The sequence below is a fragment of the Diceros bicornis genome, chromosome 4 (assembly GCF_020826845.1).
Source record: "Diceros bicornis minor isolate mBicDic1 chromosome 4, mDicBic1.mat.cur, whole genome shotgun sequence".
NCBI classification, from domain to species: domain Eukaryota; kingdom Metazoa; phylum Chordata; class Mammalia; order Perissodactyla; family Rhinocerotidae; genus Diceros; species Diceros bicornis.
Genome location: NC_080743.1, coordinates 29,527,968 through 29,649,863, shown reverse-complemented (window position 1 = coordinate 29,649,863; position 121,896 = coordinate 29,527,968). Strand labels below are relative to the sequence as shown.

Genomic DNA, 121,896 nt, shown 5'->3' with positions numbered 1-121,896 from the left:
ATGTAATGGAATGCTATACACAGTAAAATGAACTATGCATAAACATAGATAAATCTTAGAACAATGTGGAGTGAAAAAGCAAGTCTCAGAAGATACCATGCAATATTCAAAATATTTAAAAAGTGGGATGTTAATAAGTTAATATATAAATTATATGAACTAACAATATATAAATCAATGTGCAAATCAACAAGTAAAATAATCCCTTATTGTTTAAATAAACTACATAATAAAACTTTATCAAGTGACAAAAGTAGCACAAATCATTCATCAACCACTAATAATTTCCAAATCATTCGTTTAAACAGTTGGGTTGGGCCAGCCCCGTGGCTTAGTGGTTAAGTGCGCGTACTCCGCTACTGGAGGCCCGGGTTCGGATCCCGGGCGCGCACCGACGCACCACTTCTCCGGCCATGCTGAGGCCGCGTCCCACATACAGCCACTAGAAGGATGTGCAACTATGACATACAACCATCTACTGGGGCTTTGAGGGGGGAGAGGAAAGAGGAGGATTGGCAATAGATGTTAGCTCAGAGCCGGTCCTCCTCAGCAAAAAGAGGATTAGCATGGACGTTAGCTCAGGGCTGATCTTCCTCACAAAACAAAAAAACCAGTTGGGTTGGTATAATTTTTTGTTTGACGTCACTGTCACCAGCTAAATGACGTCCTCATGATTTGACATAGGGCTGCAAACTCTTCCAATTAATAGTCATTAATTTATTCATGTGTGTCTGGCACCTGAAGAGAGGGGACATGCAGTTGATCCCCATCTCACCTCATCAGACAGGATAGTACTATTTGGGTGCTGGCTATATGCCGAGAGCCAGTGGTAGCAGCTCCCAGCTGGAGGAAAGAGAGTGGAGAAAGCGGGGAAGAGGGAGCGAGTTGCGAGGGGATTGATGATCTTGGTTACCAGAACTGGGAGCTCGTGCTTCATGTCTGTCTCTTTCCACACCCAAAATTGTGTCCCCCACATTGGCCAACCAGGACATAACCAATGACTGGTTGGATGCCAGTCATGATGCAGGACAAAGGGAAGAACCAGGAGAATAAAAAACAAACTGGACAAGTCTGCCAGGACTTCTGCTGGCCCTGAGACTGAGTGACTTGGTGTGCCTAGGCAAATGAGGGGAAAGGTGGCCTTGTGAAGGTGGAGAGAGCAGACAAATTTGATACTCCTATCTGGAGACCAACCAAGGGAAGGGGAGGAGAACAGAGCAGGAGTTCTGCTGTCACTTGCTGGAGAGCACTCTTCTGGGTATTAAACAGAGTCCTGGTAGAGGCCCACTCCTCACAAATCTTCAATGCACAAGGCAGGCCACCCTCTACCACAGAGCAAGTTGCCAAACAAAACGAAACTTTAAAAAAACCATCTACAGGGTCATTACTACACCACAAGGGCCTATGTCCTCAAACACTTGTGTCTACCCACACTCCCTTCCAGTCTCCCAGCTGCTACCAGAACTTAGACGCGTCTTCTCCCCTTGAGCAGGATGAGGCATTTCCTTGGATGATGAACAGAGGTCTTCCTCAGCTTGGTTACCCTGGTCCCTCTCCCACTAACAGGCTTACAAAACCAGAGAAGATTCCTCAACACTTGAAATACTAGTAAACATATAGTAAGCTCTTCAGCTTTGTCCCAGTGCTCAAACCAGAAATGCACCACGGAGTGTCATGAGTGGTTTCTGAGACAAACCACACATACTGGAACTTTTATGATTAACTAGTTTTACTGCTTTTCAGAATTACTGTTAACCAACCAGAATGGAAATATTTCAATATTTAGCATTAACTATGGCTATATCAGTGTGCACCAGCTGAGTATAAGCCCTGCTCATACAGAGTATGACACTGTCCTTAGGGAACTCAAAAACATGGAAAGCTAATCAGGTTTAGGAAAAATACCCATGTGGGAACACTAAGAAAAACAAAAATAAACGTAAAATTCAGGATAATGGTTATCTTTGAAGGAGAGGGAGATGGCAATTTTCTATTTCTTAAGTTGAGTGATAGATTTATGTTTATTATGGTTCATAACATATATTTTCCAGAATAAGTTCTCCTTGGGGTTGACCTTCTGGGTTTAACAAATCAGCTTCTTGCAAGCTCCCATTCTCTACAAGATTGCTATCACCATTGTACAAAAATGAGCAAATCTTGTCCAATATAGAAATTGTACTGAAATCAACACAATTATGTCTGTAGAATTCCCCATTTGTATCAAAAGAAAGGAATGAGGCTAATTTGATGTGGCTTATTCTTAGGACCCAGATCAGTTGCCCATTACATGTTCTCCTAAATGCTGACAAAATTATCAAGTAAAGAATTGTCAAACTTTCCAGAAATAACTCTTCAAAATTTATATTTTCCCACCCCCCAAACTTTTGGCACCTCTTGTAATTTCTCTAGTTTCTTAGATTACTAACAGTGACTATACTCAGGAATATATATGATCCTAGGTATATGAGCTCACTGAAATAGGTTTGGTGTTTCTTTAGCATTTTTTCACCTAAACTAATACCTTCTTCACCAAGAAAATCCATCCTTTTCAGCAAGTATGGAGATCCTTTTCCTTTTGTTAATATTGTTACAAGGATGTTATCTTTCCCTAGCAAGTAGGATTTGACTTCCCTGATTGTATTCTAGATAGTAAAAGTCCTTTTCATTGTTTTGAGATTTTTTGTTGACACAGTTTTCCTGCTGTTTTGTTTTGTGTGTGTCCCTACTTCCAAGCTTGGCGTGGATCTCTAGATTTTCATCTCAACAATTGCAACCCCTCATTGTTCAGGATCAACCCTTTTTTGGGTTTCTAGAAGTTACTCATCATAGTTTCATATTTTTTAAAAAGCTGAATCTTCTAAAATTAAAACTTCCTAAAATGACAGATGTGACACTAATTATGGTACAATTCTCTTCCCATGCTTTGAAATGCCAGGAAGACAAGGGTGCTCTCTCTGACTGATCAGGAATTCAAGCAGAAGCACGGGAAATGCTGACCAGTATGTGGCTGGACCAAGCTATGTGGTATAGGGACAGTTCTTATGGGTGCAGAGGATAAGATGATGTAAAAGGAAAGTATGTGCAACACAGCTACTGTAATAATCTGAATTATTACACTCAACTTAAATTCACTCTAAAGAAATAGTTAACATTTTTCCCCCTTTAGGAAAGCTTGAGAGAAACTAAAACTAGAATAAAGTTTCCAAAATTGCTTTGCAAAATAGGTGCCAACACAGATGGTTCCACTCATGGAACCTGTCATCTACTTTGTATTATCTGCAAGTTAGCACATGCAAGAACAAAATCATTACATCTCGAGTGTACACAGCAATAAGAGATAACACACTATACACCTTAACTGACCATGAAAAGATTTTTTTTATTTCATGAAAATATTCTCAACAGAGAACACTATCTTAAACAAAGCATTTACCATTAAGAAATCAACATGTGCACAAAAAGAGTAAGAATTACTGAAAAATTAAAGATTTCTTTTGGACAATTCACATGTTCAAAATTTAAGAATGATTTAAGAATGATTTAACTGTGCAAGTTCAAATGTCTTTCCTATTGTAATAACCATATACAGGTTGCACTATTTCACACGAAGGAACTGCCTCCTACGGAAGCAAATCCTGCTTTTAGAAAAACAAACAGTAGCTTGAAAAGAACAGTTAGTCCTTACAAGAAAGCCTTAAACTTTGCCCTCTGTGGCTATGAGCCAAAAAAACACAAGCACTTCAGGCTTTGTACAGAAGACAAACATAGTCAGATCACATTTCCTCCTCATTGCTAACCTTTAAAATAAAAATAGCACTAGATTTTAAAACTACTTTATGTAGTCTGTCAGTATTGAATAATGTCACATTATATAAATAACCCTGTAATGAGATTCAAAATCTAAACTTTATATTTTACTAGCCTCAAAGGTAACACACTATATGTCAGCTGTGTAACAGGGGCGTACTTGATCTTATGAAGGCATTAACTTTCACACAATTGTCATTCAGCTTTAGTATAACTGGTAGTACAATTCAAATAACACTGGGAAAATATTATTAAAGCAGTCACACAGCTTCTAGAATATTGCTTAAAATCCAATAATACACAGACCATTTCACGTTCTTTCTTCCTTCAAAACAGTAAAGAACCAAATTAATGAAGCTTTCGTGGTACAAATATCCCCCCCACCCTCACCCACCGCCCTATTAAACACCACTAAGAAATTAGTTAAGATACCAGTCGTTAACAGAACCACAAATGTGAGGCAGGACAACAGGAGCAACAGGGGCACTAACGACAATTATATTTACAAGTATAAACACACAGAAATTTCCATTTTACAAGTGAAAGTGCACATAGATCATTACAAAGTTTCACTAAATTGTATCTGGTTCAAACAAAAGCATCACTTGGAAACAGACTATCATTGTAATAATCAAATGAGAACACGGTAATCCCAAATTAAAAGACAATGGGGAGAGAGATCCATAAAACTGCTCATAAAAACACTGAGTAAAGTAAAATGGACTTGGACATGTCTTTAATTTGATGCAAAAATTTGAAGATGCACCATCAAACATGGTAGAGCTCTAAAAGCCACATTCCGAGGCTACGTCAGCAGCTGCAGCAGCGCTGCCGAGTTAAAGGAGGTCGCACTGAGCTGACACACAAAGCCCTTTGTGGGATACTGTAGTGGTAGTGTTGGCAATCAACAGATTTAGGCACTCTAGTTTAAGGCAGCATTTGAATGGAAGCAGCTGACTTCTGACAATAGTCCTTTGTCTCGAGGTGGTGAGTATCTTCTGTGTTTATTATGCCAGGATTTCAGTGCTGACTATAGATTCTTCCCAGACTGAGGTGCTGACGATATATCACGTTTCAAAGAGTTCTTTCAAGTGGGCTGTAGGCTAGAGCAGAGATGTTTTCTTTTTCTTATCACCAATACTTCAGGTTCACGAACTACTTCATAATGTCAAAACCGGAATGTTTTGCAGTGGGGAAGTTATAGCAGCATACACAAATACTAGGATGGAAACATTAGTGCTGGAGATGTTTGACAAAGTGATCTGCACTACAAATGTAAAACAAACAAAGGCTTCGACAAGAACAAGGGATTATCAAGACATGCCTGAAAAATCTAGCCCGATCACTCTAGACATGCAACAGGATGTTAAGCAAGCACAGAGGTGGCGCAGGCAGACACTAACAAATGGCAAGGATTCTAACAGACAATGGGTCTAAAAGCCAATTAAAACAGAGCTGGGATAGAGACAGTCCTGTTGGGACAGCCATACACAAGACAAATTTCATGACAGCTCTGCATTCTTTCTGATTTGGACATCATCAGTAAAACAAATGGAAAAAAGGTTAGCCATTGTTGGCTTTTTTCCCTTCATGTGAATAATTGTGAACGAGGAATTTAAGGATTGGTATTACAATGATTTTTTTAAAAACAATGTATGGAAATGCTGATGAAGTTAGTAAAAAATAATCATGTCTGCATGCACTCATGCAACTTGCTTCTCTCACTCTCTCTTTGAGCCTGACAACTCTAACACCCTCCCCCCAAAAGCAGCTGCATGTAACCTCCTTCAACATCTTGCCCATTTCCTCAGAAACCCTCTTCAGGAACCTGCAGTCCAGGAGGAAAAAGAAAAGAACAATTACTGAAGACCTTTGGTAAGACCAAAAGGGGTGTTCAGTTTAAAGCGTCCGTCCCAAATGTCTCTAAAATCATTTTTTTTTTTTTAAAGATTTTATTTATTTTATTTTTTCCCCCCAAAGCCCCAGTAGATAGTTGTATGTCATAGCTGCACATCCTTCTAGTTGCTGTATGTGGGACTCGGCCTCAGGATGGACGGAGAAGTGGTGCCTCGATGCGCACCCGGGATCCGAACCCGGGCCACCAGCATTGCAGCGCGCGCACTTAACCACCAAGCCACAGGGCCGGCCCTCTAAAATCATTTTATAGTCAGTTATTGAAAACACCAGAAAAATCTGGAGCAAAAACGAGCAAAACTAAGGACCAACCCATCGTTGCTTCCTCACTTTACTTTCCCATACAACTAGCACTGCACAGTCCTTGACTGTACAGAGTTACCAACAAATGCTTGTTGAAATTAATTGGAAAAAAAAAATCTATCTTAATAAGTGATGGTTCAGCATTAAAACAAGGAAATGCCCTAAATGGTGGTACAGATATTTTCCTCCAACCCAGTTAGTCAAAAAAGTTGTTTTTCTTTTCAAAGTCAAGTCTGCCGGTACTTCCCCCCCATTTAAGATTTCCTCTTAGTTTATTTAGAATTTTCCTATGTATAGCTGCTAAATGCTAAATAATCACTAAAGTGATATTTCCCAAAAGATATTTTCAAGATGAAAAATACAAGCATTAGATTAATTTGGAAGGAAGCTTGTACATTACTGAAAATTAGTAGTAAGCCTGAAAATATTTTCAGGTCTCAAAAGAAAGCCATTTTATTCACATAAGAGCCAGATCAGGTTGATTTACTTTACAGGTCTCTTGATTAGCCTACTACTAAAATAGATTATGTGCTAGGTGCTTGTTTTCTTCCTTTAGGAAACCAAAGTTAAGAATAGGGAGGAAAATGAAAATGGTTACATTCTTATTTTATCCAATTAGCCAACTATTATTTTTCTTCCTGAAAACTGTAGCTAAATTCAAACTCCTATACCAAACCACTCTTTTGGGAGTCAGCTTTCTATAGCATTTCAGAGTAGTTTTAACTCACTACAGTCACTATGTTTTCTAAGTCAAGTGTAGGAGGGTGGGGAGTTTTTTATCTATGGATTCCTGCTCAATAGATCAAATTCTATGATTTACAAGGCAGAAAAACACAAAACCTTCACATGGACTTAAGCAGGACATAAAGCAAAAGGCATCAAGTAAGCTTCACATCAACATCACTCAAATGGTAAAGCATCACGAGAACCGTTTCTTGTGGTAATAGTCACATCTCTAAGATCGAGCCTACACTCAGCTCACATGGTGAACAAGAAATCTTGGATGCCCTTTAAGTTTCCTTATGTTTTCCCACCCTTCAATGTGTTTTCGTTTTATGTTACTGTTCCTATGTCATACATGTAACAAAGCTGCCTGGTTAGTTTAGATGTAAGTTACTGCACCTTTACTGTTTTTCTCTAGAGTTACATCTATGTATGATGTGGGAACGTAGCCTTCTTCACCGTTCTGTCTCCGAGCTCTTGTCCATCCATCACCTTTGTCCTCTTCAATAATGTATAGAACTTCACCTTCTTTCATTGCCAGAGTACCTTCATTATGTCCTAAATGAGAGTTTTCATAGCACAGGCAGAATTTAAGCACAGTGATCACTTCAAATAAAAGTTACAAATACAACACACAAAAAAACATGAAACCCTACTGGACTTCAATGTACCTAGAACTGTGAGCCCACTGATTCTCATTAGCAACAACATTTCTAGATTACATTATAGCAAGATCTTATTTAATATTTTCTCAGAATGAGGAGTAACTAAAGGCTTTACTCAATTTTAAAACCAAAACAATGGATGGGTGGGGAAGCACCTTAAATCATATACCATTTTATACAAAAACTCATTTGTAAAGGTGTTACTGTGCTCCTCTGTGAGTTGAGGAAAAGGATTTTTGACAGTCCAATAGAGGGAAGGATAACTAAGAATCTGCAGGAGAGGGCCACAATGCCTTCCTCCCCTCACAAGGTTTGTTCTCCAACTACCACAGGGGAAAGGATGGCATAGTGAGGAGCTACCACATTCTCTCTTTCCCTCACCTGAAAATGTGGCCTACAGAGTCAGGATATGGTGGTGGCATTCAGCTATGCCATTTGCCTTGTACCTTTCTCTCAGTGTCAGTAAGTTAGAAGGAAAAGCATGAAGTGACATCTACCAACCTTCCACTTCCTGGGTTGGGCTACATGCTCAAGCTGCTTCAACTATGATGAGTACATGTGGCATTAGTAGATCTCTGGGGGAAATTCTGACCAATGTCAGAATTTATAATTAAATAATAATCTGTATTATGATGCTAATAACATAGGCCATTTTCTTTCAAGTTAATATACAGAAGGAAATCTCTATATTTGTAATACAGTTAAAAATACTCGTATTAATGACCTGGGATTATGATTTTCTGACAATGTATTATTTAGTTGAGGACACTAAAGTGCACGATGACTCAACGTATGCAGACTTTAAGGAACCAATTTTACCAAAAACAATATATTAAAACAATCATACCATCAAAAGGGTAGATAGCTTTGCAGTGTCCAATAGCAGGCAAGGGATCATCATCTTCAAATTCATCATCAAACTCATTGTGGTGACCATGCTGTTGTGGTGGCCCTCTGACTTCTTGGTTTGCATCATCAGTGTAACTTCCCTCAGGACTATAAAACATAATTATCTCTGATCAAGTATCACAAACATGGGAACTTTTTACGTTATCTACAAGTTGATCTCCTTAAGATCAACTCAGAGAATCAAATACCAATGCCACAGTTCCAAATTAAGTCTTTCTTTTCTTAAACATTGACTATATATATAAATTCCTTCTAATATAAAATGCTTCTTTGTTGAATTTCCTGAAATTAAAAAATTAAAAGATTACAATGTTCTAGGCACAAAGCATGTATTCAGTAAATATGTCTCAGTGTATCACTGGGTCCAGAGATAAAACTGAAAAACATAGTGGACATTTGTCTATCCTTATCTGGGACTCATTACCCCCTCTTTTGGCAAGAGAATTCTAAATTCCTTAGGGAACCCACCCAGACCCATGTTCAGTTCACAGGCTTCAGGTGGAGCTGTTCTGTCCTGGCTCCAGAGGGCTCATCTTAGCACAGCATTTTTACGGCCAGTGAATAATAGTTCATGAATAGGCCTGTAACCTAATCAGATATAAGAGATGCACAGAGACTTCTGCTCAGGACTGTTGGAAGAGAAGCTCCCTTCCTTTTCCACTGGACTTGAACCTGGAGAAGTATGAGTCTAGAGCTTTGGAAGATCAGCATATGGAACCTTAAAATGAAGCCGACACAGTGGAAGGGAGAACTGTGAGGTGGAAACTGACTCCTGAGGATATCATCTGAGCTCCTAGATCAAGCTTTCCCTGAAGTCAGCCAATAAAATCTCTTTTTAGTGTAAGTCAGTAAGGGTAGAGTATTCATTCTGTTACTGAAAATCAAAAGACTTCTAGGAAAGTTAACTGCCAATTAATCATGTTAACAGGGAAGTTAGTAACTTAGAAAATCCAAAACAGGTAATCCAAAGGCATTTTTTTCCTAAAATTTTTTTAATCAAAGAGAGAAAATGTTAATAATTTTGTTAAAGGATCAAATGACTGGATAAGATTTTAATAATGGGAAAATCTACATGATTAGATTTAGCAGTACTTTAAGTATGCCTGGAAGCCATGTTCTTAAATAACACAAACCAGAGAGATTAGATTATTTTAATCTAGGTTTCACCTAATTAAAAAAACAGTATATTTGTGGATATCTCTTGATATACTGAAGATACGTACTCTTTCAAAAGGTGATAATGGAGAGGAACAGAAGAGCAGAAGGAGAAATAAACATTTGTCAAGCACATACTATTACCAAGTATTTTACTACTAGGTGCTTTATGTGCATTATTTCATTTATTAGTAATAACCCTGTATGATGGGTATTTTAATCCCTATTTTATATTTTAGGAAACCAAGACTCAGGGAGTATTAAAAATGAACTTGCTCAAATTACACTGTAATTAAGTAGTATACCAAGATTTGATACTAGATTTCTCAAATTCTTCTCTAAAGTGAATCCTAATTTGTTGGATTATTGAAAAAAAAAAAAAAAAAGACATATTACACAGAGGGGGGAAATGTCACAAATGGTATGAAAACACGGAAACTTAGCAAAATGCCTTTTGGAAACTCTGGTCCAAACTAACAATACGCTTTTTTTTTCCCTCACGAAACTCTGAGCAATTTGACAGTTAAATTTTTCTTTGGCACAAGCTACCCAACTCCATCTACACCGTAAGGGAATCTTCCCAGGCCTGAGGAGCCTATGCCTCCACGCTATAGCTCCAAGAATCCACGCTATAGCTCCAAGAGTTTTCTATGTTTCTACCTTTGTTTTTGAATGCATAACAAACTAGAACTGAGCAGCAATATGAAATTTCATACTTCACCTGCAGCTATTGTAAAGAAACAGAAAATTATTTAGGTTTCAAAGACTGATGTTATTAAAAGCCAAACTTGTTAAATAAGGGAGGAAGAAAAAGAACTATATGAAGTTCAGGATAAAAGGGTGAGAAAAGTTTGGGGGAAAAAAAGAAATACAAATAAAATGCAAAAAATGACCTTTCTCGTCCCTGTGTTACAAGATGATTTATGTCACTGCTATGTCTTCTGTCTCCTCTCCCACCTGTCTTGCCTTCAACTTCAGAGAGCCAAGCCTTAGGAAAAAAAAAAATAAAACTGAGCTCAAAATATTTTTTAAAAGCTCATAAGATATTCTACATTTAAAATGTGCTTTGAGTTTTTATGATTATGTAATTCTCACAGAAGGGAAACCTTTATTCCAATTTGGTCAATGATCAACTTTACAGCTAACAAAAAAATAGTATAAACAGTATAATAGTGAAAGTTTAGTTTTATATAAAGTTTTCAATTAAAAAAAAACTTCAATGAGGGACTAATTCTAAAGATTATATACCATAATGATACCTTACTTTTAGATTATAAACCCTAAAATTAAATATTTGAAGATAATTCTAGCAAAAACCAACCTATCATAATGAAGTTTATAAAAATGAATTTATCTTAGACAACTGCTAAATAACAAATCTACCTCATTCTTGTGGATTTCCATTCGCAGGCGGTCAATGTTATTCATGGTCTCCGCTAATTTAGGTTGCAAACTCCCTGGATCCCCCATTTGTGGATTTTTCTCATACACATCTTTCATTTTGTTGAGTGCTTCTCTGAAAACGAAAAGGCAGCCACACCATTAAATATTCACTTCATATGTTCCTAGATAAAAAGAGTTTCACTTGATTTTGGGGATTTACATGCAGCCTAATCTTAAACCAGTCATATCTCTTTTAGTCAAACATTACCTGATTAAAGATAATCTGCATAAAGCTGATAATGTACATAGTAATTTATGGAGACAGTTTTAAAACATACAGAACATCAAAAAAAAATAGATTTCATTTCTCATTTCTTGCTTCCTAAATGAGAAGATTATATATAATATGTCTATAGCCCTATACATACAAAGGTTTAATCAAAGGCTAGAATAATATTCCTCAGTATTCTTAAATTCATCATGTCCCAAATCAAACTCATTATTCTCATTCAGACACATTATTCCACCGGTGTTTCTCATCTTAGTTCATAGCATCATCGTCCTCCCACTCTTCTATGCTGGAAATAGGAATGCCATCTTTAACATGCCCCTCTCCCTCTAAATTCAGTTATTCATCTCCTCTTCACCTTTCTAATCACATCACAAAAGGTTATGCCTCAATCAGCTCTCCTTCACTCTCTCTAACATCTGACATTATTGACTAACACTCCTAATACTCTTTTCCTTCTTGATCTCCTGGAGGTTGCACTTTCTTTTCCTTTCTCCTCACCTCTAGTGTATCATAATCTCCCTCACTGGTTCCTTCTCTTCCTCTGTTCATCCTTTAAATCTGTGTTACATAAAATGACAAAGATTTCTTCTCATCTCATCCTACACTCCTCCTTTCTGTGGATGATCTCTTATTGTTTTGTTTTTCCAGATAACTGACTTACTGTTTTAATATGACCTATCTTCAGATGATTCTCAAATACGTATCTCCCCTGCTCTTTCTCTCCTAAATTCTAGATTTAATTTCCAAACCCAACTGGATACTACTTCCATATGAATTTTTCACATATTTCAAAAATCAACACAAACAAGACCATTCGTTATCTTTGCCCCAAATTTATTTTTTATTACTGTTTCAATTAAGTCTTTATCTATTCTCCTGAGCTACAAGCCTGTTGTTGTTTTTTTAATGTCTCCACTTTTCTCTTCTTGGACATCCAATCAGGCGAAAAGTCTGACCTACTTTGCCTTTGAAATGACTCTTGTATCTATTCCTCCTTTCTATCCCAAAGCATGTCTTAATTCAGACCCTCAGCATCTCTCATCTGTATTATTATAAAGTTCCCTAATGGGTCTCCCTGCTGCCAATGTCTTTACTGTACTATCTACTCTTCATACAGCTTTCAATTCTCTTTCTGTAGAATACAGAGGTGATAATATCACCCTTCCTCTTTCAAGAACTTTTGGTGACTCTCCAATACCTACAGAATTCCACAAAAAAGCATTCAAGACTTTGCATAATTCATCATATACCTTTTCATCATCATCTTCTGCTACTACACTTCACACAATTTCTAATCAAGTATCCCTGGCCTACAGCCAATTCCAGGCCATGGCAAGAACATTCACATTTCTGTGCCTTTATTCTTAATTTTCCCTCTTCCCTGAATGCTCCTACTCTCCCCTTATTGTCTAACTTCTTGTCTAACCAACAAACCCTATTCTTCTATCAGGGTCTAATTTCAATGGTCTGGAGACAAACCGGCTAGTGTTTGGATGTCAACTCCAACACTGATCAGCTATCTAATCTTAGACAAATCATGTATTTATTTGATACTCAGTTTCTTCATCTATATAACAGGAACAATAACCTCAGAGGGCTACTTTGAGGAATTCAATGACATATACTCCATGTAAAATGCCTAGCTCAGTACCTAGTAGATAATAATCCCTCAATAAACATTAGTTTCCTATATCACCACCCTTCCTCCTCCCCCCAACATCTCTCCAGTTTTTCTTAATTATCCCAGTAAGAATTCATTATTTTTTTCTCCAGGTTCCCCTAGAACTTTATTTATATCTCTATTAGCAGCTAGGGTAATCCAGATTGTATAGAAATTAAATCATTTGGGTCTTATCCTCTCCAACTAGAATGTGAACCTCTTAGGATCAGGGACTACGTTTTATTTATTTTTATACCTTCTATAGTCCTGACAGTCTATTACATATGATAAGCCCTAAATATTACATTAAATGTTATAATTTTCCAGAGATTATTTACATGTAGCTCTAATAAGAAATACTTTAACATTTAAAAATTATTTCATGGGAATGTAATGTACAGCAAGGTGACTATAGTTATTAACTATAGTCAATGAATACAGTCATGCGTCGCTTAACAACGGGCATATGTTCTTCAGAGAAATGCGTCATTAGGCGATTTCGTCATTGTGCAAACATCATAGAGTACTTACGCAAACCTAGATGGTATAGCCTGCTATACACCTAGGCTATATAGTACTAATCTTACGGGACCACCGTCATATACACAGTCTGCTGTTGACTGAAACGTTATTATGCAGCGCATGACTGTATTTGAAAGTTGCTACAACAATAAATCTTAAAAGTCCTCATCACAAGAAAATAAAATTTTTTTGTAACTACGTATGGTGACACGTTAACTAGACTTATTGTGGTGATCATTTCATAACATATACAAATATCGAGTCATTATGTTGTACACCTAAAACTAATATGTCAATTATATCTCAATTAAAAAAACTTTTTATACTAATACAGATCCTCATTATTTGCAGATTCTGTATTTGTGAATTGCCTATTTCCTAAAATTTATCTGTAACCCCAAAAGGAACACTTGAAGCACCTGCTCTTTGTTGGTGATTTTTCTCTTTAAAATAGCCTCTAAACATAATGCTGAAGTGCTATCTAGTTCCTAAGTACAAGAAAGCTTTGAGGTGCCTTATGGAGAAAACACATATGTTAGAAAAGCTTTGTTCAGACATGAGTTACAGTGCTGTTGGCCTTGAGCTCAAAGTTAGTGAATCAACAATATATATTAAATAATGTGTCCTCAGACAGAAACACACATAAAACAAGGTTATGCATTGATCAGTTGATAAAAATGTGACCAGAGGCTAACTGGAGCCTAACCCTGTATTTCTCGTTTCAGTTATTCACTAATTCAGTGTTCACAGTGACTATTACATAGAGCACAACTGCCACAAATAATGAGAATCAACTGTAATACAATATTTCATGTATGATTAAGCACCCCATCACACCTTATGTACAATTCTTCACATCAAAACTTCACTCATGCTCGAGTTTAGGCTCCAATTTTATGTTCAGTGTAAAAGCAGATAGTAAGTCACCAATCCATTGTAATAACCCTTTATTTATCATAACTCTCTATATTCATTAACCAAAACTGAACTAAAGGAAACTTTTTATAAAATTGAAAAAAAAAATTAAAGCATTGAGTGAATGAATCGGAAGCTATAAGTAGTCAAGCACTGTTTGCCAACATATTTTGCTGCAAAAAATTATCATAGCCTCAGGTTTCTATTGAACTCAATTTATATACCAAAGTAAAATGAAAATTTATCAAAGTATACGAGGTAGTTAGTGTTGGTGAAACTACTTTTGATAATGAATCAAGATATTCTAAAAATTTAGGGAAGGCGTAAATATATATATTAGTATCCAATAAGTAACCTGCAACCTAAGAAACTCTCTAACATTTCAATTTTACCTGTGACACGGTAACCATAAAATTTTCCACAATTTAGGATTGTATTTTTCCCTCAAAAGATATTTCAATTAGGATGTATGATTTTTAAACCTTTTATACGTTACATTTAAACACATCATTCAAAGTAGACCTTGAAAGGAATAATAATGGTAGAGAGAACTTAATGGAAAAATACTTTTGGTCTGATTCTTTTTGAAGTTCTCTGTTAAGTTCATCAATGCGCTGCTGTAGTTTTTTACGTCTTTGTTCTGGCGGCAGGTGACTGAAATCTTCTAGTGCTGGGCCCTGAAAAGAGAATCTAAATCATTATAAAAGACATTTTCAGGAAATTTTATTTTTTCAAATATATCCACTACAAAACAAAAATATATATCAATTTTAAGTTTAATTTCAAATTAGCCCTAAACAATCCCTTTTAAGAAAAAGATGTCTACATAGATATGTGCATGTGTTAGTTAAAACAACTGTATTATAGAAAGAGATCAAATTCCAGTCAGTTTATAAAATCATGAAATAGAATAGGTAAAAATATCACCAGATACAGATAATTAGTAATGACCAGTATCACATTATTTTCATGTCTTGGCAGAGTTAAAAAAATACATGTGAACCTTCTTACAGCAACAACAACAAAATGGAAACACGTAACATTTCTCATCTAGACAAATTATTGTATACCACCACATTCCCAAATCAAACCCACTGCCATGATAGTAAGAATATTACAAACGTTCAGACTGAAAATATGAAAAGTTTATATAATTGAGTTAAGTAAGCAACTTACCTCATAAAGACAATCTAATTAATGAAATATATTTTAATATTGCGTATAGTATTTAAATGATTACATTTATTAAACCATTCTTTAGAACCAAAACATAGCTAATCATTAAAAAAGACAGAACTATCCACTGAGTGAAATATAAGTAGAAATTATATTTCAATAAGGAGTCTATTTTCAATTATCCTTTTGTACAAGCAAATATCTCACCTCAGTTGTTCCTGAAAGAAATATATAATCCAAAGAAAGATATAATCCTTCTTTAGGAAGAATGCTTGATGTCTGAAAAATTTTTAACGCTTTAATAGTCAAGAAGCTTTATTATTTAAGAAAAAGTGCTAGTATTTAGATGTAAATTTCTGATTCAAATGATGACTTTCTCCTTTTAAATGTTAATCATGTCACTGTCACTTTAGTTATCTTATTAGAGATAACACGACAGAGCCAATATTAGCAACTACTGATTCCATTTAATATAAACCCATATTTACACATAAGTTTTTATATAATCCAAAAATTGATGACACCTATCATTCTTCATTTTTCTTTTTAAAATGGTGATTTTAAGAATATGCAAGTTCAATTTTTAAAGTGTTGCTGAAATGAGTTCCCAAAATAAATACATCCTTGCTCTTTGGGCAACTTATGCCTGTAACACATGCTAAATGGCTTTATTTCACCATCTATGAGAATGCTTCCCCTACTTTTAAAAAAGAGAAAACTCACTTTTAGGATGAGCCATGATCAAATGTAACATTTAATTAATAATAGAATCTCTAGAATTTTTCCCAAGTGGCCTGCACATTATGAACATTCAATAAGCCTGCCTAAAAAAAGTAGGGCATCTTGTCTAAGTTGCCTTTGGTTTTTAATCTACCGGTAGCCAAAAATAAGAATCTGTTAATCAACCAAATCTGAACTAAATAAATGAATGGCAAGATTTCCTATACAAGGTGCCTTTAAATTCAGTGGTTAATTACCAATATAAGCTGTCAATTTTAATCTAATTTGGGGTACAGGTTTTGAAAACTATCATATATGTGCCAAAGATAAAACTTTCTAATTTAGATTTTTTAAAATATTTCTTAAAATTTTGAAAAACTATTTCGTTAGTAAAGAAATATATTTCGCTGTGGTTTATTTGATAGTATTATAATAAACTCACAACTACGTATAAGTAAATCTGCCAGATTTCCACCTGTCCCCAATCAAAACTTGTTTTTAAATTTATTAATAGTAGATACCTATGTACTTGCATTTTTAATATCCCATTTTGACATTATAACCTATTCTTTTATAGAATCTGAGAACTAAACTCATTCTATTTCCTATGGATGTAAAGAAGATCTCTGAGGCATTTAACAACCTCTCCTATGACAAGAGAATTCACAAAAGGTCAAACTGCCAGAGTCTTTTTGAAAAACAATGGTCTATTTTCCAAAAATGAGAAACTATGCAAGCACCCAATAATTTGGGGGTTAGGTCTTCACAATGTAGTCTCATTAATTTGTTTGAAATAAATGTATAAAGGAACATCACACACACACACACACACACACAATATTTAGGTTATTTGTGCTTTTATTTCCATTCAATAGTACAGAAGAAGCAGCACTAACTATAATGAAACTAGTAGGAAAATTTTCTTCTTGCTTTTTGGAAAATCTAATGATTCTTATGATAAACTACAAATCAAATTTATACGATTCTTTTTGCGTGTGTGACGAAGTCAGCCCTGAGCTAACATCCATGCCAATCCTCCTCTTTTTGCTGAGGAAGACTGGCCCTGGGCTAACATCTGTGCCTATCTTCCTCCACTTTATATGGGGACGCCATCGCAGCATGGCCTGACAAGCAGTGCATCGGTGTGCACCCAGGATCCGAACCCGGGTCACCAGCAGCAGAGCACACGCACTGAAGCGCTAAGCCATGGGGCCAGCCCTATACAATTTTCTTAAGGGCATTATGAAAAATCATGAAAAATCATTTTTGTTTAATTTTCCTTCTGTAAAAACATGAACTTTTGTTCTACTATGTAACTTAAAAGTAATGTTTAACTATAATTTTATTCTCTGTAACATGATAGGACCCTACTCAATAACATTTAAGAATTTAATGGGTTGATTACAGGTTAACCACATTATTTTCTAGTTTTATGACATCAAGAGATACTGGCATATGCTGGACTACGGATTACGTTATAAAAAGAAAAGACAAGGTGAAAATGTAGGGATGTACCTTACCACTTGTTTTGACTTAAACAAAACAATGTTTTGAGATTACTTAATGTTGGCACACATATAGATCAGCACATAAGGCTTACCATCTTCACCGACCACTGAATAGTTCAATGGAAAACAGAAAGAAATGGTAAATTATTCACATGAAACTATAATACAGAAGATGCAGTAACCTATATATATATATATATATATTTTACAATATTAAAATAAATCATGTACATTTCACAATCCAAACAATTATGCCAGAAAAACAATTTTAAGCACATTTTTTGGAAAGTAAATTACTTGCAAAAAAAAAAAAATACACTGATGATAATGGGCAGATATTTTCCAAGTGCAACTAAAACTCAAAAGTACATAGTAATCATTCTATCTTTTTCATGTATTTTCTTCTTTAAAACAGAATTTTTACATAAGTGGATTTCACTTATATAGCTCTTCATTCTCAAAATACTAATATTTGAAAATTTGAATATAAAAGATCTAATATTAACCATTTTAAAAGAAATCTTATATGAAGTATTAAAAAATGGAATGTTCTTCCCAATGCATTAAACAAAACACCATTACTTGAATTTTTATAGTTCAAAATACTGTTTTAAATGTAAATATATAATGGGTAGGTGAGGGTACATTTCTACTTTAGTTTTCAGCTGCTTTTTTAAATGTATAAACACATTAAAAACACATTATTATCAAAATAATAAATAAACGAGTCACCCAGATTCAAGTTACCCATCCGTATTTCATAAGAAACACAAATGTGTGGGTTGAATTTTGCTTTGAAGATATAGCTTCTATTTTTCAGTTTTTATTCTGAAATCCATATGCTCAAAAAGCAACACTAAAAATATAACTTTGATTTTTAGAAAATTGGTTAAAATTTATTCTTTCTGAAAATGAAATGACATAGCCAGAGTGCTCTCACAGAGGAAATATACCGCATATGTATATATAACCCACATTCCGTGGGTTAGCAGTGTTCTGCAACTGGCATTGCACCTATTTAGCATCCCAACTAAACACACATGCACACACACATGTATACACACACACAATACACATACCCTATGACCCAGAATATGCAGTAGAGCTTTACAAAATTAATCTTCACATTCACTGTATTTGGTTAGCAGCCTCTAAAATTTTTATTTTTCCCCGTTTTCTAAATCATGATGTTTTAGAGAAGATGGAGGGATATTAGGCAGAATTTCACATAAAAATATGAATTTTAATATACAGCTGACAAAAATATCTACCCTTTATCTCTGATGAATTGGCCATATATATTAATGGTTATGATGATAAGCAAAGATGACATTTGCTATCCGTTCTCTTTCCAAATTAAGCTTAACATTCTTTAGACTGTCAGTAGTTTCAGGGAACAAAAACCACAACTTATTTTGCTATGACAAAATTCCTGGTAAGGAGATAAAAAGGTTTAAATTTTAAAAAGATATTCATGGTCTTCTTAAAATGTTATTAAAACAAAATTATATATAGGAAAAGCAGCAAAATATGTTAAGTACATGAATTTATCTTTTATAATTCTCACCAGCTAAATTTTTAAGTGATGCAAATTATTTTTCCAGTTTCTATTTTAATGTCTTCAAGAAAACATGAAGATAAATATATATAACTGAAATGTCAAATGTTTCAGCTTTTAGCTAGTCTAATTTTACTATCAATTAGAAAATAAATTTACAGTTCATTAACCTTAGATTTGGGGGTACAAAAAACTCAAGTTCTCTGTAAAAATATTAGAAATATATTTTGTCTTTTTTTTAAAGTAATTCATGGGCAATATAGAAATACCTTACTCTCATATGCAATTATCATATAACTATAAATAAAAAATTTCACAGACCCACCATATCTTAATAAACTCAAAAGGGAGCTAAAAAGGAAATCAATTGGGCAATTAATATTATTTGGTGTATCTCATTTAAAGATAGGAAAATCCTAAGAACTGTACTCTGGAGAGATAAAAGCTTACAAAAATGACTCTAGAAATCTATAAGATGAATAATTTATACAGAAAACATGGACTTGTTATTGCTGGATAAATCTACTTCTTAAAAAAAAGGAGTACCCAGTAAGCTCAAATGAAGTAATTACAGAGTAAAAAGTATTCGTTTTTATATTGAGTAGTTAAATTTGGGTGTATACCAAATATCCATTAATGGTTAGATCTTGATGTCACAAAAGGAAATTACAGACCCTCGTCCCTCAGAAATGGTCTACTGGTACCACCATCGAATTCAAAAACATTGGTCCAATATAACATTTTTCATATCCTTAAAAGATACTGGGAACTGTATACACTAGGTTTTCTTTAGGGAAAAAAAAAGAAAAAAAGAAAAAGAAATTAGAATTTTTTAGAAAAGCCTAAAAGCAGGTATTTAGGAAAAATGATATAACAAATATAGCTTGAAACAAGAGTTTCTGACTTGAATGGTGCAACTCAGCAGCTTTAAGAAACCTTAAGACAAATCATTTCACAATATATGTAGATCGAACCATCATGATGTATGTCAACTATTGATTACTGATGACTATAAAAATATCCTGTTTTTACATAAGAACCTGGGGATTGAATTTATTTTAGTAAATTTACTTGGCTGGCTATTTTAGTGGCAATGTGAAAAGTGTCTAGAGGTAATTTAGCATAAAGAGTAGTGAGTTCTCTGTTGTATGCTTTATAGGAAAGATGTTAAGAGAGTAGGTCCTATGAGTTCTCATCACAAGAATTGTTTTTTCTTTTCTTTTTATTGTATCTGTATGAGACGAGGGATGTTAACTAAACCTATTGTGGTAATTATTTCACAATATACGTAAATCAAACCATCATGCTATATGCCTTAAACTTATACAGTGATGTATGTCAATTATTTCTCAATAAAACTGGAAAAAAAAGAAACCTTAAGACTTATTTTGTAAGCTTAACGGACTTACATGTAAAAATACATAAACTGGCTTCTTAAAGCTTATCTTCTTTTTAGATTTTTCTATATTGAGAAAATTCTTAAGTGTAAGGAAAACATCTCTATGGGTTAATTTTGAAACATTATCTAGTAAACTACCAAATACCAATCAAAAGAAATTTCTCAACACCAAGGAATAACTTCCCTTCCTGCTCTATCCCCCAACCCCCTAATTGGTTTGTCTGTCATACTTTCCACCTTGCATACTGCTTTTTTCTTTGGCATAATAACTAATAATAAGAGTGGTTAGGATTTCTGGAAGTAAGCCCCCCAAAACACAATTTACTAATATTTAAAATTAAAGCAATATGTGGAAATAAGACAAATAATGACCAAGCAGATACTTTTAAGTTCTACAGTTATAAAATTCTACCTATAAATTTATTCAATACGAATGAAGATGTCACATATTTCAGCTTCTCTCTCAGGGCTCATAGTTCTAACTGCCTAAACTTTTTTCATAGAATTACATCTACTTCAGATGACTATACTGTATAGAATACTGTAACAGGGCCTGGCAGATTCAGTGTATAGAACACATAAACGATTACAAAAATATGGCTACTAAATAGTAACTTCTCATGATTTATGTAACAACATAATATTTACTGTAGTCTCAATTGTCATAAAGAAGAAAGATGGGAATTAACTCTACCCTCAAACTCAGCCAATAAAAAATTCCAAATATGATTTCTTAAAGTCTTTAAAACAAGTGTCAAGGGCTTTTAAAAGTGATTACGGGCACCTGTAGTGCCTGGAGGTCTAATATACACTCCTTCATAGGGACTTCTCAAAATGTCATTAATTGCCTGTATTATTAGTTGCACACACAGAATTAGGTTAAGGTAAATGCAGCAAAGAAGTTCGTGTGTCATATTGGAAAAAAAGAAGTCATTTTTGACATTTCTGCTACCATTACTGACATCAGTTAAGTTTGTCATATTGTTTTAATGGAAATGTAGATGATAATTCAATCTTGCCCTAAATTGATATATCTTGTTCTACACGTGGCCAAAAGAGAAACCTAACTACAGCAATCTGAAGATAGAAAGGACTAAAAAAAAGTAAGACAGATAGATAGATACGCTAAACAGAGAAGGAAAGAAAGAAATGAGAAAGAGAGGAAGGAAGGAAGGTAGAAGAAAGGGAGGACAAAGGGAAGGGGAAGGGCAGAGAGAGGGAGCACGCACAAGAGCGAAACCAACTATAGTGTATTACTATTAATGATCACACTTCTTATGACACTGATAGATTCTGAGTTCTCATCTGTGGGTAGTCACACCTATGTTTTTCATATGTCCAAACAAATGTTCAAACAAATCTCATAAATGTATCTAAGTTATGAGCTATGAATATTACAAATGCCCTTAAAATCAAACATAAACAATAGAAACTAGCTTCACTAACATTATGGAATAACACTAATTTATTTATCAATAGTGTAACAGTTTTGTTATGAAACAGTTTAGTATTTGCATTTTACTGTTCTAAAATGTTTCATTTGCAGAGTACCTTTAGTTATACGTAAATGCCACAGGCTGGCCAATTTAAAAAAAAAAAAAAATTCTGGTAAAAAATACTTTACTTTTTTTTAGTTCAAGAAAACAAATTTCATGTAAACACTACTCAATAATATCCAGTATTTTTATAGGCTTTATAATGCACAAAATACCTTCTAATATATTATCTTAATTTGATCTACAATCTTGATATTTAACATGCTTATTTTCAATTTCTTATTTAACTATTGGAAATTGTGTTTTATGCTTCTAAAAGTAGGGCAATTAAAACTGAACTCGATTTTTTTTTATTATCAACAAGATAATACTTTATAAATTGGCAGAAGTCATCATTAGTGACAAATTATTACATGAGTAACTCCAGTGACAAATTACTGAAAGTCTTAAAAATGTAAATACATTACAAGACAATGGTGGACATATGATTTCACATAAACAAAAAAAAATAGCTAATATGATTGTACCCAGCACCCTCTTTATAATACCATTCTTTTATGGTTTAGCATTTCAAATGTTATAAAGAGGAGTTGTTTTTAACTTGAGGGCAGCTATACTTAATTCTCTGGGGTTTTAAAACTACATATTTACAGGAGAGAGCCTTATAATGAGGGTGGAGAGTATTAAAAGCCACACTACACACACAATAGGCCATCATGCATTTTAACCCATTATTAAACTTACCCCTCTTTTGAGGCTTCTGAAAGAAGGAATTCTGGGCTTCCCTGTTTTTATTTCATTCATACAATAATGCACGGGCTCAATGGAGAATGTGAGAAACTGGGACCCATTAGGAGTACTGGATGTGAATAAACTAGTAGGGGTTAAGGGTGGGGACTGTGGCTAATATGGAAATAAAGAAAGGAATCAATAAGCCAAATGTGCATAGTTTTTTCCTAAATGAAAATTCTATTTTTGGCAACATACTTTTCACAAAATATATCTCAAATAAAGTTTTCTATAAAAATATTATAAGAAAGTTAACATAGTTTTGCCAAAACTGTCATTTTAAAAAGTCTAATTTACTTTTAAAAATGTACCATTTCATTTGATCATTTTTTTACAAGCTGACAGATTAAAAATATAGAGTACACAAATTATAATGTTAGAGAGAGCAATATGACCTAGGAAAAAAATTCTCTTCTGATTTCTAGAATATCAGCACCACCTAGTTAGTTATACTTACTTAATCTGTACTTGTCAGAGATAAAGGCAGCAGCCACAGTTAAAGTTATCTAAATAGGTAATGTCTATTAAAATAAAATATTAAAATTGTAACTGATTATTATCACAAATAGGAAAAAAAAAAGTTCATTACATTTGCGGCTTTCCTCTCAGATTGTATCTATTTCATCCTTATTGCATCTCATTTTTTTTTTTTTTTTCAATTTCAGTATTCCTTGTTTTTCTAAGCTTTCCTAGCTACTCTGATCTGACTTAAAAAGAAGTCTCACCTCTCAACTTCTCGACTGGACAATATTATTAAAAGCATGAATAACTGAGGTAATTATAATTGTGCTTTTAAAAATATTTACAGGTATATTATAATTTGAGTTAAATGTTATCTACATTCATGTCAAGATCAGAAAAATGAATTAAAATAATCATGTATATTTTAGTAAATACAGCAAAGATTAACAGTACATATCTATTCTCCTACTGATGTGACACTATTATAATCACTAAATTGATGAGAAAGATTAAGCACTTATCTATTCGATTTGCTCCTCTGCTGAGCTAGATTTATCTAAAATAAACAGCACATCAAAAGATGGGTTCCAACAAGAAGTTAAGAGTGAGATTCTCCTAGGAAACTAGAGATTTTTTAAACTTTAAATAACCACAAACATTGAGCCCTTCCCATTTAATATTCACATGGATGATAAAAATAACTTTATTAGTATGATCTATAAGACCTAATTTGACATTTATTATTGCTGTGGTCAATCATTCATTCCAATTGAGAATTGCAATTTTAGTGGTCTTATAGTTAGATCATAATGTTTCCTTAGAAATTCTGATTGAAACTATACACAAATAAAATTTCAAAAGCATATAATTTAAGAGATATTAACAACTTATTAAATATTTTTACTCATTATTAAGTGTTGGTCAAATGTTAAATCCAGAAATAATTTTTACCATTAAGGTATAAAACTATTTCTAATAAGTGAAAAGTTAATTGAATCATTCAAATCAAAATATTTATTCTCTGTTAATAGTAAACCATTATCCATTCAATGCGTACATTGATTTAAATGACACACTAAAACAAAATTATTAGCATAGAGGAATTTTATGACTTTTACCTTAGGCTTCTTTCCAAAGAGCCACAACTTGCCCTTGGCCTTTCCTACTGTGGTTTTGGCATCCACCTTCCCACTTTCCTGTTTGGATGCACTGATAGTCCCATCAGAAATGGTTCTATAAATATGCTGACTGTAATCTTCAAATGGAAAGTCTCCTGGAGGTTCAAATCCAGACTTGAAAGAGTCTACTACCATCTGAGAGTCCTATCCACAAAAAACATGTTTTTAAAACCATTTCATTTGTTCATAATACCACATTAGCTTTTAAAACTTTAATCCATGAAAGAAAACAAGTAAAAATTTAAAGAAATAATTCTACAGTAATCATTAAAGGTTTAAAGTGAATCATTTCTTCCTGTGAATTTGTAATAAACTGTAAATATTTTAATCCCAATAGAAAAAAATACTAATTTATAAATAAATTACCACTTAATTTTAATTTCTAATTAAAAATTTAAAATATTAGTTTGTAATGTTTTCACTCCATTATGAATGTTTTCACTCCACAGCTTTAACCTACTGAAATTCATATGAGGACTAGTTAGCTGATAAGAAAGATCTAAGCGACAAAGGGAATACAGGAAGAGGTTATTCTCAAGTAGAAATTCTCAGAATTTTCAAAGGAAAAAGGTTTTTTGCTTTACAGGATTGACTACAAAGAAATCGACCTTTGGAACAGAGGAAAGGGCATCTAATCATAAAAGAGAGTAAGAGACAAGTAGAAAGGCTTTTATTCATCCAAGAGAGGAAAGGATAAATAAAAAGTATTAAAGACATAATTGGGAACGTTAGAGCAACAGGGAAAGATCTCACAAACAGTACTGAGTGCATAAAGCAACTGTGAAAATATAAAGTTCAGTACCATTTACCTAAAACTTTACAACTCATGTAAGTGTTACATACCGTTTTCAGACATTCATACCTCTATCTAAATGTTCCACTAACACCTTAAACTCATCATTTTCAAAAAGAATACTTTATCTCTATGAACTCCTTCCCACTCCTAACCACCTCTCCTCTTTTCTTATTTCTGTTAACAGCACATTTTGCCTGTCATTTAATCAAAAGTCATCCTTAAGTCATACTTTACTTTTGTCACTAATGCCACCCCCACCAATCATTTGCTAAAGGGTAAGAAGAGTGAGAGGAGGGACCTAACTATATTTGTAACCTTGGATCAAGCCATACCGAAATATAAATGTACCTTTGAATTCCCAATTGAAGAACCCTAAAATCCTCTTTCCTTTTTAAAATTTAAGTCAAACTTCTGTTTATTACAGGAAAGATCCTCACTAATATAATACCAACTTGCTGTGAAGACCAAAATATGCGGTAGATATCTGGCACTTCCCAAACACTGGTTCTCTTCTCTTGCTCTTCCCCTATATAATATCCTAAGTTTCTGCCAACCACCCTTTTTGATCAATCAACATTTACCGAGAAATGACCTATAAAGACTCTGCTAGACCGTAATCAAGATATAATGTGATTAGATATATTTCCTCAAAGGGGAAGAGATATGCTGTTCCTTCTACTCATAATGCCCTCCTTCTTCTTTCTCACGGGCCATCATTCCATACACTACCCATGCTTCAAATTCCAGCTCAAGCGCCAACTCTTGTGTTAAAAGCAACTCTTACAACTCTAGATCTGCCGGACCATTTCCTTCTCTAAACTTTCACTAGACTAATAGTACAATACAGTTTGTAACACACAGTTCACAGGTTAGTTATACTCTCAGAGTAAAACTAAAAAATTAGCGGGGGGGAGGAGAGGGAAGGGTTAGAATTCTTTTCTTCTAAACAATTCGAATCTTAGTGTTCAGAATGGTCCTTAGAGCCAAAAGGAGTCCAATCTATCACCAGACTTTTTCTTCTACAGAATATAATTTAGAATCAACTATCTATCAATTACTTCACTCCTTTCCCAATTCATTTCACTAACTAAAACTGCACACCTAAACCAAATATATTTATTCAAATATAATTATATAGCACTTACTCTTCTTTCATCAACTGATTTTGCTGCAAGAATCATTCCTTCCAAACATTTTGAAATGATAGGAATAACTTTGCGTTCTGAATCTGCAAATCCTCTGTAACACTCACTGAGTTTAATCGTCCTTCGTTCATCCATTTCTTGTAGTTGCTAATAATCAGGAATTAGGGGAAAAAAAGGAAAACTGAATCTTATTTTCTATTTTTTATTCTGAAGCAACCTCCCTCAAAAAAAAAAAAATTAAAGATTCTATCCTAATAGTTACATTGTTGTTAATACCTTTTAACAAGCGCTACAGATTTGCAATACTTAAAACTTGAGGCCTGTTAAATAGCAAAAGGAAAAAAAATCAAAGCTTTTAGTACATCCTAAAACCAGGTGACACTGGTTTTCAAGCCTTCTAAAAGGACCCCCTACAGGCTACCAGGCTCCCTGCCCCATACCACCTCCTCTTTTCATTCCTCAATCAGAGCAGTGTTGTTTATGCTTCCAGAAGAAGTTTTATTTGAAAACAGAATTTTGACGCTTTTCTTTTTCTTTCCAAGCAATTGCCCTATAACATATACAAGTCTGAGACTTCTAAGCCCTTAAGCTAGTTCAGAATACTTTGGTAAGATCTGGCTGGACCAAAGATCCACAGCTGACCGCATACCAACAAGTTCTCAGACCTACCACAGTCTACAGCTCAGAGTGACTATCAAAGGGTTGGAGACACAAGAGGCAAAACAGGAAGCCACAAGCTCAAAGTGGCACACATATGGAATCCCCACAATTCAAAAATTCATTGACACATGCCACTAAGAATTATCTGTGATATCACTCTTTCTTCTTTAATTACTTCCCAAAGCCTGGTAATTTATTTTGAGACCTGCATTTTCACAAAAGAACTGCTCCCAGCATCACGAAATGGCAAGAATGCTATAGGGCAAGGGCCAACCAAAAGGATCAAGCCCCAAAACACAAAAAGTAGTTCATCTGCAAGTTAAGGTCTCCCCAGAATATGAAGGCTTAGCTAGTAAGTCTAGAAAAACACCACAGAGTGAGGACTGGCAGGCTACATGCTCCGCATTAAATGACCAGAATCTGATACCCACTCTAGTCCACCATCTCTCACTATGCTTCCTTTGTACTTCTAATTTGCCTTACAAAGGAAAAAAAAAAGTATATTTGGGCTGACACTTTCCACATAATCGCTGCTCTCCCAGATACTACTTCTTTCAACACTGCTTCACTAAATCCCTTTTCTCTAATTTTTCTTCTTTCTAGAATAGGCAGTAACATAATTTAACCCTCATGTAAATTATGGGGTCTTTAGCTGGGGCTGTTTGGCACCTACTATCATCAAGTGATGATGAATGAGATTAATAAGCAAACTCATGGCCTGAATTATGTTTATGATCTGGCAGCTAGAAACACAAGCAGGCAAAAACCAGGCTAGTAAATACATTTTATAAGATTTATTTCTGCCACCTGGCCTAATGTCAACAGTTCTGGTATAGTGTCAAAAAGCTACATCCCAATTCTAGGTTGAGCGGGTTACAGTGTACAATTCCAATAAAGTCTCCCTATTAAGTCATAACACTTAATGATACAGTATTAAAATTTATCTAGAAAATGTCATTGTTTTAGTGGACTGTTTATTATACTAATAATAAATATGTAGGAAAATTTGTGATTTCAAAGTTAGGAAAAATTTACTTTTCAAATCTATAATCATAAAGAAATTTCTTATCACCAAACTTGATGACTAGTGAATCTAGAAACATTCTGATTGATGCCTGAAATTTAAAAGTTTTACATTTAAAGACTAGCTCTTCCAACTATAAAACTACATTAATTTCGCTTATCTAAATTTTACCTTGTAAATCTGAGGAATCACTACGTAGTAATGTTTGTGTTGTTCTCCATTAAAGTTTTGTAATTGTGCAGCATATTCATTTTTATTTTCATCAGCCATATGCGTACGCAGATTCAACTGCTGTTTAGCCTAAAGACAAATTGGTCCAAATCATTACCAACAAAAACAACAACAAAATCATAGCTAATTCACTTTTCTAAAAGTTATAGTAAAACTACACTTTTTCTAACTATTGATAACTTTGATAATTTAAGAAGATGCTTGCAGATTTTATGGTCAGAGCAGTCTCTCTATTGCAATATTCCCTTTTTCTTATTGCAATAGTCTTTCCCCTCACAATAATCTATCCAAATAAAGTTTCTCCTTACCAAATCCAGATTTTTTTTAAAAAATTAAATGAATGACAACATTATGGCTTGAAACAGTAAGCTTTTAATTAGAAGAGAAAACCAGCATCAGGAATATTTTAGACAGTTAAAAAGTTAGTAGTAAAACATTTCTTTAAACATGATCCACTTATATCCAACTCAGAACCACAGTGAAACCAAGTAATGATAAAAATGTGATTTTTGGATAAGGTAATATTCAACAATAATTTCCATCTTTATACAAAACCACAGGTACTTTAAGGAATGCTTATTTAGAATTCTGTTCTGTTCATCTCAAGCTCTTGTAGAAATGCTTTTCAAATGAGTCATAGTAGTATCGTCTACATTGGTGAGAACATTAAAATACAAACAATACAAATTGTTAATTCTAGATTTATTGGAGAGGAATCTAAACAAATTTCTCAACTATTCTAAAGTAATATTAAAAAAACAAAATAAGAACTGAACTCAATTTCTCACAGTGTTCCAAGGAATAAATCATGTTATATGAGAGTGCTCTGAAAATTGTAAAGCACATTGTGACTACAATTCATTATTCTAATTCCAGTTTCTACAAATGTAGTCCCTGACCTTCCATCAGTAGGTCCACAAGTTAGTTCTTCTGAACTCAGAAACAAACTGACCTACAGAAACATGTGGTGGCCAAGATCTCAGATAAGCCCACAAAAATCAATTTAATCCACAGTGTACTTAAAGATTACCAAAAATAAATACTATGGAAGCTAAACACTATGGCCCAAAGTATTTCTACAGAAAAATACATTTGAAGTTCCAAACTGGGACCCTAAGTACACATTCATTCACTTGTTCCCCTTTTCTCCCTCCTCCCTCAAACTATGATGAAATAGAGGATTCCAAATTATTCCCTACCCACAGTGGTTCTGTCAGGGGAAACTCCTCCTGTTCTCCAAGTCACTGGCTGTGATTCTCAAGGTCTGGGGCATAGGTTCCAGCAGAGTATGTAGGAGTATAAGTGCAGAAGCTAAAACAACTGAAGCCTCCACTGGCATTTTCTGGGCTTCAGACTTACTGCCTTCCTTTTCTTTCTTTCATTTTTTTATATTGCATTAAAATTTTTAAAAAATTTTTAATTGTGGTAAAATGTATAATGCACAATACACATAAAATTTACCACCTTAATCATTTTTAAGTGTACACAGTACATAACATAAGCAGTGTTATGTATATTCATATTGTTGTGTAACTGCCTTCCTTGTCTCTAGGAAGATCAGTAATTGTTCTGCTCCCTCTTCATCTCTTTTTTTTAAACTTTTGTCAGTAGTTGCTTGAAACTATGTTCCCTTCCCTCCCTGGTCACTTACAACGGAATTCCTCTACTCTCTAGTTTCTAAAGAAAATCTTCAAAGTTTTCCTAATTCTCTAATAATTAAAGGGGTTGCAAACAAATGAGCATAAAAAAGGAAACTGTGAACATTAAAATTCTGAACAAATTAGGTCAAACTAACCAGTATACATGTTTTATCTAGATTTCAAGATGTTTGACTAGTCTCTAAAGATATCTCTATAGACAAAATGAAGAAATAAGTTAAATAAGAGTCCAGTTAAAGAGTTTCCTTAACTTGCCTAGGACATAAACTGTGTATTGAATGTCTGATAAGTCAAGAGAGTTCTTAAGGAGTCAATGTCAACCAGCAAGGAAGTCTCTATGCCTCAAATAGTGCTGTTTGCAATTGTTGTGGTCCACATTTTAATCATATAATGATATCACATTATATGTATATGACATGATGCTAGGAAGGAAATTAATATAGTTGATGATCAAAATCAGGATCCAAAACAGCAGGATTAAATCTAATAATTGATACAGATATACATAGGCATTTAAAATAGCAACAGTACAAGTTCTGTCTCAGACCCGCATTCTCATACCACACTATATGTAAAAAGACATGGAGATTTTAGTAAATCATAAACTCAACAGGAGTCAATCCAAACAATGTGGTTGCCCAAAAAGTCAATATACATTTAGGCTATAGTTAACATAAATTTAGCATTCAGAAATAGAGAGGTAATCAAACTCTGAACTGATTAGACCACACCTGGATTATTATATCCTATTTGAGATAACACAATTTAAGTGGGATACTGATGAATTAAAAGGTATCCAAAAGAAAGTAGTCATAATGAAAGGTAACTTGAAGCTATTTCATATGTGGAATAGTTGAAGAAACATAATATTTCACCTAGGCGTAGAGAATGTGCTACAAATATCTGAAAAGCTATTGTGATAAAAAATAGATTTAATCTTTTTCTGGTACCTCAAAGAAACAAAAATTGAACGGGGAGATGACTGGGGTCAATATAAGGAAATGTTAAAGTTGAAAAAAAAAATGAACAGACTGCCTTAAGACTATATATTTCCAATGACAGAGAACTTACTATCATTAAACATGTAAGTTATTAAAAATAGGGTAGACAAGACATAAGCATCCAAGTTTTACCAGAAGACCTTTAAGGTAATTGTAACCTGGAATTTATATGATTTTAGGTTTTTTTTTTAATTGGTAAAGAAAATGGAAGGCAGAAAATAAATTATTCCTCTCTTCCTTCTTAGTTTTTTCTTGTCTTGGTCCTATAGGGAATTATAAAATGCTAAGGAGAAAAATATACTAATAGTGGGTCTTGGTATATACAAAAATGTGGAGTAAGGTTCATCTCTATTTCAAAATCCCAACATTTCAGTATTATCACTGTGTCAAATGTTCTAAGATAAAGAGCATACAGCAAGGGAGAAGGAGAAGCTAAGTAGCAGCAGTTACAGGGCTGATCCTACCAATAGTTGTGTTATAGAACATCTGGCCCAGAATCAGTCACCCAGAATCAGTAGTGAGTGACAAGAGAGGGTTCAGTTTTTCAGAATGAATAAATAAATAAACAAACAAACAAATAGCTAATATCACATACTTCTGACAGTTTTATCATGTTTTCCCTCTGCAAAGTTGGGGAAGCACACTACTCAACCCCCATCTGCATAACCCATCGAGACACCTTAGACTTTCTATCCTATTTTGGAATAGGATAGAAGCTCATTTCCAAAAGCAGCCTTATCTTTCTTATGCATTTTGAATAGAGATAAGACATTACAATAAAATAAACACATTAATTACTTTCTCAGACCAACATGTGTAATTTAAAATTACACAAATATCTGCATATTTTAGATTTAGATGTAGTGTATCTCTTGGGGGAACTCTAATACCAGTTGAAATATTTTAACTACTCTCCATATGCAAGTAATAATATTTTGATATCAAAGTCAGTTTGGATTATTTCTTACCTTTTCAACATCTGCCTTGGTTGCATTAGTATCATTATCCAATCTTTCATAACTCTGTTGTGCCTTTTCTGCCTCTCTACATTCTCTTTCAAATTTCTTTTTACTCTGTTAAAAAAGTTAAAATATCACATTGAGAAATAAAATACTATATTTACAGTACCTCGTTAAAAAATAACTTTGTTTCCACTGTGTATTGTGCAGAACTGCACACTGAAAGTAAAATTTTTCTAAATTAGAAATTATACTATTACAATCAATCCATGTGCCTTCAATATTAGACATTATAGACTGTGAAGAAAAGAAAAATCATAGACGACTGAGTTAATATTTATTACATATCTCTTTCCAATGAGAAAAAAATCATATGTATTTTGTAATTTTTTTATTATAAGCTCATCTTCAGCAGGACTTTTTTGATTTGTTTGGTGTTTTCTGTTTGGTTTTATATGTTTGTTTGATTGGCTAGTTTTGGTGTCTGCTTGTTTTTATTTTTTTTGGTGGGATTCCAGTGCAGCTTGGGATGTGGAAATGCTCCTCCAAAGTGGTTTTATGTTGTTTCTTCCAGGTGTCCCAGGAATAGCAGCAGCCCAGAACCAGGCCTTTTTAAAATTTTTTATTTAATTCAAATTACTATGACTTCGTAAAATCCATTCACAACTGAGCCATGTTGACATATACCATATTTCCTTTCCTATATACTTTTTTTTTTATCCTGGAGTTAATGTCTTTTTATTTTTCAATTTGTTTAGTTTTCAATGTGTATTTCTGTAATTCAACCCTAGTTTCCCCAATTCTATAAATCTTTCCTCAGTTAATGTAAACACATTCAGAATTCTACCAATTTTATTTTCTTGATGATTATCTCTCCCCAAGGCTTTTGAGCTGCTCAAATTTGAACTGGTTACCAAACTAAGTCTACTACATGGCTGTTACCTTGGGATTTCCCTTCACCATTACCCTGGGGATTCCTTTCACCTCTCCCTTGGTTTGAATCTCCTATTTCCCAGTTCCACACCTTCCCCTTATGTGGTTGATTTCATTATTTTGCTGGAACACATTCAGCAGTAGTTTCCTAAAAGAAGGTTTGTGGGAGGTAATTTTTTAACTCTCCATGGCTGAAAATGCCTTTACCATCACTTTCAACTGATAAAAATTTTGCTGGGTATAAAACTCTTGAGTCGGAAACTGTCTTCCTTCACAAATGTAAACGTACTACTCCACTGTCTTCTATCTTTCTGATCCATTCTGATTCCTGATCTTTTACATAATATGTTTATTTTCTGTTTTGTTTTTCCTCTCTGGAGGCTGGTAGGGTCTTTTCTCTCTCCTAACGGTTCTAAAATTTCATGAAGATACGTTTTGTTGTGAATCCACTGTGCTGGGCACCTCGAAAATCCTTTCTATCTGGAAACTCCTGTCTTTCTGTTCTGGGGAATTTTTCTTCAATTGTTTTTGTCTGTCCACTTTCTATGTTTTCTCTTTTTTAGAATGCTTATTATTTTGAAAATGAGCCTATCAGATAAGTCCTCTAATTTTCTTACATTTTCAATCTCTGTCATTTTGCTCTACTTTCTGAGAGATTTCTTCAATTTCATTCTTTCTAGTAAGTTTTTCATTTCTGCTATCATAGAGTTTTTTGTTCTTTGTATGTTCCTTTTTTAATAGTATCTTGTTTCTATATCTTGGGTATAATGTCTTCTCTATTCCTTTGTGAGAATATTAATAATAGTTTTGGATGTTTTGATTGTTTTTGCATCTTAATTTCCATTTCCTTTCATAGTCACTGTTTCTTCACAGTTGCTTTTTTTCCTGCATATTAGTTTTGGTCTCTGGTGTTTATATTAGATGTTTTCTTTAAATATCTGGGGATCCTTGCCTATCTGCTCGTATTTAAAAAGCCAACTGAAAGCTCTGCAGGTGACACTTATGGATTATGGTCTTTTCCTCTACGGTGATATGGTCAGACAGTTTCCTTGGAGAAACCCTGGTATCAGTATCTATAAGTCTTTCCTCTCAAGCTGGTTAGATTCCCCAGAGGAGACTCTTCTACTTTCTTGCCTGGAAAATATATGCCTTGCTACCTGTATTCTGAGAATTGCTCAGAAGAAAGCAGAGGATGTCAACATTTTCTACTTACCTAACTCTGTTATTAGAACCAGTTATAATGTCAATTTCTTGTGTTGGGGATTACAAAACTCTACAGATAGCGCAAATTTGGATGCCAAACCTCGTAACTATAGGGTCAAAAGGTTTAAATTTCTCACAGGATACCTCCCCTTCTTTGACTTTCAGATAGAGACAAATTTCTTTGATGACTCCCTTGGCCAGTGGGCAGAGTTCTCACAGTCCACCTTTCACTAAAGGTTTAGTCCTTCAAAGGCTCAAACTTTATACAGGGGTCTCCACAACATATGGAGCTAAAACCTAATCTCTGTCTCTGTGTGAGTATTAAAACCCAAGCCCTTAGCAAGGTCCAGTAAACCACCATACCCCAACACCTCTGCCCCAAATTTGAAATGCTACTGTATCAGCTCATACACCTATTGCTCTGGCTTTTAATTTACACTTAGTTTCTAGCAGTTAGAGATTTTCCTTTCTTTCAGATAGCTCTGCTAAGAGCTTAAAATACAATAAAAATATTTTAGCTATTATATCTAGGTATTTGTAATCAAATGGTTTCTGAGTTAGCTTAGTTTGCCACGTAGCCAGAACCAGATATATCTGTAATTTTACATAACATAAATGTGCTCAGGAATTTTTTATAAAATTCTTTAAATGCACTTACTTTTTTGAGTGTGAGGAAGATTAGCCCTGAGCTAACATCTGCTGCCAATCCTCCTCTTTTTGCTGAGGAAGACTGGCCCTGGACTAACATTCATGTCCATCTTCCTCTACTTTATATGTGGGGCGCCTACCACAGCATGGCTTGATAAGCGGTGTGCAGGTCCATGCCTGGGATCCGAACCTGCGAACACTGGGCCACCAAAGCAGAGCATGCGAACTTAACCACTATGCCACTCAGCTGAGATGTCAAATGAGATATTTATAATTAATTCAAAGCACATTAATCTATCTGAATACACATACTATACAGAATGTCACTTTCCTTGAAGATTAAGATTAAATGTTCACATTTAATTCTCTGAAACTCAGTTCAGAGCTGTGTTTTCAAATTGAGTAGCTATAGGCTACTAATTTTGATGCAATTTGAGGCTACTCATATACAGAAGTATTTTTAGGTGTGTTATTTTCTTCTTTTTTTTGTGAGGAGGACCAGCCCTGAGCTAACATCCAAGCCAATCCTCCTCTTTTTATTTTTTTTGCTGAGGAAGACTGGCCCTGGGCTAACATCCATGCCCATCTTCCTCTACTTTATAAGGGACGCCGCCACAGCATGGCTTAACAAGCGGTGCGTCAGTGCACGCCCGGGATCCGAACCGGCGAACCCTGGGCCACCACAGCGGAGCGTGCGCACTTAAACGCTTGTGCTACCAGGCCGGCCCCTAGGTGTGTTATTATTTGTGAAAAAAACCTACCTAATAATTTTCTTGCAATAGCAAAAGAATCACTAGTACAATAATATTAAAAATATTCCTTCTCTGAAAGATATATCATTATACAATACAGGAATATACTCCAGAAAAGATTTTCCTTTCTTCATCATCATGTGGCAGACTAATCAACAGCCACTTCTACTCCTCCATCCTTTCTTAGAAGAGCCGACCCTCCCAGTATAGAAGCTGAAAATGGCTGATACTTGCTTTACCAGCCTCTCCACAACTGGGGCATGGTCAAGTAATCTAATCCTGTCAAAGGCACCCATGAGGAATTCTGCTGGGGGTTTTCTGGGAAAGTTTTCCTTCTCTGATAAAAAGGAACAGTTAGAAGAGAAATGCTTCCTTTTCCTGATTCTGTATGCAGCTGAAGGAGGATGTGGTAATTAGCTGCTTAAGTTAACTGATGACCATAAAGGGACAAGCCTGAGGGGAAAAGCCAACATGGTCAAGACAGCAAAGTGGACAGACAGAAAGGAGAGGCGGGGGGCCCGGTGCACACCGACGTGCTGCTTCTCCAGCCATGCTGAGGCCGCGTCCCACATACAGCAACTAGAAGGATGTGCAACTATGACATACAACTATCTACTGGGGCTTTGGGGAGAAAAAGGAGGAGGACTGGCAATAGATGTTAGCTCAGAGCAGGTCTTCCTCAGCAAAAAGAGGAGGATTGGCAGATGTTAGCTCAGGGCTGATCTTCCTCACAAAAAAAAAAAAAGAAAAAAGAAAGGAAAGGCAGCCTTGGTAACATACTGAGCTACTGACCAACTCTGGAACTGCTCCATTTCTGAGCTCTGTTCTTATAAACTTATATGCTCTGTTACTTGGAGTCACCTAACTGATAGACCTGGCATCTCTGATGCCTCTATCTTTTTAATCTCTGACCATTACTTCAAAATCTACTTCACAGGCTACTCTCTTTTGCCCTCATCTTAAATGCCAGCACTGCCTATTTTGTTTATCCTGGGGTTAATAGCTGTCTTTTAATTTTCTTTTCTCCATTTTCAATACTCTGTCACTATTCAATCTGTCTCTCCCAGTTCTTTAAATCTCCTCTCAATTATTTCAAACATATTAGGAATTTTACAATTTCATTGTCTTGATTAAATAGGAAGACATGGAATTGGGAAATAGGATCCTGCACATATTTGTACATATTACACAGAAATTATATTTGTCTCTCTCCTTCACTAGACTCCAGGCTGCACAAAAACAAGAACCATGTCATATTCACTTTTCTACCAGGATCCCAGTATATGTCAAGGATGCCTTCAGTAAACATGAGTTGAGCTAAACTCACCTTTATTTCATGGTTTTGTTAATGCCTTAAAGAAATCTCTCCTACATTTATTATTATTATTATTATTATTATTATTATTATTAGTTTGTGTGTGTGAGGAAGATTGGCCCTGAGCTAACACATCTGTGCCCATCTTCCTCTATTTTGTATGTGGGATGCTGCCACAGCATGGCTTGATGAGCGGTGCGTAGGTCTGCACCCAGGATCCAAACCTGCGAACCCTGGGCCACCGAAGCTGAGACCATGAACTCAATCACTATGCCACGGGGCCAGCCCCCTCTTCTACATTTTTGATGCTTGCTTCTTATATAACTTTTATAACTCTTTCTTTATAACTTTCTTATATAACTTCTCTATAACTTTTGCCTAATAACTGCCAATTTGAAAGTCAGCACATATAAATAGGAACGATTTGTACCAACACCAATTTTTAAAGGGACTAATGACTCATAAGTGTAGGAGTATGTTATTTTGTGCAGATGAAAACATACATATACACACATACTCATTAGGTGGCAGATACTAAGGATGCTAATTAAGGCAATTTAAAATTTAATAAATGTAATCACTCCCTAAAAGTCTTGCTGAAACTAATTAGAAAGAAAATCAAAACAAAAAATAAAAATAGACTACTAATACACCTAAGAATTCTCAATCAGCACTGGTGATTAGAATCTTACATCATCAATGACAGTTATCTAGTAGAAATTTAATCTAAGCTTTGAATATGTGCTTGTAAAAAGGAAAAGAAAAAGGCTGAAAAACAGTGCACGTACACACGAGGCTTTTTTTTTTTTATCTCAAGGTCCTTTTTCCAACAACCACAAACTAAATTGATTAATTTAACATGAAAAACTCCCTTCAGCATAATTTTCAAGGAATACACAGTGTCCATCACGAAAACATGCAGGTAAAGACTAAACTGCTTACTAACCTGAGGGTTCAAAAAGAATATTAATCTTCTACTACAGAACATCATTTGGTAGAACGTTTTAAGTGAAGGAAATGACAATGCTCCACGTAGACATCTTGTTTTTCAAATAACTGTATGCCAGAACATTTAAGAAAAAACACTCTTGGAAAGTTTTTAAAGTAAATAATTATTATGCTTTTATAATTTTGCCCTATAAAGTATTTTATTTCCTACAGCAAGATGGTCTATGACCAGCAGCCCAATACTAAGAACATTTATATTATTACAGAATCACTGAACTGGAAGAAACATTTCATATAATCTAGTCCGTCTTCATTTTTCATATGCTAAAAATGAAGTCAAGAGAAATCAGGTGCTAAGGAAAAGGTAGAACTAGAATCTAGGTTCTCCCAGTCTCAGTCAAATGGTCTTCTAAGATATATCACTATCTTCCTAATACTTCTATCCTCTATCAATATTTTATAGTAACTACTGCAAAATCAAAAACAATCTTCCTAAATGTTTACAATTATCTGAAGATTATCGAGTTGGTATAAGTACAGAATCATATAGAAAAAAAAGAAAAATGACAAAATGATTTCACATTCTCTATTTATACCAATGTCAAATTATGAATAATACATTGAAAAATATTAAACAGATGTGAAGCTAAAGAGAATTTAAGTCTTAACTAGTCTACAAAATTTTATGTTAACCATGAAAATATTATAACTCACATTATCCATCTGTTTCCAGCACATGTCAAGGTATTGTTGAGCTTTTCGTCCCTCTTGAAGATGCTGAAGTTCGTAACAAACAAAACAAACAAAAAATTACATTTTAAATGTTAAGTAAAGTCTAAAGTCCCGAAAAGATTTTACTTTATTTTTTTCAAGGTACTAATTATATAACTTTATCAAGACTTAGGAAGAGATTACTAGTAAAGCAAAACTCTCTAAAATGCGTTTTATAGGGTATTATTTGAATACTTTTCACATAACCGTTAAGACAGATAAAATCTCTAGAAAAATACATGATTGTCTTGAATAGGGGCTGACAAACATTTTCTATAAAGGGTCAGATAAATATTATAGGCGTTGCAAGCCACAATGCCTCTTTTACAAATATTCAACTCTGCTGATGCAACGCAAAAGCAGCCACAGGCAATACATAAGTGAAATGAGTGTGGGTCTGTTCCAATAAAACTTTGTTTATAGTCACTGAAATTTGAATTTCATATAATTTTCACATGTCATGGAATATTATTCTTCTGATTTTCTTTTCAACTATCTAAAAATGTAATGTTCGTGGGAATTAAGAAACAAAAACAGGCAGTAAGCTAGTAAACCACATGGGCCGTAGTTACCAAACCTTGGTGTTAAATCCAAAAAGACCACAAATTAGCAAGAGAATCTTGAGATAATTTTAGCAGAAGAAATTTAGTGAAATAGAAAACCAGTTTATGCTGAACATACATTATTTTAAAAAAGCAAAGTAATTATTTCTGTGAAAATATTCCATATACTATTATAACTAGATAAAAATGATAATTACCATTTTTCTTTCAGTTTTCAGATCATGAGCATATCTCATTAATTCACCATAAACTCTGTGCGCCATTTCTTCTGCTACTACTTCTCGCTGTCCTGCATAGTCATTTAACTCGTTAAGGATGTTAAAAAAGGCTATACACGAGGTAAACCTGACAAAAACATATTAAAAAATGGTGAAATTTATTTTTATTTTCATTACAAATATTTCTTGTGAGGTATGGATTGAGCCTGATACTTGACAAATTTTAACATACTCAACCTAAATCTCAGCTACCAGCTCTAAATTAACTTTGTATGGAAAGAATCCTGCATTAAGCTCAAGTTGTACATGTTTCTATATCTTCAAGTAGTCTTAACTTATAAATAAAGGGATATTTGAGGTCAAAAAACAATAGGAATACTACCTGCAGGCTCTTTTGGCATACTGGATCCCTTAAGTTGCCAATTGACTGGCCTGAGCTTGGGAATGAACTTGGTTGGATTCCTAGGCTTGGAGCTGAACCTGTTGCAGAGATGATGCGCTTGCTCTCGACAGAACCTGCCACTCAAATGCATCTCGACGGCTGATCTACAGAACAACTTTGCTACCAGCTCTGGACACAGCTGCCTGTATACCTGCCCACATCCTGAATGGAAGTATCGTGCCATTACAGTTGGCACCAAAGGAGGGTAAAAAAGGGCAAAAATAAGGGTAAAAATATGTGTGTGGAGGGAAGGAAAGAAACAAAGAGAATCACTCTATTAAAATGTATAAATCTTCTTTGAATACACTGCCAAACACACTTACAGTTGAAGGCAGACAACTCAGATAGGACCTCCATTAATACTAAACCTGAGAATCCTAACAACTGACAATTATACACAAAGTTGTTTAAGTCTACTCTCTTTTTGTTTCTGCATTTTACAGCCATCCACATATCTCTGTTTAAGACTGCCAAAAAGCTCATAGGCAACTCCTAACCTGTATTTTGGGTTTCAGAATTACCCTGAAAACCTCATTCCTTTTCATTATCTCTTTAAACCAACCAGCCAAATTGTTTTACTACTGCAGGAGTAAAACGAAGAATCTAGCAAGCTGAAAACTACAAAATAAAGTATGGAAAAAATACCCTTTTCTTCTGGAGACTAAACTGGAGTCCCAGTCTACATCTTACTTGGAAACCCACACTTCAACTAGTCTAGAAAGCTATTATCAAGCCCACTTAAGTATTCATCCTTATAAGAATAAATTATAGTTCCCTCTTTCATAAGCATCATGAAAGCTTTTAAAAAATATTTATAAAAAAGCCAACAGCATAATATTTATTTTACTAAATAACAAAAACATAAGTATTATTTAAAATTTTAACATGCAATAATAAACAGATATATAATTTACCTTGGCTCTTCATCTTTGGAGGAACGTTTGGGACAGTACTTCTTAACCAGATTTCTACAGGAAGAAGATTTTTTTTTTAATTTATAAAAAATACTGTTGAAATATTCTGTTTCCAATTTCATTAAATCAAAGATTTCATGACATAAAACAAGACAGCAACATGATCATCTACTACCATTAACATCATAATATATGATCATTACTTACATTTTGTTCTTAAAATAGATACCTGTAGAAAGAAATGTTATTTCTGTATTTATAAAGAAATGTTATTTCCGTGTTTATATGAGTGTAATCTAACAATTTGGTGTTGATTATGCTATCAAATAAGAAAAGAGATAAGAGGAAGAATAGAAGAAACAAAGCACTCAGTATGTGAACCTTAGTCATGGCAGAAAGACTCATATTTCAAAGAAATACCATCACTATTTGTTTTGCAAATCAGAGATTTAAATACTAATTAAAGTAAAATGTAAACAGATGCTGACTCACTAACAGGATAAAAGAACAGTTGGTCAACATCCTCCATAAGCTCTACTTTTATATGAAAATCATTATGTGATCCTTAAGCTTCTCTTTTTTAGGCAAACGAATTACATTCAGACTTGTAACTTTCTCTGCCTACATCTATGTCCGTTTTTGACAGTCTCAAACTAGAATGCTACCTCATTTCATCTTTGCAAAATCAGAGGCAGACCAGCACATGGACTCCAGAGTCAGACTGGACTACCTGGGTTTGAATCCGAACTGCATTGTGTGGCATCTATGTTACCTCGGGCAATTTACTTACCTTCTCTGTGCCCAGTTTCCTATAAATGGTGATAACAGTACCTATCACATAGGGTTATTAGAACTAAAGTGGATGATATTTGAAATGAATGCATTTACCACAGTGCTTTATACCATGCTCCACAGACTTTTGTTACCAATCCACAACAAGCTAAGTTCAGAAGGTGAAAGTAATTTTATGTCTGTTGAATCTAATAATAAAAAATTAGGGCCTGTATTTTGTATGTCTCTTTTTATGTCATTTTTTCTAGTATTAAATTTTTATTGATTTTTTTTTTGTGTGTGAGGAAGATCGGCCCTGAGCTAACATCTGCCAATCCTCCTCTTTTGGCTGAGGGAGATTGGCCCTGGGCTAACACCCGTGCCCATCTTCCTGTACTTTATATGGGACGCCACCACAGCATGGCTTGACAAGCGGTGCGTCGGTGCGCACCCAGGATCTGACCCGGCGAACCCCAGGCCGCTGCAGCGGAGTGCGTGCACTTAACCACTTGCGCCACCGGGCCGGCCCCAAATTTTTATTGATTTTATAAAAGCATCAGTACCCAATGGACTGGAAGCTTAAAAAGAAACTAGTCCATCATCACAAATAATTTGAGATGCAATGCTTTAAACTATAAACGTTTTTAAAATAAATGGTCCTATGGTGTTTCAAATAAATACTATAAAAGAATCACTGTCTTAATTATTCTCAGATTATTATCAATTCACTCAACTTACTCAATTCAGTTTATTCATTCTACAAACAATTGTCTACTATGTGCTAGGCACTGTGCAAGTTACTGGGCACATCAAAGAGTACCCATGATCAGGAGACTTACACTCTATTAAAAGGAGACAAGTGTATACCAATAATTACAATATACAACATGATAAGTGCTACAATAAAGGTATGCAAAGGGTGCTATAATAGAAAAGAGAAGGAAGTCCTAACACCCTGAGGAGTGGGGAAAAGAATAGGCAAGACACTAAGAAAAGAGTCTGGATTAACATGTATTGAGTTTTTGCCATTAAAAAACTCATAGTCATCAGTGGTTGTCAAGTAAGGTACAGGAAGAAAGCCTTAAACCTTACATTTATATTTTTTTTACCAAAAGCTTTACTAATATTTATCACATTACTATACTAGTACATGTACATAATGTATAAATAACTGTGCAGGTACATGCTCAAACGATTTTTATAGGTGAGCAATAAAAAGTTCAGAGATCCTTGGCCTAGAGAGATCAAATATCTAAAACACTTTTACATTAACATAATATGGTAAGAACAATAGAGGGCTCTGTACAGGGGCTTCCCCAGAGGAGGAAGGCTGAAATTTCTGATTTCCTGACTTAGCCTAAAGAGGTGAACAGGAATTGGGCAACTGGAAAGCCCTGGGGGGATTCTAAACAGAAAAGATCTAATGAGCAAATGCAGGGAAGTAAGAGAAAAAACAGGGCATTTCTGAAGAACTATGAACGGGTTCAATGTTGCTGGAACATCAAGTGTGGGCCAGAGAATGGCAAGCAGCGAGGTTGGAAAGATAGATGGGGACAGCAGAGGCCCTTGTAAGTCATATTAATGGAACTCTAACAAAATACTCTTTCTTAATCAGTGGTTCTTAATCATGGTTACCTGAAACACCACCAAAAATCATTTTTGTGGATGAATTAATTTATTAATTCAAATATCAGCATATCTTCTATGTGCCACACATTAATTATTTCAAGTACTATACTGACAGAAAGAAAGGGATGAATCATAGCTAACAAACTAATACTGTGCATGACCTACAGTCCTTTCTAAGTAAGAACTCAAAAAGGAAGATGGAGAAGAGATGATGAATAATTCAAGAAGTTAACTAGAACAGGCAAATCCACAGAGACAGAAAGATTAGTGGTTGCCAGGGCCTGAGGAAGGGTGAATGGGGAATGACTGCTGATGGATACAAGGTTTCTTTCTGGGATGATGAAAATGTTCTAAATTGAGATAAGGATGATGGTTGCACAACTTTGTGAATACACTAAAAACCACTGAATTGTATACTTTAAAAGGGTAAATTTTATGGTATGTGAATTATAAAGCTGTTTTAGGAGAAAGAATGGCTGTTGGATAGGCATCCATCTGACACAGGTACAACAAATTCAGCAAGTCTAAAATGGCATTTATCTTTTATAAACCTCATTATTTTGTTATATTAATGGCATCACCATCCACCTAGACATTTAAGCCAAAAATCTGGCAATCATCCTACACATTATCAAGTTTCTCCCACCTTAAGGTGTTCAAGTCCTATAGATTCTATTTTCTAATTACCTTTTTAAAACTTTCTTTAGTGGTAATTTTTATAATAAAAGGGGGAAAAAAGTACAGAAGGAAGCCCCTTCCTTACACTTTTTTATTGCTTTGGATACAGATGTGTGAGGACAAGGTGACTGAAGCTACTGCAACATCTTGCAACCACACGTGGGAAGACCAAGATTTCACAAAAATGCCCTGACATCACTGAGCTCTGGAATCCTGTTTCCAAACTTCTTGTTATGTGAGAGGATTCTTACTTGAAGCTGAATGCTTCTTAACTGACACTACAGAATAGCTAAATAAAAATGTCCAATAGAGAAATGCAGTAAAAACTGGAACTCTGAAAAACTTCTGGGATCAAGATATAGATGTGCGAGTCAACATGTGTGAGGACAATAACAAAAACAACAGGAGCTACCATTTGTCAACCATATATTACTTGCCAATCTCTATGCTAAGCGCTTTATATATAATCTTACGCTTACAACAAACCTGAAAGTAAGTATTATTAGCCCTGTTTTATAGAACTCAGACACATTAGGTAACTTGCCCTTAACATAGCTAGTAAAGGACAAAGCTAAAACCCAACTCAAATCTGATTCCAACACCTGAGACAGTTAAAATAATGAATGAGAATGAGGCTACCCAAGAAGTATGAAATGAGAAGGTAGCTAAAAATAATCTAGAAATACACATTTAACAGGGAAGGAAGAAGAGGTGCTTGAGAAGAGCAATAAGGATGAGCAGCCAGGTAGACGAGAGGTAAACAAACTATGGCCTGCCCAGCTGCCTGTTTTTGTAAATAAAGTTTTACTGGAACACACCACTCCCATTCATTTATGTATCATCTATGGCTGCTTCTGCACTACAATAGCAGAGCTGAACGACAGCAGAGTTGAGTAGTTGTGACATGTAGCCCAGAAAGCCGAAAATTTATTCTCTGGCACTTTATAGAAAAAAGTTTGTCAACCCCTAAGATAGATAACTCAGAAAACCCAAAAAAGTAGATCAGTGAAGATGAGGGATTTCTTTTTTAAGTTCTAAAAAGACAGAAATAGTCAATTCATCAAAGAGATACAATAAAACTGGTACCAAAAATATCAATGGAATTAGCAATTACAAGGTAACTGATTAACTTATTAGCAGCGTAGTTATGATAACTACAGTCTCCAACCTATAAATGGGTTGTATTCTAGAAATTACTTTTAAAGTCAGTGATTTTCAACCATGAATTCATGAATTACTTTAAATAAAAACAAGTCAAACTTGGGCAAAGAATATTTCAGAGAGTGAGTATATTCAAACTCTGAATGTATTTTTGTATATCAACATTTTAAGCATTGTTTAGAATTCTAGGCAGTAGTGGACATCTGTTGTTTTGCCTACCTGCATCACTCACTACCCTTCTTTCTTTTGGAACGGTTTGTGGCAGACACATTTCTGCTCATCAAAAATCATGTTATTTCGCACATATCCCAGCCCCCTTGCAGTTAGGCAGGACCATGTGGCTAATGCTGATTAATGGGCTGTAAGCTCTGTGTAACTATCAGGCTGAAGCATTAAGAGCTTGTGCGTAACCCTCTAGGCTCCCTCATTCCCTGCTGAAGCAACTGTGGAGGCTTCGTGTTGAGATGAAGATGGAAATAGTCTGGAATCTTAAGTGATCACATGGGCTACCCTAGTGAGTCATCACCTGGACTTGTGGCCAACTTTCCATGAGCAAGAAATAAGTTTTTGCTGTGTAAAGCCCCTAGGATTTGGGAGTTATTATTCTAGTACAGCCTAACATATCCTAAACTACAGCTCCTCCCATGTCATGTTTAGGTAGCTGTGGTGGAAGAGGCCACATATTAAGATCCAGGAATATTTATTTGATCCAGGCCCATTAATCTAGGCATGAAAATCAATCCTAAAATTTCTATTGTAATTCTTGGGAAGAGATGTTCTCTTTTTGCTGAAGTTAAGTTGATAGGACATAATCCTAGAGCCACCATATGGGAAGTGACTATTTGAGAATTAAACCAACAGAGAGGAAAGCAAAACCAAGAGAAGAGAAATCCTTAACACTTTTCTGAGTACCCAAGATGCCTGAACTTCTCACTCACATAAGCCAATAAATTCCTTTCTTTACTTAAACCAATCTGAGTTGGGCTTCTGACACTTGAAAGAATTGCGACTACCAGAGGTTAACCATGAAAGTCATAACATAGCATAAACAACACTAATTTGAACTCTAGCTTCTGGGAGGAAGTGCACATATGTCACAAGAGGGAAAGAGAAAAAGAAGAAAGTAATATTACTTTTAGCTTTTGAGCATGCAGGGTTAGTCCTCAGCAATTTTTTTTTTGTGTGTGAGGAAGATCAGCTCTGAGCTAACATCTGTTCCAATCCTCCACCTTTTTTTTTTCCCCCAAAGCCGCAGTAGATAGTTGTATGTCACAGTTGCACATCCTTCTAGTTGCTGTATGTGGGACGTGGCCTCAGCATGGCCGGAGAAGTGGTGCATCAGTGCGCGCCCGGGATCCGAACCCAGGCCGCCAGTAGCGGAGTGCGCACACCTAACCACTAAGCCACGGGGCCGGCCCAGCAATTTTTTTTAAATCATTCTTTCCTCTCCTTATGTAAAAGTCACCCATCTATAGGCAACTCTTCCCAAACTGCAAGTATCCAGAGCCCTCAGAAACCATACACAAGCCACTAAAGACTCCATCCAAGCCACCCTGCCACTAGAAAAAACTACAGCATGGTCCAAAATGTTCTTCTTGTATTTCAGCAAATCAAACCTTCTATTCTAGGAAAACACATGTTCTAGAAGAAGACACAACAAATTATGAATAGTATTCACGTCTAGGGAAAGGGACTGGGAAGGGATGCAAATTTAAATATGCTACAATGATCATATACTGTTTTGGAATTTTTTTTTTTTAATTAATGATAAAAACATACAAAAAGAATTTATCCCCTCAAAGCAGCTGATCTCAGTCGGGCCTTCTAAGAAAATAGTCTAAAGTGAAAAAAATTCATACCAAGGTGTGAATGGTTAATAAGTCCCACAAATACCTGCTTTGCATATTTAACATAATAAGCTTATTAATAGGTCAAAGAAATCTCAGACTAGCTTGTCTGAAATATGTAAGTGTAAAGCATTCAGGCTGCTCCTAAACTAAAAATATTTTAGGCAATTCATCTCCCTCAAGAAATCTGCCCTTAGTGTCAGTTCCTCTTGGCTATTCTGTTTTAGAACCTTTTCCTGTCTTCTAAGTCCAGAAATTCTCCAAGTAATCAATTATGATAGCAGTTTACATGTAAGACATGTTTTTGAGTAGGGTGTTATAAATCAGGAATTAATTCAAACACAAAGTTTTATACACATACAATACATACCATAGAAATTATAATAGATGTCATAGATATGCTAGTACTTCGTTTTAATGTGGGCATGTTTCATCCATGTTTTCTAACAACATTAAGAACATACACTCTGGATACAAAGGAATTAATATTGTTCCTTCAGTGGTCTGGGAAGGCTTCTAAATTTAATGGGCTTCTCCAAAAATTACAGTGTCCTATTTAAATATATGATATTAAATATTTCATACTACTTAATTTATATTTTTTATAGTTTATTTATTTATTTTTATTTATTTATTTTTCCCCCCAAAGCCCCAGTAGATAGATGAATGTCATAGCTACACATCCTTTTTTAGTTGCTGTATGTGGGACGCGGCCTCAGCATGGCCGGACAAGCGGTGCGTTGGTGCGCGCCTGGGATCCGAACCCGGGCCGCCAGCAGCAGAGTGCACACACTTAACCGCTAAGCCACGGGGCCGGCCCTAATTTATATTTAAATTGTTGATTTCAATCTTTTTTATCCATTCTAGTTTTATTATGTTTATATCTATTTTTGGTTTTAGTGAAAATTATAAAATATTCCAAGTAATTTCTCAAAACTTTAATTCACTTTTATTAAAACTACATTTTACAGTTAAATGATGGAGTATAAGATCTCAAAAATTTTTAAAGGCTGAAAATTACCTCTATACATTTTCAATCTTTCAACAGTTGAGAGGCTCTGAGTGCTAATTACTGTTTAACAGGTGATCAATATCATATTTATTTGTAAAAAGGGATACAAATCATACTATTTCTTCTGGCAAAAGGGTAGTATTAGATACCTCAGATTAGTGTCCCTTTTCTTAACTGCCCTCCCTATTTCTAATGGTCAATATGCTTAAGAGTTGCCAGATTAATATAAATGGTCCTATTTGTGGGCCTCAGTTAAATGATCCAGAGATAGAAAACTGAAATCTAGCTGGGCCAAAGAGTTTTCTTCCCAGAATTTTTAAGTCTTCGGACCTGATACAGCTTTGAGGCCAGCATGAGAGCTGAACCTCTGAGACATAAAACTGGCACTGTTGGTGACTGTTTCCTGCCATATGGGAAAAGCCAGTCTGCACTGAAAGAACGAAGTCAACCCACCAAAAGAAGCAACAAAAAAAAAGATGATGACAACAAAGGGCTCTGGCTGCATTTCAGATACTGACGTTTTTTTCCCGTGACCTAGCTGCATCCCAGGCCTTCCAGCAGCTTGACTGTTCAACCTCTTCTTCAACTCAATTAAAAAATCAAATCAATAAAAGATATTAATAAATCAATAAGTTTCTCTTGTGACTAAATTTCCCATTATACTTAAACTAGCTCAACCAGATTTTCCACCACTTATAGCCACAAATCTTTTCTCATATACTGGAAAATTAAATGTAAAAGACAGCCACATACAAAAGAATGAAGTTGTACCCTCACCTTATATACCATATACAAAGATTAACTCAAAATGGATCAAAAATCTAAACATAAGAGCAAAAACTATAAAACTCTTAGAAGAAAACAGAGAAAAAGCTTCATGACATTGACTTTGGCAATGATTTCTTGGATATGACACCAAAAGCACAGGTAGCAAAAGAAAAAATAGATAAATTGGACATCAAACTTTAAAACTTTTGTGCATCCAAGGCCACAATCAACAGAGTAAAAAGTCAACCTACGGAATGCGAGAAAGGATTTATAAATCATGTATCTGATAAGGGGTTAAAATCCAGAATTATATATAAAACACTTAAAACTCAATAACAAAAAACCAAATAACCCAATTAAAAAGTGAGCAAAGAACCTGAAAAGCATTTCTCCAAAGGTATACAAATGGCCAACAAGAATATGAAAAAATGCTCAATATCATTAATCACTAGGGAAATGCAAATCAGAACCACAATGATATCTCTTACACACATTAGGATGGCTACTATCAAAATAAAAAACAGAAAATAACAAGTATTGGCAAGGATGTGAAGAAACTGGAGCCCTTGTGCACTGCTGGTGGGAAGGTAAAAAACAAAGAATTACCATAGGATTCAGCAATTCCTCTTCTAGGTATATACCCAAAAGAATTGAAAGCAGGGACTCAAACAGATATCTGACATCTATGTTCATAGCATCATTATTCACAATAGCCACAAGGTAGAAACAACTCAAATGTCCATCAATAGAAGAATGCATAAACAAAATGTAGTATATACATACAATGGAATAATATTCAACCTTAAAATGGAAAGAAACTTTGACACATGTCCCAACATGGATGAACCCTTACAATATTATGCTAAGTAAAATAAGTCAGTCACAAAAAAAAAACAAATACTGCATGATTTCACTTATGAGGTACCTAGAGTTGTAAAATTCACAAAAACAGAAAATAGATTTGCCAGGGCTGGGGGAAGAGGAAAAGGGGGAGTTGCTATTTAATAAGTATAGTTTCAGTTTTTCAAGATGAATAAGTTCTGGAGATTGGTTGCACAACAGTATGAATATACTTAACATGACTGAAATGTACACTTAAAATTGATTAAGATGGTAAAAATTATGTTGCCACAATTTTTAAAAATTAAATGTATAAAAAAGGGATTATATTTGTTTTTTAAAGGGACATGCTTCATTCTCAATTTTTATACCTCTACCAGTTGCAGATGCTGAAATAGATGACAAGAATAAGAGGACTTAAGTATTTATGCCTGAAAGACCTAGGAGAAAAAAATCAAACAGGCTTCAATGGATGTGAAGGTAAACAAAGTTAATATCTATTCTCATTTCTTAAATGCCAGCTCCTAGTTTTGCTTTTATCTTCAGCATTTCAAGGGTACACTGTACCTACAGTGTGAATGGGGCTATGCATGCATAGTATCAGCTTCATAGTCTATACCCAAAGAATATATGCAAGAATTCATTGCCATCTAGGATGTGATATGCATAACAATGTGGTTTCTAGGCAACGGTAGATCTTTTAGAAGAATATTTTCAGGTATGTTCAAGATAGAAAAGAGGTAAAAATTATTTTATTTGCTCCATTTAGACTGAGGAAGAAGCAGACTGCCAGCACAGATTTAAGTATTATACCCTTCAGAGAAATTTTGTCCTGCAAGTTGATAATTTCTATTTTCTTTCTAAATATTAGATTCTTAAAAGAGAACTATATAACACCTTCATAGTCCTAGATTCAAATAAGCAGTTAAATCTGTCTGATTTGCCTATATTTAATATATATGATAATGAAATAAACATTTTACCTCATTTTAGTCACTGCTACACAATTCAAATGGCTACAAAAAAGTAAATAACTTGGAAATAAAACTATTTAAGACATTATGAAAGAGCTAAGAGATTAACTGATCTATACAGCCAACAGCATTAACAATCAAATTATTTTTTGTTGTTTTTAAACAATAAGGTCTTTAAATTTTTTTCATTGGAAAGCTCACTATCGAAATATTTGACACAACTAGTTTGAACTTATTTTCTTAAGAGCTCTACATTTTATTTGTTGAGTTCTGCTTCATCATTTAATCTAAGAAAACATTTTAATATAAAAATCATGAATAGGCTTTGCAATTCTTGTTAAGTAGGAGCACTGAGTTTCTTTACTAGTAAAGTGGTACAGTCCATCGACTGAATCATTCCAGAAAAGTTTACTCTTGGATGCTTACTACAGGGAAAGTACTCTACAGGTCTTAGAAATACAATGATGACCAAGATCATCAAACTCTTGTGAAGATTAAATGAGACAGCAGCCTATGTAAACTGAAAATGATATTCAAATAACCCAGTTGTTGCAAATGCAGGTTAGCAGTTTGGTAGATAATTAAATTGGGGGATGGGAGGACATCTTTTTAGGTATAACAGAATGAAATGAGATAAAAATAGAGCTCTATGGCACAAAAAGTACAAGGATAGGAGCAGAAGAATACTAATAATCAAAAAACAAACTGCTAAAATATCCTAATGATAACTACATGAAGTCCAATTCAAACACATCAAGAAAATACAGTTACACAACATTAAAGAAAGGTTCTCCAACTGCCATGCTGTTTCCTCTCCTCTGATAAATCATCAGGAAAAAATAGCTAATCAGTAAAGGAGAACATTAAAAGCCAGAATCAGAGAGAACTAAAGTAACATTATGCTATCCCTAACTCCAATTTATAGTAATAGGTTATGGGAATAATAAAAGTATTTATTTTAAATTCTCATAATTAAAAAAAATGAATACTTTTCTAAATGAGGTTTAAAAAACACCCAGAAGTATTCTTAATGTCTCTTAAGAAGGAAATGAAAATAAACAAGGCTTTATGAAAGGTTATTTTTCACCTTCCCTAACGAGAAAAACATTTTCTTAAAAGGAAAAAGAACTTCTAAAGTCTTTATCTTTTTTTACCTGTTCTTATCTTTATGGAAAAACATACAACTAGATCTAAATTTATGAATCACATAATTAATTTATATTTTAATTAAATTTCTATAATTGTTACATTATAAACAGATGTATTAGTTGGAAAGAATTTGCGATGTAGTTTTTAAATATTTTATTATTGTCTGCAGTAAAATACCTTAGAGACCCAAAGATGTCTCAGTGGCATTAGGCACTGGTGATAGGAAAAAAATCCTCCTCAACAGAGATTATTCATTCTCTCTACACTGAGAGGCAGCATAATGTAATACCAAGAGCCCAGACTCTGCAGCCAGATTTGAATCCAGCTAGCTCTTTCTTCACCTCTCTGTAATTCAGTTTCCTAATCTATAAAATAATACTGACATCTCATTGGGTTTTTATGAAAATGAAATGTATTAATATGTGTAAAAGCACTCAGAATAGTGTTGACACATTAAATGCTATGTAAGTGTTAAGTAAACACAAAGAAAGTGCTTGCTCTGGGCCAGGCACTGTTCTAGAAGCTAGGAATAAGGAGTGTACAGAACAAACAAAAATCTCTTCCCTTTGTGGAATTTACTTTTTAGTAGGGAGATTATATTCTAGAACTAAGAGGCAAAAATTGTTTAGCAATAAATCATCTGATACAGGCACCTAGATATGTACCCAGGCAGGCTCAGTAACTACTAGGGACTAACAGGAATGAAAGAGTTTCCATAGGATCCAATTCTAGGAAGCAAGTTAACCTAAACCCCAAAATATGGGAAATAGCTCCTCCTGTCTGTATCCAGATGCCACTATTAGGGTTTACTACATTAAGCAGTTGATCAGAAACTCAGGGGAGGCCAAAGCATTTGAGAGTTAAACGGCTGACCAAAGAATAAAAGTAATCTCCACTTTTAGAAAGTCAGTACAAAGATAAGCTCCCTGGGTTCTTCTAAGACTAAACAGAGTGACATAGAAACAGAAAATTCTAGTAAAGTGGCATGAGAAAGTAAAGACTAAAAAGAAAATAGAAACTGATTTTATTTGGATTATTCAATATCTAAGCCTATCCTAAATATCTGGGACAGCTCTTAGTAGAACAACCTCATCACAACGATGCAGATGACACAAACTCTAGTATGGACAGAAGCAGTACTTGGGCTAAGGTTCAGCATATGGTCAGAGATTCTAATTTCTAAACTAAACCGAAACACAAATCATTCAATTATTTATTCATTCAACTTATATTCACTCAGCTCTAGAGGTACCAGCTATGTTGCCAGGCTTGGCACGAGTAAGAAAAGAACATGAGATCAAAAGGAATTTGGAGAGATTTCTGATCTGGTTAAAATAAGAATCGCTTTTAGGCTTCCTATCATCCAATCTATTTCTCTTCCAGTATACCACACTGCCACATCTGAACCAAAAAGCAATGGGCCAGAGTGGAACAGGGGAATATAATCTCATATAGCAAGCAACATCTATGATAGAACTTAACACTGTAATTATTTTCACTAGAAAAACATAAAAATGATACATACCTATTATGTATATAGACCTTCTTTCACTTAAGAAATTTTAATCTCTGCCATACAAATACAATAGCATAAGTTTATTAAAAGAATGACATTTCAGTTTTTTATGTCTGTAAACAAAAAACAGTCTATCAAGTGAGATTTGAAGTTACCACTTATCATCAATTAAAACAGACAGGATTCAATTGTCTATAACTATGTCTCCTAACATGATTGGATGCTTTACTTTCTATTTATTCCCATCCTCAAAGGACTACCAAAAATCAATCAATACCAAAAATCAAAATAAAGTTAAAACAAAGCCATCAAAACAGACAAAGAGAGAGAAGAAGAAAATAAACTGAGGATACCAAAAACTGAGAAATTTTAATCTTGCAATATATTTAAAATGTAAATGTTTAACATTCTGAATATAGTTATTATTTAGGAGAAAAAAAAGCTGCCTCCCTATGAAAGAAATTGTCCTCTGCAGTAGCAAAAACAGGAGGGAGTTAACGAAAAGAATTTTACCATTAAAGAAGAGGAAATAAACAAGGCAAACCTCTTCCCTTTGGACAAAACAGATACTATAAAGAGCAGCTGATAATTCAATCATTTACTAAGTATTCATCCAAAGCAGCAAATCTCCATGTAGAGGGAGAAAGGGGAGTTGGTGGTTTCAAGTTACACATGCCTCCTTCCCAACTCTTCCTTATTGGAATTCCTCAACACCAGTAAACCTGCCCTTCCTGAGAATCACTGCAACTGAGAGCCATTGTTAGGATGGAAATGTGCCAAATGTCTTTGGTGTGCTGGGACAGAAAAAAACACAAATTACTGATCTAGAGCATCTGTACATAATAAAACCTATTTTTCTCACAAAACTGTGTTTTTCATATCATGTAATCGTCGGCTCTAGCCACACTTGCTTCAGTGGTGTGCGAATCTCTTTTCCCAAGTAAGTGAAAACGATAATGGTTATTCTCAAGCCACAAAACAAAAAAGCAAACAACTCTGCTGTTTGATTAGAGTCCTGTTGCTCTGGTAAAACCTTGGCCATCCTAAAACCCTTGGAGGCTCGAGTATATCTGGACAGTTAAATGCTCCAGATTGCTGAAGTTTTACCTTATAAATTACCCATTTTTATTTTATAATTGTGATAGGATTCTCTTTTGAAGTATACTATCTTCTTTGCTTAAGAACAGTGTTTTAAACTATAAAAATAAGACACAATCATTAACAATACTTCAGTAATTCAAAAGTGTAAGTAAAAAAGTGTAAGTTCCTTCCCTTACCATCTTCCCACTCCTATTCCCCAGGAGTAACCACGCAAAATAATTTGAGGTGTATCCTTCTAGATCTCTTGAGAATACACACAAATTTTATACATAACTGTATACATAAACTCAAATAAGCAAGAAGGAGATATTGCTGTACATTCAGTTCTGCAACTTGCTTTTTACACTGAGGGATTGAAGAGCCTTTTAAGTTTAAATATGCTGGTACACCAAATTTATTCAAACTGCCAATTCCACAGTATTTTTCATCATTCTCTTACGGATAGGTACTTTTAGGCTGGAAACATTTTTTTATCTATTTTTTGTTAACATTTTAATCTTTTCCTTTATTGTTTGTCACTTCACACTGCCATCATTGTACTGCCTTATAGCATTTCTTCTCCTCACTTCTACTGGAAAACTTGGAAACCAGAGAACTTAATGTGCTAGAATTGAGACCAAATTAAAAATTAAAGACATAAAATTTTCATTGTTAACACATGAATACATTTTTTGATTGCTATTTTAACTTCTCACAGGTCCTTAATGCTTCTAAATTCTTGAGGGGTAAAGTTCCCAGATCCTAACTTTTCAACAGGCAAAATATCATCACTATTATTGTTAATATACTAGTAGCTTCCCTGTTCATATTTTCAAATGGAAAATATCTTGTTTAAAAAAAAAACAGAGGAAGCAAATGGATCAGGAAATTAGTATGATGCCCCATTTCAGTAAATGTCATAATAATAGTATATGTATCATTATAAAAATATTATAAGTAATCTATTCATCATATTAGTCTATTCCATCCCTACCAGTCAGTCAGTTGCACAAACCACTACTGCTGTAGTGGACATATGTGGTTTACCACTCAAATATCCCCCTTCCTTCTGCGACCCACTACCTTACACTCTTTTGAGTAACTATCCCTCTCCCATCACTAGCTAGTCAATCTAATATTCTCATCTCATCGAATTGTTCAGGATAAGCATATAACCTCACCAGGATCACATGACAAGAGGAGACCTGTGCTGAGATTTCTGGAGAAAAGAAGCTAGTACAAGCTTGTACTCTGCTCTCCTTCCATCCCCCTCCTCTCCCTTCTTGCACTTTCTTCTTTTCCCCTTTCCCTGCCTCTCTCCTCTCCTAAATGCACAGCAGAGAAGACTTATCATTCTTCCCCAGGATGTGGAAGTATGAAGATATGAAATCTAGAGCTAAGGGGGGAGAAAGGATGATACTGAATGGAACCTGAGGATAAAGGCAACAAGAGGGAGCAGAGCCAAGAAATGGAGCCTAGACACATTTGACCCATGAATCAAAATATGCCTGGATTTTTTAAACATGTGTGCCTGCTTAGGTTGGATTTTTCTGTCACTTGCAATATAAATAATCCTAACCCCTACACCTAGAACCTTATATTGTTGTCTAGTCTTCAGACTTCAAGCACCATCTTTATTGAATAAGTTCCAGCAAAACTACCTGTCAAGTTGTGGTCTAACGATTTTCTGCTTGAACAAAATCTTAAGATAAATTCCATTTGTTTTAAGACTAAAATTTTCCCTTTAAAACTTTTATCTTCTAACACATATTCCAAAATCAGTTCATCAGTAATAAATATCTGATTTTTGACAGAAAGAAACTCAGTTCAGCATACTCAATTTCCAAGTCTTAGAAACTCTGAAGAAATGAGAAACTGAAGAAATCTTCAATGCTTTGGAAAGATTACTAAAGCAAAGTCACAAGGGAATAAAACTGTAAAGCACAGAATTAATACCTAGGTATTTCTTTTTCTCGGCATTTTGCTTCCTGATTTTAGGATTTCAAGTATCTTTCTGGAATGAAAGCTACTCATGATTTAGCTACCCAATATTCCCTGTGTTACTAGGCAATGATTTAATTAAATCTATCATTAAAACAAGCCAGTTACCTAATTCAATCTAATTCTGACGAAAAACATAGAATTTAACCTCCAGTATAGCACATTTATCTAATATCCAACTGTTTAAACATGTAATTTCATTTCTGAGAACTGAAAAAAAATTTAACTTACCTCAATTGTTTCGCATAGTTCTGTTCAATTTCTATCCTCTCTTTAACAAATTTGGCATATCTTTCCAAGAAGTCAATTCCCCATTGTGTATGCTTGTCTAAGCTATCGAACTGATCCTAGAAAAGGAAGGTAAAAACATGTTGAAAAGTCTAAAATTTTATCCACAAAATATTTTAACTAGCTTTGATATCTGTCCAGAGATGCAATGAGGTATAAAAGGAAAAACTTAGGCTCTTCTGCTGGTCCCCACCCACCTCATCTTTAAGACCTAGATAGAAATAGTTTCCTCAGCATAAATCATACTACTTTACGCCTGAATGCTTTTACACATGTAGTTCTCCCTGTGTAACACCCTCTTCTGGTCACCTTTTTTGCATTTAACTCTTATTTCTCCTTTGAGATTCAGTTCAGGAACTATGTCCTCCAGAAAATGGCCCTAAACCCTCAGACTGGGATAAGTGATCTTTCCCTGGGTCCCCAAAGCTCTCTAAAAATTACTATCTTATTCACTTGCCATACTATATTGAGGGCAGGAACCATGTATTATTCAATTCTGCACTCTCAAGGCATAAGCACCACGCCTGGCACCATAGCAGCCACTCAGTGAAGAACTGGTTAGCTGAACAGAATCAGATATACCTAGATTCAAATTCTGGGCTCTGCATTTATCAGATGTTTGACCTTGGGCAAGTTACCAAGGCTCTTTGAACTTTTTCCATCTTAAAACGGGAGTCCTATCACCCACCTCAATAGGATTATGGTGATGTCATGAAGTGTTCTGCAATGCAGTAAACATGACACTAACACATAACAAAGCATCATTGTCCTACAAGAGTCTTTCAATCCTCAAAAGATATTCCCTGCTATCAGTTGCCTGAGAAACCATCATTTCCCATCCTTGAAGAATAATCTCCAAATTGACTAATAACTTACTGCTCTCTCTCTCCCCCATATCAAAAGTCTATAATGCTGACAAAATATTCAAATATTCAAATCCCTTTCTATATCTCTAGTTTGTTTTTCTAAATCACCCATAGTTTAATCACATTTGTTATTTACAAATGAACCATCTCCACCTTTGCCTTTTATCTCTTTCCCTACCTTAAATCATTTTAAAATTCTGCTTGTAAATGTAAATTCTATCTAAACAGCAGAGACAGAATTTATCTGGCTATCATAGTTGGGTATTACTACTCTATTTCTATTCTTTCATGCAACTTTATCATTTGGCTTCCAAAGTAGACTTGAAAACAGCAAGAAACTGCACTGATCAGTATACTTAATCTGCATATTAGTAATATTTCCCATTATAAATTGAAATTCTCTTTCAAATTGAAAAACTCAACAAAAACATTCCAAAAGAAGAATAATCTGAAGCTGAAACAATCATCTTTCATTTTTTCAAAATGCTTCAAAGGCGTCCTCTCATCATCATCTTTATCAAATTTTGTATTACACTTCTTTATCTTCTAGATGAAATCTCCAAATTTTTTATTACAAATCTTTATTAGTAAAACATCTGAACAAATATCTCTATTATATGTAAATTTAATTATATATACTATAATATTAAATAATGTAATTATGAAATCCACAAAAATAGAAATTTTAAAAAGAAATGAAAATGAAATAAACATTTTTAAATAGTTTTTTTTCTTATTTAAAAAACAAAAGCCTTTGGGCAATGACTTTTTAAAATATTAATAACAATTTTAGTGAGAGCAAGGAACTGAATATACTTCATTATTTCTAAAATCTTCATTTAATACTTAATGGCAAAGCAATATGAAGGCCTTGGTTCTCAAATGTGACAGTTTCTAGTGGTTGTTATAGCTGGGTAAACAAATGATACCTCACAAAGATATAAAGATTTAAATGGAAAAAGTTCACTTGTGACTGTATTTTCCAATTCCTTTTTCAACCTCATCCACCAATATGCAAAGGTTTACATTAAAATTTGGCTAATAAACGTCCTTGATATCAGTCTGTTATTTTTACAAACTAATCAGAAAACACTGCATCTTTATATTTTTAACAAATAGGTTCAAACTCTACTGAAACTAACTGTGATATGATTTTATGTGTCAATTTGGCTGGGCCACACTGGCCAGATATTTGGTCAAATATTATCCTGGATGTTTCTGTGAAGGCATTTTTTGGATGACATTATTTGCATGAGATTAATATTTAAATTGGTGAATTTGGAATAAAGCAGATTACCCTTCATAATGTGGGTGGGCCTCATCCGATCAACCGAAGTTTAATAGAACAAAGACCACCTCTCCCCTGCAAGAAGGATTGCTGCCGGCAGGCTGACTGTCTTTAGGCTAGAACCGAAACTCTTCCCTGGGCCTACCTTGCAGAGTTTAGACTTGCCAAGCCTCCAAAATCGTGTGATTCAATCCTTAAAAATCATCAATCCTTAAAAAAAATTCACTCTCTCTCTTTCTCTCTCTGGGGGGGCGGTGTGTGTACGCAAACACATACACATATATATACATCCTGATGGTTTCGTTTCTCTGGAGAACGCTGACCAAAACACTGACTTTAAAACAAGTAAGAAATTTGTTTCTAAGTGTTTTAAGTGTGCAGATATAATATTTGTAGGTGACACACATCATTTTCAGCAACAAAGTTATATAATGATGGATGCATTTCCAAACATTCATCATCAAAATGCTTTCTCCATAGCCCAAGGTTCTTTGGAAAAGCAGCTATTCATTCACTACTAAAATTTCCCTTTTACCCTGAAGAGACATTAAATTTTCTCAAAAGTACTTGCTATGAAAGCATATTATTAACATCTACTTATTAAAGAAAAGGTCAGCAAATTTGAGACAACCAGGAGATGAACAGAAAATCTGTGTGAAACAAAGATTTTCAATGATCCCTCCCCATTTCATTTGGAAATACAGTAAAAAGTCTATCTGCTGCATTTTTTTTTTTTTGAGGAAGATTAGCCCTAAGCTAACATCCGTTGCCAGTCGTCTTCTTTTTGCTGAGGAAGATTGGCCCTGGGCTAAGATCCGTGCCCATCTTCCTCTACTTTATATGGGATGCCGCCACAGCATGGCTTGAGAAGAGGTACGTCAGTCCGCACCCGGGATCCAAACCTGCAAACCCCAGGCCACAGAAGCAAAGCACACAAACTTAACCACTACACCACCAGGCTGGCCCCTATCTACTGCATTTTAAAGGTATTATTATTATTATTATTTTTGCTGAGGAAGATTCGCCCTGAGCTAACATCTGTGCCAATCTTCCTCTATTTTTTATGCGGGTTGCCACCACAGCATGGCCACTGACAAGTGGTGTAGGTCCACGCTCGGGAACCAAACCCAGGCCACCAAAGTGGAGCACACTGAACTTAACCACTAGGCATGGGGCCGGTCCCTTAAAGGTATTATTTTATAAAATTAACCATAATTAAAATGTACTGTAATATTCTGTGGCTTCTCGCTTTTTTTTTTGCTTACCTATAAATGATGAAATGAATAAATTGCAACCATATCCCAATTTCCTTTTAGAAATTCCAGTCAAGTCACTGCTTTATCAGTGGTTATTACACGGTTTTTTCATAAAACACTGTTCCAAGTCATCTACTGTTGAGAATCAATCTTCTTCAATACATCTTTCCTTTAGTGGTTCACAAAAAAGTAGTTCCAAATATACCTCATTATTGAAACAGAATCTAGCCGACATTATAAGCTGAGATATTAGAAACATCTCTACTTCAATCAAACTGTATAGTTAACTTTCAGCATATAATTTTTCCTAAAACATATTTCTTTAGGGGTGTTTTCTATGAGCCTTCTAACAGTATTTGTTGAGATCATTAGTTTGTCACCATGTTGTTTTACATATATCACTATTTTCACCACAAATATAAGAGTAAGTATATTTCTAACAGCATGCTCTCTTTCTCCATTAAGTCTGAAATTTCAAGCGGATTCCACAACACTCATGTTCATAACACCATTATTCACAATAATCAAAAGGTGGAAGCAACCCACATGTCCATCAACAGATGAATGGATAAACAAAATATGCTATATACATACAACGGAATATTACTCAGCCTTAAAAAGGGAAAATCTGACACATGCTACAACATGGATGAACCTTGAAAACATTATGCTAAGTGAAATAATCTAGTCACAAAAGGACAAATACTGTATGATTCCATTTATATGAAATACCTAGAGTAGTCAAATACATAAAGATAGAAAGTAGAACAGTGGTTCCCAGGGGCTCAGGAGAGGAGAGAATAGAGTTATTGTTCAATAGGTAGAGTTTCCATTTGGGAAGATGAGAAAAGTTCAAGAGATGGATGGTGGTGGTGATTGCACAACACCATGAATATACTTAATGCCAATGAACTGTACACTTAAAATGATAAACGTTACGTTATCTATATTTTACCATAACAGCGGGGGGGGCGGGGGGGGCACGCGAGGAGGCTTCCAAACATTTAACAATAAATTCAGGGAAATTTAGTATAGTCTTGACTGGTTATCACATGATGTTAATTATCACTAAAACACTGCAGGGGTCATGATCTGGATTCTTATTTTTCAAATTCTTGCTAATTATGATGGCTTCATATTATTATTATCTGATCATAAGACACAGAAGACATTCAGGACAAGCTTCGTTACTAACAGTAACAGATCAGTAGCCATATTTCAAATAATCTTCTTAATAATTTCTTTGGGAGAGGCCACCTCTGGTCTATATTATTATATAGCCATTATATTTCTTTTCTTTGTTAACAAACATTGTTTGTATATTTTTTCAAATATATTAAGATGAGAAGCATCAGCCTTGCCATTTCTTATTGTTTGCCTATGCTTTCGTTATAGTATTATATTTAGCCCATGATTTCTTTATGGGAAACTTTAAGTCGAAGACTCCAGGGTCAATTCATATTTAAAATACTAGTAAAATGTCACATTTCTTATTTTTTAGATAACATATATATAGAAGTTCTAAGCTCTTTTCTCCTTATCTCAGTGGATCATCTTTTGCGCTCTACTTTGAAGACCCCTGTTTTAAATTATGCATTATCATCTGATGTTTATCCAGTCCTCCCTACTCCACTGATATGGTCTCACTGTTTTTTATCTTTACCTTCTCTTGTATCCACATAGAATTCCAGTTTTCTACTTAAGTTAATAACCTCCCAAGTTAAATCAAGAAACACTGCTCCAAATTGATACACTCCCCTAGGACTATTTCAAGCTCTGTCATGATTCCCAAAGAAAAACTAAATCATCTAAAGAATTTGGTATCTAAGACCTGTGTTAGACTGTTTAAAAAAATTAAACGTTGGGGCCGGCCCGGTTGCGCAAGCGGTTAAGTGCGCGCGCTCCGCTGCGGCGGCGCGGGGTTCGCCAGTTCGGATCCCGGGCGCACACCGATGCACCGCTTGTCAAGCCATGCTGTGGCGGCGTCCCATATAAAGTCGAGGAAGATGGGCACGGATGTTAGCTCAGAGCCAGTCTTCCTCAGCAAAAAAGAGGAGGATTGGCAGATGTTAGCTCACGACCCATCTTCCTCACAAAAAAAAAAAATTAAATGTTATTCCTATTTTCTCCAATACTCAAAATCATTCATTCTATAATTCCACTGGATAGAACCTTGGGCTATATTTATTTATTAACTCTCCAAAAGGTATTTTTAGAGTTGGTCACTGTAACAAATGTATAAAAGCTCAACTAATCAGAATAATGAGAAAGTATGGTTAAATTTTATTTTTCAATTACTGAAGGTTAAGTTATAAGCTATAAAATCTCTTTGGATACAATTCTTAATTTTTAAGGTTGCTTTTTAAAATATTCAAATATCACTGGAGAACGGTACAAGTAGAAAACATTAGAGAAACCCAATAATTGAGTTAATTATATTTGACTACAGCTTTAATATACTTTTTAGGTAGACAGATCTCAAATAAAAGCTAACTAAAAAACATAACCAGCATTAAAAGGCAGCATAAAGGCAAGATATACACATTTAATACAAGTGAAACAAAGCTCTCTGCCTTGTAACCACTTCAGAAAAAACATCTGACTTGAAAAAACAAGTACTTCTAAAAGTCAGAAGTGTTGAAATAGAAAATTTTAAATACTATATTATATAGCCATATCATCAAATATTTGTTGCCTTAAACAGTAAATCCACAAACTGCAAATAAGAATTTACGTGAAATACAGATTTAACATTATGACATTTAAAATACAGAATAAACATTTTTTATTTTTGAGATAAATTTTATTGAATCCATTGAATAACATATCTGGGTTTTCAACTAGACATATTAATTTCAATACAGTAAGAAACTATAAATATTACAAACTCTAAACATTCAAAAGTGAGTGATTTAAATTTTGAAAGCAAGTGAGCAGAGAAACTAATTTAGCAACATTCATATAAGCAATAAAAAGCCAAAGTAAATAGTAAGAGATCCAAACAAGATTCATGCTTGAAATGTTAAAATATTCAGTGAACAAATGTTCATTTTAAATTCTGTAATTTTACTAGATATTTTACTTTTTCTCAAAGCAGAACTCAACAAAAATGGATCAATTCTGAAACTGCGAAAGAACTTCACCATAGGTTGCTCTTGTTACCCTGAATCCAAGAGGCAACATTAGGTAATAAAGTACAAGCTTATTTTTCATTTTCATGTACTAGTTTCCAAACAATCATTCGAATAGCTTTATTTGTTCACAATGATTTTAGTATTTTTACGGGATTCAATGACTTAATAAATGTTAAAACCAGAAGAGATAACGAAATGAACTTCTTCACACAGCCCAGCTCATACAAGGCACTTACTTGCTGATTGAATAACCATTCTATTTGTCTAGTACTTTGGAATTTACAAAGTGCTTTCACATATATCACCGGATGTCGCCTACAAAACCCTATAAGGCATTTTACAAATGAGGAAACCAAGTTTCTGAAATCAAAGAATTCAATCGTTTTGACTCCAAATCTTATTTCTTTCTACCACAACACATCATTTATCAAAAATAAGTTTAGTAATTAATGTTTATTAGCAAATAATGGTCCCAGACTCTTCGTTTTATAAATACAGAAGTCCCCCCTTATCCGTGGTTTCGCTTCTTGTAGCTTCAGTTACATGTAGTCAAGCATGGTCTGAAAATATTAAATGGAAAATTCCAGAAATAAACAATTCATAAGTTTTAAATTGTGTGCTGTTAATAGTAGCATGATGAAATCTCACCCTGTCCTGCTCCATCCAGCCCAGGACACAAATCATCCCTTCGTCCAGCCTATCCATGCTGTATACGCTACCTGTGACTATTTAGTCACTTAGTAGCCATCTCGGTTACCAGACAGATCATCGTGGTATCACAGTGCTTGTGTTCAAGTAATCCTTATTTTACTTAATAACGGCCCCAAAGCACAAGAGTTAATGATGCTGGCAGTTCAGATATGCAAAGGGAAGCTGTAAAGTACTTCCTTTAAGTGAAAAGGTGAAAGTTCTCAACTTAATAAGAAATCACATGCGTGAGGTTGCTAAGATCTATGATAACTTTTATTACAGCATATTGTTATAATTGTTCTATTTTATTATTAGTTGTTGCTAATATCTTACTGTGTCTAATTTACAAATTAAACTTATCACAGGTATGTGTAGATAGGAAAAAACACATATATAGGGTTCAGTACTATGCGCGATTTCAGGCATCCACGGGCGGTCTTGGAATGTATCCACTGCAGGTAAGAGGTGACTACGGTATGAAGCTGATGCCCAGAATGCTTAAGTGATTTGCCCATAGCTGGCTAGCAACCAAAATGGGATGAGGCTAGATAGATTATCTCTTAAAATCATTGCCAGTTTTATAAGTATCCAAATGAATAACTGTTGTGAATATTGTTATTAAAAATGATGTATTTCTTTCACCAGGAAAGAAATATAAGGCTGAAGAAAATTTTTGGTCACTGGGGAGCTTTGATGAAAGGAACAAATTAAAAATCTCAAAGTTAGAAATTACCTAATACAAACACACACTGAATGCTTAAACTCTGTTTACAACATTCCGATAAGAAGTCATTCAGTCTTTCTTCAGTATTCATACCATTAGTGATCAAAAAAACACCAGAAGCATGAAAGAAGATGGCTGGAGATCGAGGAATGATTTTTCCTACCACAAAGTAAAGTAGAAAGCTCTTAAATCAAAAAACAAGAATCAAAATCATAAAGCCTTATTAGGTCTTCAAAGGTAATACATTTCAATCCCTTTAGTTTCAAAGCCTGAGATCACACTTTTCCCTACTCCATGCCAGCAAATACCCTGGACTACGGAAAATGTTGGGAAAAGGCTCAAGACAAACTAAAGAAGTGAAATTTAGCAGTATTCTGAAACTATCTATGGATAAGAAATAAATAAGAATATTAAGTCATCAAAATAGGCAACTTATCCTCACTTCCCTATTCTATCTTTAGCACTGCTCATTTCTATATATTTATTCTGGATTACTAGCTAAATCCAACTTCTTCCATTTCCTTGCCTTAATTATCCCCTCACTTCCTTTTTCAACACATTCATTCCTACCACAGCTTCTGTGAAATATATCTCTCCATCAGTGGTGTGCCATAATTAAATCTTACCATCTCATATTTAAACTCAAGAAAGCTTATTTCCAGTTTCCTTCAGGCATTGTTTAATTTTGTAAAATGTTGAAAGTTATTTTACCTTATTTATTTGGGAATACAAGGAAAACATTCTAAATTAAAGCCAACCTAATGTCCAACTTAAATGTCCCTACTATGTAGCATAAATCAAATGAATTATATGTTGCTGCAAGGTTCTACTGTATAGTAATATAAGTGTGGTAATAAATAGTACATTTACTCAATCTTCTTACTTTCATCTATATAGTGATTTCTTTAAAGTAATTTAATTAAAAAGAACTATTTTACATATCACAAAATGTTAGAATTTTTTTAGAAGTCACTACTTAATATTCAATCCTTATTTTTCTAATTACTTTGACACAGCCTTGCATCCAAATGAAGTCCCAATAAAGTACTTTTGGTAAAGCACCAAAGGTCACAACTGTTTAAAAAAAAGACTTTCTTCACTAAAAAGCAGAATAATGACTTTGCTGTCCTAGTTTGGGCTTACTCTATGGCTCTGATTTTCTGCCCAAGTTTCTCCAGCACTTCTGAATACCAAAGGACTACCAAAAAACATTTTTAAGATCTAACACAACTGACTTTTCTCATTCTTTGATTCATATGGGACTGTGGAAGCTTTTTCAAGTCTCATGGAGCTAAGAAATCAATTTACAATTCAGGGCCAACAACATCTATCCCCAAAGTAAATTGAGGAATATTGTAAAGTTTAAAAATATCAACTTAATTATTTAGATTTGTTGTCTCATGGTTTCATTTGTTTCTTAAAAGACAGATGCAGGGCCGGCCCTGTGGCTTGGCGGTTGGGTGCGTGCGCTCTGCTGCTGGCAGCCCGGGTTCGGATCCTGGGCACGCACCGACGCACCGCTTCTCCGGCCATGCTGAGGCTGCGTCCCACATACAGCAACTAAGAAGGATGTGCAGCTATGACATACAACTATCTACTGGGGCTTTGGGGGAAAAAAATAAATAAATAAAAATTATTAAAAAAAAAGACAGATGCAAACTTGTATATTTGGGAAACTCACCTTACATTTTTAATTAAAAATTTCAATTAAATTTTAAATTAAGCTCTTAGTACTTCAAAATCTATCCAGATGATCCTTCCAATAACCTACTGCATATTTTTTTACTTCTCTTCTCATGATTTTCTCCTCTACTCACCTCAGCAACTGACTCCAGTGGTCACCTCCACCGTGACCACCTCCACTGTGATCGGCAATAACTGCAACACCCTCTTCCGATAAATTCCAAGAATCTCGTTCTCAGATGGCTAGCCCTGTGTGCTAACTCACTAACTCCAGCACCCCAAGGCCAGTAATTTTTTGACCCCAAGGAAACCCCAATCCATTGATCCTGATACATTATTACAATCCTTCACCCTCCTGCCTTCATTTCCATCTTCACACAGCTTGGATTCCATAAGCCATCATTATAATCACTTCTTGCAAATAACCTCACTGTCCTTGCCCTCTCTTGCTTTGCCAAATTTCAACCCAGGTTTTATACTCACCTCTTCACCAACCCTTTCCCATGCTGCTGAAGAAAGATGAAAAGAAAAGAAAAAAAAGAAAGAACGAACCATGCTGACTGATCATAGTTTGAAATGTGTGCCTATTAACCTAAAAGGCTTTAATGCTCCTTAGCCCGAACCCATTTACTACCCCATTATCTTAGCCAGCTATCTTACACGTTCTTCTTTCACTTTAAATTTACACCACCTCCTATCCATCTCACTCTTGGCTAACAATCTTGCTTCCCACTTCACTAAAAAAGAAGCAATCAGAAGATAATTCCTCACTCTCTAACTCTCTTTCTACCACAAACACCTATGCGCTTTTACTCTGCCTTCATGTCAATTACTTTGAATAAATTGTCAACACCTCTAGTGCTTCTGCTTACCTGAAGAATTAGTGTGGTGTCAGGTTTAGTTGTTAAAATAAGACCCTGAGCCCGCATATGCTTGATGTGTTCCAGGAAGAGCAAGAAGGTGGCAAGCTATAGCTGAATGAGCAGAGGGAAGAGTAGTAGAAGTTGAAACGGAGATGTGTGGGGTCAGAATGCAGATGGCACATGCCTTACCTTCCACCATGAGGACCTTGGCTTTAACCCCGGATGAAATGAAAACACATTTGGAGGGTCTTGAGCATAACCCTGACATGACCTAACTCAGGTTTTTAAACAGGTCACTCAGATCACTCGGGCTTCTATGTTGATTAAAAAACTGACTCAGGATAAGGGAGCCTTTTGGAGAGGGCTACTGCAATAGTCCAGACCAGAGATCAGGTTGGCTTGGTCCAGGGTAGAAGCAGCAGAATGGTGAAAAGTGGTCCAATTTTGGATATATTCTGAAGGCAGTGCCAACAAAATTTTCTGATGTTCTGAGTGTGGGTTATGAAAGAAAGTTATCAATTTGGAGTACCATGAACTAGAAGGATAAAGTTGCTTGAACTAAACTGGGGTGATTAAGTGAACAAGTATGGCCAAGAAAAAACAAAAGTTTTGGCTTTCAACAGTTAAGTCTGAGATATCCTTAGACATCCAGGTGGATACGTTGAGTAGGCAGTTAAATACATACGTCTAGAATTCAACAGAAGTGGCCACCCTGAAGGTATATGGTAGCATATGATCCTGGGTGCAATCTCAATTAAGCTCTGCTGCACACCAACATTTAGAGGTCACGGAATTGAGGAGGAACCAGTAAAGAATGTTGTGAAGGAGTGACCAGTGAAGTATGAGTAAAATCAGAAAAGTATGGTATCTTGGAAGCCATATGAAAACTGACCATTGAATGTAGCAATCATTCATCATTGACAAAAGGAGTTTTGTTGAAGTAGTGAGGGCAAAAGCCTGACTTGAGTGGGGTCAAAAAAGATTAGGAAGAGAGAAATTAAAGACAGTGAATATAGACACCATTTCCAAGGAATTTTGGTTTAAAGGAGAGAAGAGATATGATAGCTAAAGAGAGAAGTGAGGTCAAGTGTGGGTGATTTTTAGATGAAAGAAACAATAAGATTATATGCTAATGGAAATAATACAAAAGAAAGGAAAACATTTATAATGTAGAAGAAAGAGAGAAGAACTGGAGTAATGAGCACTGAGTAGGTGAGAGGAGATGCATATATAAGTGGATAGGCTGACCTATATTAACAGCAGACAAGGCTGAGTAAATGAGCACAGGTCTAGACAGCTTGGTAGATATGGCGATGGCAGCTTGTGGGAAATTCTCCTGTGATCACTTCTATTCTTTTCAGTAAAATAGGAGGCAAGGTTATTAGTTGAGAATAAGGATACAGGAGGTGTTAGAGGCTGGAGCAGGAAAAAAGAATCTCTTTCCCTCTTTTGCATTCATAACTTAAATCGATAAGCATCAAATATACAATAACACAAAAATATTACAATTCTTCAACTTCTCCAAGTATGGTTACAAATGAATACATAAAAGTCCTTAATTGAGTCATGTCTTTTAAAGGCAATGATTTAGCACGCCATAATAGATTCTACACAAAGAATACAAAATAATTTATAAGAAGATGGTGATGAAGCTATGAGAATGTGACTCGGATTTCTAACCACAGAGAGCATAGCTGACCAGGGCCCCAGCTGCCAGGCTTCCCACCGGCTGCTCCCACACAATGACTGAGGAAAGCAGGGATACGAAGACAGGTCTGCTTCAGGGAGACCAAGGTGGATTTGGCTCAAGGACCCCCAAAACAGCCTGGCCAAATTCTCCTTAGAACTTCACCCCAGCCTAAGATGCTTCTACTCAGTCTTCCTACCTTCCTTCCTCTCATCCTCCATCGAGGTCAGACTTACATGGTGGTGTTATGGCTCCTTCAGCCTCCTCTGGCTCCCTCTCCATTTCCTCTCACAGGTATTTCCCCTAATGTATTTCTTGCATGTTTAATCCCATTCAGGTGCCTGGTTCTCAGAGAACCAAAATTAATACAGCTGAAATTTCTTTAAATACAACAAATTTAACTTAAATATTTGAGAACAAAACCCTTGTCTCAGAAAATCAAAAGGGTACTTTTATATCACATTTCTAATGAGGCTAACAAACACAAAATCACTGAATAAAGCAAAGCCTTAACAGAGAGGTTATACAAATTTGAATGTAATGTAATTGTTTTCTGTCCTCTGCCACACTCTTGTTCTCAAAAAGCAGCAAGCTCAAGTCCTTCAGAGAGAAAGATGGGAAATGACTGAACACAAGATCATTTGGGACCCTCTCGCTTGAGTGCAATGTCAGTTCGGTACAATTTTTCACCAACTCTACCTTGGTGCTGTTCCTGACAGTACAGCTAAATATCATTTTCACAAACTTTACACTATATTTTATGCAATTAAAAGTTTTGCATCTCACTTGTCACATTTTACTGAATATGCTAAAAAAAGAATTTGAAGTTAAGGTTAGAGTTCTATTTGTATGTATACACTAAAGTTATCTTTTAATTCATTAAAAATAAGCTAAAACTGAAATCAAAAATTTTAACTTGCTATTCAAAGTTATCTGCTCTCTTATAAAGCAGAAATAACTACTAAATGGACATGTAATACCAAATATGAAACTACAAAGAGACAAAGATATTTCTAAACACAGTGTTACATAGTTACTGAGGTTGATTTGTTAGGTCAACAGAAGCCCAAGACATTTTTCCTTTTTTTTAAATTTTAAACTGTAGGAGTTTTACTGATTCCTTACAATATCATTTTTTAAACTGTAATAAAATATACATATCATAAAATGTACCACCTTAGGGCCACCCTGTGGCCTAGTGGTTAAGTTCCGCACGCTCCACTTTGGCAACCCAGGTTTGGCTCCCAGGAGCGGACCTACACCATTCATCTACTGCACTGTAGCAGCAACCCACATACAAAATGCAGAAAGACTGGCACAGATGTTAGCTAAGGGATAATCTTGCTCAAGCCAAAAAAGAGGAAAACTGGCAACGGATGTTAGCTCAGGGTGAATCTTCCTCAGCCAAAAAAAAAAAAAAGTACCAGCTTAACCATTTTCAAGCGTGCATTTCAGTGGCATTAAGCACATTCATACTGCTGTGTAATCATCACCACTATTTCCAGAACTCTTTTCATCTTGCAAAACTGAAACTCTGCACCCATTAAACAGTAACTCCCCATTCTCCCTTCCCTTTAGCCCCTGGCAACCACCATTCTACTTTCTGTCTCTGTGATTTTGACTACTCTGTGTACCTCATATTATAAGTGGAATCACACAGTATTTTGTCTTTTTGTGACTGGGTTATTTCACTTAGCATAATGTTCTAAAAATTCTTCCATATTGTAGCATGTGTCAAAATGTCCTTCCTTTTTAAAGCTGAATAATATTCCATTGTATGTATATACCATTTTGCTTATCCATTCATCTGTCAATGGACACTTGCATTGCTTCTACCATCTGGCTACTTTGAATAATGCTGCTATGAACACAGATGAACAAGTATCTCTTTAAGATCCTGTTTTTTGTTTTTTTTTTTTTTTTTTTTTGTGAGGAGATCAGCCCTGAGCTAACATCCGCCAATCCTCCTGTTTTTTTGCTGAGGAAGACCGCCCTGGGCTAACATCTGTGCCCATCTTCCTCCACTTTATATGGGACGCCGCCACAGCATGGCTTGCCAAGCAGTGCGTTGGTGCGCGCCCGGGATCCGAACCAGCGAACCCCGGGCCGCCGCAGCGGAGCGCGTGCACTTAACCGCTTGCGCCACCAGGCCGGCCCCTAAGATCCTGCTTTTAATTCTTTTGGTTATATATCTAGAAGTGGAATTGCTGGATCATATGGTAATTCTATGGTTTACTTCTGAGGAACTGCCATACTGTTTTTCATAGCAGCTGTACCATTTTACATTCCCATCAACAGTGCACAAGGGCTCCAATTTTTCCACATCCTTGCCAACACTTGTTATTTTCTGGTTTTTTTGATATAGTCATCCTAATGGGTATGAAGTGGTGTCTCACTGTAGTTTTGATTTGCATTTCCCTAATGATTAGTGATCTTGAACATCTTCTCACGTGCTTATTGGCCATCTGTATATCTTCTTTGAAGAAATGTCTATTCAGGGCCAGCCCCGTGGCTTAGCGGTTAAGTGCGCGCGCTCCGCTGCTGGCGGCCCGGGTTCAGATCCCAGGCGCGCACCAACGCACCGCTTCTCCGGCCATGCTGAGGCCGCGTCCCACATACAGCAACTGGAAGGATGTGCAGCTATCCCATACAACTATCTACTGGGGCTTTGGGGGGAAAAAATAAATAAATAAAATCTTTAAAAAAAAAAAAAGAAATGTCTATTCAAAAAACAAGAACATGTCCATTCAAGTCCTTTGCCCATTTCTTATAGGACTGTTTTTTTTTGTTGTTAAGTTGCAGGAGTTATTTATATATTCTAGTTATTAATCTCTACTCAGATATATAACGTGCAAATATTTTTTCCCATTCTGTGGGGTGCCTTTTTACTACATTGATAGTGTCCTTTAATGCATAAAAGTTTTAAATTTTGATGAATTCTAATTTTAAAGTCCAGCTTATCTATTTTCTCTTTTGTGGTCTGTGCTTTTGGTGTCATATCCAAGAAATCACTGCCAAATCTAACGTCATGAAACTTTTCCCCTGTGTTTTCTTCCAAGAGTTATATAATTTTAGCTTTTATATTTAGATCTTTGAATCATTGTTCATTTTGAGTTAATTTTTGTACGTGTTTTAAGGTTCATCTTCAACCTTTTGCATGTGGATATCCAGTTTTCCCAGCACCATTAGTTGAAAAGATCCCATTGAATGGTCTTGGCACCTTTGTTGAAAATCATGTGATCATATACGCAGGGGTTTTATTCTGGCTTTTCTATTCTATTCCATTTTTCTTTATGTCTGTCTTTATTCCAGTACCATAGCTTTGTAATAAGTTTTGAAAGAAGTATGAATTCTCTAAGTTCTTCTTTTCCAAGATTATTTTGGATACTCGGTGTCCCTCGAGAACCTATAGGAATTGTAGAATTGACTTTTCTATTCTGCAAAAATTTCATTGGGATTTTAATAGAGACTGCATTGAATCTGTAGATCATTTCGGGTAGTACTGATATCTTAACAATATTAAGTCTTCCAATCCACGTGCGTGGATGTCTTTCCATTTATTTGTGTCTTCTTTAATTTCTTTCAGCAGTATATTGCAGTTTTCAGTGGATAAGTCTTTCACCTCCTTGTATTCTCAAGTATTTTATTCTTTTTGATGTTATTATAAATGGGATTGTTTTCTTAATTTCCTTACAATCTTTGTTCACTGTTGGTGTACAGAAACCCAACTGATTTTTGCATGTTGATTTTGTACCCTACAATTTTGTCAAATTTGTTTATTAGTTCTAAAAGTTTTTTTGTGGAATCCTTAGCATTTCTTACCTACAAGATCATGTCATCTGGGAACAGAAATAATTCTAGTTCTTCCTTTCAGATTTGGATATCTTTTATTTCTTTTCTCGCATAATTGCTCTGGCGAGAACTCCCAATACTATGCTGAATAGAAGCTGTGAAAGAAGCACCCTTATGTTGTTCCTGATCTTAGAAGAAAAAGCTTTCGATCTTTCAGCAAGTATAATGTTAGCTATACGTAAGCAGATAAATTTTCATCTGGGTCCTGCAAGATAGGTAGGATATGGACACCCAGAAGTAAGAGAGGAAGGCATTCCAGGAGGAAGGAACTACATAATCAAAAGCAGGTAGAGAAAAAAGAAATTTTTAAACTTTGTGAAAATCAGCCAAAATCAAAAAGGAAAGTATCACTTAAGTCCATACTGTTCATTACCCAAGAAATAACAGAGGTGGCTACCAAAAATAAGTATGTTATTGTCCAAACTCTCTCTATCTTTGCCAACCAAATCATATGATACACAAGATACAGAAATCCTGTGTGTTGCCAATCTACAAATTCTACTGAACAAGATGGATTACTAACTAGTGATAAAACTCTGTGGGATGCAAGAGCATGAACTCTTCTTGCTGTTAGCAAATGCCCTTCTAAGTTCAATACAGAGACTATCTTTTTTATAAAGAAAAACATCTGATTAATTTCTGAAATAATTTCACAATGTGCACATAAAAAGCAAGTGATGTGGTTCTTTGATAAGTCACATTTAACAGGTTTTTTTAACACACAAATTTCTAAAGAACATACCATGTACAAAGCTTGACACAAAATATTTTCAGATAAGTGACAAAATTTTAAACTCTTATTCCATGTGCTTCTAAAATACTGAATTTGCTAAAGTTCTCTTTTCTCTGAATACTCAGATCTAAAGCATAGTTAGTGTAGTGCATTTTTTTCTATTATGTTTTTATTGCAAAATATACCAAACACGCAAGTGTACACAATGAATATGTACAGTTTCTACTACAAAAGGATTTCAGCATTTAGTCCATTTAATACTAAAATACTGATTTTAATATCACTATTTATTTATTTTGGCATTTGCTTTATTTAATATTAAAACATCAGTTTTAACATTATTTCAGCGTTCAGAATACAGTAACTCCTTTTAAAAAAATCAGTGAAACTAATATAGACTACAACTATAGACTATACATTTTTATAAATATAAAATTAAATATATTACAAAATGGTGAATACAAATTTATAAAATATGAATGTGAAATATACATGGATATTTTAACATAAACTAGCATATGTAATAAAAATATTCTAAAATGAACTAAACAGTACATATACTGATGACCACTTAATTATAAAACCTGAAAATAAAATTTCACTTGACCTTTTTTTTAAAGAAATCTTTCATTGAAAGAGCCAATAACATCATTTTTATTGTATATATTCCTATGCAAAGTTTTCCAGATGCTGATACACTTTCCGTCTGAAGAGAGCAGTAAGGAGATAAGCTACAAGCTAACACCACGTATTTTCCTTTCATGCTTTATTCTTCAAATAATCTCATTTCTTTTTTTTTTTATAATTTTATTTATTTATTTATTTTTTCCCCCAAAGCCCCAGCAGATAGTTGTATGTCATAGTTGCACATCCTTCTAGTTGCTGTATGTGGGACGCGGCCTCAGCATGGCTAGGCAAGCAGTACGTCGGTGCGTGCCCGGGATCTGATCCCGTGCCTCCAGCAGCAGAGCGCGCGCACTTAACCGCTAAGCCACCGGGCCGGCCCATAAATAATCTCATTTCTTGCATAACTTTTGAGAAAATCTTTTGAACAGTCTTTCATTTTCTTAACAGGAAGTAAAATCTTTTTTACTGTTAGAGAGCTATAGCTTTTACTGCAAAAAAAGCATTTTAGCTTGGTCTTTATCTCCTTTAGTTTCATCATGTAAAGGTGAGGTTCCAACACAGTTACGTATGTCATTTTCAGTACTTTCATGTTCATATTCTACTTATTCAGAAAGCTTTGAATTCAATTACAATTATTCTTGCTACAGAGCTATGCTTTATCAATTATTTTCTTTTTCTTCCTCTTAAAAATTATAGAGTTATAGAAGAGTGACCTTTGTTTAATCTGAAATTCTAATGTCGAGTATATAACTAGCTGTGCACATCTCAAATGCAAATGATTCGGATTTTTTTAATTCCAAAATAACTGCATTACACCAACAAAAATAGTGGTACATCAGTGCATTAAAATAGTACACGGCATATCAGACCAAACATCAATACTGCAATAGCTATGCACGAATAGTATGTTAATTTCTACATTTTTTCTACATTTTCTTAAAGCGTTTATCCAGCTTTTAGTAGGCTATCATTTCTAAGTGCAGGATCTATTTATAATTCTTTGTATCTTGCCACCTAGCCCAGTGTCATTTACTAGCTCTTGATCTCTGAGCCTCAGGTTCCACAGCTGTAAAGCTGGAGTAATTACATGACTCTAAAGTGAGAACCCCTAAATGAAATATAAATAAAACATTCAACAGTGCTTGGCACTGATGGCTATTATTCATTCATTTAATTCAACAAGTGAATGAGTGTTGAGCTTGGCACTAGTGATACAAGGTGAGTAAAAATATACTTAGTGGAAAGGAAAGTTACTAATCAAATAATCACAATTTCTCTTAACTTTCATTGGCTAGTACTCCCAGAACAATATTTTTTAAGAATTTTTTTTTTTTTTTGAGGAAGACTGGCCCTGAGCTAACATCTGTTGCCAATCTTCCTCTTTTCCTTTTTCTCCCCAAAGCCCCAGTACATAGTTGTATATCCTAGCTGTAGGTCGTTCTAGTTCTTCTACGTGGGATGCCGCCTCAGCATGGCTTGATGAGCTGTGACTAGGTCCTCGCCCAGGAGCCAAACCGGCGAACCCTGGGCTGCCAAAGCGAAATGCACAAACTTAACCACTACACCACTGGGCCGGCCCCCTCCCAGAATAATATTAAATACAATTGTGACAGTTAACAATTTTTGGTGGTCAGATTCATATATCTGAACCTGTATCAACACACAGGTTTTATGTCTTCTGGCAAACTCAATATATGACTGTTCTATTTACACGAGAAAATTAAATTGCAGGATGATTGTTCTCTGCAGGGGTCCTTTCAAACAGTATGCGTTCTTAGAACAATTAAAATGATTTTATTGATCCAAAATAAATTTACATACTATCAGAACATACCCGTTGTGTGAAGCAAGGTCTACATCTGTATATTATCTAACATCTTTCTTGTTTAATTCTACAATTTGTGACAACACCATAGCATCCATATTGATGATCCATCTTCCCACCTGTCCCTCTCATTTCAGTTCTTTGTAATCTGGGTATCTTACTGATTTTCATTTCTATTTCACATTAGCCTTCTATTATTCAGCATCACTCTGCTTCCCAAATCTCAAACCTGAGCCCAGGTTCATTCAATGGTTACTTACAGGTAAAACCAGGACTACAGTTTGGGATTAACTACTTTAAATCTAGTTTTCTCTATGTTATACTCTTTTGCCCTGGCTCAGATTCTCTGGTCATTAGCTTTCATTGCTGTCCCTGCTACCTACTATCCTGGACCACTTCCTGCCATTGTTCCTCTGCCCTCAGACCAATAACATAGTGTCATTCCCCTGGAGCTGACATTTTATCCTTTGCCCTGACACCAGAAAGCATGATTAGCAAAAAGGAGAGTCAAGAGCAGAGCCAGTCTTTATGTATATGCATTCATATTTTTAACATGAAAATTCTCTACAGCAGTGCTAAGCATCTCTTTGCATAGTCTCTCTTTGACTTCTTGGCTTTCTTCCCCCCAGGGCTCCCTTTCCTCTTTAGTCTCTTTCCCTTTCCCCTGTTTGAGACTCTTAATCTACTCTATGAGCACAATGTAAGTATGAAATCTAATCACAGGTCTTTGTGGCTAGAAAGGACTTCAAAGATCAGCCTCTCTATGTACAGATGAAGAAACTGAAGCCTAGAGATTAAACTATTTGCCCAAGGTAACAGAGCTGAGTAAGAGCTGAATCAAGGATCCAGATGTCTTAATTAGTTTTTCCTGTTTTGCTCCTTCAAATCAGTACACTTAGTTAAGTAAATGCTCTCTGACTGTATTTATTATTTAGAGAGCAAATGGGCTTTCTGGCTCTAATCTAATCTAAAGAGACACTTAGCTGTTGGTATATTCATGGGAATAATTCCAAAGAGTGATCTCATACTACTCTTAGTATATAATTATGGTTTAAACACTGAGATAATTTCACTATATCTATATGTGCTGTATTATATTTTGGAAGCAGCAGAACTGGCCCAGATAGAACTTTTATGGTTTATTTTGTAAGTAGTATTGGAAAAATCTTAATATTTAGAATTAAGAAGTTATAATTAATACTAGTATTAAAATTTTATATGATAGATACAGAAGTATTGTACATTAATCCACTCAGAAGAGTCTTTTAAGATCCAAAAGCAGGAATATTCAGAAAATATGTACAAAGCTTAGCTGTTCTTTATTCTTTCTTGTATGTAATGTAAATATAATAATGGTGGGAGGCACTGAGTAAAAGGGAAATGGTCAAGTAAATGAATTCTCTTGCACATTAACATAAACTAGATACTATTAATAATACCACTTTAAATTTACACAGCCATTTGGTCCTTTTCATATCGATTCTAAGTGATTCTTATGTCAACCTCAAAAACTAGCTTGTGAGCAGGCAGGGTAGCTGCTACTTTCATTTCCATGTACCATTATTGTGCATAGTAGTTTGAATGAATACATAACTTCTGACTTTTTAAAAGAACTTCATGTTAAGACTGATTCTTTCTTACTTCTAAAACAGCACTGGAGTAAACCTTATACTGCACATGAAGATGTACTTACAAGTATTATACCTATGAAATAAGTCTAAAAGGAGACTATTAAAATTCTTCCCTAGACCTTTAATATCTATAGCAAAATGACTGTCAATAGAAAAGGAATGGCTTCTATCTGCAAACGTGAAATACATCATATATTTAGAACAATTAAAAAGATATATGTAGGAGAAAAGTACACACATGGAGGAAGTTTAGCAGCTAACAAGACAAGGAGGGCTGGCCCCATGGCTTAGCGGTTAAGTGTGCGCGCTCTGCTACTGGCGGCCCGGGTTCGGATCCCAGGCATGCACCGACGCACCGCTTCTCCGGCCACGCTGAGGCCGCGTCCCACATACAGCAACTAGAAGGATGTGCAACTATGACATACAACTATCTACTGAGGCTTTGGGGGAAAAAAAGGAGGAGGTTTGGCAATAGATGTTAGCTCAGAGCCAGTCTTCCTCAGCAAAAAGAGGAGGATTGGCATGGATGTTAGCTCAGGGCTGATCTTCCTCAAAAAAGAAAGAAAAAGACAAGGAAATAAAGCAAACAAAATTTTCTGGTTAGCACTGGGTTTTTCTGGTAGATTTGTATTCAAATGCAATAGACTGAAATTTTACAAATAGACCAACACTTTCTTTCTTTTTCTTTTTTCAGTTTATTTCCCTGTCTACTTCCAAAAAGGACTGAGGAGAATGAGTAACAATTATACAGAATTAGACTATTTATTTATAGGTGGCAAAGAAATTATAAGGTGTTAAAAAGATATTACAATGGGACAGTGGTCTGTTACTTTTTATTGTATTCCCAGCTCAGAAGTAAAATCTGTTTTGAACCTCAATTTCTCTCAAATTTTACTACGCCTTCATTTTAGTACAGGAATAAAATTAATTACAGGCTTAAAAGTACGACACTAAATTGGTTAAAAATTTTGACCACTGTTATTTTATCCCACAATTAATGGGCCATTACGTTTCCTTAATTTTTTTTTTTTTTTTTTTTTTTTTTTTTTTTTTTGTGAGGAGATCAGCCCTGAGCTAACATCCGCCAATCCTCCTCTTTTTTTTTTTTTTTTTTTTTTTGCTGAGGAAGACGGCCCTGGGCTAACATCGGTGCCTATCTTCCTCCACTTTATATGGGACGCCGCCACAGCATGGCTTACCAAGCAGTACTTCGGTGCGCGCCCGGGATCCGAACCAGCGAACCCCGGGCCGCCGCAGCGGAGCGCGCGCACTTAACCGCTTGCGCCACCGGGCCGGCCCCACGTTTCCTTAATTTTTCCTCTTAAATATTCTTAAACATTTCAGGCATCAATACTGTTTTTCTTTCTGACAGTGTTAATACCAAATGACTATTGATAGGCTGGTCGTGGTAATAAAGACTGGGTTTAAAGTGTGCTTTCACTCAAATATTCAGGGAGTGGTATCCAACAAATGGGTGCCTGAGATTTTTAGCCAAGAAAAAAAGAGCACACATGGACCTCTGAGGCCTAACTGCTTCTACAGAAATTAAGAAGTCTGTTCTACAATATGGAGGGACACCTATAGAAGGGGGGAAGTTTCAACTGCTCATTGGTTATGCACTTCTTCCACTGCAGCATTTAACTGGAGGGTTTCTATGGTAACACAAGTAAGATTAATCACATCATGCACTGGAGGAAGTGATCAGGATTATGATTTTTTTCACAATTCTACCTTAACCATTATTTGCTCTTGTGCTAATTGGAAGATTTAAAATATAGTATGGAAACTTTAATTATTTTGTAAAATCTTGAAGGGATTTAATACGCTGCTTCCTTAAATTAAGAGGTTTTAAAATTAAAAGACCCTGAGAGATCCAACTTGTAGGGCCTTCAGAATCATCAGTAAGAAAGTATAAAGACACTTGAAGAGAAGTACACTCCAGCGCCCAAAGTGAGAAGGAACTTTATATGTATTATCTCATTTAATCTTCACCTGCAACCTTATGAAGTCAGTGGTATTAACCTTATTTTATATAGAGAGAAATGGGTTCTCAGAGGTTAAGTGATTTGTGAGGGGTACAGAGTTGGGAGTCTTGCCATTTGACATCGCAGGAAAAAGACAAAAGCATTGTTGATTTGTCCAAGGTATTCAGACTCAGCCTGGTATGGACATGGAGCCAGTGACCGCTAAAGGTTTACTCATTTCTCCTTGCTGAACTGTGCTGAGTTCAGTAAAACCATAAACTGTGAAGAACTACAGTGCTTTGGGGGAGAATATAAAGAGATTTAGAAGACTTACAAATTTTGATGTATGATTCAATGGCTGCCTTCTGGAAAGCAAACCTCAAGATGTGTCTGAATCATCAAGTATCTTTCCTGTCAGTGTGACTGTATGAATTAAAGAAAACCTGAGTCAAAACTTAACTTTCCATAAGAAGAAATAGTATTTCTGGGACTTGGGGAAATGGCTATTTAAATTTCAGAACTCTCCAGAAATTTCTAAATGGCTAAATTCTGTGTACTGTTTGCATCCACCTGGCTTGGAAAGTACATTCTCTTTATCAAATTGCTAAAATAAAAGCTGGAAGATGCAATATCTAAATCTTAGCATAGATTTGGGCCCTAAACATAATGCTGTAATTCTTGATATAGTTAAACCTACAGTTAAAAAAAAAACTGCATCATTTTTCTATGAACATAGTTGATTGCATTTTTACTCCTTCTTAAAATTACCAAAAATTCATTACTTGACTTACAGTCTAAAGATCATTATCAATAAAAAATTAATGACTTGTACACATTAATTTTTTTAATATGAGTTTCCCACTGTTGGGAGAGCTTGAATGCCCCTGCAGTAGAGACACTGACCAAGTGTCCAAGTTATAAAATATAGGGCACAGTTCTGAGGCTATCTGGGATGGAAAGCAGGAAGAGTGAACAGCCAAAGGAAACTGGGGAAATTGGCCCCTGGGAAACCTGCTTGAGTTTGTTACTTGATGTGGCAGTCCAGTAGTCTCCGGTAAGGGGTTTCTAGACTTTTGAATTACACGGACCAGTCCAATTTCAAATTAGATTTTGGGGATTGACAAAAGATTGTCAACCTTATGTTCATTTTGACATCTTTACTTTAAAAAATAAAATACATAAATTACTGCCTCCACTCATCATCATGTTTTAAAAGAAACAATTTAATACAAGCCCCCCAAAAGAAGACAATCTCAGAATAAAACACAGTCCTTTAAACTAGTATGATTACTAGCTTATAAAAAAAAATCACCATGTAGTACTTATTTTTCTCATTTTATGCAATATTAGTGAAACGTTGATTGTGGGACCAGTATTTGAAAACCAACGGTCCAAAGCAAAGATTCCCAAACACTGATCCTTATAAGAAGCACCTAGAGAGCTTTAAAAATTATGAATCCTGGGCCTCACCCTAGACCTACTGAATCAATCTCTGGGGTTAGGTGCCCAGGAATTTTGATGTACAATTGGGTCTGGGGGCATTGGCCCATAGCATATAAAAACTTAAGTACAATTTTAAGCAATTCTTGGTAACAGTAATGTCCAATCTGGTCCATCTGGGCAACAAAAGTTCCAGGTAGAAGTCCTTTTGGGAAATCAAGTGGAGTGGTGCTTAGGGTTCAGATATCTGTTTATTTGGCAGATGTACTAAGAGGAGTACATCTCACCTCAATGGGTGAGGTGTACTAATAACAGTAGTATGTCAGAAGCTGGAGTGTTGGCAGGAACTAGGAAAGGGTAGTAGTTACACAGTTCCCCAGGAGGATTAAAGTACTAAACACAGGCAAGACAACCCGGAAGAAACTAATGCAAAAACCTAGGTTTTCAACTGGGACCACCATGGCATATAAAGTGTTGTTACTTGGAGTTACTATTACAGCAAGTCCCAGGTTTGGAGAATGCAATTTATTTTAAGCCCTGTGATTTTAAAGCTCTGTAAGGATTAGCTAAGAAAGTGGTTGGCTCAGTGTTTGTGCATAGTAAATGCTCAATAAATATGTGTTGAATAAAGTCAATGAACATTTTTGGTACAAGGAAATAGAATCTGAGAACCAATTTAATAATTTCAAAATTGTAATATATCCAGAGATACCGTTTAATGTTTATGCCTCAGGACTATGGGGGGTGTTAAAAACAAGACAACAGGTACAAAATGGAGTCACTTACGCTAAGCCCTACATTACCAAACCAAGACTCACAATTTCAGCTCTCCCAGAAATGGAATCTTAAACCAGTTAAGCAGGAATTGCCTGATCAGCACTAGGTAGATAATCTGCCTGATAGACCCCTGCCATCTCCTAAAGGAAAGTAACCTTCCAGTAACCAATGTGCTTTTTTGCCTAGTGTAACTTACTTGTTCCTGCTCCCTTCTGTCTATAAAAGTCTCATTTTGCACACCTCCTCAGAGCTCCTTTCTCTCTGCTAGATTGGATGCTGCCTGATTCATGAATGGTTGAATAACATCAGCAAGATCTTTAAAATGTACTCAGTTTTTTTAACAGGGGAAAGAATTCTTTGGATTCCCAGGCATTCTTTAATGTACTGAATAAAAGCAATCTTAATACAATTAGCACTTTGTAGGATGTCTGATTAGTTACCATTGGGGAGAGCCAAACTAATTACCTCTTTTCACAAGAGTCTTAGAAATAAATAAGCCAGAGAAATAAGTCCCCATTTCTGATATAACACCAAGTGGGAGAGGGTCAGTGTTGCGTAGTCTCATTTAGTCTATAATAATCACTCCCTTGCATCCTCAACTCCTTTGCCCTCCTCTCACTTTTCTGTACTTCTGATAAAATCCCGACCCCAGGGGCCGGCCCAGTGGCATAGTGGTTAAGTTCTCACACTCCGCTTCACCAGCCTGGGGTTCACGGGTTCAAAGCCCAGGCACAGACCTACACACCACTTATCAAGCCATGCTGTGGCAGCGTCTCACATATAAAGTAGAGGAAGATGGGCAGGGATGTTAGCCCAGGGCCAATCTTCCTCAGCAAAAAGAGGAGGACTGGCAACAGATGTTAGCTCAGGGCTAATCTTCTCATCGAAAAAAAAAAAATCCCAACCCTGGTTTATCCAGTTGTCTACCTCCTCTATATGCCCATATCCAGTCAGCTGAATGTGGCTGGAGAAAAATAGCCACCTGTACTGCCTGGTCTCACTTTTAAATTTTTTACCACAAACCTGAGAGCCTTCAGAGTTGCCTTTTTATTGTATTACATGTTCTGGTCTGTTTACTTTCCTCCGCTTCACAAAGACTATTTGCCACTTCCTCTTTTTCATGAAACTTCCAGTACCATCTTTCCTTTCCTCATTCTCCGCTGTTAATTCAGATTCTATTTTCACTGGGAAAATTGAAGCAATCTATAAATAACTACCTCATCTGTGCAGCATTAAATTATCAGCTGTACTCTGCCTTCTTCTCTTCCTTTAGTCCCTGGCTCCTAAGATCAATGCCTTCATTTGTGCACTGATCCCTTAAGTACTGATCTTACTTAAGTACATTGCTTCTGAAATTGTATCCTCTCCTGCATTATCGTTTTCCCTTTCCTCTAGATCTTTTTCATTCATAAACATACATCCTGTAACCGCACTGATGTTAAAAAAAAAAAAAGACAAAAACCAAGACAGTCCCTTACTCTATGCCCCCATCTAGCCCCATTTCTCTGCTTCCTTTCTTAGTAAATTACTCCAAAGAGTTGTGTTTGTGTACTTGTTTCTACTTCTCACACTTCCCACTTACTTTTTTTTCTCACCCCCAAATGCTCTGGTGTGTATTTTCTACAAATGAGGACATTCTCCTACATAACAAAAATATAACCATCAAAATCAGGAAATTAACATTGATACAATACTACCATCTAATTCTCAGACCCCATTCAAGTTTTATCAATTGGTCCAACAATATCCTTTACAACAATAGGACCAGATCTAGAATGATACATTACAATTATTCTCATGTTTCTTTAGGCTCCTTCAATCTGCAACAGTTTCTCAGTCTTTCCTTATCTTTCATGACTCTGACACTTTTGAAGGTTTCGAGCCAGGTATTTTGTAGAATGACTACCAATTTGAGTTTTTCTGATCCTTCCTCATGATTCAGATTATGCATCTTCGGCAGGAAATGATGCAGTGTCCTTCTCATTGCATCCAATCAGGTTGCACATGAGTTCAATTAGTACCATTACTGGTGATGCTAACCAATCACCTGATTAAGATGACAACTGCCAGGCCTCTCCAGTGTAAAGTTACTTTTTCCCTTTGTAGATTAACTATGAAATATCTTTTTCCTCATCAAACTCTCAATTTATTCATTTATTTATTTATATCAGCATGGACTCATGGGTTCCTTTCCATGGATTATCATTCATAATCATCATTTATTTTGACGCTCAAGTTGTCCCACATTTGACCAGTGAAAGCCCCTTTAAGCTAGCATCTGTTTTTGACATGTCCTCATCATTCATTCTTTGAGCACTTCTTTACTTTCTGGCACAAGATATTTCAGGCTCATCTTATACTTTCCCTGCCCCAAGTCCTGGAATCAGCTATTTCTCCATGGAACTCTGGTTCCTTTCAGTGGAGAAAGATATTCAGAAGCCAAGATTTGGATACTAGGCATGCTCATTGCTATTGGTGTATCACTACTCCAAGGCACTCTTAAGGAACAGATCTAGAGTACAGGTATACACACATACACGTAGATAGATAGATAAATAGATAGATAGATAGATAGATAGATAGACAGACAGATAGATAGACAGATAGATAGACAGACATATACAGACATTCAGCTCTTTATTTCTTTATCTATATATATTGAAAACCAGAGTTCACACCAATATCTCCAATTCCAATCTGACACCACCAACACCCTTTCAATATTTGTAATTCCTTTTTCCAAAGTGAAAACCTGGCTCCCTTTATCCTTAATATATTTATTTACTCATTTAAACGATCCCCAATACTTAACCAACCTCCCACTGCTACTGCTAATACTCTTCATCTATGTACCTTCCTGGCTGTAGTCAGCCTTCACACCCCTTGTTAGACTGCTGCCACTGTGCTTACCCACCCACATGGACTCCCCCACCACTCCACCTGGGCTCCACTACCCTGAGCCTGGCTGCCCTCCTGCATGGATGCCCTCATCATCACACTTCGGCTCCCAATATATTGCAGTGGGTTATAACTGGCACTCCCTGGACCTTCCCACATGGTCATCCTCCTCATCCTACTCATGCTCTGACACCCCACACAGAGTACACCATCCCCTCATGTAGAGGCTGTCTTCACCCCACTTCAGCTCTGACTTAACATTACAGGTCACCCTCCTGCACACAAGCCCTCCTCAAGACTCAGGTTCTGACACCCTCCTCCAAACCATCACAGCTTCTGATCCTCCGAGGAAACCAACCTTTTCAGCCTCACTTAAACTGCTCAGAAGGTAGAAGGCAGAAGGGAAAGATCCAGCTACTCACCTTAGATTCTGTTTTATATCCCCCAACTATCACTTCCCTACTTATTCCTAAGTAGAATGATTCTTAATTCATACAGTTTCCTTATTCTAGAACCAAAGTGAATTTGTGTGTGTTCCAGACATTTTAAAAATAAAGTTTCTCACAATTAAATAATTAGGTAGTCTATATCTATCAATGGTACTTAGACTTATAGAAAAGAAAATGCAGAATATTAAAAATAGATGTTAATGCCTTATTACATCTTTTAGCTTTCTAGGATAAAAATGTTTTAACCACACAATGTATTAATGTAGGGTATGGTTACAGTAGGATATCTGAAATAGAAATATGGATTTTTCAAATTAGACTAAAGTATTTCTTCTCTGCCCATCTGTCTTTATTGCTCAGGAAGGCTATGATTCTCAATTTTACAGTGAGTGATCACTTCCTTTAAATTCTCTTACATTTATGTTTAGAGCATTTTTCCTTTGCTTTACTCTCTTATCTGAGAAGCAATAATAGCTTTGCACCGTAATTTATTTTTGTGTTAAAGAGTATTTAAAAGTCTAATAAGAACTAGAAGAGCTTTATAGTATCAAGCGCACCAAAAAGTTTGTAGAATAAATATATACAACCTATTATTTTGTAAATTAACAACTTTTTCTATTATGTATTTAAGATAAACATCTTGGTTAGTAGTACCATAAATTCAAATGGGTTTATATCTGTCTCACAGTTTTTATTCCAACAGACAATTCAGCAGTTGTTGCTTATAAATACTGTATAGTGAGAAAGCATATTGCCATATTTATACATGTGTTTAACCATTCATTCATTTATTTTTCATTTATTCACCCAGGATACACTCACCTTGTATAATAGTAAACCATCTACTTCTCTGCATCTTCTCTGTCATCACTCTACTCCAAGATACAATTACCTTTCTTGGAATACTGCAGTAGTCTCTTAACTGGTCTCTCCATGTCCTTTCTAGTCATCCTCTAATCTGTTTTTCACATTGCAGCTACAGTCATCTTTCCAAAATGCAAAAGTGATTATGTCAGGCAATACAGTACAACTGTTAAGAGCACTGATTCAGGAGCCAAGATGCCTGGGTCCAAATCTACACTCTGCCATTTATTAGCTGTCACCTTGGGCAAGCCACTTAACCTCTCTGCCTCAGTTTCCTCATCTGTAAAATGGAGATGTCAATACGTGTATCTTAAACGGTTGTAAGGATTAAATGAACAAAGTAAGTGCTCTGTGAACAGCAGTCTACCTCATCAATCTCAACCACCACATCTTTATTTTGTATTGTTCCATCCATACTGGCGAGTTTTTTATTGTGTTTTGTTTTTCCCATTTGAGAAAAGGCTGCACACTGTAATGTGTGAGGGCCTTTGCACACGCTACACCCTCTACGTGAACTCACGCTTCTGCCCTTCACACACACCTGTTGCCTATTAGCTCCTAATCATTTCTCAGATCTCTGTCAACATCTTTTCTACAGGGAGACTCTCCCTGAACCTAATGATGGGCTAGGTATTTTTGTCAATATCATCTTGAAGAATTTTGTTCATTTCCTTCATAGTACTTATTCCTTTGTATGACTCTTCGATTAACAGCTCTCCTTTCCATCATGCCTATCTTTGCTCACATTATATCCTTAGTGCTTAGCTCAACACCCAGTCACTTGTTGAATTAAATGAATGAACAATAACTTCCACCTGTGCCAGGCACTGTGTTAAGTGCTTTATATATCATCTCATTTCGTCTCAACTGAGATTAGAGCTTAAGAGCTAGTAAATGACCCTGGGCTAAGTGGGAGATAGGAAGAATTAAAAGAAAATCCTGCAGGGGACGGCCCGGTGGCGCAAGTGGTTAAGTGCGCGCGCTCCGCTGCGGCGGCCCGGGGTTCACTGGTTCGGATCCCGGGTGCGCACCGAAGTACTGCTTGGTAAGCCATGCTGTGGCGGCGTCCCATATAAAGTGGAGGAAGATAGGCACCGATGTTAGCCCAGGGCCGTCTTCCTCAGCAAAGGAAGAGGAGGATTGGCGGATGTTAGCTCAGGGCTGATCTCCTCACAAAAAAAAAAAAAAAAAAAAAAAAAATCCTGCACTTAGAACTTATAGTCTACCAAGAGCTGAATAAAATGCTTTAAGTGAAAATAAAATAAGTTACATACTATTTGTGCACTAGTATTGCAATGTTGATGTGTTTGATCTGATATGTCATCTGATGTTTTAATGTACTAGTATACTAATAAAATTAAACAAGAGAAAGAAATTAGAAGTATAAACATTGCAAAAAGAGAAAGCAGAATATCACTACTTGCAGATGTGATACCTCCAATACCTGGAAAACTCACGAAAATAACTTAGAAACTACTACAGAAAACAAGAGAATTCAGTAGGGTAGCAAGGTACAGAATCAATATGGAGAAATCAGTCACTTTAATATACTATAAAACTGCCAAGTTGAAATTTCTGATTTAGCAACTATATTTCACAACTCTATAAACTAAAGTTAATAGCAGGCAGCATTACTTTATGTTTCCTTCTAATAAACAGGATAATTCAAATACTTAGAGTTATTAATAATGCTACTTTATTATTTTAAGTATTCTTAAGCACTATTTCTTACATATAGCAGGTTTTATCCTTTAGAAATCACACTGAATTGACTTTTATGCCTACTACTTATTTATCTAACATTGGTACTTATGCAAAATATTTCTTCAAATGTGATGATGGCTCAGAGTATCTCTTTAATACAAAAAATATTGTATTTTAAATAATGAAATATTTTTTCAGAATACAAGAATCTTAATCTATAGAGCTTCCAAAACTTTCACTTCTTTCATTTCAAACTGTAGCTCTATATATTTTGTACATCTTATAGCTTATTGGTTTTATGTGTATCATGATTCTAGATATCAAGAAAAATTTAAAATAGAGGTCACTTCAGATGCTACTCACTTGAGAAAATCCAAAATGGCCTTGGCTCTAGTCCTCCACTGGAAATTCCAAGCTTTAGAATGCAATTACTATTCTAGGCCTCAGAAGAGACACAAAGCTACCATTATCACTACTTTTAAATTCATTTCTCCAATCTCCTTGATATCTATTTCCTACTGAGGAATTGGAGGTTCAGAGAAAGACATCAAAGAAAAGAAGCCAGGTGTGGGAATAAGATGTGCTGTGGAGAGAGGCAGAAGAAGCTAGATATAGAGATAGCAAGGTAGCTTGAAAAAAAATCCCCAATGTCTACCTACTACCTTAGAATAAGGGCCAAAATCTTTAAGAATGTCCTACAAGGCTCTGCCCATCATCTTTCTAGCTTCATCTCACACCACCCTCTCCCTCAACCTCTACGCCTTAGGCATACTGGCCTGTCAATAACTCTAAGAAATGATTGACAGAATCACCTAAGATTTTTTTTAAAACATATTCCCCAACCCCACCCAGACCTAATAAATCAGCATCTCTGGAGGAGGAGACCAGGAATCTGTTTTGTTGGGGTTTTTTTTGTTTTAAAAGAACCAGGATGTGTGAAGAACCTTCCACAGAGAAGCCTTCTCTGACTCCACAAACTACGTACATCTATTATACATTTCCACAGCATCTTCTACTTAGCACTCATCACACTTATAATAATTTACTCAATACCTATGTTCCCAGCTAGATGGTATGCTCCTTCAGAGCAGGGACCATGTCTCCTTACTGTTTCCCCCTCCAGAATCAATCTCCACCTTTCATTAATACTTCTCTGGACCTAGCAGACTGCATCAATAATGGGTTCCCTTGTCCTCTAACTTCTCCTTGGGTTCAGTCAATGGGAGGCATAAGCAGGATGAAAGTGAGGTCAAGGTTTTTATTCCAACTCTCTCTCTGACAGGTAACTGCCAATTCCCTAAGTTCCTCTACTGAAGGCCACAGATCCTATCAGGTAGCCCTATCTTAAAACCTCTACTTAAGAGTCTGGTAACTATTCCTTCTCCTTGCCCATTAAGACCTAAGTAATAAGCTCCCAACTGTTACTAGCTCCAGGGTAATGCACCATCCACCTAGGTTCCACTGAACATGCCCACACTTTTATAAACAGTATCTTTATCAAACTCTCCTCATTTAACTCTTTTGAGTGTGCTATTTCCTACCAGGGCCCTGACTAATACAATGTCCTTTCAAAGACATGCTAAGCTGAAGATAAGACATTCTAATCAGTGTGGCAATTTCTACAAGGCAGTGCCAGGCACAGTGCTTCCTACCTAGTAAGTCATCCACAAGTGTTTTCTGAATATATGAATGACCCCCAATGAAGGGTTTAGAAATTGTTGGATAGGGGAGATTTTGGAAGATGGCAGCATAGGAGGATCCTGAGCTTGCCTCCTCCCACAGACACAATAAACCTATAACTACCTGTGGAACAGTTTCCTCTGAGAGAGATCTGGAAACTGGATGAAAAGAATCTCCACAACAGGGTACAACACAGAGAAGGGTGGAAGAGGCAGAGATACAGCCCCACTGAGGGAAAAAAACCACACCCTACCCACAGGGCTTCACAGTCAGAAAGATCTCAAAGGTGCGGGGCCTTTCCCAGAGCAGCGGGGAATTTGAGCTCCACATTAGGCACCCCAGCCCTTAGATCTAGCACAAGAGATGAGGTACCAAAACACCTGGCTCTGAAAATCAACAAGGCTTATGCCCAGGAAAACTACAGAACTTCAGGGAAAGTAAAATCTGCTCTTAAAGGGCCCACACACAGACTCACTTGACCTGGAAGCCAGCAGAAAAACACCAGATAGTAAAGTGCATAGTCCATTGGTAAAAGAGACTTACTAAGTTCAGAGCACATCTTGGAGAGGTAGGAGGTGGCTTGGCTCCCACCCACCAGGGACGGAGACTCCAGCAGCAGCTATTTTAGTGACACAGTTCAGCCTTGCTGACACAGACGCCTGTGTCTGGTGCCATCTGGAATCTTCCCTCTAGCCTATTAGCACAGGGGCCTGCCCCACCCACCAAGCACACCTGAGGCAGCTGCACGTGCGCGCGCGCGCGCACACACACACACACACACACCTGCCCACTAGTGAGCCACCAAGGAAGGTATGCACCAACTGGCTACATAGCCAGCCAGCGCCTCAGGCCTGCCCTATCCAAAAGCAAGCTAGCAACAGCCTGACTACTGGCCTGCAAACACAGCCACACAGGGGGCCAGCCCAGCCTACCCACACGCCTGCAGCAATAGTGGCCGCCCCACCACAACAGAAGGGCACACACAGCCCACACAGGGGACACGCCTGGAGCTTTTGGCAGGGGTCTCAGGAGGGACTACACTGCTGGGCTCCATAAGACATCCCCTACATAAGACCACAGTTCCAAATTCGGAAGACGTAGCTGGTCTACCTAACACATAGAAATAAGCACAGAGAAGTAGGTAAAATGGGGAGACAAAGGAATACGTTCCAAATAAAAGAACAGGACAGGGGCCGGCCTGGTGGCGCAAGCAGTTGGGTGCGCATGCTCTGCTGCGGTGGCCCGGGGTTCGCCGGTTCAGATCTTGGGTGCGCACCGATGCACCACGTGTCAAGCCATGTTGTGGTGGCATCCCATAAAAAGTAGAGGAAATGGGCATGGATGTTAGCCCAAGGCCAGTATTTCTCAGCAAAAAAAAAAAAAGAGAGAAGGATTGGCAGATGTTAGCTCAGGGCCGATTGTCCTCACACACACACAAAAAAAAGAACAGGACAAATCTTCAGAAAAAGAATTGAATGAAACAGATAATCTACCTGATACAGAGTACAAACTAATGGTCACAAGGATGCTCACTGAACCCAGGAGAAGAACGGAACACAATGAGAACTTCAACAAAACATTAAAAAATATAAAAAAGAACCAATCAAAGCTGAAGAATACAATAATTGAAATAAAAAAGTCACTAGAGGGAATCAACAGCAGAGCAGATAATACAGAAGAACGGATCACTGATCTGGATGACAGAGTACAGGAAATCACTCAAGCTGAACAGAAAACAAAAATAAAAAGAACAAGGACAGTCTAAGAGACCTCTAGGAAAAAATCAAGCGTACTAACATTTGCGTTATAGGTGTCCCAGAAGGAGAACAGAGAGACAATGGAGCAGAGAACTTATTTGAAGAAATAATACCTGAAACCTTTCCTAACCTCAGGATGGAAACAAACATTCAGGTATAGGAAGCACAGACAGTACCAAGCAAGATGAACCCAAAGAGGCCCACATCAAGACACATTATAATTAAAATGTCAAGAAGTAAACACAGACTCTTAAAAGCTGCAAGAGAAAAAGCAACAAGTTACATACAAGGAAAACCCCATAAGGTGACCACCTGACTTTTCAGCAGAAACCTTACAGGTCAAAAGGGAGTGGCACAATATATTCAAAGTGCTGAAAGGAAAAAAATCTACAACCAAAAATACCTACCCGGCAAGGTTATCATTCAGAATGAAAGGAGAGACAGACTTTTCCAGACAAGCAAAAACTAAAGGAGTTTATCACCACTAAACTGACCTTATAAGAAATGTTAAAGAGACTTCTTTAAGTGGACAAGAAAACACCACAAATGAAATAAAAAATTATCAAAGTAAAAATATCACCGGTAAAGGCAAATATATAGTAAAGGTAGTGAATCCACCACCTATAAAGCTTGCATGGTCGAAAAACAAAAGTACTAAAATCACCTATATCTACAATAAGAGGTTAAGGGATACACAAAATCAAAAGACGTAAACTATAACGTCAAAAACATAAAACGTGGGGTGTGGGGAATATAAGCGTATGGTTTTTAGTATAAGGTCAAACTTAACAGACCATAAACCTAATATATGTTGCTATATACATAGGTTATTATATACGAGTCTCACGGTAACCACAAAACAAAAACCTATAATAAATACACAAAAAATAAAGAGAAAGGAATCCAAACACAACACTAAAGAAAATCATCAAATCGCAAGAGAAGAAAGGAATAGAAAAGAACTACAAAAACATCCAGCAAAAAAATAACAGAACAGCAATAAGTACATACCTATCAATAATTATCTTAAATGTAAATAGAATAAACACTCCAATCAAAAGATATAAGATGGCTGAATGGATAAAAAAACAAGTCCCATATATATGCTGCATATAAGAGATATACTTCAGATCTAAAGACACTCACAGACAGAAAGTGAAGGGATGTACAAAGATATTCCAGGCAAATGGAAACAAAAAGAAGGCTAGGGTAGCAATATTTAAATCGGACCAAATCAGCTTTGAAACAAAAACTGTAACAAGAGACAAAGAAGGGCATTACATAAAAACAAAGGGAACAATCCAATGAGAGGATATAACACTTTTTAATATCTTTGAGCCCAAAAGAGGAGCATCTAAATACATAAAGCAAATATTAACAGACATAAAAGGAGAAATTGTCAGTAACAATAAGAGTAGGGGACTTTAATACCCCACTTACATTAATGGAAAGATCATTCAGACAGAAGATCAATAAGGAAATGGCCTCAAATGACACATTAGACCAAACGGACTTAACCAATATGTATACATAATATTCCATCTAAAAACTGCAGAATACACATTCTTTTCGAATGCATATGGAACATTCTCCAGGACAGATCACATATTAGGCCACAAAACAAGTCTCAATAAATTTAACAAGACTGAAATAATATCAAGCATCTTTTCTGAACACAATGATATGAAACTAGAAATCGACCACAAGAAGAGAACTGGGAAAGTCACAAATTACATGGAGACTCAACAAAATGCTACTGAACAACTACTGGATCAACGAAGAAATCAAAGGAGAAATCAAAAAATACCTGGAGCCAAATGAAAATACAAACATACCAAAATCCATGGGATACAGCAAAAGCAGTACTAAGAGGAAAGTTGATAGCAATACAGTCCTACCTCAAGAAACAAGAAAAATCGCAAATAAACAATCTAACATCACATCTAAAGGCACTAAAAAATAAGAACAAAGCCCCAAATCAGTAGATGGAAGGAAATAATAAAAATCAGAAAATAAATAAATAAAATAGCAACTAAAAGACAATAGAAAGTATGAAACTAAAAGCTGGTTCTTTGAAAAAAGATAAAGTTGATAAACCTTTAGCTAGACTCACTAAGAAAAAAATATAAAGCTCAAATAAACAAAATCAGAAATGAAAGGGGAGAAATTACAAAGGATACCACAGAAATACAAAGAATTATAAGAGAATATGGTGAAAAGCTGTATGCCAACAAACTGAATAACCTAAAAGAAATAGATAAATTCCTAGAATTATAGAAAATTCCAAAACTGAATCAAGAAATAGAGAATCTGAATAGACTGATCACTAGTAAGGAAATCCACACAGTAATCAAAAACCTCCCAAAACAACAAAAGGCCAGCCACCAGATGGCTTCCCTGGTGAAATCTACCAAACATTAAAAGATTTAATATCTATCCTTCCAAACTATTCCAAAAAATTGAAGAGGAGGGGAAGCTTCCTAACTCATTCTACAAGGCCAACATTACTCTGACACCAAAACCAGACAAGGACAACACAAAAAAAAGAAAATTACAGGCCAATATCACTGATGAACACAGATGCAAAAATCCTCAACAAAATATCAGCAAACCGAATACAACAATACATGAAAAGCATCATACACCACAATCAAGTGGGATTTATTCCAGGGATGTAAGGGTGGTTCAACATCAGCAAATCAATCAATGTGATACATCACATTAACAAAATGAAGAATAAAAATCACATGATCATCTCAATAGATGCAGAGAAAGCATTCAACAAGATTCAACATCCATTTATGATAAAAACTCTGAATAAAATGGGTATAGAAGAAAAGTACCTCAACATAAGAAAGGCCATATATGACAAACCCACAGCTAGCATCATATTCAACAGTGACAAACTGAAAGTTATCGCTCTAAGAACAGGAATAAGACAAGGATGCCCACTTGCACCACTTATTCAACATAGTATTAGAAGTCCTAATCAGAGCAATTAGGCAAGAAAAAAAAAATAAAAGGCATCCAAATTGGAAAGGAAGAAGTAAAACTGTCACTATTTGCAGATGGCATGATTTTATATATAGAAAACCCTAAAGAATCCACCAAAAAGCTATTAGAAATAATAAACAAACAGTGAAGTTGCAGAGTACAAAATCAACATACAAAAATCACTTGCTTTTCCCTACACTAACAAAGAAATGGCAGAAAGAGACTTCAAGAATACAATCTCATTTACAATCGCAACAAAAAGAATAAAATATCTAGGAACAAATTTAACCAAGGAGGTAAAAGACCTGTACACTGAAAACAATAGAATATTATTAAAAGAAATCAAAGAAGACACAAAGAAATGGAAAGATATTCCGTGCTCATGGATTGGAAGAATTAACATAGCTAAAATGTCCATACCACCTAAAGCAATCAACAGATTCAACGCAATCCCTATCAAAGTTCCAATAACATTTTTCACAGAAATAGAACAAAGAATCCAAAAGCGTATATGGAACAAAAGACCCTGAATAGCCAAAGCAAATCTGAGAAAAACAGACAAAGCTGGAGGCATCACACTCCCTGATTTCAAAGTATACTACAAAACTGTAGTAATCAAAACAGCATGACTGGCACAAAAACAGACATGCAGATCAATGGAACAGAAGTGAGAGCCACAAAGAAACCTACCATTTATGGATGCCAAGCACATACAATGGAGAAAAGAAAATTTCTTCAATAAATGGTGTTGGGAAAAGTGGACAGCCACATGCAAAAGAATGAAAGTAGACCACTATCTTACACCTTATACATAAAAACTAACTCAAAATAGATTAAAGACTTGAATGTAAGACCTGAAACCATAAAACTCCTAGAAGAAAACGAAGGCAGTATGCTCTTCGACATCGAAAACAAAGGCAGTATGCTCTTCGATATCGGTCTTAGCAGTATCTTTTTTACTGTTTCCTCAGGCAAGAGAAACAAAAGAAAAAATAAACAAATGGGACTACATCAAACTAAAAAGCTTCCGCATGGCAAAAGAACCCATTAACAAAACAAAAAGACAATCTACTAATTGGGAGAAGATATTTGCAAATCATATATCCAATAAGGGATTAAAATCCAAAATATATAAAGAATTCATACAACTCAACAAAAAAAAAACAAACCACCCAAAAAAATGAGCAGAGGATCTGAACAGACATTTTTCCAAAGAAGGTATACAGATGGCCTACAGGCACATGAAAAGATGTTCAACATCACTAATTATTAGGGAGATGCAAATCAAAACCACAATGAGATATCACCTCACACCTGTCAGAATGGCTATTATTAAAAAGACAGGAAATAATAAGTGTTGGAGAGAGTGTGGAAAAAAGGGAACCCTAGTACACTGCTGTTAAGAATATATATAGCCACTACAGAAAACAGTATGGAGATTCCTCAACAAATTAAAAATAGGAGCCAGCCCAGTGGCGCAGGGGTTAAGTGTGCGTGCTCCACTTCAGCGTCCCGGGGTTCACAGGTTCGGATCCTGGGCGCGCACCGACACACCGCTTGTCAAGCCACACTGTGGCGGTGTCCCATATAAAGTAGAGGAAGATGGGCACAGATGTTAGCCCAGGGCCAATCTTCCTCAGCAAAAAAAAAGAGGAGGATTGGCATCAGATGTTAGCTCAGGGCTGGTCTTCCTAACACACAAAAAAATTACTAATAGAACTGCTATACGATCCAGCTATTCCACTTTTGGGTATTCATCCAAAGAATATGAAAACACTAATTTGAAAAGATATATGTACCTCTATGTTCATTGCAGCATTATTCACAATAGCCAAGACTTGGAAACAACCTAAATGCCCATCAACAGGATGAATAGTGCCCATCAACAGGATGAATGGATAAAGATGTGGTATATATACACACACACACATATATACACACAATGGAATACTACTTAGCCATAAAAAAATATGAAATCTTGCCATTTGCAACAACATGGATGGACCTTGAGGGTATTATGCTAAGCAAAATAAGACAGAGAAAGCCCAATACCATATGATTTCACTAATATGTGGAAGATAAAACAACAACAAACCAACACAATGATACAGAGAATAGATTGGTGGTTACTAGGAGGGAAGGGGGATTGGGGGAGGGCAGAAGAGGTAAAGGGGCATATTTGTATGGTGATGAATGGCAACTAGACTTCTGGTGGTGAAGATGATGTAGTCCATACAGAAGTTGAAATATAATGATGTACACCTGAAATTTATATAATGTTATATCCCTATGTTACCTCAATAAAAAATAAAATTAAAAAAAAAAAGAAATTATTGGATAAATTAGATCCATTAAAGGCACTAAACAAAAGAAAGAGTTTGGAGTCACACAACCCTAGGTTCAAGTTAAGCTCTGCACAACAAAGATTAACCTTTCTTATTAGTTTTGTCTTCTATAAAGTGGGAATACCACCACTTACTTCATAGAGTTGGCATGAAAATAAAAGAACATCTACCAGAGTACCTGGCACACAGATACGTTCCAAATTCTAAGTTCCTCCCTTTCCCAAATTCAACTCTCAAAAAGACATTTGGCCAGAATTACATAAAATGGCTCAAAATCACTAGTTAATTTACTTCTGAACATTTTCCTTCAAAATGACTTTTAAAGATAACACAGCAAGAGGGCCGGCCCAGTGGCTTGGTGGTTAAGTGCGCGCGCTCCGCTGCTGGCGGCCCGGGTTCGGATCCCGGGCGCGCACCGACATACCACTTCTCTGGCCATGCTGAGGTCACGTCCCATGTACAGCAACTAGAAGGATGTGCAGCTATGACATACAACTATCTACTGGGGCTTGGGGGGGAGGGGAATAAAGAAATAAAAAGATAACACAGCAAGATAAAACAATTTTGAGAGATGAGGAAAATGAAAAAAGACAGAAATTTAAATGACACCAAGGATGAATTCACAAACAAAATGGGGACAAAATTCTATATACTTGCTAACAGTGAACCCAGAAACCTAACTGTAAGTTTTCTAGCAGCAAGTTCAAAATGGGAAATGCTAACAGTCAACGCAAACATTTTCTATACAATAAAAAACCTCAAAAGAAATTTTTCCCATGAGTTTTTCATAGAGAACACATGTAATACAGTGAGAAAATATTCTAAACAAGGTCCTTACGGTAAACTAGCAAATTATTAGGACCTTCAAAAAACAACCTCTCTGCACATACACTGACGGCTAGCTTCTCAACAAAAGCAATTTGATAAAGGCAGTGTAGCATTCATGGTAAAGAATTAAGGCTGTGAATACAGCAAGACCTGAATTTATATCCTAGTTCTGCTACTTACTATGAAGTAGTTTTGGACAAGACACTTAACCTCTGAGCCCCAAAAAGGAAGATACACTGCCTCAAATACACTAAGTATTCAATAATCACTCAATTATTCCTACTAGTATTACTGAAAGTAATTCAATGCGAGTGAAAAGGGAATATGACGCAGTCTAAGTACAAGGAGTTTTCTAATGTCCTGGCTTAAGGTAAGTACAGATCTTAGAGCATGTAAAGCAATGGTTCTCAAACCTTGGTATTATTAGAATCATCTGGGGTGTTTTTCAAAAACACAAATTCCTAGGCTTCATTACCAGAGATTCTTATTCAGGAGGTTACAGTAGGGCTTGGGAGTTTGTTTTGTTGTTACTGCCTTTAAATTCCCAAGATGATTCTAATGATCAGCAAGATTTGAGGACTGCAAATTAACACCGTTTCTCTGCCAGGGGTAAGAACCACAATCACCAACAAAGTCTTAAAAAACTCCAGATGGCTGACCACCCAACACCCCTAGAACTTAATGAAATAAGAATCTCCAGGCCAAACTGGCCAAATGACCAAAAGCTGACTGAAATGAGAGGGGTTTTGCCATTGTTGTTCAATTAAGGGGTATAAAATCCACAAAACAAATCAATAACCTCTGAACTATCAGAAGTTGAATGTAGGAATGAATCAACATTTTCCTAATCAAGAAACAATTAAGATAGATAAAAAAGAACTAGATTCTCGACCCAGATAATATATTCAAAATACTAAGAAAGAAAACAAAAATGTGACTCTGATTAACGTAACAACTAACATTCTTTGTACAATATACATGAGTAAATAAGCACCACTGCAGCATCTGTAATCTTGCATCAATAAAAAAGAATACTGCCATTATTCTTTGAATAGAACTGAAGAACAGCCAAAATATCCTGGTGACAGGCATTAACTAAATGCTGCAAAAAAATTCAGAATTCAAAAGGTCATGTATGAATTATGCAGGTTTTCATTATTTTTAAATATCTCCTGAAAGACCCCCTTTCCTGGCCTTTCATAGTTGCAAGTACTGAGTTCTAACAACATAAGAAAGCTTTCTACCTAGACAACGACAAGGGCTGCCATCATAGAGCTAAGGAAAGCAAGCCAAGCAGAGTGCCAGTTTAGCTGAAAAGTTTCTTAACAAAAGTAAAAGACAGCATAGCTAACATTTACACTTGGATTTTAAGTTTTTCAAGTTAAATGCCAAAATCAAACATCTCTTAGTTTGAAAGAACTAAGAATGAAACATTAATATTTAAAAGTTAACTGAAGTTAACAGACATTTCTCCAAAGAAAATATACAAATGTACACTTAATAATCACATGAAAAGATGCTCAATATCATTTGTCATAAGGTAAACGCAAATCAAGACCACAATGAGATACCTCTTTATACCCACGATGACAGCTATAATCAAAAAGTCAGATAATACCAAGTTTTCACAAGGATGTGAAAAAATTAGAACTCTCATATATTGCTGGTGGGAATGTAAAATGCAGAACAGTTTGGGAGTGCCTCAAACAGTTAAACAGACTTATCATATGGACCCAGCAATTCCAATGTTAGGTATATGCCCAAGAGAAATAAAAAGATATGTCCACACAAAAACTGATCCACAAATGTTCATAGCAGCATTATTCACAACAGCCAAAAGCAGAAACAACCCAAATGACCATGAACTGATGAATGGGTTAAAAAAATGTGGTATATGCATACAATGGACTATTATTCAGTAATAAAAGAATCAATTACTGATACATGCTATAACATGGATGAACGGTGAAAACATGGTTACTGAAAAACGCCAATCACAAATGACCACATAGTGTATGATTCCATTAATATGAAATGTCCAGAATAAGCAAATCTTTAGAGAAAGAAAGTAGGTAAGTGGTTTCCTAATGTTGGGGTTGGGGAAGAGGGGAAAATAGAGAGTAACTCCTAATGGGTACTGGCTTTCTTTTTTTAGGGCGATGAAAAGTTACAGAAAAAAGATCAGTGGTCAGGGGTTAGGGAGGAGGGGGGATGAATAGGTGGAGCACAGAGGATTTTTAGAGCAGTGAAAGTACTCTGTATGACATTAAATGGTGGCTACCTGACATTATACATTTGTCTAAATCCACAGAATGTATAACACTAAGAGCAAACCCTAATGTAAACTATGGACTTTGGGTAACAACAATGTGTCACTGTAGATTCATCAATTGTAACAAATGTACTACTCTGGGGGAGGATGCTGATAATGGCAGAGGCTATGCATATGCAGGGGCAAGGGGCATATGGGAAATCTCTACCTTCTGCTTAATTTGGATGTGAACCCAAAACTGCTCTAAAAAAAATCACTGATTGGGGTAGGGAGGCATGTACAGGTACAGCACAGGAGATTTTTTTTTTTTTAACAGGGAGGTAATTATATACATAAACTTTCCCACCTTAACCATTTTTAAGGGTACAATTCAATGATATTAAGTACATTTATATTGTTGTACAACCATCACCACCATCCATCACTAGAATTCTTTTCATCTTCAAAACTGAAACTCTATACCCATTAAATAATATATTCCCATCTCCCCCTCCCTCTTGCCCTCAGCAGCCACCATTCTACTTTGTCTCTATGAATTTGACTACTCTAGGTATCTCATATAAGTGGAATCATACAGTACTTCTCTTTAACTGGCTTATTTCACTTAGCATAATGTCCTCAAGGTTCATCCATGTTTTGTAGTACATATCAGCACTTCCTTCCTTTTTAAGGCTTAATAATATTCCATTGTATCTATACACCATTTTGCTTATCCATTTATCCATTAATGAATATCTGGGTTGCTTTTCTACCTTCTGGCTACTGAGAATAACGCTATAAACAAAGGTGTACAAACATCTCTTCAAGACCTTGTTTTCAATTTTTTTGGTTCCCTATAAGTGGAATTGCTAGATCACATGGTAATTCTTTTTTCTTCACATGGTTAATTTTTTTTCTTTTTTTTTTTGTGAGGAGATCAGCCCTGTGCTAACATCCGCCAATCCTCCTCTTTTTTGGCTGAGGAAGACGGTCCTGGGCTAACATCTGTGCCCATCTTCCTCCACTTTATATGGGACGCCGCCACAGCATGGCTTGCCAAGCAGTGCGTCGGTGTGCGCCCGGGATCCGAACCAGCGAACCCCAGGCCGCCGCAGCGGAGCGTGCGCACTTAACCACTTGCGCCACCGGGCCGGCCCCTATGGTTAATTTTTGAGAAACTGCCATACTGTTTTCCACAGCGGCTGCACCATTTTAACATTCCCACCAATGGTGCACAAGAGTTTTAATTTCTTCACATCCTCACCAACACTTGTTATTTTCTGTTGTTTTGACAGTAGCCGTCCTAATGGGTGTGAGATAGGCCACAGGAGATCTTTAAGAGGTAAAACCATTCTATATGATCTTGGAATGGTAGATACATGACATTGTACATCTGTCAAAATCTACAGAACTTCACAGCACAAAGAATGAACCTTAATGTAGGCAATTTTTGAAAAATCACTGAGAAAGTCAGAGGACCCCAAGGAAGAATGCAGACTGTGATAAGAAAATCTAACTGTATTACAAATGTATGAAACAACTTCACTGTAGGGGATGGGGGGAATGGTGCTGACCTAAGTAACTTTGAAAAATAGAGTCTATAAGACTAAAGGGAAAAGGAACTGCACATAGTACTGTACTCTAGTTGATAAAGTTGTTCCCCAGAGGGCTATAGGTTAACAACTCTGATATTGCTATACATATATACTGAAAAGGAACAATTAAACAAATGGATGGCAGCCAAGGGAGTTATTAGAGTGGGAATTTACAGATAAGCAAGGGGAAGAGGCTAGAAGGATACATATGGTAATGGACTAGAATTAGAGCCATCAGTAAGAACTCGTATTTAATTTAATATAGATACAGATGGATACATGTAGAAATATTTATAGATATATATATACAGACAGGTTAGTATACACACATATATTTCTTTGTTGTATCAGCTGAGAGGGACTAAAAGAAATGAAATTCCAGTAGCAACAAATACATCTAGCACCTACATCTTACTTTCTAATACCATTCTCCAGTAAAAGAAATCAGGGCCCCGTGGAGAAATGGCTGATTCTAGGACGGGGGCAGGAAATACGCAAGATGAGCCTGGACCATCTTGTAGTCCCAGAAAGTAAGGAAGTGCTTTAAAAAAATCCTTTGGGGCCAGCCCAGCGGCATAGTGGTTAAGTTCGCGTGCTCTGCTCGGCAGCCTGGAGTTCGCAGGTTCAGATCCCAGGCGCAGACCTACGCACTGCTCATCAAGCCATGCTGTGGCAATGTCCCACATACAAAATAGAGAAAAATGGGCACAGAAGTTAGCTCAGGGCTAATCTTCCTCAGTAAAAAGGGCAAGATTGGCTTCAGATGTTAGCTCATGGCCAATCTTCCACACACACAAACAAAAAATCCTTATTGATGGAGATGTGTTACAGGAGTTCAGGAGTCAACTGAAAGAGCTCCCAATAGCCAAAGCTGGAACAATCTGAGCAACAAGATAAATGAAGTCATATTGCATTATAACCCAAAGTATAAAATAAACATCCTTGAGTCCATACTGATTTAAATAAATGATTGAATAAATTAATAAATGGGAGAGACAATTCTCCCATGCAGAATAATTCCAAATAAATTATGTAGATACTTCACCCTAAAAGAGGGGAGCATAACTCCTCTCTCAAGTGTAGGCTGCACATAGAGACTTCCTTCTAAAGAGCAGAGTACAGAAAGAGGAGGAAAAATAACTTTACAGTGGAAAAACCTAACTCTACTTCAGCCAAGTGACCAAGATCAATATCAACAATGATAAATCCTGTTAATAATATGTACCCTTGAAATGATGTGATGAAAATGGTACGTGATCATCCTCCAAAAACCCATAACCCCAGTTTGATCATGAGAAAAACATCAGACAAATTCCAATAGAGGAGCATCCCACAATATATCTGACCAGAGTACCTGACCAGTACTCCTCTAAATTCTCAAGGTCATCAAAAACAAGGAAAATGAGAAAATGGCACAGACAAGAAATGCCTAAGAAGACATGACAACCAAATGTAATGTGAAACAGAAAAAGACGTTAGGCAAAAACCAAGGAAATCGGAATAAACTATGGGATTTAGTTAATAATAATGTATCAATATTGGTTCATTAATTGCAACAAATGTACCATTCTAATGTATCAATTTTAGAAGAGGGGGGGAAAAAAGCAAGTGCCAGTAACTCCAGGCTGATAGCCTCTCAGTCTCTGGAGACAAGTTTATGGCTTGGTATCATATCTAGACGTTAAGAGACCTGGGTAATTACAGGAGATCTCTATTGTTTCCAACATCCAGGACATCTCTCTCTTCACAAAATGAACTTCTGGACTTTTATGTCGGGACCCTTTCCTCAGTCCCCACAGTGCCTTCACTCAGCCTGGGGTCAGGTCAACTTCACCACGCCCTGCACATCAATTCTGGACATTTGTTCAAAGCGCCCATCTGTTCTGGCAAGCATGGCATGGTGTGGCAAGCAAGAAGTAGCCCATAAATTCTAGCTAAGACACATAAGCTCTTCACCACGAGGCCTCGTAAAACGTTGATGGGCTGTGTTAGATCCCCTAAAGACTTCATCTCTGAAATATCTGTTCTTTCACTTATATTATTGCCTTTTCTTAACTCCCATGCTACTATTCAAATATCGATCTATCTATATGTCTCGCCTCTACTAAGCCATCATTAACTCCTTGGGGATAGACACCATAAAATTCTATGTTTTGGGGTGCCTTATACTATTCCCCCTCTTCCTTTCTAATAGAATCCTAATTTTGTTCAGGTGGCAATGTGCCTATCTTTGAACAGTGAAACCTAAGGGGAAGTTTATTGTGGGGTTTCTGGGAAAGTTTTTGCCTTCCTGATAAAAAGGCAGACATAGTTAATGTTGTTCCTCTTTTTCTTTTCTTTTCCTTTTTATTTTTTTGCCTTTACATACAGACAAGATGGTTGGAGCTGCAACCACCACCTTGTAACCCTGAGGGAAAGCCCAAAACAGTTGCACAGACGCTGACCCTGATAGTATTGAGTTCATAAACCCATGCCAATGACTGCCTACCTCCAAATTTCTTGTTATATAAGACAAATAAACTATTTGTTTAAGCACTCATAAAAAAAGAAATAAAGTTGTGGCTCCCAACACCATAAACAGCAATGATAAATGTGACTTCAAAAGAAAGCCTATAGTACCCCAGAAAGACTACACTACACCTCTCGGGCTTTCACAATAGGATGGGAAAAGAGGTAAGAGAAGCTGAACAACCCCAGGGGGAACTCTCAAGCAAAATCCCTTACAGGGATCAAAAACTTCAAATAGCCCAAACCCTAAACTTACAGGTAGGGCATATCAGATCTTAGTATGCCCTCATCTTGACAGACATCTTTCCAGGGTCCTGGGATCAAAAAATATTTAAGGAAAGTCTCTACCATGAAAGACAGCAACCAAAACTAACAAAGAGAAAAAATGTAACTTGGAGGCTATGGATATTATGCAAGGATAAGAAAACTAAACAGAACAAAATCAAAAACCTGTCTCTGATATACACAAAAAACTAAGAGAAGATACTGCTCCAAGATGCAGATAAAGGATGCTATTTTAAAAGTACATTCAGAAAACAAAAAACAGTTCTTAGAAATTAAAAATATAATAGCTAAAAAGTTCTTTAATGTAAGAACTTCCAGTTTCCAGCAGTGGCAGGCTAAGTTATTTGGATCAATTATCACTACTCCCCTAGATAAAAACTTAAAAATACAGATAAAATATATTTCAAAAATTTTAAAGCATCAAAGACAAGCCAAGACAATAAGAAATTACAAAGTCACACGTGAAGTAAAAATGAGAACCCAGAAAGGAAAAAGAGCATACAAGCTACTTTTGCCCTGAGGATGTTTACCAATCCTGAAAATCAGGATCTTTGTTTTGATAACATAGCAAGAGACATGGGGACAGAAATCAAAATCCAACAACCATCCAAGAGAATTTCAAGCCCTGAACATGGTTTAAGGTGGTCCCAGACTAAAGCGATCTCAGGCACACAGCAGAAGAAAATACAAATCCTATACATACAATGGAATACCACAAACTAACCATAAAAGGGTGATTCTCACAGACATCATGCTAAATGGAAGAAGTCAGATGAAAAAGAGTACATATCGTATATCATTCATGTGAAGTTAAAAAAACCTACAAAACTAATCAATGGCAATACAAGTCAGAATAGTGGTTACCTTTGAGGCGGTAGGGTACAGATGGCATAAGAGAGACTTCTGTATCTTGATCTTGGTGGGAGTTACACGAGTGTAGTCATTTTCTTTTTTAAATGTTATACATATAAGACTTGTATGCTTTAATGTATGAAAGTTATATCTTAATGCAACTTTTTTTTTTTGGAGGAAGATTGGCCCTGCGCTAACATCTGTTGCCAATCTTCCTCTTTTTTCTTTTTCTCCCCAAAGCCCCAGTACATAGTTGTGTATCATAGTTGTAGAGTTGTTGACGCCACCTCAGCATGGCTTGATGAGCAGTGAATAGGTCCACGCCCAGGATCCAAACAGGAGAACCCCGGGGTTCGGGATGCCAAAGCAGAACAAGCAAACTTAACCGCTACACCACGGGGGCCGGCCCCTTAATGAAACATTTTTTAAAAATGAAGATGAAATAAAGAAATTTTCAGATTAAAAAAACAACAAATATTCATTATATTCAGCCTTGGCAAACAGTAAAGGATGTTAATTTAGTTCATGGTCTAAGTCCAAAAGGTTGATTTAAAAGTAATGGTTTCTGTGTTTATTTACTATAGCGGTTTCAATTATTTTGATTTTTACAATTTATACTGGAAAAAAATCTCAACTAACCATCACTAACATCCGTCAAAAATCTCAGAGCTGGTACTCTCTGAAAATCAATCTTTTATGTTTTTCTAATTCATTAAGTCTCAGACAATTGACACTTACATTACTCTTACATGACCGTCTATTAATAGTTGAAGCATATAAAAAACAACAGAACGCTCACTGTTTTCATTTTTAGAATCCAAAGGGCCATAAAACATGCTATCACTAAAGATAATCATTTGGGGGCCGGCCCCGTAGTGTAGCAGTTAAGCACGAGCGCTCCGCTGCTGGCGGCCCGGGTTCGGATCCCGGGCGCACACCGAGGCACCACTTGTCAGGCCACGCTGTGGCAGCGTCCCATATAAAATGGAGGAAGATAGGCACAGACATTAGCCCAGAGCCAGTCTTCCTCAGCGAAAAGAGGAGGACTGGCCTGGATGTTAGCTTGGGGCTAATCTTCCTCACAAAAAAATAAATAAATAAAAATAAAAATAAAAAAGATAATCATTTCCACTAAATCAAGGAAATGAGAATTCTAGACCTAAACAAATTTAGAGAAATTTCATATGAAAAGGCATAACTAGTTATATTTCCAGATTATAAAAAGGATCCCTAAGGTTAAACAAGGATAAGAGAAATATACTAGCTGAGGAAAAAACCTAAATAACCTTAGTATTTAAAACATAATTTGATGGTAGAGTTATAGCAATTCATTGATTCCCTCACTCAATAAATATTTCAGTGCTTATTATACACTTATTCCTTTTCTACAAATTAGGGATACAGCAGAAACAAAACATGACTTTTACTCTCCGGAAACAACAAAATAACAGTATGCCAAAAATAGGAAAATTTAACTCTCTACATTTATGCTTTTTCAAACTATAATAAATATGTAATACTAATATTTGTTATTTCATGAGGTATTGTTAAAGTCTGATGATTAGTTCTCTACCAAGAACTTAAGGAAAAATTGCTCCTAAGCCCCAAATATTAATAACTAATTTGGATTAAATAGGAACATTTGACAAAAACTTTTATTTGTAGTATTCTAGATTTCTTTCTCTTGGGCTCCACACAAATCGTAAATGCTCAATCTCACATTACAAAAAGCAGTCAGATATCTATCATTTTACAGTGCCTGACAGCATCCTCCTATGGTGTGAAAGAAGTGGTTTCTAAGAACTAGTCAATGAAAATTCTGTAAAATTAATTACAGAAGTAACAGAACTTATTGTAGGAAAAAAGGGAACATGCTGAAAAGCACAGATGACAATATTAAAATTAATACAACCCCAACAGGTTATTTTTTAAGCACAATATGCAATTCTAAAGCATTTGTCATTCTATTATCAATTAAGAGGTGATATCTCAAAATATTCTAAAATATTTTTGTGTGTGAAACTTAGTGCATAAATCATCTCATGAAACCAGTAATTAATGCAAAACTAGGGGGATCAAAACTTACTGCATTTTACCAATAAACACCTCTCACCCTCAGAAAATGCAATGAAACTAAACTGATACAGAAGTAAAAATACTAAGTCATAGATAAGGGGGAAAGGAAAAACAGCATAAATAAATTGCAGTAATAACATAAATTAAAAAAATACAACTGATTTCAAAACGAATAACATTATCAAAAGAACCAACACCCTTCAAATATTCTTGCAGAAGTGATAAAATCAATACAACTTTCATCTTCTAAAACCCAGAGGGATTCCTCCTCCTACTACCAAAGGATTCAGAAGGAAGAGATAATCCCTTCTACCAACACAAACTAAGATTTCCTTCTGTGGATTTTTACACAGTCTGAAAATTGAGTTAATTATATGCTAATGAATAACTACTCAAACACACAAACACACACACACACACACACACACACACACACACACACACAATTCATGAATTTGAATCAAGCATTCAGCCAGATCAACCTCTTAGCCTGGTCCCAATCTACCCTTCATCACTACTTGCAGGCATCCTACACTCAAATTGAAGTCAGACCTAACCACTATACTCAGGTCAGTCCAGCAAACATTTACCAAAGATCCTAGTAGTGTCAGGCTGTATGCCAGGCAGTGTGCTGATAGCTGAGGATACAGCAATGACTCAGACAATGAGTAAGACATGATCTCTGCCCTCTAGGAACGTCTCACCTCCATATGTAAAACCCTCCTTATTCCAAACCCCACGCCAAATATCTTTTTGGTATGTCTGATTTACATGGCCTGAACTAATATATGGAACATTTTTTGCTTCCTATAAAACAAAACCTTTATATAATTTTTTCCTACTAGTTTTTAATATGCTGCAGGTATGACTGTGTTCCCCAAAACAGAATTTTTCTTTTGCTATTAAGGTGAGAATGTTTAAAGATGAAAGATTATTAAATAAGATACCACTTGTAGGAGCACACAGAAGGTGCTCCCTAATGATAAACCATTACCATTCTCTTGTCCTATTTTCTGCCTGCAAACAGGGCTTATATATAGGAAAAAGTATGCAGAACAGGTTTTTAAGTTTCCAGCCAAACCCACATTTTATAGATTGAGGGAAGGAGAAAGAGAGTGAATGTTTTAAGATAAAGGCAGGGAAGGGGACTGGAAATGAGTGGTTTAAGGAAGTAGCAACACAGAAGAGATATCGGTTAGAGGCAGCTCTCCAGCTTCCACCTCATTACAGTCAGGACTAATGGGGGCATAAACAGGTGTCTTGATATTAACTCACCCTCCTTAACTAATAACAACAACATCTGTAACACAATGTTCAACACGACAATTTCTACCAACAAAATGGAATGTAAGATATAAATATTTATACCATGAATATTTTCCAAAGATTTGAACGCACTAGAAATAACTATAAGGCAGTAGTCCCATATGAAAGACAATATCCAGAATGTGTAGTCTGGAGGGAGGGGGTTGAAAGGAACTGGTCAACAGAGGCCATTCTGGACAGTGATATCAGTGTAGGGGAGTATTCTGCAGTTAGGAAAGTAGTGTCACTTCAAAATGACTCTAAGTTTCCTCATAGCAGGGCTGATATTATAAGCCTTCATAAATCTCATCACACATTGCACAGTGCTTCCTTATAAAAGACACTCAAGAATTATTTTGTTTTTAAAACTAAATTCCTATAGCAGTTTCATAGCCTTTGAAAAAGCAATACAGTTCACAGTGATAAGGAGTTTTCTTTGTCAACCGCCTCTAGATAGTGCCTTCTAAAAATGTGAAGTAAAACTTAAGTCAATATCATAGATATGGTCTAACCAATATAGACTACAATGGGACCAAATTCCTTTGTTCTAGACAAACCTATTAATGTGGCAGTCACATCACCGAGCTACCAGTCAGGTAAACTCACAAGAACTACCTTTAGGTCAGTTCTTACCCAATCTGTAAAAATTTTTCACCTAAAACTTAACTTCATCATTTTGGTTTCAGCTTGCTGGGCCTTCTGAATTATTATCTAGACCACCTAATCTATCATCACCTACAAAGGCCTTCAGAACCATCAAGACTTTCTCCAGTATGCACTTATTAATCAGTAATCAATACCCTGGGTAACGCAATGAACTATTAATTCAATTGGGCAAAACATGCATGATCACCTACAAGCACTGTTTTAGTCAGTGAAAACAAAGAAAAAGATTAACCCAGTCCCCACATTCAAGGACTCAAAAGTCTAGTACACTTACCATGTAAGTGTTAAAATAGAAGTGCTACATAAAGTGCTATGAGGACAAAGATAAGGAAGCATCAAATTAAAGGGTTAAGACTAGGGGTGTTACATAAAGAATCCACTGAATCTATCATCCAACCCACATTTTTACATTTCGTCCAAAAAGATATCATGAGCTTTGTCAAATGCACTTGGCTAATAATATGATGAAAATAACAATGGCTTTTAAACTATACACTCTTAAAACTAAGGGCCAAAAGTCACATAGACCAGGAAACGCAGCCTTAAAAAAAGGTTTATAAACCCCTATAAATTAAGTCAGATATTTGAACCTACTTTCTAACTTCCAGACTAGTCACCTCATTTCCTTTGGGGAGCAAATTTTTGAATAACTCATGATACGAATGTCATGTGCTCAGCCACATTTTTTCATATCTATACACACACCCCCCCCACACACATGGATTTCTTCTTTTCTGTTGAACTTTAACTGGCTCCTCAAAAAACTAAAAAGCTGTCTCCTAATAAATCAAACTTACTGACTAAACACAAGACCTCTTCAATCTCTGATTTCCTTATTTGTAAAAAGAGCTAATAATTGCAAAATCTGTGCTTTATGAAATCATTAATTCGTATTTGGACTCTTTTTGATCCAACCATTCTTCCTGTGGTAATAAAAAAAATCAACACAATAAACAACACCTAAGATGCTACCATATAATTACGTTGTATCCTGAAGAAACGAAGACACTGTCATCGCTTTGTTTGATATTACCCAGAACTAAGTCCCTAGTATATATTCACTACCTTACTTAAACACTCATTCGGAACACTAGAAATCCCTTAAAGCACAACTCAAATTTATTACCAGTTAATTCATATCTCCTCACAACTACACAACGAAAGTCTGACACAACCCACTTAGCCTATCACTATCAGTTCTGCCCCCCAGAGTCAGTATTAGAGTGGTTCTCTAATTTACTTTATTACTTTATTCTCAAATTTAACATAAGACTTAAGAAGCATTAAGATAGCAATAAAACTCCAATGAATACTATAAAAAATAAACTTAAGTTTGAGTGCATACTCCCATATTACCATTTTTTTGTGACAACATGTTCTCAATAACTAAACCTTTGGGACGGTAATGTGATCCTAAACATTAAATAACATGAGAACTGGTTTCTAAATTCAAAATTTCAAGAGAATTTTCCCAACGTCAAACTCCTCAATGGCAAGAGCACCATATTGGTGTTTGTAACAACCCATTGGACGCACAATATCCTTATTCAAAACTGAGAACAGTAAAAAAGAGGAAGTCTAGTCAAATTTTTCTACGGTCTTTTCTAGTCCCAACAATAGTCTTCTATACCAAACTTCTACTTATCTAAGGTTTAAGCATCCAGTTGATATTAACTGATTTTACATTATTTAGTTTCTAATAAATGTTTCCCTCAAATCCTCAAACCACTAAAAAATTTAAAACATGGGGATGTATTAAATTTTAAGAGAAAAATTAATTTAAAATATTTTTTCATAATTTCCGAAAGGATACAAAACAATTTTTAGTTAGAACAGAAATTCCCATCTTGTCTACAGTTTACCTTTTCAAATTGCTGAGAAACTACTCAAATGCTGAAAGTAAATAACCAAATTACAGAAGACAGTAGGGGATTGGTAATCACTTCTAAATGTATTATATTCTTAAATTAAAATTTAAAAAAAAACTTTAAAGGTCGCATTTAGTCTTCACTAAAATATTTTATTGTTTCTCCTTAAAACTTTCTCTACAAGGTGATACAAACTGATTCTTCAAAAGTCTAAATTGAGTTAAATCTAAATAATATTCCTCTACTGTTTTCCTATGTGTACTTTTAAAAAGTATTCTGCTTACATCTTTGCTTCCTCTGAAACGTGGGTCATTCAAGCATGTAAAAATATTTTCTAATTATAAAAATGGAAGATAAAATGACACCCATCTCCTTTGATGACACACTATAATCAATTATAGAATGTACAAAGTCAAAGGGAAAAGACCAATAATGCCTGAGAATCTAACCAAAGATTAAATTTTACATAATTCATTTACTATATAATCCTCCCCAATATGAGAACAATTAATGCTATCCAAAACACGAAATGGAGAGGCTCCTGATGTATTTTCTCTTGGATGGTGTGTTTACAGACTGGGCAAACACTTGTCTAGAGTGTTGCTGGAGATTCCTGGGCTGGCCAAGTAGGTGTTCAACTAGATGAACTCTAAAGTCTCTTTCAGTTCTAAGATTTCCAATCTGTGAGCAAGATGTGAAAAATAACAGAAGAAAACGTTTTGCCCTTCAATTAACCGAGCTGCGTTCATTCCCATCCCAAATGCACGTAGGTAGAGACAAAAAAGTTCTTTCTCCTCTTTCTCTGCAGTGATTTCTCGAGATCCTCGTTAACAAAAGGCAAGGAAAACAGGCACAGGTGGGATAAAAAGGGGAGTGGCAGAAGCCAGGCCGCCCTCGGGACAGCGCCCCCACGCCCCCTGGCCCTCCGCGGCACCTGAGAAATCAGTGCCCTCCACACCTCCGCCCTTCAGTGGCGGCGTCGCGAGCGAATTCCCCGACCTATTACAGTCCCCTCGCACCTTGGCCAGCCACTGGGCACTGTCTGGAGCCTCCAGCGCCCAAGAAAGGCAAGGAGGAAAAAGAAAAGGGGGGGAGAAGGAATGAGAATAAAGAACGGAAGGGGAAGCAAAGCAATCGGGAAGCCGAATGCTCCTTTTGGCAAAATTGGCTTCCCCATCCATCATTCGATTTAATTCAAATCCCAAAAGCCAACCTCCTCCCCGCCCAAGGTAGCAGCCGGAGGTGGCCCAGCCGGAGTCCCCGAAGCTCCGCCGGTCCGGAGCACGGAGACGGGGAGAGGAAAATGGGCGTGTGGGCTGGGCCTGGCTGGCCGGAGGCCGGGCTCCGAACAAAGCCGCCCGGCTCCCCCTACCTGGGGCGAGCGCGGCGGGCGGAGCCTCGCGGCTCCCCGCGCCACTCGGGCCCGGCGACGCCCTCGCCCCGGGGGCCCTCGCCGAGGCTGGAGGCCGCAACGGGGACCCTCTCCGCCCGCGAGCTGCGCCCCTTCGGGACAATAGGCCCCCTCCCCCGCCTCCAAGCGGGAAGATACAAAGGCAGAGAGCGCGCCCCGGCACCGAGCCAGGCGTCCGGAAAGTGAAGGCGGAGGACGGAGAGAGGCCGGGAGAGGACGGCGGCGGACGCGGGAGCCCGCAGGCCGCTCCCCCGGGCGTCCAAGGCGCTGCCCTCAGCCCCAGAGGCGGCAGAGCCAGGAGCGCGGACCAGCAGCCCCGCAACCCCCGGCCGAGAGGGACGAGGGCTCTGCACACAAAGAGGAGCGGGACCCCCTACTCCGCCAGGGGCGGGGACGGCCCAACCCACGCGCTCTGGCCGTCGACGGTCAGCGGCGCCTGCCCAGCCCGCGCCCTTTGGGGGCCGGGGTCCGCGCGGGGCGCCCCTCTCCCCGACTCACCCACAGCTCCGTGCCCCAGCTCATGGCGGAAGCTGAGGCGACTCGGGCCGTCTGGCTGCCCCGCTGTCCGTCCGTCCGTCGGCTCTGCCGTCAGTCTGTCCGACCTCCCACTTGCTGGCCGGCAGGCTCGCGGCTCCGCTGCTTTGCCTCCGAAGGTGCCGCCACCGCGAGGCTCCCCAGTGAGTGAGAAAGACTCGACCGGAGAAGCCGCCGCCGACGACGCGTCCCCGCCTCCCGGAGCCGGCAGGGAGGGGGCCCGGGCCGGGGTGGGGGTGGGGGGGGCGGGACGCGGAGAGGGGAGGGGGCGGGGCGCGGTGCACCCTGGGATCGGGGCGGACCCGAGCTCGCCTGGACGCAGCCGGCAGGGTCTCCTCGCCGGAGGGTCTTCCACCCGCCCGGGTCACCCGCGCGGCTCACCCGCCGGGTCTCTTCCCTCACGCCCCGCGGGGCTTGGACGGCCCCGCCAACGCCGCTGCCACTCGGATCTCTGTCTAAGATGGAAAGGGAGAGAATGAAAAGACGCCCACCGCCCTTCTCCGCCCTGAGCCCCCTTAGATGAGGCAACTCCAGTCACCCGCCCTTCCTGCCTCTTGCCTCCTCCACCTGGGAGAAACCCTGACAAGGAAACCTCATCAATATCCGTGGGTTTCGATTGTGGAGAGTTGTGTATTATTTATAAGAAAAAAGTCTTGACGGTTAAGGTGATCTTGGCAATAACTAAAAGAGGTAGAGGTTGAACGTCAAATGTGAACGCAACGTGGCCCCGATTCTGTTTTTAATAAAACATTTTAATTTTATGAGTTCTGTCAGGAAATCATGAAAAGAGGCAGACCTTAAAGCATTCATTTTGGAATGTTGCCCTGACACGAGATGGAAGACATGGACGAATGTGAGCGGAGCTGTCACCTGCGGGAAACGAGGATTGAGCTTGCCCCTTTTCTGGAACGGGCACCCCATGTAGGGGGGTTGGATGGGAGCGAGATTCGTCCCCCGTAGTGCAAAGAGCCTATTCGGAACTTCAGATATCTCTCACTCGGAATATCGGAACCTTGGAGGCAAATGCACCATTTCCTTTTTCCTTCTGTGGAGTTACTTCCCGGCCTTTCTGAGCAATCATTAACTGCAGTCAGCAAGTTTGGCTGGTGCTGTTAGATATCGAGTACGCTTAGCAGCTCCCTAACATATGCTTTGGCGTTAATTGCTTGTCTCCTAAACACACACGCACACACACACATTTCAATCCAGTCACTACTAGAGTACTCCTCAGAGTGTCATGACTGCTGAGTGTCTTTAAGAAGCTCTCCCAACCTGCGTGTCAGCATTTGAAACTCCTCCCCTGTACGGCCTGCTCAGGTGTGCCAATCTCTTCTGCTTCAATCCTTGTCCCTGCCTAGCTGTGCTCCCTCTTGGGGTTGAGGCAAATAGCCTGAGCTCTCCTAGCAGTCCAGCCACCACTCTTGCTAAATTCTTTGCTGCCCTTCTCTGAGTCCAGCTTGAGCATACAAATACCCTCTTCCAAGTGCGTTATGGCCAATTTTTAAACTCTTAAGTGTGCCATGCAGTAAAAAGGCTGGGAAGCATTGACTGAACACTTTCTCTTTCCAATATTTTTCTATACTGTCTCTGTTTCAAATAGAATTCCTTCAGGGTTATTTATACCACCTAACACTGCCTCTCTTCACCCTCCCTAGACATCATGAATGTATTTAGCAATTATAAGTAACATTTATTAGTAATAGAAAATATATTTATTAAATGATGTCTCATTATTTAGAACCATTCCAATACTAAGATTTATTGTATCTAAATATCGTCATCAAAGTTAAGACATATGGAACATAATTTAAAACAAAATTACATGCTTTCTCTTTAAAAAGTAAAATAATCTACATTCACATTAAAGATTATCCTCAACCATACGGTTTACACAATTCCCCTACTGAACATAAAGTCTTATCTCCTAGATAAATATTTTTTGTTCCAAAGTTTCTAAACAGTACTCCACACTTAGAACAACTGATTTCTCTTCAAAAAGTTAGGTTTGGGGGCATCAAATTCAGATAAAATTTGTTATTCTACAGTACTGTAAAATTTAAATATAGTTCATGTAATCAACTTAAATTGATAATCTTTTTTAAATAACTATTTGTAACTTACAAAATTCTTTCATGATATTAAAATTCACTATTTACTTCAACAAAGTTTTAAGAAAAAATGATTAAGTGAAACTATCACAACAAAAGAATAAATATGTTTTGTGTTATATTTTGTTACAAAAATAATAAAAATTAATCAGATTTCAAAGTATTTTGTAAGCAGTTCAAACACGTCATTTTTATCTCTAAAAAAGGTAAAACATAACTTTTAGCATCTTGAAAGCAAAATCTCTTTAGTATAACAGCAATCTACTATTAATTTATTCCAGATGATACCCCAAATCATATAATCATATTTTGCATCAAGTGATACAAAATTCTGTTAAACCAATTATCTTATACCTTCTGCTACTTGACCTATTTGGGTAATCCATTACCACATAGTTTCTGTTTCACATTACATAGTTTATAAAGCAATCAACACTAAGAAGGAACTGAGGAAATAATGTTATTCTAGCTTTCTCCACCTATTTTTCACAATGGAGCCATTCTACTGAGTAAAGTTGAAAGAGCTCAAATTACACACGCTCATTAGCAATTTTTAAAATTATTACACTGTATCTTTTTATTAATTATGGAAAATAACTTTTATTGAATGCATTTTTTCTTCAGGCATATGTTTGAACTCTGCTCTATGATAAGCCGTTGAAGTATTACATTTTCTTTTGTATATTTTTATTTTGTGTTAATTCAAATGTAAGTCCCTTTTATAATTTCTTTATATTACAAACATTTAGCTAATGCCCTTTCCAGTTTCAAATTTTCCCTGCTTGAATTTCCTTAAGTCAGATTGTGAAACATAGTTGTTCACTGCTGCATTCTGCAATATAGAATAATTTACTAGTCCAATTACATTAACCTCCTACCATAAATCAATCTCATCTTAAAATTAAATTTTTGCAATGTTTATTCCATATATAAAGTTACTAATGTCTTATAAGCACTTTTTTGAAGTGTTTCCAAAGAAAAAAATAAAGCTTTAGATAAACTTAGTATTTGGAGTGTAGAAAGCTTTTCTTAGCATGTATGTATCAATGTCCCATCCATAAATGGTTACCGATCATATAGAATTTCCTCTATTGAAAGGGAACAATCTCTAGCACAAACAATAGCAACTCCTTTCTTGTCATTCAAATATCTTAAGACTATGTCTTAAAATTAAAATTATAGTGGTAGTGTCCACAAATAGAATTATTATCTATGTAGGTAGGCCAAAACAATCAAGCTAAAACTATTTTGGGAAGAATATCAAGGCAATGTACTTGGCACCTCCGATTCAATGCTTCAAATGGATCACTACACCAGAACAGGTTCATACTGGAATACCGATCCATGCCAGACAAATGAAGGATGGCACTGGCTGGTTAAGAGTCATCACTACCTTCTGTACTGCCAGGTTTCCTAACCAAGAATTGGAAGAAATTCAAAACTTCAAGAGCATAGTTCAAGGTGGCTCACTGAAGAAAAAGAAAGAAGGAAGGAAATCCACCTACTATTTTGTCTTTAGGAATTCTGCTTTCCATTATTGAATCCAGTTAAAGCATTTTGTATAGTTGCTCTAATGAAACTTGCCAAAAAGTAAAAGAAAAAGAAAATTTTATATAAATCAAATGGAATAGATCTGTTTAAAGAAGTAACTTATTTCCACTTTTCTCTGATGATTGGTTCTTTCCCACTGGTTATTATAGAACTGTGGAAGTTTAAAAGCATTTAGGTATTTATTTAGGTTAAATTCTCTTTAGGGCCAAGATACCTGGTAGAACAAAAGTTACAGATTTCTTCAGGTGTTTATTACATCTTCCCAAACCCATTCAAAATTTCCACTAATTAAATTCCTGAAGTATTCCAATTTTTTTTATTTTTTGTGGGGGTTTTTGGCCTGTGTTGACAAATTTCAAGATATGAACATCAATTAACAAAAAAAACACCTAGTTGTCTATTTTCTTTTTATGAAATCCAATCAGGTGCATCATATGTACTTATAGAAATAAAACCACTTTCATAGGCTCACAAGAGCCAATTGTTAAGTTTTCAGGAATTTTGCAAACAGGTTGTTAAAAATGTTAGCTTGATATTGGTCATGGTGAGAGTATTTATACCATAGAAATTGGCAAATGCTACAAATCAGGATGGTTTTTCCCCTAGGAGAACTAATTGTTAAACATTAGCAAACCATGGTCTAAATCCTATGCAGATTAATGGTGAAGGAAATGAAAACATACATTTAGCTACTAAGTGAGAACAATTCTGAAATGGAATGATAAAATTTGATTTTATTGAGTCCGTTCAGATGTATCAGGGATATTCAGGGTCTAATGGGATCATAATTTTTTCTTCATTTCCTATGTAACAGAATCATACCCATTATGGTAATCCTTGCTTCTACTGTCTTCATATTAGGATTCTAATGCTTGTAAGTCTTTGTCATTTGATATTTATTATAATATTTTATTGACTTAAAAAGTCATAAATCATAATTTTGCATCCTCCATGTCAAAATTTTACACCACGTATGTCAATGCTTAATATTATTTTTTAATGATAAAAATGATTTAAATAATCGATAATGAAAACCTACCTCTAGGCTGATTCTCTTCATCCTTGTCCAAACCTAGTTAGCTAAGATTTTAATGTTCATTTTAAAGTCCAGAATAGCTCAGACTTTAAATATTTTACATTCTTTGAAAGATAATCTACTATATGTAAATTCAAGGTACTTTTGTTACCCTGGCCCCAGAACCCATAAGACACTAACCACAACCCTGCTCAGAACAAGCCTAAGGTGTTAATTGGTAACACTTCTTATTTTAGTGACCACTTCATTGTAGCAATTCAGTTTTATCCCATTAGATAAAACAGCAAGTTAAAGCCACTTATTTTAAAATAAGCCAATAGATATCCAATTTCTGGTTAAACTCTGAATATTTGGCTTTAGCCTGAAGAGTCTGGTCCTATAATTATGATCTAGGTTATCTCTAACACAAGGCGTTCTAGAGAGAATTAGTTGCAATAGTCTCCAGTGAATCATAATTTTCTGTAGCGTTGCCATATTTAGCAAATAAAAATACAGGACTCCCAGTTAAATGTGAATTTCAGATATTGCAAATATTACAGGGGACATACCATACTAAAAAATTATTTGTCGTCTATCTGAAATTCAAATTTAACTGAGTGTCTCGTATTTTATCTGGCAACACGAAGTATTCAGGATGATCTTAAACCAAACCCCCCAGGTCAGGGACTCTTAACCAGATGAATTTAGACAATGGATTCTACGGAGCTGGTGAACACCTGAAATTGGATGTAAAAGATTTTTAACAGATGTGTCTGTAGCTTTTTCGGGGGAACAAAAGCATGGCTTTTATCAGTCGCTCTTAATGAAGAATTTGCTTCAAAAATCTCTTGGTGAGCTTGTAAAAAACTTTTGCCTGACAAGGTTGAGAACAGTGGGTGGAGGATGCTATCACTTTTGTTTAATGGAGGGAGGAAATTTTTACTATGCGTTTATAGGCACAAAGTACTCTGGAAGGACACGCAAGAAACTGGAAGCAGTGGTTATCTCTGGAGAGGGGAACTAGGAGATGGGGGTAAGAAGAAGTCTTACTTTTCATTATCACTCTTTTGTGACTTTTAATTTTATTACGTTGTCCATATTTCATCTATTTAAAATTACAAAAATAACAACAGTGCCTAGGCCTCGCTCTAGGACTATTAGGTCAGAATTTCTAAATTTCCAGTGGTTGGGTCATAATGTTCGTGTGTGTTTGCAGTTTGTTTTTTCTAACTCTACACTGTATTTTGATTATACGTCAAAATCACACACACACTGATCTATGGCAATTGCCAAAAAAACAGCAAATACAAATACACACACTCCACGCTCACACATATACCATCCCCTGTATTTCCCAGGAAAGACCCAGAAAATGAACGCGACTCACTACAGCTTTTTATGCTGGAAAAGTTCTGTGTAGAACTGATAGGGGGTGAGTCAAACCAGTCCACACTCAGGGGTGGTGAGAGGAAACTGCTCAACGTTTAAGTTGAAGGCTCAGGAGAGCAGACTCCTAACGAATGTTTTTGGTCACTAGAGTACGCCCCGGAGTAATTGAGTAGTTGCTTATCCCTCTATTAAGCAACCTGCCTTTTTTGCATTTCTAGTGGATGGGGCCAGGATTAGCAAGGACCTGTTGCTCCTAGAAACTCTTCCTAGTGTTCTGGCATCACCGGAATTTGCCTGGCCTGGTGCAAGGAAATACCCCACCTGTTCACAATTTACCTCATCCTACCCACTACCCAGCAAATGTCATTCAATGTTCAAAGAATGACTACAGTTCTTCAGGACTAAATCTGCAGAGAGAAAACCTGCCCTCAGCTGAGTGTGCTCGAGCACTGCCTGGGGCATTCTCCTGAAGTCGACCTGAAGAAATGGTGTCTCTTCTTTACCCGTGCTTCTCTGCATTTCTGCAAAATTGGCAGCAAAGAATTCCTTCATAGGCAAACATACAATCTGAGACAAAAATAAATTCTTATTCTCTTTTCTTATTGTTCTATTTCTGGTCCATTGTGTCCACAGGAAAAGAATGCTGCAAATTACATGACTGCACCACAATTTATGTAATGCATTTGATTTCATTCACAAAAACAACTGGACGTTATTACAAACCTGTGTCCTAGAAAGTAGTGTCTGGTATTCTTCTGTTGACAGTAGTCCTGGGGGTTCTTGGGGATCTTTCTGCAGCCTCCAAGTTGGGTAATTTCTGAGGTATTTCACTTATTCTTTGGAAGACGGAGGTCCAAAATTTCCCTTGATAATCCTAAATATTTTGTCTGTTAAAAGGATCCAGGATGGTCACCCTAAAATCCTTAAGTTGGCATTTTTAAGAAAATGAAACATGGGGCCGGCCTGGTGGCTCAAGTGGTTGGGTGCACGTGCTCCACTGTGGCTGCCTGGGGTTCACCGGTTGGGATCCTGGGTGCACACTGACGCACTGCTTGGCAAGCCATGCTGTGGCAGCGTCCCATATAAAGCGGAGGAAGATGGGCACGGATGTTAGCCCAGGGCCAGTCTTCCTCAGCAAAAAAATAAAGAGAAAAAGAAGAGGATTGACAGATGTTAGCACAGGGCTGATCTCCTCACAAAAAAAAAGAAAAAGAAAATGAAACATTATAGAACCGTGAATTTCGTATTTTCTCTAGAATGTCAACATTCAAAAACTCTCATGATATGGCCTCTAACTACCTCTCCACCCATCTCCTACCACTCTCTGCAGTTCTTCCTAAACTCCAGCTGTACTCAACTGCACTTTGTTCCATGACTGCCTGGGTCCTCTCTCACGCCTCTGTGTATGTGTTCTTCACCTGGTTAGCTCTTACCTGTTCTCAAGGGCGCACCTCACATGTGATGACTCTGAGAAGTCTTCCGAGAATCTCTTTTTCCCACTTCTTTCCTCTCCTAACTTTGAACTTGGTGCTACTTTGTATTTCTTATTGTTCTTGGTGTCCACCTCTAAGCAGATACAATTCAAATAGTTGTTTTTACTTGTCTGTCTCCTTTGAGGACAGGACAATTCCTGGCACAGAATAGGTACTCAATTAATATTTAATAAATGAATATCAAAGGTTCTCAAATAATAAATAAAAATTCACATCTTATATACCTTTAAAGTTGACTATAGATATAGGTAAGTTGGGCCGGCCCCATGGCTTAGCAGTTAAGTGCGTGTGCTCTGCTACTGGTGGCCCGGGTTCAGATCCCGGGTGCGCACAGATGCACTGCTTCTCCGGTCGTGCTGAGGCCATGTCCCACATACAGCAACTGGAAGGATGTGCAACTATAACATACAACTATCTACTGGGGCTTTGGGGAAATAAAAAGGAGGAGGATTGGCAATAGATGTTAGCTCAGAGCTGGTCTTCCTCAGCAAAAAATATAAAAAAAAAAGATGTAGGTAAGTCAAATTTCTGGGATTGACTTTCAGATTCTTTTGCCTCAAATACCTAATATCCCATTCTTAGCTTATTTGCTTTCAAATTAACAACAAACTAAAATTATGATTTAAAAGAAATCTTAAAATGAAAATTATTTATGAATAATGTTTTTAATTGTATGTTTTTGTACAGGAAAAGAATTGTCAAGAGCTAATTATTTTAGACTTGTAAAATACACAGAAATTTTTGTAGATTTTTTAAAAATTAATAAATCCCCTCAAACTTGAAAGTTTTTTTGAAATCACACATAAAAACGGCATGTTTGTTACCATTCTAAAACTTGTTCAGGAATCCAGGTTAAAAGAAACTCTTTAAAGATTAATAAAGAGAATTCAGAAAGACCAAAGCAACCATGACTTCCACATTCCTGGCAAAAGCTCAGCAGAGGTGAGTTAAGTACTTATTAAAAGTGACTAATCCACAAAAAGAAAGCAAGCTTAAGGCTGATTTTTTTTAAGTATGGAGAAAGTGAATTCAACTATGACTCCCAAACTTCTAATCTAAATATGTTATCTTTTCCTGTTGTTGCTTTCCTAAAGAATTATTCTTGCAGATATATAATTAATCAAAATAATACATTTAAATGTATTCCAGTACTAGAGATAATTTGGTGAGGTTTAAATGGGAAGACAGCCAGATAAGGCCATCTGTGAAAATATGTAATCATAAGCTTCAAGAAATAGGAAACAAGTTAGTCTACATTCCAATATAAAAGTTATAAAGTATAGAAATAATGTTAGAATATGATACCTCTTGCTTAAAACCACACAATCAGACTGTTAAAATCACAAATCTGGTTTTTTAAATGTCTGAGGAGAGCATTCATGGCTGGTTTGTTTCATCTTTTACCAAGCTTACTATGAAGAGGTAGGAGTGGAAACACTTGATTTAATATTATTGTGTTTGTTTTCTACCTGTTGAATGTGTTAATGTTTCCCCAGCTTGATGGCAACATCTTCAAAGGTTTGGATCAGATCAGTCACAAAGCAGATTAACACAAGCTTTGAGGTTGATTAATTGATTTTAAAGTGTCAGCAGGATCATTTGCTTTGCTTTAAGCAAATTGTTTGTTTTATCCTTTAAATTCCCCCCAAAAAGGAGAGTTTTAAACTCCCCAGAAAATGCAGTACATTTTGGATAATGATGAAACTATCCCCTATTATAATCAAACATGTTCAGCTTTTGTCAAAAACACGCAACTGTCTACATAGTAAAGGATTTTAATGGGATTTTTTTAACAGCATTTTTTTCCAGAAAAGCTCTACCAAATTATGAACTTTGCTAAATATGGATATGTTCTACTTTACACAAACCTAATACACCTTTAAAAAATCTGAACATAAAACACCCATGTTGGCACTGCAGAGGAGGGAAGCTATAGTCTCTTTGACAAGTGGTACTGCATCAACTGGATACTCACACGGAAAAACAATGAATCTTGACCCT

The 121,896-nt window shown here is 36.3% G+C and overlaps 1 protein-coding gene across 3 annotated transcripts; it reads right to left on the bottom strand.

The window, feature by feature from the left end:
* Positions 1-3,359: 3,359 nt before the first annotated feature.
* FNBP1L (formin binding protein 1 like) lies at positions 3,360-112,530 on the bottom strand. Of its 3 annotated transcripts, XM_058538559.1 has the most exons (16): positions 112,304-112,530; positions 56,373-56,488; positions 40,716-40,769; positions 39,339-39,486; positions 38,522-38,584; positions 32,018-32,122; positions 28,331-28,459; positions 26,476-26,622; positions 24,475-24,678; positions 22,850-23,008; positions 17,745-17,759; positions 14,816-14,925; positions 10,860-10,992; positions 10,370-10,464; positions 8,260-8,408; positions 5,962-7,305 (listed from the first exon to the last, which is right to left on the bottom strand). In XM_058538559.1, the coding sequence occupies exons 1-16, from the start codon at positions 112,325-112,327 to the stop codon at positions 7,127-7,129; spliced, it is 1,830 nt and encodes a 609-aa protein (XP_058394542.1). In that variant the 5' UTR covers positions 112,328-112,530; the 3' UTR covers positions 5,962-7,126. The 3 variants fall into 3 exon arrangements, with proteins under 3 accessions (XP_058394541.1, XP_058394542.1, XP_058394540.1); XM_058538558.1 differs by lacking the exons at positions 17,745-17,759; positions 22,850-23,008 and adding an exon at positions 3,360-5,635 and having other exon boundaries at positions 7,147-7,305; XM_058538557.1 differs by lacking the exons at positions 17,745-17,759; positions 22,850-23,008.
* Between the last annotated feature and the right edge of the window lie 9,366 nt (positions 112,531-121,896).

Excerpts from the sequence above, each read along its gene's own strand:
- FNBP1L (XM_058538559.1), bottom strand. The coding sequence starts at position 112,327 with ATGAGCTGGGGCACGGAGCTGTGG. Across the intron at positions 40,770-56,372 it reads AACTATGCGAAACAATTGAG|AAATCTGGTTAAGAAGTACT; the intron begins GTAAGTTAAATT and ends TTCTTCCTGTAG. Across the intron at positions 32,123-38,521 it reads GCTGGAAACAGATGGATAAT|AGTAAAAAGAAATTTGAAAG; the intron begins GTGAGTTATAAT and ends CTTTTTTAACAG.